Here is a 143,257-nt window from a genome sequence, read left to right on the forward strand (position 1 = left end):
GAACCTGCTCTCACCCTGCCACGCTTAGTACCTAGAAGCCCCTTGTCATTTCGTAACCCAACGGACTGTATTGGCTCTTTGGGATGCAGACATTATGCAATGCCATGAAGGACATGGATGCGAAGAGGCTCCCACCTGTTAAAGCCACCTGCCTGCACTCACAGAAGTCAATCTGAGTGTTTCACATATAAAAGTTAGCCCAGACTTCCTGGGTCCCGTGCTCCAGCACACCTCCCTGCTACCTCCTGCCGATTACCATGCAATTACCGTTATGGTTCTCTGCTACAGGGTTTGATTGCAGAGGTCAGTGAAAGGGAGAACTGCAACAACTGAGTGTCAATGTTGAGATCAGGGCATGGCTGCGATCAGGGCATGGCTGCGATCAGGGCGGAGCAGCACAGCTCGCAGCCCAAGTCACAGACGGTCAAATTACAAGCAGCAAAGGGCAGCCTGGGCAGGCCCATGTTAGGACCTCTTAACACCCGCTCTCAAGGACTTGGAACTGAACCGCCGTGACAAGAGCTAATTGCCAGAGGGATACAGTCACGACCAATTACAAGTGTTAACTGCCAATTAAAATGACAGGGCCAATATCAGGGCCGCTGCAGAGATCAATTATGGGATTGCTGCAAAGGCCCGCACATAGATGAGAACAAAGCCCACCCGCAGCCACACGAAGAAACCCAGGTAAGGAGCTTCCAGAAGTGGAAGATGACTTTTTCCCTTGAGGCAGCTGTTAGAGGCACAGTGTCCTTCCACCAGCACGAATGAGGTTCAGTGAATCTCAGGAAACAAGGCTGATTTACTCCAGCTGGAGTTTCAGCCTGGAGGCCTTCGGTGTTGGTAGGAATGGTGTAAGGAGACTTTCCTTCTCCCCAGTGTTAACAGTTTCGTGGTCATAATGAGCTACCAAGCTGCGTTTACAGAGGGCTCACTGGAGAGGAGCAGAGAACACAGCTCCATCAGCTCTGAGGAACCAGCCAGGTGTGAGATGCAGTCCTCCACCACCACTTTGCTAGTGTTAACACCAGTGAAACCAGGATCACAGGTTTCAAGCTCAGCCTTGCTCTCTCCACGCTTAATTACCTTCCCATCCATTACACAGGGCATGAAAGGGCTTCTCAGACCTCTGCTAAGGCCTCCAGATGTTTCAGTGAAATATAGCTTTATGAATAACCCTTGGGTTTTGCCTCCATTTGCAGAGCCCACACATTGCTCTTAGGGCCTGGGCCACCTGGTCAGCTCATACAGAGCACCCTCCATCCACTTTGAAGGCACCTAGTCCCAGCTGTAGCACAGCTGGGGCAGTGGTACACAAATACCATCCCTCCTGTGCCCTCTAAGACCAGGTGAGGAGGGAGGGCAGAACATGAGGCAGTCAGGCAGAGAAACCATTCTGGGCTGCCTGCACACACAGAAATTTCCCCAGAGCCTGAAGTTGATTTGTTAGAAGGAAAATGCCCGGGATCCTATCTACTTAAATACAAAGCCCTGTTCCAGGTATAATCTCCCCTACTACTGGCTTAGAACAGAATTGCTATATGCCCATGCAGACTGACCACATCCACCTTTGGGGCAGGACGCATTGCACTCCAGACTTCCACACATGGAGGAGACCGTGATTCCCTACACACTGGCCCTAGAAAGGCCATATTTTGTAGCACTGAATACCACAGAGGCTGCTCAGGTCTCTTTGGAGCTGCAGGACCCACAGCAACAGTGAAATTGGCTGCAGCCTCCCAGCACACCTGCGCTTACAGCACGAACAAGAGGACACCAAGACCCCATCCCACAAGGCCTGGCTCCCTATCCAAGCACCCACCATCACACAGATCAGCATCCAAGCTATGCCCAGGCGCTATGCCCCGGGCTGGGGAATGAAGCCTCCTCCACCAGCTGGACAAGATTCCCTGCATGCTGTGCCATGCCAAGGCAGCCAGTCAGCGCTGCGCTACCTTCCCAACTCACCTCCGAGAGGTTGCTGCAAACCCAAAGAGACATTATCTTACCTGCCACAGTGTTACCTCCTTGACTGCCAGCAACGGCAAAGGGACTGGTGAAAAATGCTGTAAATTAATTAACATCAGACCTCTTGTAGCTGTTTGTTACTGTAAACAAACATTTTAATATGCAGTAATTAATTAAATCTGCCATGCTGTCCCCCTCCTCCCATTGATCTTTCTTCAGCTTTTCTTCTGCTCTGCCTCATCTTTTTCGCTTGGTGAAACAGATCACTTGCAAACAGAAACACTGCTTTCCCAGTGGTCCAACAGCAGCGACCCAATTCAAAGAGATCACTTTCCTCTTCTTAATCAAATGCCATTTCCTTTTTTTTTTTGCCCATGCATACTGGTTTCTTCTCCACCTGTGCATATTCATTTCTCTCTCTGACAATTTCCTTCCCATTTATCAAACCCAAATATGAAGCTAAATATAAGACTAACTTTTTGGTAAAGATTTAAACAATGCCCCAGCACTTCCCAAGTTGTCACCCATACAAAAGACTTTTATTAGATATACCTTGGCCCAGTCTACTTTCCTTTGGCAGAACCTTTCCAATCCCATCCCACCACATCTCTGAACTGTTTTATTCTCTCATCTCTAAGCTGAGCCCAAAGCAGAACCCCGAGTTTCCTCTGAAGCCATAGGCAAGCTGCAGACGCTGCTCAGCCAAAATATATTTCCCAGCTAAGTTTCCTTGGTAGCTCCAGCTTATATTTGGTGACGCATTTAGAGCCCCACAGTAATACTGCTCTGTATTTTACCTTTGTCCCATCCCTACAGGCTAACAGAAACCAATTGTAACCCTACAATTTCTGTAAAGCTGCAGAGAGAGCCCCGTAACCCATGCCCAGACAGAAAGCTTACCAACAGACCCAGTCGCTTTGAACCTGAAAGGCTAGTGTTGAGCTCTGGGTCCAAACTAGGGGTAAGAGAAAGAAAAAGAACAGCGTACCAGTTGGTGTGGAGCTGAAAATGGATAACAAAAGGAAAGCAGTTACTGTTAGGAGACCTGGGATAGGAGAAATGTTCCTGCTGACAAGGGGACAGCTCTGACTAACCAGGAAAAGGACAATTTAAGTAAAAGAACTGTAGCTACAACTGAATAAAAGAGCAGCCCAGTGCTCCAGTTACAGTGGGCTGAAAAACATCAACGAGCAGGAAAAGCAGGGCTGCTCCACAGCAGCAGTGAGCCAGGAAGCAAAGCCAGCTACAGCACAGGCAACGCTCACCAACTAGAGCAGTCTCCCAACATCCAAACAGTGTTACCAGAGCAGGGTCCATCAGTGTTCCTGGACAAGACAGGGCGTTGGATTAGGTTCAGGGTCCTTCCGGGGAGCCCAGCCAGGAGCAGCACGAGATGGTGCTACCAAAAGCACTCAAAACCAAGCTACACCTCAGTCCAAGATCCTTCCACAGGACAGGGCTGAAGAGAAGTGACCCTAACACACAGAGCGAAGGGCCAGGTGTGGGATGTGATGAAAACTCCCAGGCCAATGGGCAGAGGGTATGTGGATGGGAGGCCCAGGTGAGGCCCATCAGGCCGCTCAGGTGCACGGGCATGCCACAGGGCCCTGCCTGCAGCGTCCCCTCCTGTCACGGTGTGGCTTCACCCCTTACAGCCAGCTGCCTCCCGTGGCTCCACACGGGGCTGCTCAGGGGCAGGAATACAGCACTTGGGGGGACTTGGACCTAGGGTGCAATCAAGGCATGGACATGGAAGACGGACGTGATGTGGGGGACCCCAAGGATGTTTAGGCCATTTCCCTTTCCCGGTTTCACTGCAAATACCCATTCCAACTGGGCCTGGCCCAGTCCTGGTTGTGCACTTGTGTACTAAATGCTATGGCAACGCGTGCTGTTTGTAGGATGACTGTTCTCATCCAGAGGTTGTACCATCCTCACCTTTGTGCAACATCTCCAAAGACGTTTTGTAAACATTCAATGGCAGCTTACTGCCCCAGAAAAAACTGCTAGTTTGGGTGGAGCTGAGCCAGCCCTGCGTGAAGCGGGAGGCAGCTGGGGCAGAACTGAGTTACGGTTCCCCGTTTGTGCTGGGTTATACTGAAGCACGGAGAAGTTGCCTTTCCAGGCAACCAAAACCATCACCCAAAGAACTGGACCAAGGCCAGGAGCTCTGAGTCCCTTTCCGCTGTCTGAATCACTTGATGTGACCCTTGTTCCCTCCAGAGACCAGGATTTCCACAGCCCAAACACTTCGCAGGCAGGAGACCGCTGGCTCCAGTCCTCAGCTGGGGAGCGCTCCCCAACCTCCACAAGGCTGCCGGTTTGTGCACCTCCTAGGGTTGCCCGGTACCTTTCAGATCGTGGGTTTCAGCACAAAAGCTGGCTTCAGTGAAGCCAACCAGAGCTGTGAGTACCCGGCACCTCTCAGGAGCAAGCCCCGCATTTGCAGTTTTATTATACATTTTTCTTTTAATGTCCTGCACACTTGAGAAACCCTGTGTGAGAGTCAGAATGAGAGAGAGGGAGAAAGAGAGAGCGAGGGAGAAAGAGAGCTCATCATGCCCATAAAAGGGACAGATTCTGATTAGCTGAAGTTATAAAAATGATTTATACTTGCAAACATTATTTCTACTTGTATTGTTTGCCTGCGAGCGTTAACATCACGTCATGGACACTGTAGCCAGACTCAGTCATCCCTTGAGACGGGACAGATGGCTAACGTCCCCTTCCCATCAAAGAAACCCCCCAGTGTAGAATTGGGGTGACCAGAAGAAAGACTTTGCTCTGGCTCTTGGCACTTCCAAGCCTCGCGGGAACATTCATCCTAGTGCAGCCAAACCAGCGTCCCAGGCACCGAGAAGAGCACTCCTGATGTCAGCTCCTTCCCCTCTCTGCTTGGCATTTCCCGATCAGGAGAAGCACGCTGAGTCCTGCCTATATTGTGTGCTTTCCCCGCCTCCTGCCAGCCCAGATCTGGGTTTATTTCCTCATCCGTGATTATTGTAAAGAGGAGCAGAATGAAATGCAGATGCAAAACATGCTCGTAAGAATTTCCTCTCTCTCTCTCCCCCATCTGCCAGAGAATAGATTTTAATCTTTAATCCATGAGCAATCAGCGAACACTAGCGAATTGCAAATTACAGATGTTTTACTGTCTTTGGCATTTTTAGCTTCCTCGCTTCCCCACTGCCACTCAGTGTCTTTCTCACATCCTCCCCTTTTCTGCATTCATCGAATGCCACGCGCCATCACCAAAACCATATGACACTGTCATCATTTGGTAATTAAACCTTTACTCACTTTAAATACGCAAAGCTGGCTGGGGTAAGCAGCACTTAACCCTTTCCTGACAGGCTCTGTGCATATCTGGAATGAAGGGAAGGGGGATGGTGGACAGAACGGGAGGTGAGGAGAAGCCCAAAGTTTGACGCCGCGTCCAAGTGCTGAGGGCTCTCTTTCAAAGCACCCCTGCTCTCGGAGAGGCCAAAAGAGATGGCAAAGGCCTGCTTGTTTCCATTCACCTTGTTGTCTGGGTGTACAGCACCGCTGGAGGAGAAGAAGCCAGGCCCTGCTGCAGGACGCCCCAGGGGCTGCTGGAAGACACCAGGCCCCTGACGAAAACACCCTCCAGGAAGGCATCCTGCAACTCTAACCCTGCACCCCACTTTGTACCAAGCAGCTACGGACTGAGCCCTGGCTGTGTCAGGTTGCTTACTGGCACAAGCTGTCCCACTCTGAGGTCCCCAGTTTGACTCTTTGCTGCTCGGAAGGAGGCCTCCCAGGTGAATCGAGTGCAGGTGTAATGTGTGAGACGGGGCAGCATGGGCAGCCCCCCAGGAGGGGTGGCAAGGAGGCTTGTAACCTCCCGTCCTTTCTGCTTAACCCCCGAGGGAGGTCAGTACCGCTGGGCCCTAGTGTGTACGTCATCTTACTTAGTTCCTTGGAGTATATTTCAGCTGCAAAGGACAGGGAAAAACTTCTATACTGCCTCAATTACAAGCTTGCAGAGCAGACAAAGCACAGCACAACGTGACCCCAGCAAGAGCTGCTGTGGTGGCACAGCTCTTGTCCTAGGGTTGCTCCCAGCAGGGTGACAGCAAGGCCTGGAGCACAAGGGAGTGCTCATTGCCACCGCCTGTGAGCGAGCCCAACTCCCCGTTCACTGCAACCCTTCATCTAAGGAATCCCAGACAAATCTGACATGGAGAGAGTGAGATGTGGCAAGGAGGAGGGAGATGGAGAGGGAGGGAGAGAGAAAGAGGGGGAGAGAGGAAGGTGACTGCAATTATTTTGCTGTAGATTGGCGGGGCCTGCTTTCCCTGTAAGAAGAATGCAACATTTGGGGAAACATAAATAACAGTTGACAAGAGACGGCACCGCAGAGACAGGCAGTAATTGTTTCACCTCCCTCTGTGCCCTGTCCACTGCAGGCTCCCAAGGAACTACCTTTGTATCTTAGCTCGAGGCAGCAGCTCAGGGCCCCTCTGGACCAGGAACAGCAAGAGCCTTAATCATTTTCTACAAGTTTGTCAATTTAACAAGTGTTTGCCCAAGGGGCACCTGTCTTCCTGCCTGCCTTTATTCCTCTCTCTGCTTGTTTGGTTGTGAGCTGGGGCATTCTGGCTGCTATCACCAGCACACCAGCTTCACACAGCCTGGCTCTAAGCAGGATGTGGCCAATACTGGAAGCAGCACGGTTAACCCCACTTCCAAAGGTTACTCACTGCTATCGTCTCCACTTTCTGCTTTCATCTCTTCTTTCCTCCACCTCTCCCCGACACGTACATGGGCTCCTGCAGACACAGAAGTGCTGCTCCTTCCCTCCTTCCCTGGCTGACTCCCTGCACTGCAGGCTGAGCTTACCCCACAGCAGCTGGAGTTGAGTCCAGCAGAGGGCTGAGCACTGAAAACGCTGCCTTTCAGCCAAGTCCCTGCAGGACCTGGGGCAACACCAGGGAGCTCCGCTTCATTCCATCCTTTTGGAGCAGCACCCTTATAATGAACAGCTCATCCTCACAGCAGAGAGAAACTTAAGACTCACAGCAACCGCAGCTGTGAGAGCATCATAGTGTCCAACTAAACTTGGTTGTAGTCATCTGGATACCTAACCCATCTATACCCAACCTTTCCAGCACTCTAGCTTCAGCTATGGCTGATAAAGTCACTCCACTAATAAAGGAAGATTGACTGCAAAACAATCTGTGTTCCTGACGTTGCTTTACCTGTGGAGCTGGGTGGAAAGAGCTCAGGCAACAGGACATTAGCCCAGGCAGGCAGCAGCAAGAATCCAAGAAACTTCCCTGCCCCTATCAGTGACTTTTACACTGAGGCTGGCCTTGAGCTGTGCACTCAGGTCAGACTGTCACTGGTTACAAGAGGAGACTTGCCTGGACCGTGATCCATTTGAGAAAGGAAAGCAAAGGAACTTGGCAACTTGGGTTGACAGCAGGCAGGTTACATCTCACAGAAACCATAAGAAAGTCTCAAGTCGGATGGAAAATCTTCCAGGATGCCCACTTGTTGTCTTTTCTTGATCTTTGAGACAGTGAAACAATGATGCTTTGCAAAAGCCAGAAGCACTACAACAGCTACTGTTGGGATTGTTACCTCTGAGAAGGTATCAGTGTGAATAACAATGAACCACAGATCCCAATGTTTCACTTCAGCTGCGGGAAGCCTACAGCTGACAGCAGAATTTGTCTCTGTAAGCAGCCCTGTGCTCTCTCCATGCCTGGAACTGCATCACAGCCTCTCCAAGACTCGCTGCCCCTGGGCCCTTCGCATGCCAGCAGTGGTTTATAATCTCAGCCTCCTCTCCACTGGCAGGCAGGACTTTAAGAAAAATGGGTGCAAAGCCCAGGAAATGTGCGTCCTTATTAATCACTGTTAGGGCTGACAGGGGGGAGCTGAGTCTTGGAGCATATCCAGGTGCAGCAAGGAGGGAGTGAGAACTGGAAAGGCCACTTCCCAAACAGCAAACAAGGCCCCAGAGCAGAGCCCAGGGTGACTCAGATGCAATCAGAGAAGCTGAAGTATGTTCACGGGTTCCTTTCAATCCGACATGAAGATGGACAGGACCAAAGGAGATATCCTGGGGCATTTTCCACCTGCTGCGTGCCGAAGTTGGAGCACATTTTCCTCTGCAGTGCTCCTCTCTGCGTGTCACTGCTAGGAGAGACCTGGGCAGGACGGAACAGGGATGGGATATGCACTTGTTCAGCAGTGACCATAAAGAATCCACCAGTGTGGAAATAATGGGGAGATCTGAGGAGTTTTTAGGAGATGGATCTGATTACCCCTGCTCAGTACTTCCTGAGAATAGGAACCCATCTCCAGGCTGCTTCTTCCCTTCCTCCTGGCAGCCTCAGCTGTCCCCCTCTAGTCAGGCTCTGACCAGGTACATCCCATCAAAAGTATTCTCAGGATCTGCTTTCCATTTTTCCCAGGCCAAAGTAGCTGGGGTTACATGGGAAGACCCCAGAGAGAGCAACAGGTTGGTTAAGAGCTTCAGGGAGCAACGAGACTTTGCTCCTGGAGCTCTTTGTTGAAAAGAGCAGGATAGGAAAATGGTTGGAAGTATTTAACGTGGCACATGAGATGAGAAACTCCTAATCAGAGCATGCTGGGGAAGCAATACAAGCCACTTCCCTTCTCAGCCTTTTTTCCTCCTCTCAGCCTTTCCCCCCGTTGCCTTCAGGCTGCACGTGCTGTGTGCATTTGTGCAGCACCTTGCACACAGTTGTGCTGGCCTCTGCTGGGCTGCCGGGGCTCACAGCAATCCCGATGATAAACTCCCTTGGCAGAAAGCGCACAGGGGAGATGGTGAAAAGTCTAGAACACAAAATAACTTGTATCAGTACTGAGGGGAAGGAAAATAAACGTCCAGCAGTACTGTAGTAGCCTTGAGAAAGGGCCTGGCAAACTCCTCGTAGGAAAGCAACACCAGATGGGCTTGCACAGAGCACCGTCACGTGGACTGAAACCTGGCCGATGGCCCGTAAAACAAAGGTAAGGTAACACGATAATGATCAGCACAGGGGAGGGAATAGCTGAATTTGGTGTCAGGCCAATTCACAGGTTTATTAATGATATGGAGCAACACATATCGAGCACAATAGTGGATGACACCAAATCCTCTCATCTGTTAGCTCAGCAGCAGTGACAGGGCCAAGCTAAACTCTCCACTCATTTTTTGCCTATGGTCTAATACACAAGGTCTTCAACCACAGCTATGACCATGGCACCCATGATTCGTTGATCACTTCCCTTTCAAGTACAAAATAAACTTCTGCCTGCTCAGCATCCAAGAGGGCAAGGCATCAATCCATCCAGCAAAGCTGAAGGCAAGCTCATGTGCCAGGAGTTACACGAGTGGTTGATGGTTAAATCACACTACACTTAATCATGATAAAATCCCAATGTGAAAGCAGATGGGGCATGAACACCAGCTATACCATAACAACTGCCCACAGGTGCTTTCTAATACCTAGGAAATTCATGCTAGCTTAGTCCTAATCTTTTTTTTTTTTTTTTCTTTTTGGGCAGGGTGGGGGCAGAGTTTGCCCTTGATGACTTTGCCCTTGGTGTAGAGTGCTGCAGGACAAGGCATCCACAGAAATTGCCTGAAATGGCCAATATTCAAGGCGTTCCCAAACCCAGTTCACTCTGTGGTAACCCATTTGGTTGAACCCTGAGCAGCCACTGATGAGAATTTGCCACTTCCTGTTACTCACGCCGGACATTTGTACGAACAGGACCAGGCGCTCCCAGAAAGTGACTCAGGCTGCTTACCAGGATCTGTGCAATCAGCACTTTAATTAGCTTGGCTGTAGGTCTGCGGTAAACACATGCCAGACACGGAGCAGACAGGTACCCCCCGCACCACTCTGGTGTCATCAGAGAAGCCAGCCAGAAGAACAAGAAGAAGGTGGCTTTTCAGCAAGCAGATGGGAAAGTTGGGTTAGAAAAGGCAGAGAGCTAGCCCTCAGGTGCAATATACAAGTCCCACGAGCAAAGAGGGGTTCAGTTCATGAACAGGGGAAAGAAAAAAAGGCACTGAAAACAGAAGAAGGTCTCACTAGATGTACTGGGAGTGAAGCAAGCAAGAGTCAATTTGCAGGTCATGTGGAGTTGCCCCAAGAGAGGGGACGGAAGCCTTGGAATTATTTATGTCGCTTCAAATTGCCTGGATAAGGCATCTGATTACACATGGTCAAGAATAAGCCACTGGCGACTGTCTGGGGGACTGCCAAAGGACCAACCCGCATTCCCCATACAGGAGTGGTTCCTACCAGGACACAGCTGATGACATGCCCGGCTCTCCCAGGGCTCTGCACAGCAGGCAGCAATGCGGCCAAGCACAGGCAGAGCAATACTTAGGGCTCCTTGCAGGCTCCCGAATCAGTATTGGGAAGTTTGGCTCATCATCAGCCCCTGATGTGAGTTCCTTCCTTTGCCCAAGCAGACTGCTGATTAACTAGGAATTAAGCTGGCATGAGACAAGAGCTTGTTGATGTCTCTATAACGCTTCAGCTGATAGACAAAAATAACTTTCATGTTGTCTATTCTGCTTCATCTTCTGCAAGCATGTCTCATACCGCCAGACTGCCAGCCAAGGTCCTGCCGGTCCTGCCGCCCTACGCTAGCTCTCAGCAGGAGGAGAAGCACAGCTCACCCACGCAGACACGGCCAGCCACTTGCAGACATACGAATTCACGCGTCCCCACGCATTCACACTCACAGCTGACACCACGTAGGTGCTCACACGCACGAGTGCCCAGCCTGCCTGCATGCTGACATCCACCAACGGCTGGGGGATACCCAGGTGGGTCCATATTGTGGCACACAGAAACACAGTCTCACCTCCCTCTCAGGCACAAGCACGTCAGTGAAAAGGTGTGCACACATTTGGAGATGCTCCCACTTAAAGGGATACATTCCTTATAGATGCTCACTGCCCAGCCATTCACACACATCTCAGCACAGACACCATTAGCAAATCCCATACCCTCTAGGCAAATATTTGCTTATTCACATATAAGATGTGCATACAACATGCTTACTTTGACTTGCCTGCAAAAGACTATTTTTCTGCAAGGCTACAGGAAAGGACTTTTTAGTCACATTCATGTATGTGTGCGAAGCAACCTCGCTGAGAAATGAGCTACTGACAACTTTGTGAGAAAGGGAAGAATTGTTCTTTATTTAAGAACAAATCCTTGTCTTTTCACAGTTCATTATTGTGGCAGCAACATGGAGTGGTTTTACACTGCAGATCTTTGCTGCCGTGCTCAACGTTAAGAGGATTCCTCACAAACCAGTTTTAGAGAGCAAAGCACTCTGCCCTAACCTGCATTGCCACCGCTGCTGCTTGTGCTGCAGCAGCACCAGGTGCCAGGCGATGGAGCAGGAGCTGTGCAGGGTGATCCTGACTCTAAAGAGTTTACAGCCAGCATCCAAATTGCTCAGATCCCCGTGCCGCATGCATGTTGCAGGGGTAGGGTCTGTTTTGCCTGGATGAGCAGTGTCTGTTTGTGAACTGCACACACGTGTGACGCTGGTTCCCTGCTGACTGGGGGCTAAGAGGGGTGCCCAAAGTAGTTCACAGGCAGCCCAGGTGGGTCCACATGGCACTGTGTCTCCCATACATTTACTCCACCAATACAACCACTGACATGAATTTGAATTTCACCTACTCAGAAGAACATTTTCTCTCCTCAAGGCCGCTAGTTAACGGGCACCGATCTTTCCGCCAGGCATGTCTCAGACTCTTTCTGACAGGAGTTTTCCTCAGCAGAGGGCCGTGTGGTGCCCGAGCTCCACAGGCAGGCCACGGGCTGACAGACTTCGTCTTAATCCCCGGCCCTGGGCCCAGCCAAGGAGTCTGGTCAGGAGCCAGGCAGAGTGTAGAGGGGGGCAAAATGTGGCTAAAAGACCTGACTGGAGGCTAACTGCAACGTATGGCTAATGTAGGGCATTCATCAGCCACCAGAACCGCCCAAGGAAGCCAGGCCCCAGGGGAACACCCACCCACCCAGAGACAAAGCGGGGCCCGGGCCTGGGCTGAAGCAGAGCGCCTGAGCGTGGCTCGGGGCTGCAGGGCTGGAGGGCTCCAGGCAAGGCTGGTGGGGCCATGGACACCCACTCCCTCAGGGGAAAGCAGGTTTGTCCAAAAAGGATGTGACCAGCAAAAGGTCCAAGTCCTGTTCAGAGTACAGCTGAGCCATTTTGTTAAAAAGTCCCTCAGTAAATTAGCAATAAGGTGTTTCCCAGCTCCATCACTGCCTTCCTTTGTGTCTTTGCAGCCACTTCTGCCTTTGCTCCTCACCAGCAGCATGGAAATACCATTATCCCCCCTGCCTGCTGATCTGCTCTGTACTAGTGCTGAAAGGCATTTTCTGAAAAGCATCCCACGAGGTTCTCAGATAGGTGCTTTGAAGAAGAATAATTCTTTCCTAAGCTAAGATTTTACAGCAAAGACTATCTTGTGTTACGTCTTCACCTTACAGGGTGACACCAGAGTATTAACTAATTAAATAATAACATTTCTGTTAAAATAATCTGTCCCCCCCGCACAGTTTCACTCTTTTTTTTTTTTTTTTTAGGTAAACTTGCACCTGCTGGACTGTTCACTTTCAAAAAAAAAAAATAACACTAACAAAGTTATAATTCTTGTTCTAAATAGTATAGCTGAAAAATAAGAAAATCAGTTGCTTTGTGCCTTTTGGTTCCAGATTATGATTTAACCCTGAAGCATACGAATTAATGTGATTGCCCAGTTGTAGAAATCTAAAAGAAAAACAATCTTTATACTGTGAGATGACCAGAAAGCTTGTTTTGTGTTTTCAAAGAAGCAAGCTGTTTCATTTAATAAAATACACAGGAGTACCATTGTAGCCCCCACACGTTGTAATAATCACGAACCAGTTACAGCTCGAGATACTAGCAGACAGACAGTGAACTTTGCATCCCTTCTGCTGAGGTGTGAGCAAAGAAGAATCCTTGCGATTCTATTAGGCCAAAAATACACTTCTACAAACACGTGAAAGCTGGGAGCTGCGAGCCATCACTCAGCCCCAGGAGCCGGGCCTGAGAGACACCGTCAAGATGAGAGCGGGGACAAAAGTGCCTGCGGTAGGCACTAGGCCAGGCTACGAGGCAGCCCCGGCCGAGCCCTGCGACGACCGCACAACCCCTCCGATGCTTCACTCACACAAGACCCAGGCTGAGCCTGGGAACAAAGTTCTTAAATGCTAACAACGACCGAGGGAAATAACAACATCCAATCCATGTTCAAAACGCACTCCCTGGGCTAAAGGGCACTCAGTTCATTACTGCGGCGTGATTCTTTTTTGCTGCTGGGTGTTGATCATTTGTGCTTGCAAGTCTAATTCATTTGTAAGGGCATCCAGAGGTTGGGGGGGTTTTGGGGGGTGATTTCCAGTCATATTTCCATCTGAAGGTGCCCACAGCCAGGGGCTCAGGCACCTCCAGCCAGGCCAAGGGCAACAGAAAGCAGGGAGCACGTGCCGAGCGAGGCCGAGCGAGGCACCAGGGCTTGCTCTGAGGCTGCTGCCCTGCGGGGCGGCTCAGTCAGCCCACGGGGAGAGTGGGTGCCCGGCTTTCCCTCCCGGTGGGCAGCTCTGAGAAGGCCGCCAGCTCACGCCTGCAGCCCAGCCCATTTCAGCGCGAGCGGCAGCAAGGGCTGGGGGGGCACAGGGCCCGCGGCCTCCCCCCGTCCATCCAACGCAGCTGGGCAAGCACCAGCCCCGGCCCAGGCTGCATGGCCCAGGGCAAAGGGCTGGGGACTCCCCCTCCCCGAAAAGGAAAGCCGAAATAAAAGGCAGAGGGAGCCTTGTGTGTGTTTTTATTATTATTATTTCTGATTAAAGAGGAATTCATTTCATCTTTGCCTCCTGCCAGGGGCTGAGGTGCCGCCATTGAGGTTAACGGTGCGGAAGAATACAAAAAAATTTCATTGAGGAGGATTATAAAAGTTACTAGCTGGAACATTAACAGAAGAGTAACTTGTAAAAAATGCAATATTACAATATTCACAAGGACGGTAGAGCGTGGTAAAGCTATAAAATTCAACATTAAAATCTTCTACAGCCTAGATAACCTAGTTAACAAACATTGTATTGGAACTACTTTTTTTTTCCTTTTTTTTTTTTTCCACGGGGCCGGGGGTGGCGGGGCCAGGCAGGGGGCGACGGGGCCCGGTCCCCCCCCAGCCATGCGTGGAGCTGCGTGGCCACCCCCACGGGAAGCCGCTGAGGCCCCCGCTTCAGCGCTGATGAACTTTTTGTCATTAGCAAAGCGCGGGAAGCGATTTGTCTGAGCCAAACCCACAACCAGGAAGCGTCGATTCGTTTCATTTGTCACTAGCTCCAAGTGCCCACATAAATAACAGCCAATATATTTCGACGCTCCGATTGAATTCTGCAAGGCAAAACACTGGGAGCGTTTGCAAAAGGAATACAGAGGGGAATCAGATATTACTATTCTTATTCTTCTTATTCTTCGTCTTCTTATTCTTATTCTGTTCTTATTCTTTTCTTATTCTTATTATTCTTCTTTTATTCTTTTTATTATTCTTTTTATTCTTATTATCATCACCACTGCTAAAAGCAATACTCTCGTGCAAAGACATCAGCTCAGAGGGAAATCGATGCCATTCCTCCGAAATCGGCTCCGAGAGCTGGCCGGCTCCGAGTCTTGCTGGAGCAGGCAAAACTTGGCCCTGCTGCAGTAGGTGGGGATGTCACCCCGCTTTGCCGGCTGCCGTCCTGGCGCCGCTCCGGGCTCGCCCCGCACCGCAGGGTGCGGGAGGGCCGGGTGCGGGGGGAGCCGCGGCTGCGGAGCGGGACGCAGCTCCCCGGGGAGAAGGCAGGCAGTTTGCGGAGATGTTACTCCGGAGTTTCAGACTATGATAAATATGATAATTTGTATAAAATTTGAATGGGTTCTTGTTTTCAGGGAGAATGCCTCCGATGATGAATGTTCATGATTTTCAGATAGATGGCTGATAAAAAGTGTATTGAATTGTTGAAAGCGATTTTAATTTTAATTCTCTACCTGCAGATGTCTGATAATAATAATGTCTCCTAATAAAATAGGAAGGTGTCAGTTTAAGCAGCAGTATTTCGCTTCACTTCATCCTTCCCATCCCCAGACTGTGGCAACATTAACCTCTTCTTATAAAAAGGCACATAAAATTATTATAATTACAGAGTTATTAATTTTAAAAAGAGGGTTAGCAGGATTTTTTATTATTATTAATAGAGCTCGCACAGTACCCCTGCAAGTAAATCCCCGTGTGAAATGATGGATCCGATTGCTAATTCTATTATTAGATATTGCCTAGGAATTGCCTTTCGGGTTTTTAATTAGAGTAATTGAAACTAGAAGAGGCGGGGCTAATTATTTTTATTTTCCCCCTTTGTTATTATTTAAAAGTCATTGATAATGCTCCCTGCATTCAGATCTCGGCTTCAGAAGGAGACTTACAACAAAGCAACAAAGGGAAAACAGGCAGATCCCCGGGTCCGCAGGTTGGAACTCCCAAGCCAGCAGCGTGCGCCTGTTAGGTTAATTGGGTTCTGTGGGTTTGGAGGCTCTCACAGGAGACCGTCCTCTACCCGGCTCCGAGTGCCTCCGATCCGGGCTGATATTTCATGTCGGGGAAAAAAAAAAAAAAAAAAAAAACAGGAAAAGGAAAAAAAAAAAAAAAAGAAACAACAACAACTCTGGTAACATGAAATCAATGACCTGGCAGTTACACTCTAATTAGCGCCTCCCGCGAAGCAGCCCGAAGCCAGCCCAGCACAACCAAGCACACGCACACGCGGGGCACCGGGCACGGGCACCCCTGGGAGCCGGGGCGCAGCCAGCGACGGGAGCCACGCGTGGAGGCGGCCACGCGTGGGGCGGCTCAGCGGCCACCGGCCCCCCGGGGCAGCCCCCGGCGAGCCCCCGCCTTGGCTCTCGTTTGCCCCGGCTGCCTTTCTGTGGCCCCGCGAGGAGCAGGCGGCACGGTGCAGCCGTGAGGAAGGCAGGAGTGCGGTGCTGCGGGCTGGAAAACCGCCCCGATGGGGAGTTAGCGCGGAGGGGCGAGCTGCCTGCCGCACGAGCGCGGGGCTCTGAACAGCAGCAGCAGCTGGCAAAGGGGTGATGGAAGGGCTGTGCGGGGCTCCCGGCTTTCCTGAAGCGGCACGTTAAGGCTTTGCGCCTGCAGAAGAGGGGCACACGACCTCCGCCGTGTGCCATCCTCGCGCAGGTGCGGCTCCCCACGCACCACACGTGCCCGGCCGCCTCGGGAAGGCACGGCAATGGGCGGCGACACGCGCATAAATCGGAGCCTCGTCCTCCCCGTACAGGGGTCCGGGTGTGGATCACACGCCCCGTGCACGCTGCCCCCAAATCCTCGCCGCTGCCGAACGCGTTCCAGCCGCGGGTGCAGCACCTGGAGCCGCAGCTGCGCGGGGAAGCCGACCCGTGCCGTGCCGTGCCGTGCCGTGCCGTGCCGTGCCGTGCCGTCCTGCCCCGGGAGGGTCAGCCCTGCGGGGCCGCGGAGAGCCGTGGAAAATCCCTGCAGGGTCGCAGAAATCCCTGCGGGGCCGCGGGGAGCCGCGCTCCGGGCTCCTGCGGCGGGCAGCGGGGGCCTCCTGCTCCCCGGCGGTCGGGGGGGGCGAGGATGGGCAAAAGGAGTTTATTGGGAGCAATTAGAGAGCGGGTACCGCTGCGAAAAATAAATAAATAAGAGCGGAGTTATTAAGGGGGGAAGGAGTTGGAATCGTTGTTAAAAAAATTGCGCATAAACGAGTCTAACAAAGTAGGGAAGCAGAGGCAGCTTGGCGTGTAAGGTATCATACTGGAACTGCTTCTGCTTTAGACCTCGGGATTAATCAAAGAAATCGGTGCGGCTGATGAGGAGTTATTCAGCAGCTGAGCTCTGGAAAACTGCATCCCTGCTTTCTTTATACATTTTGTTATTTTCAATTGGGTTGAAAAATTAGGAGTGTTTAGAGAAAAGAAATACACATTTCTTCTTCCAGCGGGCTGGAAAGCTTTGATTTTATTTTCCCCCTCTCTTCTTATCTTTCCTTCCCTTTCTATTTTTCCTTCTTCCGAAGTTTGTGGTGGGGGCCGAAGGGAAGGATGCGTTTGGGAAAGCCAGAGATGCACCCGCTGGGGCGGAGGTGCCCGCTTTTCCTCGCCCCTCCTCGCCATTCCCGGCTGCGGGGTTCACTGACAGCCGAGGATGCCAGGGAGGGACAAGCCACAGGCTTGGGCTCTTCACGTCGGTTTTCTGTCACCGTGCCTCTAAACTTCTCCCTGGCAGGGCTCGGCGAGGGCTTCTTTGTCCCCTTAGCGCGGTGGCGGCGGGGCGGGGGTGTCCCCTCTCCGAGATCCACCCGCCCACGGCCAAACTTTATCGAGGAACCTGCCCAGAGGCACAGCTCCTGGCATGCGGGGACGGATCGCGGCTGCCAGAGATGCCCGTGGCTATCAGCCCTCCGCAACTTGCTGCACTCCCAACCTGAAAACGACCGAGCCCGTTTCCAGGCTGGGATCCCCTCCCCGAAGGGTTTTTAAGGCCGGTTTTGAATTCTGCCCAAGCGGGATCTCCCTCCCCTGCCTGGCCCGGCGGAAAGGTGACAAGCAGAAGTGACTGCGGACCCCAGGGGGCTGCAGCTCCTGGCGGGTGGCTGCCGGCCGTGCCCAGGCACACGGGGACAGCTCGGGACCCCCCCATGTCCCCCTACACCCCCGATCGTTCCCTACCCATCGCCAGCTGAAGGCAGCGGTGGTGGGGAGGGGCGGGGGGTGCAGGTCTCGGGCCAATTTATCAGTTACCGAAGGGCCCTTCCTGGGCCTGCAGAGCTCAGGGGCATTTCTCATCTCAACTCCAAATAGGAAAAAAAAAATGTAGTCAGCTATCTTTAATCATTGACTCGAGGGCACATTTCACATCATCTCTCAAATCTGCATTTTTTATGAAGTGGCCAAAACGTGTGCTGTGTGCCTAATTTTCTCTCCCTTATAGGCGTTAAGAAGAGTAATGAGGAATCGGCTGGAAATTAACTTGCTCCGGCCCCCGCAGCCTCACCCCCCCACAGCACCCCTCACTTCTGTGCGCCGGGGCTGGCGGGGGGGGGCTGGCGAGGGGACTGCGGGCGCTGGCTGCAGCGGAGTTGGAGACGGCCCCGCAAAGTTTCCTTTTCTCCGCAGCCCCCAGACCATGGCAGAGACTCTTGTCACAAGGACAATGGCTGTGCTCCCGGGACGAGGCGGAAGGCACACGAGTTACATCTCCCCGGCTTTTACTCTCCCCCCCCAGAGCCCCCTCCCGAAGCCGGCCCGGCCCCAACCAGCAGCCCCGGGGCTGGAGGGTCGCGGGAGGGGGGGGGGGGGGGCCGGCGGGGGCGGGCGGACATTTATTTGCGAGCCTTTAATATACGGAAACGCCTCGTCATTGTCGTCGCTGCTCTTCCCCTTGGCGTTATCACCGCCCGGGGTACCGGAGTTTTCCGCCGAGGTTTGGACTTTCCCGGCGGCGCGGAGGCAGCAGAGCCCCCGGCGCCTTTATTTCGCGGCCGTGCCCCCCACCCCCCACCCCCGAGCCGGGCAGAGCTCCGGGGCCGGGCTGGACGTGCCCCCTTCCCACCCCAAAAAAACAACCCGGCGTGCCGGGAACTGTTCCTTGTGCCCGGCGGCCCGGGGGGGGAGGCCGGGAGTCGGCGGCGGGACCCCCTCGGTGCTGCCCGCGGGAGGCCCTCGGGGGAGACCCTGCTACCAGCACCCAAAGGCACCTGGAGGGGGAAGAGCGGGGCAAGGCTGCTCGCCTCTCACCATCTGGGACGGGGGGGCGCCTCAAAATGCCGGTGGGGAGACCCCACCGCCTGGGTGCGGGCTGCCATAAACGTGTCTGCTTTTCCCTTCTAATTCTGGTGCCCACCAACTGCTTGGCGGCTCTTAAAAACCTTCTCTTCTCTTCTCTTCTCTTCTCTTCTCTTCTCTTCTCTTCTCTTCTCTTCTCTTCTCTTCTCTTCTCTTCTCTTCTCTTCTCTTCTCTTCTCTTCTCTTCTCTTCTCTTCTCTTCTCTTCTCTCTTCTCTTCTCTTCTCTTCTCTTCTCTTCTCTTCTCTTCTCTTCTCTTCTCTCTCTTCTCTTCTCTCTTCTCTTCTCTTCTTCTTCTCTCTTCTCCTCTCCTCTCTTCTTTATTCTTTCTTTTCTTTTCTTTTCTTTTCTTTTCTTTTCTTTTCTTTTCTTTTCTTTTCTTTTTTTCCTTTCCTTTCCTTTCCTTTCCTTTCCTTTCCTTTCCTTTCCTTTCCTTTCCTTTCCTTTCCTTTCCTTTCCTTTCCTTTCCTTTCCTTTCCTTTCCTTTCCTTTCCTTTCCTTTCCTTTCCTTTCATTTTCCTTTCATTTTCCTTCTTTTCTTTTCCTTTTTTCTTTTCCTCTCTTTTCCTGTTGCCTTACTCCCTTCTTTCTGTCTACAAACGCTAGTTTATTTTCATTTTCTATTTCCCTCTCTTCATATTTTCCATTTTTCCCATTAAAATTACATCGCTGTTCTGTTTATCCATCCATCCTCCTTTCATCTTCAAATCAAACGTCCCCTTCTTTTATTGACTCCTTTTTTCTCTAATACAAGTAAAAATCAATGTCTGTCTCTCTGTCTATCCATCCATCCTGATTTCCATCCCCTCACTTAGTTCCATCCTTCTTTTATTCTCCCTTCCTTCACCCGTGAAGCGCTATCTGTGCCTTCAGCCTCCCGGGTTTTTCATGTGATCTGCCAGTTTTCCCTTCCTTTTCTTCGCCTCTGCCGAAGGCTCCCGGGTGTCCCCAGCCCGGGTGTCCTCCCCTACCCCGCACAGCCACTGCCCAGGCCCCGGGGGCAGCTCGCCAGCCCCGCCAGCCCGGGCTGTCCCCAAGCACAGGCTCTCGCGGTCCCCTTCCCTCGAGCTACAAACTTGTCCTGAACTACCTGGAGGGGACGAACCCCCCCCGGCTCTCTCCCAGACTGCCGGCAGAGCGCTCCCCGGCCCCCCGGCGGCGGGCTGCGGCGGCCCGGACCCCCGAGGGACTGCGCCCGGTTTGGGTGGGAGCGGGGACGGGACGGGACGGGCGAACGTTTTGGGAAGCGCTCTTAAACCCGAGCCCCACGGCGGCGGGGCGAGGCTAACCCCCCTTCCCCTGCCTGTGCCGGGGCTGAGGCCCCCTCCGCAGCCCGGGCCGCAGCAGCAGCCCCGCTCCGGGCCCCGGCCGACCTGCACTGCCCCCTCCGGCGGGTCGCGCCCACCCGCGCCCACCCGTGCCCGGGCTCCCCACCGGGAGCCGCTGCCCGGCCCCGCCCGGGTCCGGTCCCCCCTCTGAGCCCCCCCCGGCCCTCTGGGCGCACCCTGCCTCCGAGCCAGGGCGGGGAGACGCCGGACAAAGGCAGCGGCCCCCGTCTCCTCGCGATTCTCCCAAGCCACGCACCCAGGCAGTGCAGTGCGCGCTTCCCTTCGCCACCAGCCCCCCAAACCTGTTGCGGGAACTCTTGTCCCCACCTGCGGGGAAGGAGCCTGCCCCCCTCCTGCCCGCACCCCCCCTCAGCCCCCTTTTTTTGCCTAAAGTGGGGGGGAGCGGGGCTGAGTCAGGATCAGGGATCTAGGGGGTCTCGGGGGTCTCGGGGGGCTTAGGATCTCGGGGTTTTGGGGTCTCGGGGTCCCGCGGCACGGCCGCGGGCGGGGACGCCGGAGCCGAAGCTCGCTGGGAGCCGGGTGAGCCGCTCCCGCTCTGCCTCCGCATTTCCCTGGGAACTTTCTATTCCGGAGTTAACTATTAACTGCAGGAAAGCAGGCAATTTTCTTCGGAATGCGAACTATTTCCTTCGTCCAGCAGATAGATGGGGTGATTGATTAATATGGAAATTGATATTAAAACATGGGTGGCGGACGGGAACACTCCCCGGAGTCACAGCCGCTCGGCGACGGCCGCCCGGAGGAACGGGCGGCCGGGGAAGAAAGGCACGGAGCGGGTACCGAGGGCTTGCCTGGTGCGCCGAGAAATGTTTTAATTGCGAAACCCGCGGGAATCCACCTGCCGCTGTAAGGCGCCGGCTCCACGAGCGCCCGGCCGGCCACACGAGCGCAGGAGGGAGGGCGGCCCGGGACGGTGCCTGCGGTCCCCTCGGGGGCACAGGCAGGGGACGGGCGGCGGGGGGGGGGGGTCCCACGTCCTCGCTGCACCCCCGGAGCCGGTGGGCAAGGCGCGGGGATCCACGCGTGTGGACACAGAGCGGGCGCGGCCACACGGGGCACCCCGAGGGCTGGGGGCTGCGTGCCAGCCCGGCCTTGGGCACACGGCGGCGGGGAGCTGCGAACGGCCCCACGGCCATGAACACCCCCACGGCCGTGAACGACCCCACGGCCGTGAAAGACCCCACGGCCGTGAAAGACCCCACGGCTCTCCCGTCCGTGGTCGCCGGCTCCCTTCACCTGCAGCAGCGCTTTTGCTCTCTGCCCGAGGGTCGCCCCCTGACGCCCCAGGTTGCCCCCCTGGCCCGGGGAGCCGGGAGAAGCCCCAGCCCCCTTTGGCCCGGTCCCACCGCGGGCTGGTGTTGCCCCCCGTCCTAATTAAGCGGCGCGGCTTAGAATTAAGCCGAGGGCTCGCTCGGCTCTGCGCGGCCCCACGCCGCCCCCGGCCGGCCGGGGACCCCCGGGCTGCCCCGACCGCCGGCCCCCCCGCTCAGCCTGCGGCAGGCACTTCGCCGCCCCCCCTTATTTTTTTTTCCTCCCTCTCTTTGCATTTTCACGTCTTTCTCCCCCTCTCCCCATGCCGGGAGGGGCACCTCGCAGCCTCCTGTCCCGCTTTCCTCTCCCTCCCGGGTTCGCCCCTCTCCCCCTCGCCCCCCCTCGCCCCCCCTGCCCCCGGCCGCCCCCCCGCCGGCTGTTTGTCCCGGTGCCCGGACAATCATCGCCGTGTATGAAGTTCTAACTGGTTTGTGTCAGGCAGCTCTCTCTAAGCAGCCTGGCGTGACGGATTAAACATCAACTAGTTAAATAAAAATTAATATCAACTGCCTCCTAACTTCTAATGTCATGTTGTTTATAACTAATGAACTGATTAGGGGATAAACACATCAGGAAGACATTTCTGCTTCCCTGCTCTTTCGAGAGAGAATTTGCAGAATTCAAAGTAAATCTCCCGGAGTCCCTCCTGGGTTTTTCCCACAGCAGTTTGGGGGGGGGGGGGGGGGGATTCCGTGGGGCTCCTTGGGGCCAGGTCGAGCACTCCGCTGTGCGTGGGGGTTAGCCGGACTTATTTAAAGCTCTCCCGGCGGCAGCAGCACGGCTCAGAGCAGCAGCGGCAGCGGGGCGAGGATGCGCTCAGGGCAGCCCCGGCGCCTGCTGCCCAGCCGGGCTGGGGACGGCGTGGCAGAAAAACACCCGCTGCCGCCGTTGTCGGCTTTCGGCGCCCCGTTTTAATATTGAAAATGGAACTTTTTTTTTCTTTGCTCGAAGCGACAATCGATGGGGTTTAAGTGTTATGAAGGAAAGCGCTCCCCGCACCTTCTTTATTTTAACACTGATCCACTTGGCTGTGGCGTGCTCCTCGCCAGCCCGCGTTGTACACATTTTCCTAAGCACTTTAGAAAAAGAAACACACGCGCACACACACAAACCCCCCAGCAGCCTCATCTTGGAGAGGTCCCAAGCTTTTAAATACTGTTTGCCCAGCACCGCCGGCTCTGACAAGACAATAATAACAGGGGAAGCTTTTTAAAACCAATTTAGCAAATGCAGAAATGTAATTTTAATGAAGAATCGATAGCAGAATGGTTCATTTTTCCTGGGACTCCTTGTTGGAGCTGAGCGAGACTTTCAATCAATGGGGAGATGGAAGAGGGGGGGAGAAAAAGAGAAAGAAAAATATCCGCTCGGTGATGTCTTTAGCACGGGGAATTTTTCTTATTTTCTCTGCCGTGTGCGCTTTCCTTTATTCTCTCTTCCCAACCGAGAAGCCTGCACCGAAACGCGGCGGCGGAGCGCGGGGCGGCCGAGCGGACGGACGGACGGACGGACGGACAGACGGCGGCCGCTCTCCCGGAGCCCAGCGCCGGGCGCTCGCCGGGGCAGCCCCCGAGTGCCGCCCGCCGCAGCACCAGCGAGCGGAGGGGCCCCGGCCCCGGCCCCCCTGGGGAGCTGCCCGGGACCCCCCGGAGCCGCCCGACCCCCCCGGAGCCTCCCGGCCCCCCCGGAGCCGCCCGGCCCCCGCGGCGAGCCCGCCGCCTCCTGCCCAAGTCCCAGGAAGTTCCTCCCCTGTCCTGCCTCGTCTCCTGTCCCCTGTCCCCGCCAGCCCCTCTCCGAGCACATTTTCATGGTAATAAGACAACAAATTAACGTGCTGCCGCAACAAGGCTCCCCCACAGGTAGCCGCTTTGTGGGAGGGGGGCACGGGGGATCGGAACCAGGGGCCGGGCGCTGCCCCCCCGCGCGGACCCCCCCGGTCCCCGTTCCTCCCCGGCTGCACAGCCCTGCCGCACTGGAGCAGGTGAGTCCCCCGCCACTTTTATAAGCAGCAGCGCTGCGTTTGCTTTGATTGTTATTTATTTTCCCCTCCTTTTAGCCTGTCCCGGCTCAGTAGAGCGGCGGGTCTTTCCCTGTGGCTGGCTATTTTTTTATTTTATTTTTTTTTTTTGGTGGTGGTGGTGGCGGTGCTCTGGTGTGCGTGTGTGTGTGTGTGTTGTTATCTAAACCGTTTAGTTTTGGGTGGTTGCGCCTAGATCTCGAAAGTCAGCGGGGGAAAGCAAGACACCCAAGCGGGGAGGAGAGAAGCGAAGAAAAGGCCGCGGCGGATCTCCTGGCTTGCAGCGTCCCGGGGAGACGGGCCATTAGGCAGGGGAGCCATGGCTCAGAGCTCAGGGAGAGCAGGTAAGGGGCGGGGGGGGCGCTGAATATTCAGCAGGGAGGGATGAGACCGTCACCCCCAACTCCCTCCTTTGGCAGGAGGCAGCCTCTGCTCCCGTGCTCCCTGCCCATCCAGGTTCCCCTACGCTTGCCGTCTCACTTCGTAGTGCCCCCTTCCCCGCGGGGTCCCCCCGTCAGGGGGCTGCTGCTTTTCCACCTTCTTTACTGGGGGGGGGGGGGGGGGGAAGCTGCCCCCCCGCACCGGGCCAGCCCCCACACGGCGCTCCCGGCCCCGCACTTTTCTCCCGACTGCAAAAAGTCGAGGCCATCGCTTTAACTGTCCCCCCCGCCCTTCCCCATGTCCCCCCCCCCCTCTTTCCGTGCAACTTTGGTCGGCGGGGTCCCGAAGCTGCTCCGCCGGTCCCTGCGGGGCCGGGGTCGGGGCAGCATCGCCCCCAGGCGGGGCGGGGGTCCTGGCGCCCCCCAAACCGACAGACGGGTCCCCGGCCCCCCGCCCGTCTTGGATTTTATGATTTGCAAACAAAGCTGCAAACAAGCCCCGCCGGGGGGGGGGGGGGGGGGGGGGAAGGCTGCCTGTCCCCTGCGCTCCCGGCGCGCTAAAAGCACAACCAGGCGGTCTGGCTCTCTGGAACGGCGCACGGAAACGGAGCTTCTGATTTAGGGATTCTTGGCGGGGGGGGGGGGGTGAGGACGGAAAGGCAAATGGAGGCTGGAAATGCAAGCGTCGCCGACTGTCAGCACAGAGCCCGTGCCGCTCCCTGCCTGCGAACCGTTCGCTTGGAGGGGAGGCTCGGGAAGAAAGGCTCCGGCGTACGTCTGGAGCCGGGGCCCGCGGCTCCTCCGCCTTTTGTCATCGCGGGGCGAGACAGTCCCCGAGCAGGGAGTGCTGCGGGTGCACGAACGGACAGACGCGGGCAGGAGGCGAATAAAAGCAGCCGCCCGTCAGGAAACCAAACCTCTCCCCGATCGGTAGAATCCCCCCAGACAAATGTCTGCGCGGCACCTCGGTAAATGTTCACAGCCAACGCAGCGTGTGCGCGTGTGTGGCCCTACACACACACACACACACACACACGTGCGAGCGTGTATTTTCATAATCGAACCAATTAAATATATTGCATTTGTTAGGTATCTCAGAGAAATATCACAGTTTTACCAAAACGTGCAGGAAAAATATAAAGGCAACGAAAAAAGGCCTCGTAGGAGAAAAGGCCACAGCGGCTTTTTTTCGCTGTTCCGCACCGAAAATCTTCTGAGCCGAAACTGAAAAAAAAAAACAAACCTTCAGAAAGTTTGCAGCCCCCTCTGCTCCTTTTCCCTTCTGTGTTTTTAAAGGATCTGCCGAAGTCCCTTTGCATCTGAGGTTTAAATAGGGAGATCAATAGAAAACAGTTGTAATGATCTAATTAATTATGGCAAAATTAAAAGCGAGTAGAAAATCAATCTCTGATGGTGTTGAAGATGGAATTAAATTGATAGTCCATCTGTTCACCTCCTAGACCGTATAAATATGCAACCCAAGGACGGAGCTAATGGGATCAAGCTGCCTGGGAGACTCTCCCTTCCATCTCCCTCTCTCCTTTCCGCTTCTTCCCCTCCCGAAGCTGAGCCCCTGCGGGCAGAGCCGTGCGCCGGGGCCGGCCGGAGGGGCCGGCGGGCAGGCAGCCTCCGGTGACAGGCGCCTTCTCCGCCGTGCTGTTTTTAAATCAAACGGGCAGGCTTTATTACGGTGATGATGGCCACGGAGCAGCGTGCGGCTGCTCGCTCCCCTCTTTTTTTTTTTATTTATTTTTTTTTATTTGACACCGGCCGGGATGGCAGGAAAGGCAGCCCAGCCGCTGGCTCCGCGCAGCGCCGTGCGGGGGCTGCAGGGGGAGGCGAGCCCCCAGCCCCGGCTTTCCCTACGGGCTTCTCCCCCTCCCCGAGGGAAGGGCCCGGCGGCAGGAGCGGCCCCCCCCGGAGAGGAGAGGCCGCCGAGAGCGGGGGGCCGGGCGCGGGGTCCCCGCCTTTGCCCCCCGAGGGGTCCCGGCGCCCCCTGTGCGCCCCTGTGCGCCCCTGGCCCGCTGAGCCGCGGCGGGGAGCGGCCGAGCTGTCGGGCCGGGGGGGCTCCTCACCGTCCCGGCCCCTCTTTTAACCGGGAAAAAACGCCGTTCCGTTTGGGGCTAAGCGAACGAGCCGCCGCCGTTTATCGCCCGGGGTGGGACGGTGTGGGGGTGTGGAAAGGGGGGGTCCCTTCCCTACGTGACGCCTAACCACGAAGCGGCGATCGCGGGGGTCCGGGCCCAGCTCGGTGCGCACCCCCTGCGCCGGGGGGCACCGGGCCGGGGGCGGGGGGCTCGCCGAGAGCCCGCGGCCGGCGCCCCCCGGCTCCGCTGCCCGGCCGGGGCCGCGGGAGGGGGCCGGGCCGAGCCGGGCCGGGCCGGAGTTCGCCCTCCTTCCCCTCGCGCTGCCCCATCCAGCCGGAAAGAGTGCCCTGGGGGGGCAGCCCGCGGCCCCACTCGGGTTTATTAATTGATGTATTGAAAAGCAGGCTTGATTGACGGCTGCTAATGGAAATCACAGCCCCGCTTTCCTGCTGAACGCTGCCCTCCCGGCCGGCCCTTCATAAAGAAACCCTTGAGGCGAAAGGTAGATTTTCATTTAAAGTGCCCCCGTCCTCGCTTGCACAGATTAGGTACATTTTAAACACAGACACACATATTGCAAATTAGAAGCTAATTTAATTATAAATCAAAACTGGGCATAAATCTGCACTCACCACAAAGGATCCATTTAGCGGAATGCAACCACCTCCCCTAACCCTGGAAAACTGCCTTGCCGAAATAACCCTGGATATACACTGCCAAAGTTATGGGTTGTGCACAGTGCAAGGAGATCCACGGGAGATACTTTTCCCCACGCCGGGGGAGGGGAAAAGCCCCGCGTGTCAGAAATTAGCTGGTCACATGGCGACAATTTCTCTTTCTCCTAGAGAAAGGGATTCTCCGCTAAACAAAAGTTTGCATAGATGTAGAAGGTTGTAATTCTGAACTTACAGGCTGGGAGGGAGTCGGAGGCGGCAGATTTTTGAAGTCCGGCAGGTCGGGATCAACAAACGCGCTCACGCACACGCACACACTCACGCACACGCACACGCACCCCAGAGCCGGGGTCGGATTGATTGGTGCCGTTGGGTGTGCAAACGTCGGGGGGAGAGGAAGGAGGGAAGGGAGAGGGAGAGAGGGAGAGAGGGAGAGAGGGAGAGAGGGAGAGAGGGAGAGAGGGAGAGAGGGAGAGAGGGAGAGAGGGAGAGGAGAGGAGAGGAGAGGAGAGGAGAGGAGAGGAGAGGAGAGGAGAGGAGAGGAGAGGAGAGGAGAGGAGAGGAGAGGAGAGGAGAGGAGAGGAGAGGAGAGGAGAGGAGAGGAGAGGAGAGGAGAGGAGAGGAGAGAGGACGAGGCAGGAGCGCGGCACGGCTCGGCACAGCCCCCCGCACCCCGGTAGCCCCTCGCCCCTTCTCGCTCCGCTCCGCTCCGCTCCCCGCGCCCCCGCTCCCGGCCCGGCCCTGCCGCAGCCCGCCCGGTGCCGGGGGAGCCGGGGGCCGGGGGCTACCCGCGGCTCGCTCCCTCCCCGCCCCCTCCACCCTCCAGCTCCCCTCGCTAAGTTCAGACCCCCCCGTCCTTCTCTCAATCTCCCCTTCTCTTCCTCGGCGCGTTCCAGCCCCCGGTCCCCGCAGCCCGGTCCCCGCAGCCCGGTCCCCGCCATCCCGCCGGACTCGGCGGCCGCCAGCGGCCGGTGCAGCGGCGCAGCGCCCCTCCTGCCCCTCCTGTCGTTAGGCGCCGAACTTGGGCTTCCGCGGCTCCCGGTGACGGGAAGGGAAGGAGCGGAGACGGGCGGGGAGAGGTCCCAGATCCCGGCTGCCGCCTGCCCCGCTGCCGTTCCCGGGGAGCGAGGGGGGAGGCTCCCCACCGGCTGGCTCCCGCAGCCCCGCGCCCACCCGGCAGCCGAAGCCCCCCGGCCCCCGGCCCTCACCTGCGGCTCCCGCACCGCGGCGGGGGAGGGGGCCGCCCGAGCCCTTTGTTGGTGCGTTTCCAGCCTTTGTTTGGTGCTGACAACGAGCCTGCCGTCCCCAAACCGGCTCCCGGCGCAGCCCCGGGCAGGGGGAGCCCCCGGCGCGCAGGGAAGCGGGGGGCAGAGGCAGGAGCCGGCCGGGGCTGGGGGAGCGCAGCGGCAACGCGAGCGGGGCAACTCGGTGCGGGGTGTGCGGGCACTGCTCGGCTCTGCCGGGAGGGAACGGGAAGGGAAGGGAGAGGGAAAGGGAGAGGGAAAGGGAGAGGGAAAGGGAGAGGGAAAGGGAGAGGGAAAGGGAGATGGAGGGAAGGGAGAGGGGAAGGGGAGGGAAGGGAGAGGGGAAGGGAAGGGAAGGGAAGGGAAGGGAAGGGAAGGGAAGGGAAGGGAAGGGAAGGGAAGGGAAGGGAAGGGAAGGGAAGGGAAGGGAAGGGAAGGGAAGGGAAGGGAAGGGAAGGGAAGGGAAGGGAAGGGAAGGGAAGGGAAGGGAAGGGAAGGGAAGGGAAGGGAAGGGAAGGGAAGGGAAGGGGAAAAGGGAAGGAAGGAAGGAAGGAAGGAAGGAAGGAAGGAAGGAAGGAAGGAAGGAAGGAAGGAAGGAAGGAAAAGAGAAAGAAAGTGAAAGAGAGATAGAAAGTGAGAGAGAAAGACAGAGACAGAAAGACAGAAAGACAGAAAGAAAGAAAGAAAGAAAGAAAGAAAGAAAGAAGGAAGGAAAAACTCTGGCGGAGTATCTGTCACTGTAACGCATGTGCGAGAAGTCTGCTCCCAACTTCCCCCGGCGGCCCCGCGGAGCCCCGCAGCGGCCGCCCCGCTGCCGGCAGGTCTCTTTGTGCGGTCGGTTTTGGAAAGGCGGCTCCCAGGCAGTCATTACCACTCTTCGGCCCCTCTGACTGCTGGAATTACCCTTTCCGGGGACTTTAATGGGCAAGCCATAGGGTTTTTCGCTGATCCGCAGCAGTTTTCGCTCCCTCCCCGTTTTTATGGGTGTATTATAGTTAGGGGTTATATAAATGTTTTTGCGTGTGATAACTGTAAATCCTAACATTTGCAAATGGCCCGGAGGCAAACTAACCTTGGACGGGCAGACAGAGGGAGGGAGGGAGGGTCTCCCATTACTGCTGATTAAAAGGAGACTTTAATAAGCGTCTAATTCACTCATCGGGAGTTTTATGGAGAAATTAGAGGAGGACAAAAACCCGACGTCTGTGGCGTGGGGGAGGCGGCGGCGGAGGAGGGGGGTGCTCCGCGCCTCCCGCCCAGCGGCAGCCCAGGGCAAAGGGAAGAGGCAGCTGGGCCTCGCCGAGGCCGCCGCCGCCGCCGCGCTCCCGGGCCCGGCTCCTCCGCGGGGTCCCGGTACCGGGACGTACCGGGATGTACCGGGCGGCGGACGAAAGGAGAGTGGCGAGACCGGGCCTGGGGGCGACGCCGGTTCCGCCGAGGCCGCCTCCCCGCCGCCAGCCCGGGGCAGGACCGGAGCGGGGCCGGGGAGCGGGGCCCGGTCCCGGGGTCCCGCTGCCCGCCACCTGCCCGCGGGGGACGGGAAGGAGCCCGGCCCGGCCCGGCCCCATATGGCCGCGGCCCGGGAGGCTCGGAGACTCGCCCCGGCTCCGGCCGGCCCGGTGCGCTAAGAGGCGGCTTTGTTGCAGAAGTGTCTCTTCACATTGTCGGCCTTTATTTTTTTCCCCTCTTTCTTTCCTTTTTTTTTTCCCTTTTTTTTTTTCCTTTTTTTTTTTTTTTCCCCTCAATGAGGCTGTAAAAGGTCTCCGGCTTGTCTCGTTTTTGTGGCAAACGCTCTCTTGTAAAGAGGAGAGGTTAAAGTGTCGGTGACTGAATAAAGAGCAGCACACGTGGGCTATTACCATTCAGGGCAAACAAATGCAGAGAAGGGAAAAGCCAGCAGCAGGCTCGGCGCGGGGGGAGCGCGGCCCCCCCGGCGCACACACGCACCCACCCCGCTGGCCGCGGCCACTCGGCTGGCCTCCCCTCGGCCCCGGCGTCCCCAGACACGCAACCCACCCATGGCTCACAAAAGAGCGAGAGAAAGAGAGAGGGGGAGACATGAGGGGGTCTTAGATGGGAAAAAAAAAAGAAAGTAGCTTTAGGGGGAATGTGCTGTGGAGTGTGAAATTGCAGCCCGTGGTGCTCCATATTGTACCAGAAGCTCTCCAAAAACTCATCCTCCAACGTGACCAGAGGTGCTTAGAGGGAGAGAGAGGGAGAGGGGCTCACAGGCACGGGGGGAGGGGAAGCGAGGGGGGCCTTTATTCTTTTCGCGCTCTCTTTCTTATTAATTGTTCATTTAAAACCCAACTTGGCGTTGATTTGTTAACCTGGGCCACCGCGGGCAGCCTCGGGGCTCCTGCAGAGCGTGGCCGGGGGGGGGAGCGGCAGGACCCTGCCCGGCCCCCCCTTTTTCTCCCATCCCCTCCCGGCTCCCCCAGCGATGTGCTCGCAGGCACCGAGCCCCGCAGCCCGCGGCCCCGGGAGGTGGCCCCGGGGCTCAGCCGGGAAGGGTGCAGCAAAGCGCCCTCCTCGCAGCCCCCTGGCCTTAAAAAACTCACGTCCCTGTTTGTTTTGTTTCGTTTTGATCTTTCACAGCCAGGGATTTAGCCTCTGATTTTCCCACGCGAGGCTAAATTAGTTGTCACGGGTCAGAACCACATCTACGGATGCTGAGCGCAGATTTATCTTCTAAACTCGCCTATATATAGTGCCGGGGAGCACCACGGCGGAGCTAAACCGCCTCCAAGTAGCAGTGTTTAGGCTGAAATCGCTCGCATAGTTGGCGGGGGGGGGGAAGAAAGGCGAATTGTTGAGCCGCGGAGTGAGTTAGCAGCACCTCGGGGTTTTACAGCCGCAGGAACCGGGGAGCTGCCGGCCCTGCTCGCCGCCACACGCCGGGCCGGTGGCATGGGGCCGCGGGTGCCCAGCGCCCGGTGCAGCCCCAGCAGTTTCTCAGCGGGCCCGAATTTCGCCCCTAAATTCCTCGCCCCGTCTTGTGATGCCGGGCTCCCTTCCCCGGGTGGAGGCCGAGCAGGGAAGGAGGATTAAAAACGCTTCGGAGGGCTGGAGGCCTTGGGTGATGCGAGCTGGAGGCCGGGCTGGGGGAGAGAAGGCACGGGGAAGATTTGGGCTTCGTCAGCGGGAGCGAGCCGGCTAACGAAGCAGACCGAAAGATAGCTATCGCCGAGACTCCCCCCAAAAGTTTATTTTTCTTGAAATTTCCGCAGAGAGGCGGGCGCCTCTTTTGAAGTGTAAATGTTTGTAGCTTGGGGGGGCTGGGTTAGCGAAGGGGGAGAGCCTCAGATCCTCTTTGAGAAAGAGGAAAAGAGAGAGAAGCAAAGAAAAGGAAAAGAGAAAATAAAAAAGGAGAAGAGAAAAGAAGAAAAAAGAAGAGAAGAGTAAAAGAAAAGAAGAAAGAGAAAAGAAAAGAGAAGAGAAGAGAAGAGAAGAGAAGAGAAGAGAAGAGAAGAGAAGAGAAGAGAAGAGAAGAGAAGAGAAGAGAAGAGAAGAGAAGAGAAGAGAAGAGAAGAAAAAGAAAAAAAGCAGAGGCAGAAAGGCTCCCTGAAAGTGGGGCGGGAGGGAAGCAGGCAGTGCTGCTGAAAGGGACCGGCTCCAGGAGCTGCCCTGGGCCGAGGCGCGGGCCTGGGCCTGGCGGCGGGGCCGGGGCGGGCAGGGGCTGCCCGGTGGGGTCGGGTGGTGACAGAGCGGTGCTGCCGGCTGGGAAGGGGCACCGGGTGGTCCTGTGGTGGGGGAAGAGGGCAGCAAGCGGGGGGATTTTCCCTTATATTTCCTTTTCTTCTCTTTTCTTTTCTTCTCTTTTCTTTTCTTCTCTTTTCTTTTCTTTTTTCTTTTCTTTTCTTTTCTTTTCTTTTCTTTTCTTTTCTTTTCTTTTCTTTTCTTTTCTTTTCTTTTCCTTCTCTCTTCTCTTCTCTTCTCTTCTCTTCTCTTCTCTCTTCTCCTCTCCTCTCCTCTCCTCTTCTCTCTTCTCTTCTCTTCTCTTCTCTTCTCTTCTCTTCTCTTCTCTTCTCTTCTCTTCTCTTCTCTTCTCTTCTCTTCTCTTCTCTTCTCTTCTCTTCTCTTCTCCTTGTCTCTTCTTCCTCCCCTCCACGAGAAACGCTCCCCACTTGCCCAGCTCGCGGCCGGCCCCGCGTACCCCGGCTCTCTCCGCACCGTGGCACCCCAGCCGCGCTCGGCCCCGCGCTCCCGTTGTGCGTTTCTCCTCGAGTCTCTCACTCCCGCTTTCACCCTCACCGAGACGGCGATAGGGAGCGATAAGGCGGCGGCAAAAAAAACGTCCTCGGGAAGAAGTTCCCGAGCCGCCGGCCTGCCCCCCCGTCCCATCACAGGGCCGTTCCCCCCGGGAAAGGCGGGGAGGCCCCGGGAGGCCGGGGCCAGCTCCCGAGGGTGGCGGTGACCGCCCGGGGAGCACCGGGAAGTCCCCCGGGGGGCAGCCGGCGGCCGGGGAGAAGCGACCCGGTGCGGGCGGAGGAGGAGGGAAGGGGCACCCCGCCGGGGAGCCGGGCAGCCCCTCCGTGCCCGCGGCCGGCCGGCAGGTGCGGGCTCGGGGCCGGCCCCGCGCCGCCGCCGCCGAAGTTTCCGCGGGGCCGCCAAGCGACCGGCGGGCGCCATCTGCAGGCGGCGGCGCCGAGCGGCTCTGCCCCGCACCTGCGCCCGGCCCGGCCCGGCCCTGCCCTCCGCCACCGGGGCCGGGGGGGCGGCAGGGGAGGGGAAGGGACGGGACGGGAAGGGAAGGGGGGGGGAGGGCCCGGGCCGGCGGCGGGGAAAGGCGGCGGGCAGGGCCGGGCCTGGCCGGGCCGGGCGGGCAGCGGCACCCCCGGGCCGTGCGGGGCTCCCGGCGGCCGCTCCCCGAGCCGGTGCCCGGCACCTCACCGCCGCTGCGCCGCCCTCGGGTCGGCGGCCCCGTTCCCGTTCCCGTACCCGTGCCGGTGCCGGTGTCCGTCCCCGGGGGGCTCTCCCGGCCCCGACCGGCTCGGTCCCGCTCCCGGTCCCGCGCCTGGGTCCGTGCGGCCCCGCCGCGTACCCCCGCAGCGCAGCGCGGGGCAGGGAGGAGACCGCTGCCTCCCGCACGGGTAACCGCAGCCACTGTCAAACATTTATTTTATTTTTTTTTCCCAAAAATCAGCTTTTTTTTTTTTTTTTTTTTTTTTCACGCGAGGGAAAGAGAGACGGGAGTGGGGGGAGAGAGAAAGATAAAACATCAGCTGAAGTGCCAAAATGATTTATGAGACAGTGGAAAATATTTCATAAAGATCTCTCGGAGATTCCTTACTTAAACCGTTTAGAAAACAAAGGGACTGTTTCGTGGCAGATGAGCGGAGGGATGGGGAAGGAGGAAGGAGGAAAAGAGAAGAAGAAAGTGTGTTTCGGGTGATGATAAAGTCGCAGCCTGAAAAACAGAATTCAGCCCACAGCAATTGCTACCTTCCCTTTTCAACTCTGGTTATCAGCCTAAGAAGGCGTTTCCTCCTTGCTCTCTGTTGCTTGCTGGGTCAAAGGCACGTCTTTTTTCGCTGTAGACCGGCTAGTGAAATAATTCTTAGATTCTCTACCATAAAAAAAAAAAAAGGAAAGAAAAGAAAAAAAAATCAGACGTGGAGGCTGGGAGGTTGTATTTGCTTTTATTTTCCCAAACGCACACGAGGAAACTTTGCAACAACTGAAATGGGCCCAATCTATTGGTTCAAATATATGCAAGAAGGTCTTTCCTTCTTTTCTCTTTCCTTGTTTCCTTCTTTTTCCTTGTTTACTTCTTTTCTTTCTTTCTTTCTTTCTTTCTTTCTTTCTTTCTTTCTTTCTTTCTCTTTCTTTCTTTTTCTTCCTTCCTTCCTTCCTTCCTTCCTTCCTTCCTTCCTTCCTTTTCTTTCCTTTCCTTTCTTCCTTTCTCTATTTGTCTTTTTCGTTTTTTTTCTCTCTTTCCGTTCTCTTTCTTTCTCTTTCTTTCCTTCTTTCTTCTGTCCTTCTTCTTTCCTTGTCTTTCTTCCTTCCTTTTCTTTGTCTTTCTTTCTGTCTTTCCCTTTCCCTCCTTTCTTTCTTCCTTTCTCTCCTTCTCCCCTTCCTTCTCTCTTCCTCCTCTTCTCCTCTCCCTCCGTTCCTTCCCTCTCCCCTTCTCCCTTCCCTCCCCTCTTTCCCCACCGCCCAAGCCTCTCCCCAGGGCAGCCCCGATGCGCACCCGCTCCCCCCGCTCCGCCTCAGCCCGAGCCAAGTCCCCGGCGGAGCGGAGCGGGCAGCCGGCAGCTCCGAGCGGCGGGAGGCGCCGGGACCCTCCCCGGCCGGGCCGGGAGCATCCCGCTGCCTGCTGCCGGCCGTGCCCCGCCGCCCGCTCCGCGTCCTCCCGGGCCCTCCGGCGCCGGCCGGGCCGCCCCCGCCGCCCTCGTCCCGGAGGCGGCGGCGGCCCCCCCCGCGCCGGAGCGGCGGCCCGGCCCTCCTCGCCGCGCTCGGCTCGGCGCGCTGGCGAATCAGAGAGTGTCGGAATCTATTGCCTTTGTCTGACAAGTCATCCATCTCCGGGGAGGCGGGCGGGGGGCTGAGGGCGCTGCGGCTTTTAGAGAGACACACACCGGGAGAGGAGGCTCCAGTCTCCGGCCCCGGCTCCTCGCAAGCACTTCCCACCTCGGGCGAAAAGTCCGCCGGGCGCCCCGGATCCTCCGCCCGGCCGAGACGAGGGGGCGCGCCGGCCGCCGCCGCTCGCGGCTTTCCCGGGGATTGCTACTCCGCTTTGAACTTCCATCGGCTAGCCCCGGACCCGAGGAGGAAGAGGAGGAGGAGGAAGAGGAGGAGGAGGAGGAGGAGGGAGAGCCGCGTCCTCCCGCGCCTTCGGCCGCCTCGCCCCGGCACCCCTCCCCGCCGCCGGGGATGCTCCGGCCCCCCCAGCCATGACAGCCGCCTGCCCCCCGGCGCCGCCAGCCCCCCGCTCCCTCGGACTCTGCTGACTCGGCCGCCCCGGCCCCCGGCGCAGCCCTCCCGGCCCGGAAAGTTCTTCGCTCCCCGCTCCCCGGGCAGGGGGGCAGCGCGCCCCGCCGCTCCCTCTCTCCTCTCCCTCAGTGTCCTTTTTGGTTTGCTTCCTTTTTTTTTTTAATTTGTTTTGGTTTGTTTCTTTTTTTTTTTTTTTCTTCCCCTCTTATTTTTTTTCTCCCCTAAGTCTTGAAGTTGAGTTTTAGAGGCGACACGGCGGCTTCAGCCGATTTCTTCCCCTTCCTTTGCCTCCCCATGGATATGCACTGCAAGGCAGACCCCTTCTCAGCAATGCACCGTGAGTACTGGAGCCCGGCTCCTTCCGCCGCTCTGCCCTCCTCATCCCTCCATCCCTCCTTCCCCGGCCGTTCCTCTCCCCCCGCCCCGCTCCTCCTGCGGCTCCATCCCCGCACCGCCAGCCTCCGTTCCGCACCGCCCGGGGGGCGACACCGGGCAGCGGCACCCCTGCGGAAGGCGCGGGGCCGGGGCCGGGCCCGGGCCCGGGCTGCGAGCGAGCCCCGAGCAGAGCCCGCAGGGGCACTGCCCGAGCCGCCCCTCGGAGGACGAGACTTTGCCCCGGCTCCTGCCAGCTCCCGGCTCCGACCCTTTCGATTTCCGCGGCCCCGCGGGGCGAGGGCTTCCCGCAACCGTCCGTGTGTGCGAGCTGACGATTTGCCCCGCCGCTGGCCGGGATTTGCTCTCGTTGCGGGTTTCGGCGGCGGAGAGGGGGGCCGGCACTTTCGGATGAACGGCGGGGTCGGTCCGGGCTGCTCCGGGCTCCGCTCCGGCCGGGCTCGCTTCAAGGCTGGACTGCGGGAAAAATAGGGCGGCGGCGGGGCCGGGGAATCGGGCGTTTTCCGAGCTCCCCGAGAAGTCACGGTCCCTCCCGGGTTACTTAGCAGCTCCTCGGCGTGCGTTTAAAATGCATTCCTGGCGCCCAGGGAAGTGGATTCGTGATGTATTTTCACTTTAGAGAACCTTTCTTCCCAAAAAGGGGGACGAAGGAAGGCTCCTTCGCCAGGCAGAGTAGCGAGGAATTTTCAGGGATTTTAATTTCACCGCACGGAGGGAAAATAATTCCGAGCTTTAAATTAAAGAGCAAATAGGAATATAGAGCCGAGCTTGGGACCATCTCGAGTCAGGAAATGAATAATTAAGAGCAATTTGTAACTTCTGACACCGAAACTTTTGAGGACACGCCCTGCCCGCTGCATAAAAACAAACCGAAAAGGTCTAAAATCGAAATGCTTGCGGCTTAAAAAATGACGATTTTGCCAGGAGAAGGAAGGCGCAGAGATAGAAAGCCACCATCAGATCCCCAAACGTGGATGTAGGTAACTGCCTTCCTGCTCGGAAATTAATGCTTTCCAGCACACACCGCTTAAAATTTAGGATTTAATTTTCGAGGACCTCTAACAGAAAACGGCCCCCGCGTTAGGCATTATTTTTAGTTCTCTCGGGCGCGACCTTCCCTCGGAAGTGATGGCAGTAATCCTGCCTTCGGTACGCGCTGGAATATGCAGGCAGCCGAGAGAGGCATCTCAGCACCGAGACGCCCATTTCTGCAAACTCCGCTGAGATTCGGGAACAATTTCGGCTTCCGAATAATCCTACTAATACCAATCAGTGTTTGGTTTGTTCCCGAAAATGCATTTCTAGCTGGGCAGACCTAGATATTGGCAAGCAATTAAAATACGCTCGGGCGCGGGCTCCTGGTGCAGGCGCGCACAGGCAGCAAACGCGATCGGCACGAAAGCAGCTCGGCTGCTCGGGCAGATGCACACACACAGCCCGGCACTGCCACGCGGATAAATGCCCCCAAATATCCCCCTGCTCGTACGGAAATAACCTTAGGAAAGCACGGTGCGGAGCAAGCCCAAGTCTCGTGAAAAAAAAAAAATAGCCGGGGTGCGATAATTTGAATTATTAATTTTTAATCTTTTTTTGCATCTGTTGCCTTTTAATACTTTGTAATGTGAGTTATAAAAGGTGCTCTGAATTATTTATCGCGGAGTTGCCGAAGAAATTGCTGTCTTGTAACTTTAGAGGCAACATGTGCAGAGGAGGCTCTGCACAAACGAAGAAAACACAGAGCAACACGCACCCGCAGGTTTTGGTGGAGGAAGACAAGCGTGCCCCCTCCCCTCCGAAGCCCTAAATATCTTTTACGAAAGAGCAACAAAAGAGAGCAGCGACACCTCAGCTCCTCGGGCAAAGGGAAGGGACGGGAGCCCCCGGCTCGCTGGCAGGGAGGTGGGGGTGATCCTGACCGGGGGGGGAGATGGAAAAAACTCTATTTGTGCGAAAGGACTTGGATCGATCGCAGGGCAATGAGAGTTTCCACTAAGTTCAGAGCCAATAAGTCAGTGTCAAAAGCAGGGGAGGAAAAAAAAAAAAGAGAGAAAAAGAAAAAAAACCCTCAGCGAAAATACAAACAGATCATTTTTCAGCAAACCGCGCGACGAACTAAGATCTCTCCGCGGGGAAGGAGGCTGGGGCTGTGCGAGAGGCCGGCTCGAAGGCGGCGTGCTCTGCACAGCTCCATCTCCGTCTGCCAGCCGCCGGGGAGCGGGCACCGAGCGAGCGGGGCCGCACCCGCAGCGGTTCCCGCACCGGCAGCGGGCGGCGGCTCCGATGCGCGGCGCCCAGCTCCGCCGGGCAGCGCTGAGCTTTCCCCCTGCCCGCACCCCGCAGGTGCGCGCTCGGTTCCTCCTCCTCCCCGCCAAGTTGTTTCTCGAAAGGGAGAAAGGCGAATCGGAAGAAAAGCGCCCAAGCAGTCCCGGGTGGGATAGAGCGGGGCTTTTGCCTGGGAAGGGCGAAATAGGAGAAAGCGGAGCAATTTAAATTCGCCCTGATTTAGATTTGCGCGGGGAAAAAAGAAAGAAAGAATGAAAAAAATAGAAAAACAAACAAACAAACAAACAAGGAGCCGCGAGAGCCTGTTAAGATTTTTTTTTTCCTTTTTTTTTTTTTTTTTTTCCTACTGGCGGATTTTTCTTTTAAATATCGAAAGCTGACAGAGAGAGGGTCTGTCTGTAAACGAAGCCCGAGCACGGGACACACGATATTTTCCTCCTCTCCCCTTCCATTTCTTCCTCCCTCTCCTTTTCCGTCCGAATCCTCCCAACTCCCATCCCAAAATAACCGGAGACAAGGCGCTGTGGAGGGGACTTGCTGCGGGATGAGGGAGGGCGGGGTCGCGAGTAGCTGGAATTGACAATGTGCGAGAAAATCGCGGAAAGCGAATTCAAAGAGAGAGGAAAAGCGCAAGGGTAGAAAGCAGGGGGCTGCAGCGGGGGCTGCCCGGGGCCGCCGAGCAGCTGGGCTCCGGACCTGGGGAGCGTTTCGCTTCCCAACCCCGAGAGGAGCCGCAGCCGGCACCGGCTCCGTCCTCGCCCCGCGACAATGGCCTCGGGCAGCCGCCGCTGCGGGCAGAGGTGCGGGCGGCCGGGGGCAGGCGGGGCGCGGGGGGTCCCCAGCTGGCTCGGGGAAATTCACGCTTCTTCCCCCTCTGTGCCATCTCCACCGTCCTTGGTCCTTTCTAATTCTTTCTTTCTTCATCTTATTCTCACCCCGTTTATCTTTTTCTTTTCTTTCTTTTCTTTTCTTTCTTTCTTTCTTTCTTTCTTTCTTTCTTTCTTTCTTTCTTTCTTTCTTTCTCTTTCCTTCCTTCCTTCCTTCCTTCCTTCCTTCCTTCCTTCCTTCCTTCCTTCTTTTTCTTTCTTTCTTTCTCTTTCTTCTTTCCCTCCTTCCTTCCTTCTTTTCTTTCATTTCTTTTTTTCTTTTTCTTTCTTCCCCTTCTCTCTTTTCTCTCTCTCTTTCTCTCGTTCTCTTTCTCTCTCTTGTTCTCTCTTTCCCTCCCCGTCTCCTTCCCTTTTTGTCTGTCCCCCACGTCTCGCCCCCCCAGCCCCTCACCCGTCACCCCCATCCATCCGTAGTGACGAGAGATTTTGCAGTCCGAGTGGCAAAGAACCCACGACTAACGGTGTGTTTCTGGTGTGCGTGGGTTGTTGTGTTTTTTTTCTTTCTCTTTCCCCAGCAGGGCACGGGGGTGTGAACCAGCTCGGGGGGGTGTTTGTGAACGGCAGGCCCCTACCTGACGTGGTGAGACAAAGGATAGTGGAGCTGGCTCACCAGGGGGTGCGACCCTGTGACATTTCCAGGCAGCTGCGGGTCAGCCACGGTTGTGTCAGCAAGATCCTGGGCAGGTAAGGAACGGACCGCGGCCGCTCCTTCTCCTCCCCTGGGCGGCAGCGTGCCTCCGGGCGCCGCGCTGCGCCGCTCTGTGCCCCCCCGGCCCTTACCGCGGCGATGCCCGCTCCCTGCTGCCCACCGCCCCCTGCTCACCGCCCCCTGCCCATCGCCCATCGCCCTCTGCCCACCCCCGCCGCGCTCGCTGCAGCGGCAGGACGCGCTGCCCCGCCGGCCGGTGCGGGAAGGGAGGGAGCGATTAGCGAGAGAAGGGCCGGGGAGGGGGAGAAAAGAGAAGAAAAGCACGAAAGGAGAACAACCTCCCCCCCCTCCAAAAAAAAAAAAAAAAACAAAAAACCAGCAACAACAACAAAAAGCCCATCTCACAACAATCCGTAGGCGGCCCTAGCAAATGCACGGTAAATAAACAAGCAGCGGGGCAAACAGATAAATCTCCATAAACAAAGATGCGGTGCGAAGCATCCCCGGCGGCCGTGCCGGCGGTGCCGGTGGGCGGGCTGCCCGCCGCCGCCGTGCCCTTCGCGAAGGACGTGCCAGGGCCGCCGGGGGGCCGGGAGCCCGCTGGGGAACCGGGGGCACGGCTCTGCCCGGCTCTGCCCGCGCCCCCCGGCCCCTCCGAGGCCGCCCGACCCGGCCCCGGGGTCGGTGGGCTTCGTCCCGGCGGGCCGCAGCGCGGCGAGGCTTGCCGCTGCCCGGGCCCGAACGGAGCGCCCGCGGGGAAGGCAGCAAGAGCGCAGCGCTCCCCCAGACACCGGCACACACGCACCCAAAGGGAAAGGAAAAAACTGGGGGGGTGAGCCCTGCGAGGGAGCGGCAGCTCCCGCAGCCCGGTGCAGCCCGGTATAGTCCGGTATAGCCCAGTACAGACTGGTGCAGCCCCTTGGTGCCCCCACCGCCGCGCTCCGGCGGCCCAAAGGCGGGGGGCGGTTGCCGGGGGGGGGCCGCGGGGCCGCGGTCGCGCCGGGGCAGGGGGCTCTGGGGGCGGCGGGGGCGCCCGGCCGGGCACTGACCGACCGTCGTGCTCTGGCGCGGCAGGTATTACGAGACGGGGAGCATCAAGCCCGGAGTGATCGGCGGCTCCAAACCCAAAGTAGCGACCCCCAAAGTAGTGGATAAAATCGCCGAGTACAAGAGACAGAACCCGACCATGTTCGCCTGGGAGATCCGGGACAGGCTACTGGCCGAGGGCATCTGCGACAACGACACGGTCCCCAGCGTCTCCTCCATAAACAGGTAAGGGCGAGCCTGCAGGCACCGGGACCGGGACCGGGCGCCGGCCGGGGCGCGGGGCTCGGCCTGTGTGCGAGCCCCGGGGGACGGTTTCACCTCCGTGCCCCCGGGGGAGCCGCCGCCAGCCCCGCCAGGCGCCGAGGCTCCGAGCAGAAGCCGGCCCCTGCCCGCAGCCTCGGCCGCCGGAGGCTCCCCCCGGGCCGGGCTCCCCGCTCCGCGGCCGGGCGCTGGCGGGGTCTTTCTTCCCTCCTCCTCCTGCCGCTGGGGAACGGCTTCTGTCCGTGGAGGGCCTCGGGGTGTGGGAAGGAACCGCACGACGGGCAAACAGTGGCAGATCGGGGGGGAAAGGCCGGCGGTGCGTGTAGGGGAGCGTTAGCCCAGCGCGCATCCCGGGGCTGTACAAGCCCCGCACAGCCATCCATCCACCCCAGGCTGCAGGTCCTCACACCCTGGTGACACGCAGGACACTGCCCCGCACACCGAGTCACCGCGCTGCCGCCGTGCGACGCGGCTGCACGCACCTCGCCTGCGCCCGCAGTCCCTAGGAACACAGCAATATTTGCCAAGGGTGCGTACAAAAGTACCGCACCGACAGAGTAAGAGTAAGAATCCATGAAATTCTGCATGCAATCCCAAATATACAGAGCTCCCCGTCCAAATAAATGTACACAGGGTGTGCGTAAATATGCACGCAGACTTCTGTAGTGCCGGCATAGACAAAAACGCCCAAGTCAGTATATCGGTCCTCTTGATATACAGCAAGTTTAGCCAGATTTTTTTAAACCTGGTGTATTTATAGCAAGGGAAGCAGAAAAAATAAACAGCATGGAAAACACAGTGGTATTTTTTGTCTCGCGCTTTACATGGCAGATTTATCAAAATATGTCTAATAACTCAGGCTGCGTATTTCTAAATCTGGCATCCTATATAAATGGGTTTTAATATTTTGCAAATGATATGGAATTATCCCAAATCATCTTGAAAACAGCAGGTAGAATTAGCTGGTGGAATGTACCTTGGCTAAGGAAGATTCCCTCAGACACACTGTCTCTGTAATATACTGCTAGGCTACCCTAGGAAATTATCCCTGTGTGTGCCATCTGTATTAAAATGGTTATTAAGTTATGAACAGGGTAACATAATACTGATCGGCTAATTATACACCCTCCTAAAAAACCTCCAGGTCTCTGTTACTCTCGCAGTCAGGTATTGAAATAATAACAGTTTGACATTCAGACACCTTACAAAGGCAGCTGCAGAAGGACAGCCAGCTCTCCCTGGGAGGAATTAAGCTAGTGGTACACAAGTCCAGAGGAAGGGCTCCAGGGTCTTTGGAGGCACGGCAGACGCGGACCAGAGGCGCACGGTGGCTGCTGCTGGTGCAGGGGATGTCAGCATCCCCATCTTGCCAAAGCCACGGCCCCGTGCCTGCCGGCGCCTCATGGTGCCTCGCAGTGTCCCAGGGAGAAGGCCGGGACCAGATTTTGCTCCTGGCTTTGCTACTAGTTTGCATCGGGGCTTTGTGGGGTTTGCACCTCAGTTTCCCCTGCCTGAGAATGAAGATTGAACCATCTCAGGAGGTGGGAACAGATGTCAGCTGGATTGCGTTTATAAAATGCTTTGAGAAGGACAAGGGCTTTGTAACTGCTAAGTGTTATTGTATTAGAGAGGCTCAGCTGTGACCCACCATATTTGATTCATACTGTGATGGCATTTGAGTGTGTAGGCACCAAGGCGCAAGAACATTTTGACTTCGTGCGATCAAAGCTTCCCCCGTTCATTTAAAAAATTCGGACCCAACTTCACACCGTTCACCTTTGTATGGGGCTCCCTGAGGCCCTCAGCTGTGAGAAGTGAGCCCATAACAAGACAGGTCGCACAACTTGCAGGTCTGTGCTAGGCAAGAGCAGGTCAGAGAACTGGGAAAAAATTGCAGCAGAATAGGAAACAGCGAGCGTCTGAGGGCCCGATCCTGCTGCCGCAGAGGGTAGCGCGAGCTTTGTCACTCCAGTGGCTTTGTGACTCCAGCTCACAAAACACGAGGAGAGGGCTAAGCTCAGAATTCAAATACACATTTTTTTACTCTTCCATTGTCAAAGTAAGCAGAGAAATGGGTAAATGCTTTGTAACAGCACGTTCCTTTGCGTCCCCCTTACCTGCTGTACGATTACAACCCGGAGTTCGTCCAACACTCCGACTCTCTGAGCCGCTTCGGACAGATGACAATTTTTAAAACCAACCCGTTTGAAATACATGTCTTTGTTTTTTCTCAAAATGTGGGGTTTCCAAAGCAAAAATGTCAGTGGCCCAGTGTCCAGAACTGTTAGAGCTATATCCATGAGCCATTTAATATCTTGAGACTACAAAGGGGGTCTTTACAGAAAAAGGCGGTTATCTAGGTCCCTAGATAGACTGTGAATACTGCACTCCAGAATGGAGATCTCTTTGTATACAGAAAACAAGTACTTCGGGTTATTACAAGATTTTCTGAAAATACATTAATTACATTTTACCTTCTTTCTTTCTGGGTACTAGTCTGGCATTAACAGCCTTTCAGATGAAAGACTACAAAACAGTGCTATTTCAATTCCACTTTTACAGTCTCCCTAAATCATTTTAAGAAAATTATTTTCCATTAATTGTTTTTTGGTGATAGATGAATGATATGTGCCTACATTGCACTGATCTGTCAGTGTTGCACTACCGATATCAGGATACATTTGGGACGACATGTAACTCAGTATTGAGACGTATCAGAAAGTTGTTCATACCAAACTCATGCAGAAAAAGGCCAGATACGAACTATAGCTAAAAACATGTCTTTACGACCCCCTCAAGATTCAGAAAAAAAATATTCCTCTGCTGTGTGGTAGTTTTGCTTTAATTATGGCAAAAAATCTAGACAGTAAGCTAGTTAATAAGCAAACCACACCAGAACTGACAGGATCAAGACAGAGCAGTCATCTCTACACCGGGAGCGTTCCTGTTCCCTTTTCACACATTAGCTCCTCTACACGATGAACCTATTGTGTATACATGCTCACGTATATATATACATGTATCTGTGTAAACATGCACATACAAACGGTGCATGTAATTAAGAAGCTGGCAAGTGACAGAAGCTCGTAATTCTTTGGTAAGCAATTAATGCTTACATCAAATCACTCAAGTACCTTACTTCCTACAAGAACTTTTCCATCTATCATATAACTACAAACAAGTTATCTTCGGTCACTCCGGTTAGAGTATTTCAGCTGGATTTATATACGCCCCGCTGTAAACCTTGCGGGGGCCTCCTAACTACAAACTTGGCTGCAGACATTAATGAGAATTTTTGCTTTGTTTTGCAGCACGTACAGTTAGCGTAAGAACACAGGTTTCATGGGATAATAATCATCCCGGAAAAGTCTTTTAAATTAGACAATGTACCTTAGCAGGAACAGGACTGGCACATCACAGGCATACATTCAGGGTTGTGCAGCAAGCAATGCAACAGACATTGTAGTTTAAGCATTATTTTCTGCCTCTCTTAAAGACATGAATCCCTGACACCTACCCGCAATTTGTCCCTCTATTTCTCCTCTCCTGAGGCTGGGTTCAGGGCTAGGGACTCTCTGTTAGTCTTTATTCAAGGAATACAAAAGCCAAACAATTATGAAGTTCAGTCAGCCTTCTGGATATGCTTTGGACCCTAGGTTCCTAGGTCCATCTGCATCTAGCTACTAAGTCATGGCAGAGAATAGAGTTTAGTGGATACGCTATCTTGGTCAAGCTGTTAGATATTTTGTCAGTTTTCTCTTATGCACTGAGTAAACGTTACTTTTTAGTGTTATGTGATTGGTTTGGGGAGATATTTTCTGTTACATTATCTGACAGTCGGCTAGTGATTCCCAGTTAAAGCCTCCAATAATGATTGCTTTTTTAAAACACATGTGGAAAGATACACACATTGATCCAGGTTACAATAACAAGTGAAATACACTTGTGCAATGAAATACTGAGCGTGTGGCCAATGTCAGTGGCCGTGGGCAGGCCCATAGCTCGGAGCACAGCGCAGCATATTAGGAGATGAGCTTTCTCTTACCAGTTCTGCTGTCAACTTTCCGGCGGATCTCGGTCGGGTCACACGGACTCCTTATGAGGCTGCTTTACCACCTGTAAAATGAAAATAACAGTATTTAGCTACCTTTGCAAAACACAGTGCGATCTTACATTAAAAAATCCCATGCAGTTCAACACATTAAGAAGGAAAGGTTCAAAACTGGAGCTGGGTTGTCTTACATCAGCCGAGGCTTTTGCCCACGCAAGGGAGTGAGAATTGAACAGAATCTCGGTTGAGGTAAATGTAACGTCTCGAGACAAACAATTGAGTCTGGAACAAGGCAGGCATATTAGGGCATGGTCTGTGTCATATGCGGAAGAAATCAATGTTATGCAAACAGAGCTTTCTGAGTCACCCTTGCTAGCCTAGCTTGAGAATTTCCCCAAAGGACACCACAGTCAAAGTCACCGGGAATCTCTCCCCGTCCTTCCCACCAAACTAGTGTGGCGCTCTTGGAGGACAGCATCTCTAATGGCAGCTTGTTCATACTGATCAAAACCAGTGACAGCTGCATGGTCTGCAGTGAAAACCGGGAAAATTGCATAGTGTATGAGCAGCAAGTGCATGTGTCACACAAACCTATCGCCACCATCAGTATTTAGTAGCCGCATGTCCATTTACCCGAGAGAGGCCAAGGATTAGACTGGCCCTGTAAACTGGCTTAGCCTCCGACTGGCAACAGGCTGGGGCAAAGCAAGGGTGAAGAAGCGTTGTCCGACAGCACCCAGCATAATTTACCAGCTCTCATAACCTGGCACTCCTTAGTACATGCAGAAGAAACTTGGGATCCTAGCAGGGATCCTCTCGTTTTGCTGACGCTGAGTCTAAGGTCCCCATTCAATTTCCTGCACCAGGGCATGCTCTTAAGGTAGAAGGCTGCTACTGGTACTTGCTTTTGGCTGAGCAATGAACGCAATTGGGTCGCACAGGGCTTCATTACAAGGAATATACTCCTTTAAATTCAGATTCTTTTCCATCAGACACAAACCTGGTATTATCTTCTTTTCATCATTGCAAATAAAGGACAGGCTCATAAAGCAGAGGTTACAGACAATGTTACTGCAGCTGAAAGAGTAAATGAATGCTCGCAGCATTTCTCTTTGTCTTATTCCTCATATCTGGCCACTGGAAGGTTGTATGGTGGTAACTACAATAAGCTAGCCGCATTTTTTCTGGTTTTCATATTACACAGATATTAGCTCAACAGAGGCAGTTTGTGAGTAGAAGTGGCCGTGACTGGGAAGTTTTGAGCTCCCTGTTCTGTGAACCTCGGAGTGCAGAACCCCAACAGTCTCTTTATCATCTAAAGTTTCCAACTCTTTCTTTTTGTATACATGTACGGAAAGGTTGATTTTTGTTGGAAGTTGAACATTTTCAAGCTTATGCATCTAGTGAATGATTGCTGCATTCTGTCATAGAGGTAGCTGCATTTCAGTGCTGGGTGAATGAGCCTTATGGAGCTAAACCTCATTTACCAGAATCACTATTATGTGAAAAAACTCATTTGACTTTGGGAGAAAAGAGGAGAAAATATAAGTGGCTTGGCCAAGCAACGACGAGTTGGTGAGAACAATACAGTCATCTGAAGGGCACAGTCCATCCAACAGGAAAAGAATTATTCACGTTTAAACAAAGCAGTGTAGCCAGGAATGAAGGGAGGGAAATAAGAAAGGGAACATTTAAATGGTAGCAGAAGGCACCTCCTGATATGGAGGTCCATTAAGTTGTGGAATTGCATCCCATAGGAATTCCTAATTTCTTGGAATATATATAACTAGATGGCATTAATAACACAAGCAAACATACAATAAGAAATAATCTTGCGTTGGCTAAAGAGATAGATAATGCTCTAGCAGGCCAGCTGGACCCTTTATGATATGATGACATGATGCATACAAAACAAAGTCGTGTTTTCAGCCATATATCAAGTAACTCAGAAAAACTGTCTCTGATCCTGAAGCCTATTCAAAGAAAAGATTTCCATATTACTTGAATGAAAAGATAAGACTTCAAAACAGTTGAATAAGGCTGAGTTTTACTTTGATTAACTTGCCATGGTCTTTAATTAAGGCATGCTGAAATTCAAATGGAGTTTAGGCTTGCTTCTTGCAATCAGCAAAATATTTAGGGATCCCAGTTTGTCACAGGTCTCTATAAATGGACAGACAGGGACTTTCAAAAGCATTTGCCACTGGCCTGACAACAGTGCAGCTAACTAGGACTTGAGGAAATCCCGTCCGTGTGTAGGTGGCTCTGATAATGATTACTACTCCTGAAAGTGTCAGAAAGGTTTGAGTTTTGCTCCCAAACAACTGTTCTATAAACTGAGAGCTAATGGGAATGAGGATTTTTGCACTGTAATAGCAATTAATCTAGTGCAGCGTATACATGCATGGACATATTTACCAGTCCCAGCTGATTAAAAATGCTAAGGCAGAGCCCTAAACTGTGCAATTGGCATACAAATCATGAGTGCCTGTAATACAATGTGGGTTTGCTTTTACTCGTTTTCTCTTTTTTACTTCAAAATTTTAGAGGGATTTGGATAGGTGACTCCCATTAAACAACTTTAAAAACACCTCAACAATGCAGTCCTTTGAGTCTTCAGGGAGCCGACAGGACCCTTTTCAAGCCCCCAAAAGCCCTGGAAACATCCCTTATTAAATGAGAACTGAAATTCTCATGCTATCGCTTGACTAGAGGAGCTGGAAAACCAACAACAAACACCGTTAGGCTTGTGATGAAATACTAGACAGTATGATATTCAGCATTAGCCTCCAATTTTCTCTAGTGCCAGTAACTGAGAGCTGATTTTGTAGCACTTATATGGCTATCTACCCAGCTGAAAATCACAAATCTAATCACTTGGTTTCCAAACTCCTCAGAGTGCACTTACAAATATTCATTTCCAATCAATTTGCACCTGCTAATATTTCTGAATTCTCACATGTGATGACAGAGTCAGAAGCAATGCTGGTGCTTCCTATTTCTATTGCGATAGCATAAAGAGGCTCTGTGCATAGATCACAGCCCATTGTTCAAAATAGGCACAGCGTAAATAGGAATTTCTTTTGAGAGATTCTTTTAGAAAATCACCATATATGTGTGTCTTTCTTTACACCATCCCCTTAACATCTACGAGGCTCATCATTCAGACAGTCCTCGAGGTTTCAGGGATTAAACAAACATCTTTGTCTGCTAAAAGGAATGAGCTAAACGGTCAGGGCTCACTCACCAAAGCCAAGTCTAGGTAAAAGGCAGAGCAAAACTGGAGAGCCCTCTTCTTTGGGCTCTTATCTGACAAGACTGAGGGTGAACGCTGGCTAGACTGCAACAGCCTCCCCCCTCTTCCCCGATAAGTAGGCATATAAATAAATAAATAAACGGCATCCTAACTGCACTGAGAACTCAATAAAACAATCACATCAAATATGAGGAGGTATAAATCTCGCGTCTGCACAGGTAACCCACTCAATTGCTTTTATTATGGCTCAGCCTGACTCCATTTATTACCATCCGTGGCCTGGGTGAAGGATGTTTGCATGGAGGGTGGTCTCCTGGTGAAATCTTATCCCCAGAGCAGTGACAATCAGCCCATACAGAGGTGGATTTTGGTGGGGAGACCAAAGGCAGATCCATCTGTCTGCATGAAAACCAATCAATAACCCTGTAACTAGACCTCTTGTCGCTGGGAAATGGACAACACAATAGTTCAATCCTGGAGCCATAGGAGAGAAATAGCTGTAGTTGGGGTGTGAAGAATGACGGGATGTATGCATGATGCGTTTGAGACATACGGACAGAGCATGTCTGTCCATCTAGATACTGAGGAGTGACAGGATAGGGATAAGGCAGAGGGTACATTTATATATATCGTAGGCAAATCTGAAAGGTTGATGCGTTCAGGGGTGGGTATGGGGAAGAAAAAAGGACAGAGTTATATTGCATTTTTTATAGGACATTTATATGGGGACTGTGAGTGCAATGCAGATCTGTACCTTCAGGGAAATATGCCTGCTGGCTGGATATTACATATGAGTATTTTGGTATATGGCAGGGAATGTGTGTCTCTTGGCAGGCACGTAGATGGTGACACAAAGCACCGGTAGGCTAAAGGAAACATAGGCAGGAGTTTGATGTGGTCAGGGAAGGATATTCCTTTGTCCTCTGTCTGGCTTGGGATTTATGTGTGTACTAGTTTTGACAGAGAGGAGAAAGAGTGATGTGCCAAAAGCCTCAGCTAACGGCCTGTGAGTTCACAGATACGCTTCCCAGAAAATGCTATGTATGAAACATTTACCCAAACCTCACTGTTAAATCAGGAGAGGAGATTCTGGTGGCTTGTCTCTGCCTGTACGAAAAACAGAAATAGGACATTCCTTGCTGCTGCCATACTCTAGCTCTGCAATTCCAGCAGCGTTTCTAAAACTTGCACAGCATACCGTCCCCCAGACTTTTAGCAACTCCCCCATCACACACACACGCATGCTTACGGAGAGATGGTGGAGTTTGCCTCTGCTAAATGTTTTCTCCTGGGGGCCAGTTTAGTTTTCCTTCCTCTGGTTCCCTTTTGAACGGTTCCTCTCCTCCCAAGGTAAGCGCCCTTCCCTCTCCGCAGGGCGCCAGGCACGGGGCTGACCTCCCGTCCCTGGCTGGGAGGTAAATGGCATCAAGGCCAGCTATCAGCTCTGGCCAAACTGCCCATCACTGTATTGCGCTGGAGAGGGCTGGTAGCCAGATTTTGCAAGGCAGATTGATGTCTGTTCATCATTTACACAAGGAAAAGCACAGACTGCAACAAGACGACAAAGTCACAAATGAATACCTGCCAGACAGGACGCTCTGCACCACCTCTCGTCGCAGGGCAGTTTAAATGATTCTGGCAGCAATGATATCCCAGCCCTTCGACTCCCAGAACCAGCCCCCATTTTCCTTAATAGGGCTTCTTTTTCTTCAAGCTGTCGGAAACGTGAGGGCAACCTCGCTACCCAATGCCCACGGTCGGGTACTCACTTTAAAATTGTGAGAGAGTCTTTGGACACTGACATTGGGGCCCTACTTAAAGGGACTACTGCCTTTCAACATGCTCATGCTTCTCTAGAATGTCTTTTAAAAACAGGTTTTGGTCACCTGCCTTTAAAAAGAAAGACTGCTGACAACATAGCTATGTAACAGTGCCTGCTGTTAATATTTGCCTAGATTCAGGCCCAGAAAATCTTTCTTTGTTGATTAAATTAAGGCTTTTGAACTTGAAAAAATATTCATTTATACAGAAATTATCCATACAAAAAAATATTTATAAAATGAACAGGAAAGAGAGGATATCTAGAAGAGCAGAGGAGAGGAAGGAATAATATTTTTGAGGAAAAGGAACCCACACTTGCATGCTGTGAAGGCATAGGGAAGCGTATGGCTGGGACGCGCTGCAGACAAATGGACCAGGGCTGAGCAAGCAGGGGCAAAGTGGAAAATGAATAACGCCGCAAATTCCCTCTCCCTAGCGAACAAACAGCAAATTTAGGATTTTATAGAGATGATGTTTGTGGTGCTGCCTCTGACAGAGACAGACAGCTACACCATGAGGCTTGCAGAGCGCGGGGAGAGCACAGCTGGGTGGGGCTGGTGGGAGGAAAGGGCACGAGATAATGATGGAGCGAAAGGCCACAGTGGACTTGACTTGGGTGTTGTCAAAAGCAGACCTGCCGTGGTTTTACATAAGGCAGTCTTGGCCGCTGTGCCAAACAAGATGCGGAGGCTCATCCAGTACTGATACCCAACTCCCATACGTGGCTCTCACGATTCCACCCCCCTTTTGTGGATTACATGGATTTTTGTGACCTGAGGGGACGTTTGAAGAAAAATACATGACTAAGAGTGACTGCTTCTCCGAGACAGACGGGCTCCTGGTGCCCAGCAGGCAGAACTGGCAGGGCTGGTAGCACAGGGAGACGTGGAGCAGAAGGGAGCGTGGCCCATCGCAGGTGGACACGTAGGCAGGGAAATGCCCCAGCACAGTGAAAGGCAGGGGATAAAGCTACCTTGGGGAATACAGTCTTTGGAAGAGTGCAAGAGGAGGGTGCTGGCCATGTAAACGAAGCCTTTGTACTGCCCAGAGCACCACCTTTCCCAGCTGAAAGCACCTTCTGCAGTATTTGAATGTGCTACTGGATCATTCTCTGCTCATTGAAGTAATTTGAGCATGGAAACCTGCATGCATTTGTGTAGATAGACTGCTGGGTCTCTATTGTTCCTCCAGACAATCTTCTCTGTAATGGATATTTGGGTTGGACATGCCCTATACCCCATGACATGTGTACGAGGAGGAGCGTGGGTGTATCGCTAGGGCAACATGTCCAGCTGGGAGCATAGGCTGATAGCAAGTGCGTGTTGCTGCTCTGGGGAAGAGCTAAGAACGGTCTTATCCACGGAAACAATGCTGTAACCCCGCAGTTACATGCTAGGGGGTACAGGAGAGAGCAGAGCATGGCACTGCACATCTCTGCAAGCCTGCGCAGTTCTGTGGGGCTCTGCAGAGGTTTCTGCGTGCCTGCGGTGCAGCGGGTTGGCTGTTGGCAAGGCGTGGGTGTGCTGATGAACCGTGCCTGTGAATGGATGCAGGGGGCCAGCCATGCGCTGTGCATTTTTTGGTAGTTCTTTTGGGCAGAGCTGGGGGTAAGGTGGTAACGTTAGCCACACCGTGGCTGTGCTGAGGATGAAGCATCCATGAGGCAGGCAGTGCCCGCACTGCAGACACAGGCAGTGCTAGCACAGGGTGCGTGCGGCACTGCGTGCGAGTGCAGGGACCTGCACCTCTTTGGGGCCCTAGCGCATTCGAGGGAATATGGGTGCCCATGGCAGGATGTGTCTGGAAGGCTGTGGATGTGTGCTAGCTCATCTGAGGCACAACCCAGCACTGCAGTAAGCGGTACCCGCGGAGACTGGGGCAGGGGGTGCACTGAAAGCAGTATTTCTAACGAGAGCCATAGTTTAATGCGTTGGACTCTGCCCTCCTCTCCCCTCCCCTCCCACTCTTCTCCTTATTACCCAGGTTATCTTGTTTGGGTTAAGAGGCCAATTTCAACAGACTATAATTGAAGAGTGAAGAGAATCTGATAAGATAAGGAAGGGACATCATTCCTCAAGGGATCAATAGAGGTTTCATGTTCCTCCTTCCCCTGCTGTGTCCCTAACATGCTAACGCTGTGCGTCCGTGGGCCTGGTTTATTTGCTCTGCTTGTCTGCAAGCCAGAAAAGGAAGTGGGGGAGCAGGGGGTGGCTGCCGGCCCCATCTGTCACACGGCAGAGCAGGGCAGGGGGCATAATGAAGGGACAACAGGGATGGCGGGGCTGCGTGGGAAGAAAAGGACAGGGCGATAGGGGACCCGCCAAGAGCCAGGAGCTGCTGGTGGCAGTGCAGGCACAGCACAAAGCAGCCCCTCCAGGAGCCCCCACCTCACACAACCACAGCGGAGCCCACGTAGAGGAGCTCAGGAGCTGGGGGACAAGCCGAGAGGTCGGCACAGCGCAGGATGCGATCCGCATCCCATGCAAGAAGGCTGGGCCAGCTTCTGGAGAGATTGCGAGTCAGAGGGGTCTGCGGCTAAGATATCTTCTTCCAGCTGATTTCTTTTTTATTTTTAACACCCAGAGAAACAGATGCTGAGAGCCAGTCAGTCATGCAGTGAGCATGTGGCAGAGTTGGGAATACAACCCAGATCCCCTGACTCCCAACCTCAGGCTTTAACCAGCAGACCATGCTTCCCTCTAAGCCACCTTGAACTTTCCTCAGTGAGGATGGGGGCTACTAAGCCTCTGCGGGCTGCAGTTTACCAAGCTGTCAGGAGTGTGCTCACTGGACCGCCTCACCAGAGACAGCCTTCCTCACGCACGCTAAAAAAGTTGAAAAGAAATTCATTTCATGGCCGGTGGTTGCTTAAAAAAGGCGATTCCAGCATATGTATGTGATAAATGTTAACTGTGCATTAATCGCATTAAAGAGGACCCTATAAACTTTTCATTTCTAATTAAATTCTGGCCGGTGATTCTGGCGAAGCCAGCACACTCCGGGCCTTTGTTTATGTGGAAAATTAAAATGCAAATACAATGGAATTTATTTCCATTACTAGAGTGATATGCTGGGCTCCTCTGTTTAACAGCCTCCAATTATTTTCAAGCAGGTCTCTCTCCCTCGCTCCCTCCCTCTCTCCCCCTCCCCGCTCCCCTGAGATGCTGCGACCCCTGTGTGCGGGGCAGGAGCTGGTAAAGCACCAGGAGGGCTATGGATGGGGTCGTCTGTTCTAGGCCGAGGGCAGGCAGGAAAATGGAGGAGGAAGGGGGGAAAAAAAAAAGAGTGGGAGAGCACAAACAAGGAGGCAGGGGAAGCAGCAAGGCTCAAGTTAGTGCAAGGGGCAGAAGGGAGTTACCTGTTAGCAACCTCACTGAAAAATATAAGCTAAACTCCTTGGCTCACCGAATCCTGGCTGTATAGGTGGTATTTTGATGATAGGATAGAGTCGAGAGCTTTCCCTGGAAGTTTCCTGGATCTTTCAGTCCTTCCCATATACTTTGTCTGGATGTGACTGCTGCTGAGCGAAATCCTGGTGGCTGAGGAAGCACAGAGCAGACCCAGCGCCAGACACATTGCCTGCACAGAGCAAATAAATCCAGGCAGCAGTGACACACAATCATTGGCAGAGAAATAACTGAGCTCCCCTGCCCATTTCTAAGGGACCAAGTGTGGCTCTGCTTAGGGCAGCAGTATACAGCAGACACACGCCAGCAGCCATTGCACAAACACAGATACTCACTGCAGCCTAAGATACTTGCACATATGTATGGTTAAATGCAGCTGACACGTCCTACTGACTGTGATTCCCCATGTGAGAGACCCGGCCGAGTCAGACGTGAGCATCTCGGGCAGCCGCACCCAGCGTAGGCACTCGTAGAGGTGCCCTTCTCTGTGTTAATAGCCAGAAACTTAGGGCACGGACACTCACCCAAACCCATAACTGACAAGTCCTAGCTAAACTCCTGAGTGTGTCAGCCGGTGCACCCGCATCTGACCGCTCGCATAGCCCTAGAAATCCAGTGGTGCGCACAGGCACTCCCTGCTGCTCCTGGAGGCAGGCAGCCGCATGGCCCTGGAAGGGAGAGCTGGGGATGTTCTCTGCTTGCATGTGAGCATCTTAAGGAATCACCTAGTGTAAGTGATCCTGCCCCGGCCGAGACAGGGAAACAGGAGAAGGACACATTCACTTACGACGGTGAAAAGAGGCCATTACCCAGTCAAACAACCCAATCCCTGACATCATTATTCAATACACAGGAGCCCTGAAATGCACACTAACTCAATCACAGAGACACACGATTACAAAATAATACTGATGGAATCAATGAAACAGACATGCAGTCATACAAAGCACACACACCCCGGTGTTAATACACAATAATAGCCACCCAACAAGTGAATACAAAACAGCCATTCAAAAACACAATGGCAAAACATGTGGCCTGCGCTCCAAGGGGACTTGGAAACTCTGGCAACGAACCCCACCATTGGTGAAGGGTGCTTGCAGCAAAACTTGGGGTGCTCCCCAAACCTGTCTCTTGTCAGGCTAATGAGCACCAGACAGTAAGAGCCCAAAGGACGTGCGCACTGCGTGTGCATGTACTGGGAGGCTGGTGGGCGGCTGCCCAGTGCCGTACTGCACAACGTGGCCACTCTTACCGCTGGCATGGGTGCACTGTGTTCAGGACTCACCATAATACAAAGTGAGGGAACCAAGGAGAACCTACTGCATGGCCCTAATGCAATGCAGCCACGCTGTGAGAACACGCAAACACCCCTCACACCCAGAGCAGTAGGAGCATCCCACACAGGTGCCTCAGCAGACAGCCAAATCCTCTCCCCAAGCCATGGTAGTGAACCCAGATTTGCACACAGAACGCTTCCAGGGCCCCAAATAACAAAGACCTGCAGACCACCAGGGCGTGCTAAGCTGAGCGCTTCGCATGAGACCCAAACAGCCACTCCTGCAAACCCTACAGGGTCTTACAGTGAGGGAGACAGGGCACCCTTCTTTGGTGTCTCCTCCCTGGCACGGCAGGCATCGGCTATCAGCAGGCTGTGTGTGTAACAAGGGGCTGCTATTGGAAGTGACAGCAGGGACGGGGGAAGACTGCTGGCAGTCGCGTGCGTGGTGTGTGCACAGGAATTCCCCTTCCTCTACCAAGTGCGGCTGTTTGTAGCCATTAAAAAGCCCAGGTCCTCATGCTGGGTGTTCAGTGAGTATTGATTCAGTCTGCAAGCAATTTTAATATTTCTTCAGGGACTTTCCAGCAACAGCACAAGTCATTAATTCACCCTCCCAAATTGCTTATTCAATAGCAGGAACATGGCTCCTGAATAAAGTCCCAGAATTTATGTGACTCGCATGAGTCAGGAGGTCAAACAACTGTTATGGAGCGAAGTTAAAAATCCAAATAAAATATTGACACTTTTTTGGGGAGTGGGAGGAGGGGAAGTGGGGGAAGGGGAAGAAAAGGTATTTAAAATAGGGTTTTGTTGCAATGCCCCCAGGATAAGGAATGGAAAGAGATTGAAGACAAGTTGGAGTTCGTAAAATCAATGGGATTTATTGCATATCCGCTTGGCATTTAATAACTCCTTCCTTTCCACCTCCCCCTGCTCTGTACATGCATGGGGGAGAAACTCTCACAAAGCCACCAGGAGCCAGCCTGCCAGCGCACAGCAGTGCTGCAGTACCCAACAGCCCCCCAGGGCCAGGGCCCCATCCCAAATGGGCTGCATTTCCCCCACAGTAGGCGGCAGTCCATGCCCGCGGTCTTTGTCGGTGGAGAAAAAAAAAAGAGGGGAGAGGAAACTGAGGCACGGAGCAAATTAAGAGCCTGCTCAGTCACAGAGCCCACTGACCGCAGGCTGGGCTATGACCCAGGTCTCCCAACGCCCAGGCAGCCGTTTTGCTGCCAAAGGACGCTATCTTGTAAGGGAACGAGAGCACACAGTCACAGGCACCAAACGCAAGGCGGCATCCATCTGACCAGAGGGACTCCCATAGCGCCTCGGTACAGCCCCACAAAATAGACATGCCCGCAGACACCACACAAGCACATCCACATGCAGATAGATGCACAGCCAGACACAAATGTATACGTGCTTTTACTGAGCTCATTGCTATTCAGAGCACTGCAGCCAGATTACACAGAAGTAGAAACATACCTGCAGACTGACACACATGCAAATGAACGTGCGGACAGGCACACAGGCACACATGCTCATGCTCTGGTACAGCAAGGTAGCCTTGTGCATCCTCTGTGCATATATATTTATATATACACACACAAAGTGGACGTCCACACCAAAAAAGTCATGCAAACTGATGTCTGCTACAAATCTAGCTTTTACTTACAGTGGCCTCTTTCTAGCTAGTTGCACCAAAATGGATGCCCAGATGCACTCAGGTACATTCTGCACAGGTATATTAATTAATATATGGGACTGTCTCGTTATATCAGACTGGTAAGTGTTTCAATCAAACTGTGCTGATTTTATACCAAATCTCTGAGCCTCTAGTATCCACAAACCAACATCTATTCATTAGCACTAGCTCCATAACGAAACAAGCAGACAAAAACCTAGCATAACCACATAATCAAAAAGTACTTGATGGCTTGGGTATTTAGGTGGGCTTCTTTGGTTCTGGTGCTTTTTTGTTTGTTGTTGCTTGCTTTGTTTGTTTGTTTTTCTGGTTGGCTTCTTAGCAAAGATTTAGGTCAGGTCCTTTATGTGAGTTGAGATTTTATCAAAATGCAGTTTTTCAAGTGCTTTTTTGCATTGTGACAAAAATAACATTTGACTATGTTTTCCTCCTAAGCTGTGTTTTAACCAAATATATAGTGTGGCTGAAATTTAGGCGAGGTAATGGGAAGTTTGAAATCTCCATAATTATGCTTTCAAATATTAAGATTTTTGTACAGAAGATGCTTCTGTGTTAATTCTCAGATTGCTTTGTTCACAGTTGGTTTTGCAACTGCTCTTTACAAAAAAGGCCAGGATAAGATCTTTGGACTACCATATGCTACCTCTGGTCTTCTTTGACCACAAAATATTCAAGAAAAAATGTAAAAGTAGTATAGTTTTGTAAATGCTATTGCCTGTGCTCCTCTGTATGCCTCTATCTGTAAGTCCTGATTGTATCCAATCTCGTTCCTATGCAAATCTGGATGAAACCATGAAATAAATTCTAGATGAACAGATAGTTAGTTCAGCTTAAGAGGATCATGCTTGAAAATAATGTAACTGGATTAAAATCACTAGAAGCTCTCTAGAATATCATGACTTCCCAAAAGAATATCTTGCAATTCGCCTGAGCTAGAAACTATACAAAACTCCATTGCAAAAACTTGTAAAATTTGAATAATTAAATATTTACAAATCACATCTTCAGACAGGGCTGAACAATTGGTGAACCTCTTCTAAGCTTACACCAGCTAGCACTTGGTTCGCTGCACCAAGCTCCAGGCAAGTCAGTTGTAGAGTCCAGAGATCAGCCCACCGGAGCTCAGACATGGGGAGAAAAGCTGCCAGCACAAGGTGGTGGGGATGAGGAAGCACTTGCATGTGTGGGAGGATCACTTAAACAGCGTGGCTCTTGGGAGGCTGTTTGTCAATTTGGAATTGCTGAAGGCGTCGCAGCTGAGATGGTTTCATTGACAGGGAATAGGCAACAGGCTTGCTTACACATGGACAAACAACAAAATGAATCTGAATTAACTTAGAAAGTGCATTGGTTAAAACCATTAAGACATTGTTTGGATGCTCATTCAAAATCTGAGTGTCCCAAAGTGAATTTAGTTTACTTTATTTCCAAAGTGAATTAAGCTAAACTAAATTAAAGCTGCCTTAATTCTAAACAAGGGAGTCAGAGGTGTAATGCAGTTTAACTAGACCATTTTAATTTCGCACTTTCAGTTAATTCAAATTAGTTATTTTGCACAGCCATTTGTAGGTAAACCCTTAGACTGCTACCTCCTATGGACAGAGACTGTATTTATACCAGGGGTAGGGACATGGGACCCAGGAGTGCAGTGAATTCTCTGCCAGCCATCGCGATCGTTTTGGAATGGGATCTGAGTAACAGCTTGCTCAGGGCCCACCAAAATCCATAGCTCTGCACTTGGTCAGACGGATGCCAGGTATGCAATTAGGAGTAAAACAGATCTGTACTCCCAAACTTAGACAGATAGGCAAATGTAGACATAGGTATGGGCCTCATAACGTAGCAAGGTACAACATAAATTATATATCTGTGTTGATACATATGAGATATTACGTAATGGGTATTATAGCCTTGTTACAGATGAATTTAGATGGTTATGACTTACTGTTTGCAATAACTGTACTTGGTGCTGTACAACAAGATCAATATAGCTAGCTAGTGATGGCTACATCCACAGATCTGAGCAGCCTATCTGCCCATTAAGCTCTGTTAAAAACTGTAATGGTTGAATAAATGTTTATTAATTCTTCATGGGGTCTGACTACAATATGTGACCCAAATGTTTAACTATGTATAGCCACGGTTATAAATACAGACCTGTAGGCAAAGATAAACAAGTACGCACACCACTGTATGATAAATTACAACAAACTAAGAGACAAATGCCAGTGCTCTCAGGCCACAAACAACACAGATACAGAAACAAACACAGAGCTCATGTTGTCTGAAGTTCAGACTTCTTAGTGACTTACATGAGCCAAGCAGACTGGCTACAGATCTGTCCTTTCGTTACAGAAAGCTAGGAAAAGCAGCCTGCCATCTCTGGAGGTGGGTCCCAGCTTTATGTTGGGGGTCTGTGCCACTCCCTGGAGTGCTTGCCTGGGGCTGGCTGCTTTGGGAAACTTGAGAAAGAGAGGTGTAAAGAATAAGGAGAGCAGTAAGGGCTAGGACAGGAAGGAAGATTCAGGAGCTCTGTGGAAATTTCCAAATTTTCAACCTGGTTTTCATTTTGAATCAGGGCTTTAATAAAATCCTACACCTACATGCAGTGTAGCTGGAACCTGCTGTTCCAATTAAAATCTAAATATATTATTCTACTTCTTATTTTTTAGCATAGCTTCTCGTTCACCTTTAAAAAATCATTTTAAAGGAAAAAAACAATTTCTCCATTCTGAAAGGCTGAAGTTCTCACTATTTTTTTTTAAATTTATTTAAAACCTGATGTAGAAATTGCCTTAGATCTAAACCGACACGTTTCCAGCACAGTTTTGGTTTTAATTTTGGTCAAAAACCACCTTTTACTGGTAAGGGTTCCACTGTGAGACTTTTGCCAGTTCTGATAAGCATAAGGAAGGCCCACACCATGTCACCCACACACTCAGGACCACTTTCTTGTCCAACACTCAAGCGAACCGCAGGGGAGCATTCTGCAGGATGCAGAGATAACACACTGCTAATACAGAGATAAAACACTGCCGAGCCCCGGAGTTAAAAAGTCCTGAGTGAACAGCCTCAAAAACTGAGAGATTGCCATAACATTCGCAAGACTGTAAATAAGAATGCATTTGTTTTTTTTCTTTGCCTCTGGTTCTGGTCCTTTGGGAGACAGCCAGGTCCCAATTCCACCTGTTCTCTGCAGTCGTGAAAGCCAGAAATACCTTGGTTTTAAATGAAGGCTGAAATTTGCACGTAATTGCTTACCTTCAAGATCTGACATTTTATATAAAATACTACGTATGGCATAACTTGCAAGAGAGTTGAGAATGTTATCTACAGCTATCTGCTGCCTCCCAGTCCAAGCCTCTTTTCTAGTACACACGTCTTCTGTTAATCAAAATGAACGTCCACAAGGAATTCGGCACAGACTCCTGAATTTTAATAACTGGAAATGGGCTCAAAGCAAAGCTTTCAATTAAAACTTCCCATGCTCCAGATTAAGATATTTAACCTTGGCAAGCCCATGTGTTTCTGTAGGTCTCCTTAACTCACCTGCTGGCACAGCCGCTGTTGCGACAGCTCCGGCGCGTGCTGCGCGGCAGTCACCAGCGTGCTGGCAGCTCGCGGGGCTGTCCCCTTCGCCAGGGCCGTGCTGGTGTGGCCACGCTGCTAGCAGGACCCGAGCTGGCTGGTCCGTAGGTGACAGGAGACCTGCAGTCACTGCAGTGTAGTGCACTGATGCACTCACTTAGAAAAGGATCAGTTACGAAGAGCTGAAAGATTTTTGCATCTTTTCACTGAACAGATCTCCTGCTAGTGAAGGGGACGTGGCCACTGGCAATGCTTTTCTCCCACTCCCTTCCTGTGGCTTCTTGTATTTTTTGAAGCTTTTGGTCATTTGTTGCAGAGGCTGTGAGTTTGTTGTGGGGGACTGATAGCTCTGTAGCTGCTGGGATGGATACTCTTGTGCATGCTCTGAGTTGAACATCTGCTCCATGGTTGCCTGTGGCACCAGAATTTGGACTTGATGAGCCTGGTGGTTCCTCCCAGCCCTGTGTTTCTGCAGACAAAACCAGCAGAACCCTGTTTGTCCTTTAAGATTTCCTTAATTCGCCTTACATCTGGGATGTCAAACATCTACACCCAATTTGTTTCCAATATTTTGTAAAGTGAATGACATCTTCTAGATGTTTGGATTGTAACGCATTTCTGGGTTTCCTGACTGCAAAGAAAGCCTTCCAAACGTGAACTGAGTGTAATAAAAGTAGAAACACCTGCCCGAGGACATTTCGGTGCTGCAGTCACCGCCTGACTGCAGCTCATGCAGATAGACTTTAGCCAGCAGTAAGCCAGCCAGCCTGGGTCCCGACGGCCGTGCAGCCACAGCTCTGCACACAGCAGCTCCCGAGCGCACCGTCAGCCTCCCGGCTGGGCTCTGCACCCCCGTGCGAAGGGCTAACACAAAGCCTCTTGGGTGACTGGGAAAATGTTTCTCAAAGCCTAAAGCAGCAATTTATTCTGGGAGCTCGGGGTAGGCAGCCTACAGACGTGGGGCTGTCAAACCCATCCGTACCAGTGGCACGAAGCTGGGTGGCACTGCTCACAGGCAGGCCAGTGCCCTGCCTGGTAGGTCTCCCTCACCCCAGGAGGCATCTTTGGCCTCACCTTTCTTCCCTTCCACCCCTCTTCCTTACATCTTGACTTGTACAGTGCAGCGCAGCAGTACTGGAATGGGCAGAGATCTGCTAGAAGCTGAACGTTAATGCTCTGCTCAAATTAAATGAAATAAAACCGTATGGTGTCATCATGGGTCACTGATTTAAAACAACAAAAAAATCCTAGCTCCTCTCTAAGCCCTTCAGATAGTAAAACTGCTGCTGTGAATTCTGTCTCTCCTCAGAGTGCAGCCAAGAAATGGTCTTTGCAGTGTGAGAAAAGGGCAGGATTGGGTTTTCTCCTGTGCTTTGGTGTGAGCAGGCTCACCTGGAACAAAGTGGCACTTATGTCCCCTCCTCTTCAGGCATGATGCCAGGGTAGCTCCAGTGAAGATGATGGAGCTACACAGATTAACAGCAGATAAGGAGCCAAATCTTCTCAAGGAAGGCAGGGATTGTGTTTCAAGAGACGCGAGGCATCTCCATTTCTCCCTTCCGTCTATCTGGAAGCTTCAGGAAAATGGATTATCCCTATTCAGCCATCTCTTAGGACTATCCGTGTAATCAATCTAATTGATCTATCATACCTGTGCTTATATCCCAATATAGTACATGATCACCACTCTTCTCTCTTCCCTTCCAAAAGGTAGAGAGAAGGAATTGCAATTTTCATGACAGAAGAGAGTTTAAATGTGTGAATATTGCTCGTGGCCCCTGAATATGGCAAGGTTTGAAGGCATTCTGCTCTCTTGGCAGAGAGTGCCAGAGCCTCAGGCCAGCTAGCAAGGAAGCCGAGTCTGCTGCTCCTGCCAATGTCAGCTGTCGTTCTGAGGGCTGCAAGTGGTGCAGTAGATTTTGAGAGCAGTAGGAGAAGCTACCATCCCCCCCAGCCCTAATGGAAATTACGCTACAGCTTTTGGGGGGTGACTGCAGCTCTCATCTTCCCAACTACAGCTGCTGCTGCAAATTCAAACGCGAGCACTGAAGTCAGCGTAGCTGAAATACAGCTCCTGTTGCCTTTGCCTACCTCCCTTCCCTTCACATGCAGCCACTGTCAGCAGGGTACATGTCACTTCTGCTTCAAGCAGGGGAATGAAGCCAACGCCGTGCTACAGCTCGCTGAAGCACTTACTTGGCCTCTGTTATTACTGAGTCTGAGCCCTTCACTCCTCCTTCCAGCTGTCCTCACCGTGCCCCAGGTGGCAAGGCAGCGCTCCTATCTTCACACTTCAGGCAGGAAACAGAGCACAGAGAGAAATACCATTTGTCCAAAGTCCTGATGAGAGGTCCATGACAATGCAAGGAACCAAAGCCCTTCCCTTAAGTCAGATTAGGCCGCTACTGTCAGACTTTATTTCCCTTCCTTCACCCCCCCAAATCCCTTGGTTGCTTTTCCTCACCATACTATGAAGCCTGAACTTTGTCTACGCAAGCAGGACTTTCCTTCCTCATTTTTTTTTTATCTCAGCTGTGAATTCAGCCCCACCTAGACCCACGCACAGAAACATTACAACCATCTCCCGTTTGAACCAAAGCCATGCCCAGGGCTCTTTATGCCTGCACAGCACCCACCCGCAGGCGGGATACTGTCACTGAGGAACCCAGTGCTGCCTCTTCCCATCTTTTCCCCAGGCACACTTTGATGCCAGCATCGCTGGGGTGCTCCCTAGCCCTTTGTTGGAAGGGCTGTGAGGCAGAGGAGGCCCGGCTGTGCCACCAGCCCTGCACCAAGGCCCCGCAGGCCGCAGGGGCTCTGCGCCGCAGGCCTGGCCATGATAATGAAGCAGTGAGGCACTGCGGGGCGCCTGCTCCTTGGCCATCGCAGCCGCCCTTGGACACACTGCAGAGAGCAAGGCTGAAGCTTAGCAGCGTTAGCCTTCCAAGAGCTGCTTTAATTGCCCAGTAATGCACACCCTGGGGTCTTGTAATGTGCTTCTAATATGGAGCATTTAAAGTATGGATACTCCAGAACAATTACGAGGAGTTCGGTGCTCCACAGAGTGTGCCCTTCCACTCTGAGAAATAATCCACGACAGAGGAATGTCATCAAAGAGAGGACACCAGGACACGCAGCAGGACAAAGCGCTCTTCCTTAGTGCACTTCATTTGGTCCTTCCAGGATTAAAAGAACTGGTAGATCGGGACCTCCAGATGGCTCAGACCTATCTCAACTCCCTCTGATCTGCCCTAGTTTGAGTTTTGCCTTTGCAATGCTGTCTAAAGACTCTTCCAGTAAGAGCAGAGTAACCACAGAGTATGTCAGTCTACAAGACAGCCTGGATAGAAATGTCAGAGAAGCGAGGGATGTTTCTTATGATCTGTCATTCTTTTAGCAAATAATTCCTGGACAGATTTAGGAGAGATTTTTTCTCTTGCTTGTTTACAAGGAGAGAAAGTTGGGCTTCTCAGAAAGGATTATATCTCAGCTAATTTTATCTTTTAATATTTTTTTCTACATCCTTGACCAAATTTGATTCGAGCTTGTTACAGTTGTCATATTACAGGAGTTGACTTTTGTCTGTCCATCTGCATTCAGAATCAGCAAAAGGAATTGCATTAAAACTGCCCCAAATAAGAAAACAGAAATCAAACACTGGAGATTCCCAATCTAATACAGAACGTTTAAGGAAGTCAGCTCGTTTGGAAACAGGCAGTTGGTTTCAGATGGAGCTGTCTGAAGTATTAACTCTAGAAAGAGTTACTACCAGCCAACCATAGTAACTCATGAAATCCAGGAATGGATTTATAATTCACGGTATGATACTATGTACTGTAATGACATTACATGCCATTACTTAAGATAATATCACGTATTAAATTCAGATTGTGAAATGAAGTTCGGTTGCTTTACTGCCATCAAAGATCTATAAATGTCCTGTTGCTGAAACTTCAGAAGGTTCTGCATTAAAGCTGTGTGTATTCTCCGAAACTCAAAATAGACAACTTGTGCAAAAATCTCCCACTGGAAAATGAAAAATGGGAATCTACAATAAGTACCAGTTTATGCCCCTAATTAAACACAAATGCTGTTATTGGAGTCACTGACTGTGATGGAATTAGAGCAGGGATGAAATTAGTCCAAAGTGACAATTTCTTTTGGAGAAAAGAAATACCTTCGAAAACATTGGCATTTACTTCAAGAAATCAGCACTGCTGGCTGGTATGCCAAGATTTGAGCTGAGGAAGTGTTCTGAAAAATAAATAAATAAGTAAAAAAGGCATGTCTTTCTCCAGTGTCTAGAGGCAAGAATGAGGCATTAAAAGCAGCAAGAGGCGATGAAGCTTTTGCTCCCTCTTACAGAGCAGTAATGCAGTATTCCTAGGTTTGGGGCAGCAGTGCTGGCTTAGTGCATGTTTCAGCCTTCAGTAAGGGTGAGCTTTCAGCCATCCGGAAGTTTAAAGACCGCATTATTATGCTGCATCTGTTGCTACAGGATCAGGTCAGCTTTGTTCATCTTTCATCTGCTGCTTCATTAGGTGGTCTCACATACAAGACCCACTCGAAGCCTGTCAAAGTGACAGCAGCAGTTCCTGGGGACGCTGCTGTCTATCACTGTCCCTAAATGAAGTGACCCAGGGTGATGCACTGCCGTATCCTGTACTTCAAGTTAGGGTCTGAAAATTCTCTTCTTTCCTTACAATACCAGAGTTAGGTCATGACTGCGTGGCAAAGGAGCGCTGCTGTGGAAAGCCTCTTCATGACCTGCCTCTTCTTTTAGCCATAGGAAATATCTTCTACCCCAGACTTCGTTAGGTTCAGCCATTCAGTGCCTGGGTTGAACCAAGCCATTGGAGGCTGCAAAACCAGGAACACTCCCCCTTTGCTCACTGCTCCCAGACACTTTCTCTTGACACAAAACCAGTTTTATTCTTAAGAGGGGAATGTTTCCAGCAGAGCCTTTCACCTCGGGTGACTTGCTGCAGCTGGCCCTGGTTGGTAGTGACCGAAAATCATTACCAGCTGTCGGCTACTTGGTGAAACGAGCTGGTGAGTCTCACTTCAGCTCCTATTGGACACATCTCAGTACACATAGCCTCAATGGGCACTAACTGGCATTCTCAGCTGAGAGCCCAAGAACTGAATGGGGAAGGAAACTGAAGCTTCCTCTTCATCCCTGCCTGGGTTTTCGAAGCATTATGGACAGGAATTTTATACCACCATGGTTTCCCAGGCTGTTTTTACTCTAAATGTCTTTTGGAAACTTTGTAGTTCCCATGTGGCATGATTCAGCACAGCCTCACTGCCCGTCTCAATGAGGCTCACCCTATGGATCCCTCCATAGAAGCTGAACTGCCTGATGCTACCTCCCGTTATGAATGGCAAATCTGATGTCATATCTCAGTATGAATGGGCCTGTCTGATGTCATCGCAGTGCTAATAGGACATTTTATAATATGTCAGCTGAGGCTGCAGGGGAAATCTTCTAATCCATTCACTATGCTGCACTACAATAGAACATCACATAGTATGATGTGTACGTTAACTTAGACACCCTCAGGCAGATTTGGGAGAGATGGATGGATGGATGGATGGATAGATACATTTATACAAAGTATACATACATTATATCACTCTATTGATTTTTAAAAAGTTCCAGGTCTGCCTGGCTATAATGAGATTTTTGAACTTTGTGTTGCGATCAATGAGGGGAATATTATTGGCCTGGAGAATTGATATACCCGCTCTCTGTGGCTTGTTCTGCTCCTGGACTGCCCCTGCCCCCAAGGTGTACGATTCCATCAGACACTTAACCTCTTTTACAGTGTCATCAGGCTAAAAGGAATCTAATAGTGACACGGGACTTGTGCTCAGCACTCTGGCACTATTGCTTTCCTGTCACAAATAATTTATAGCTTTCTATTTCCATCCCTTTGCCTGCACCCCATCCCCTCTTTCTGTTTCTCTGGGCTGGGGGAAATCAATAAACTCACACAACCAGAGTGGCACTTCAGGGGGCTTTAGGAGGAATGTGAGAGGAAAGAAAAGAAAAAAGAAAAAGTAGAAAAGAAGAAAAAAGTTGTGTTATTTGCCCTAGCACAGACTTCTCAGATCAGCTCCTCAGCTAGTGCAAACCAGCATGGTGTCAGAATCTGGCCCCTTGGCCCAGAGGCCCTCAGACCCCTTCTGTCCGGGTCCTCAGCAGCTATGGGCTAGGCACCACTGAGCTATATGGGGTGAGGATCTGGATGGATCTCCATCCCCAGCCAGAACCTCGACACTACCTGTCTCAGCTAAGTCCCAGGCATCCTCTGCCACTCCAGTAACTGCCCAGGTTTCACCATCTATCTGAGCTTCCTAACAAGCTGAGATGTTATGCTCTGAAATACCTTTCTTCTCCTACAAAGGCTTCACTCTGTGGAGCTTTTTCAAAAATATCCTCTCAAAGTCTCTGCCTACCTTTCTCCATGCCATACTGCCCACCAGCTGTACATTTGCTCTTTGAAGTGTTGCCAACTCTTTCTTTAGAATGAATTTTTAAAAGAAGTGCTTGAGTGAGCAGGGAGAATACATTATTTGCTTACACTTTTTGGAGAGATTTTTGGGGAGAGGTTAAAGCTAACACAATGCAGGGCTGACAGTTCCAGAAACTAAGCCTAAAGAGCATCCGCAGCCTTCATCCTAATTGGAGAGGCTCATTTTAAGCTGGGAAAGGAATTTGGTCTCCAAAGCCTTCACAGGTCATGGCTTATTTGCTGAGTACCTTGGTGAGACAGTTGTTCTTGAGTCACAGTCACCCAGCATCTGCCAGCAGGCAGGGCCCCCTCAGCCAAGTATTAGGTGCTAGTGATTTTCTTTCACCATGGACCTCAGCTGGATTTAAACCGGTGACCTAAAGGTGAAAGATTTCATGTAACACGAAATGGAGCACCAACAACTGCAGTTCAGTTTGTGTTCATTCTGAGCTGCATTATGAGCTCTGTGGCATTCACCAAGAGATCTTTTTGGGTTCCCAAGCTGTGTTCATGCACTACCTGATAAACATCCGTGCTGTCTGGAGCTTCTTTTTCCTCGTGACCTATATCCCATCACCACTCCCCACAGATGCCTTCTGCTCTCCTTTATAAAGGGCAAGGGCTTTGGGAAAGCTTTCCATCAGTTCAAATCCCTCAGTTCTATGCCAGAAAGGTATTTTTGAAGTACACAACAAAATGAAATCTACACGGTTTGTTAATTCAGCAGTGGCTCTACTAACTGCAAAGGCTGCCTTATGACCACGCTGGCAGATCAGATCATAAATGATAATGCAATTGCTAACTCATAGGAGAGGCTGGATCCCAGCTTGCTCACTGAGCACCATGGCTATGCAGGTTTGGGAAGAAGATTGCAGAGTACGGAAAGGACAATTCTCTGGGAATGAGACTGTTAAAGCAGTAGAGTCACAACCATAAAAAGAGATAAGAGGCCATTCTGCTGCACCCGGTTGTCAGGTGGGATCTTCAGGTCCTGACAGCTGGGATCTCAGGCACTGAGAAGTTGCATGAAGAGTTGAGTTCTGAACATGTTTTGCTCTTTTTCCAGGATTATCAGAACCAAAGTTCAGCAACCTTTTCACCCAACACCAGATGGGAGCGGGACAGGTGTGACTGCACCAGGACATACTATCGGTAAGGAGACTGGCACGAGGCGAGGGGTGGTGGCAGGACAAGTGGAGATGAGAATATGCTCAGCTGAGGGAACAAAGGCTGACGAGCAGATGCTAGGGAGAAGGGAGGTGGAGTGAAAGAAACATCAACAGAAATCAGAGGTTCCTGTTCTCTGCTGCCCTAGCTGCATTGCAGAGAGTTTGCCCAAAGGAATTTGCCCAAAGCGATCCTGCCTCTACATCCATTTCACTTTCACGCTCTCTCCTTCGCCTCCCTAGAGAGAAGTATTTACTGCTACCCTACCTAAGCTACGGCCTTCACTTTTTGTCTCTTTCTTTCTCTGACTTGCTTTTCTCCCCTCTCCCTGTTTCTCTGCTCTCCCTTTGCTGGAACCGGTCCATTTCTTAGATAGCACTACATAGACCAGGGTACGATATTCCCGACACCTCACAACTGAGCCCTTCATTGTTCTAGCTCTGCAGTCAGGTATCCCATGGGTGTATTTCACTGAGAAAATGCATTTTCTGCTAGAGGAAATGGGTTTATCGAGGTGAGCAGAAGATGGAGGCTGTAATAAAGCTACCAAATGCCTACTAGTCTGTTGTGTTTAAAGGTCCTGTGCTAGGTGTGTGATGAGCTGTTTTTCACCGATGTCTCTGTGGGCTGCATGGTGCATATGTCTGCTGTTGCTAGCATCGCGTTACCCAGTAACAATTCAGAGCAGGAGAAAATATGCAGTATTCTGGGATATTATGGCTTGTCTAGGGCCTAAGGAACTGCCTGAGATACTGTCGGTTACTGAGAATCAGCTGCTAAACAAGGATTTACTGGAAAGTGCTGGCCTATACGGGACAGAGCTGGCAGATACACTCCTGTACATGAACTGTGTTCAGGAACACAACGGAATTAATGGCCCAGGATGGAAGAGCATTTCTGGATGCCCTTTTAATCTGGACTTGCTCACTGGCCCGGGAAGCAGTGACCACACCAGATGGAGTTGGCAGATATTCTTCCTTCTTGGAGAAGTAGCGCAATGTCTAGGGAATGCACTGGCTGAGCCGGGTTAGGGACTGCGAGTGCTGCTGCTGGAGTCTCTCATTGCTCTGGGGTATACTGGGAAGTGTGGGTCTACATTGAATAGCGTTGGCAGGTTCTTTCCATCCTGGAAAGCTTCTGTTGGATGTGCTGACTGCTTCAGATCAGTGCTTTATGAGCTGAATGATGAGTAGTGGCCTATAAGGGAACTGGGGTATTCTCCTAATTACTGGGGTATGTTGGGACATAACGGACTTGCTTATTCGATGCATGACTCTATTTGGTTTATACTCTAAAGCCCTAATTATCAGGAAGTGATCATTTCCAATCTGGGTGACTTGTCATTTCTGATACACTGAAAGTCAAGAGCAGTCCTGGGCAGCCCTGAGTGGCAGGAGAAGTCTGCCAGTTTACATTGGTCGGTGCAAAAGAAAGACACAAGGCTTTTATTAATCTGGATTGGAGTACGTATCACCAACTCATGGCTTCGTCTAGTAGGGAACTGGATTTATTGGCCCAACGCTGACAAGCTTCTAACCTATACTAAGAGAAGTTGATTTTTCATTGAGTGTTTTGTGTGGACACCTAAGAGGCTGGTCTGGCTAAGACAGAGTACGTGCACGCAGGGTGGAGAAATGCTGGGAGGAAACCATCTGGCAGAACATGGGTAGCCTGGGACGTCACCAGGGGATGTGGCCTGTGCAGCACTGCGGGCAGTTACATGGCAGGCACTGCAAAGCCTGCTCTGAAGGTGGATGTAACAACGAGGCTTAACTTCTTGCTGGAGTGCGCTTGCTTGTTATTACGGGCCCTGTACTGGAAGGCTGTGGAGCTATGGTACAGGCTGGAAAAGCTGGGATGCAGCAACGTTGGCAGGGCAGTATTAGTGCGAGTCCTGCAGTGTGAGGGACTGGGAGTCGGCTTAGCGCCCAGGCGTTCCTGTGAGACTGGTGGCATGTGTAGCTTTCAGCTGGGGGATCCCTGAGTGCTGGCTGCTCTCCTCATGGCCCTTTTTCCCTTTTCCTTTTGTCCAGTGCCCAGCACAGCATCCCCTCCCGTCTCCAGTGCCTCCAATGATCCAGTGGGCTCTTACTCCATTAACGGGATCCTGGGGATTCCTCGGTCGAATGGCGAGAAGAGGAAACGTGATGAAGGTAGGGGGAGGGCAGAAGCTCACCCTCCCTTTTATGTTCTTTGTCCCCATGTACAGGCTCCAATTTCAGGCCAAGGTTTGCAGCTGCTCCAGGGGCTAGATCAGTTTTAGCAACAGAGACCAGTTCCCCGCCACTGCCCTGCTGGCTTGGACTGCTCTTCTTCCGAGGCCTTTTCATGACAGGCCATGTCTCCGGACATCTGCTCGGCAGGCAGAGAGCCGTCTCCATTGCTGGAGCTGATCCCAAGTTCATTCACTGCTGGAAACGGCTGGAACTGAGCTCCCCTGGTGCCAGCAGGTGCCCAGACTTTGAACTGTGGGTAAACAAGGTTTCCCCGACTCCCTCATTTTCAAACAAAATGCCATCTCGGAGAAGCACCAGCAATTTGGGAGCATTTCTCATTCCTCTTGCAAACAAGCTCCTGTCCTGGTGGTGAGCCATGAGCTACACCAGTTGTGGTGATCATAAGGGCCCAGTTTCCAATGGGTAGCATCCACCACAGCAAAACTGCCATGCTCACAACCATCGGAGAGCAGAGCAGGAGCTTTTCTGAGTGCTGTGGCCCTAAGGCTGTTATCCAAGCCTTTCAGTAGGGCTCTAAGTGACTAGGATTAAGCTGTCTCCTTCTTTTTCCTACCTGCTGGGAAGGACTCAGGGCAAAGTGAATCCCAAAATGAGCCAAAAGCTGGAGCCTCGGGTCCAAATAGACAGAGTCAGGATGGGTGGGTGAGGTCTTGGTGCATTGATGGTGGCTTTGTAAAATTTTGTCTTGCTCTTTTAATTTGATGCATTCAAAAACTGAGAACCGGGAGGTGAACTTTCTAAGAGTAGTGCCTGAGCAGTTTGTTCGGTTCAGCCCTGCCTTCAGGATATTGTTTTCCACTGCTGCCTGTTGCATGGGGGACCTCTTAGCAGTAATGGTGGCTTGCTGTGCTGCACATGCTGTAGCCCCCAGGCTGTGTGGGGTGATATAATACCAGGGGTCTCTGTGATGCATGGTAAGAGGAGAGAGTTCTCCTGAGAGAGATGCTGCACTTTGGGGTTATGCCAATCATTTTCTCAGCGCTGGTGCTGGTGAGGTTCACGTTTCTAATTTCTGGATCCAAATAAACAATAGTCCCAAGAAAAAGGCAGACATTGTGACCCCTTTGTCCCTCGTACAAAGTAAAACCAGAGGCTGGAAGCAAAGACCCAGTTCAGTTCCTATCAAAGCAAATGGGAATATTTTTGCTGATGCCATTGGAAATTGGATCAGGCCCCAGAGGAAGATCCATTTCCCAGCTAGATGGCAGTAGGGCCCAGCTAAGAGAAAAGTGTAGCAATGGAAGGGCTGAGTCAATGCCTCAAAGTCAAAAAATGTCAGAAGTAAGAGACTGCAAACATTGCAAGCCTCTCCAGCATTTCTCTTCATTACATACAGAGGAAACGGTGACATTTCAATCGAGTGACAAGTTTCTCTAATGGTTGTGCAAATCTCTTGGCAGTATTTGGGGTTTCTGTGAACCCCTGTCCTCATGCATTCCAGCTTGGTGATCACAAGCTCTCACCATGATGCGTCCGTATTTCATTCTGAAATGAAGCAGTTCAATCTAGCTTTAGCAGTTATTCTTTCCAAAGACCTGGAACAATCATCCCACTTAGATGCAGCCACGCAATCATTGCCAGCCCCAGAACCTGAGCTTTTTGGAGCAGTATGGTTAAACACAGAAACAATCAAACAGACATCTAAGCCTGTGACACTTCACAATGATATATTGACAGTAAGAACAACTCTCTGTCTCTGTCCTTAATTCATCCTGGACTTGATTTATGAAGGGCAAGAAACACTGCAACTCCCTGCTGTTGGCCAGGAGCCCGCATAACCTACTAGAAAAATCAAAAAGGTATCAGACAGTCATGGGGGTGTTGGATCTCAGAGTTTTAGGTGCCAGTTACATGACACAGCTACAAATGCCTTGCAGAAGAGCCTTCATTCTGCCATCCCAGGTATCTGCCTCAGGGAGATGTCACACTCCTGCCCCAGAGAAACCTCAGCCAGCTGCTAAACACCGCAGCCCAAGAGCTGATAACCTGTGCTCACACTGGCTTTAAGAAACATTGAAAGACATCAACCACTTTGCAGGGCTGGACCCTAATGCCAGAAGGTCCAAGGGGAGGTTTTGCACAGCCAGTGACCTGCACTCCTTCCTGGGCATCCTCCCCTGTAGCTCTGAGGGCTGCAAGTGCTCCTAGCTGAGAAAGGAGTTAAGAAAGCAAGTCCAGAAGCCAGTGCAGGTATTTCCTTCATGGTCGTGCTGGATATATATACCGTCTCGGTATTTCCCAGAGCTTCTAAGCTCTGTCTTGTTGCAGTTTCTTAACTGTAGGATTCATTCTCGCGTTGAAAAGCTCTTCCTTACGGGCTCTCAATGCACATTTACTTTCCCAGCCTTTTGGAGGTGGCCCTTCCCTGAAGAAGGCAGAAGCAGCAGCACTGCGCTCTCTTTCTTTCTGCTCCATTGGGCCAGCTCTTCTGCAAGGATGACGTTTTGTGAGGAATGCAGTTCAGCAGAAACAGGGGAAGTACCAAGGTGCTCCTGAATCCCCAGCTCTGAACACCTTGTTAGCAACCTCTGCGATGGCTGGGGGAACAGGGTGGGAGAAAGACAGAGGAGCTTCAATCTGAGCACGCCCCCTCCCCCAGGTCCTCCTTGCTGCAGCTGGTGCCTACATTAGACAGTAGCGCAGATGATTAAGAAGAGGAGAGATAATTATGTGTCAAGATGATGTAGCAGAACTCCCGAGTTGGACAGAAGGAACCAGACGGATGCATGAGGTGGGCTCAGCGATGGACGCTGACAGCCAGGTGTGTCCCTCACAGGGAGTTAGAGGGAAGAGGGGAAGTCCCGGTGTACCAAATGTGCTGGCTGCTACCGAACGAGTGGCCTGGGAAGACAATGGCATTGAGAGCGAGCTAGCGGGGATGTAGATCTGAGTGTGTCCTGGTCCAAACAAAGAACTGCCAGGTCATGTCTTTCCCCAAAACTCATTTGTCTTCCTCAGATGAGTGCCTAGGAAGCATGGTCAGGACTTGCCCTGTTAAGAACCCGTATTTCTTTTGTTTCCTGACCTCAGTGCCAGATTAGACAAAGCAGAGAACTGGCCTCCTCTGATTTTTCAAATGATTTGGCTAAACAAGTTAACCACCGCTTGTCTAGCTGTGTGCCATTCCTTGCAGGCTGCAGGCCCAGCCAGCATTTCTGTAATTCCCCTCTGACCTTCCCCACCAATTCCATCCACCATCTTGCAGAGGCAGAAGTGGCCTGGCAGCATGTTATGCCTTTCCCAAGACCACTGAGAGCTTTAGCACCAAGCTGTGGCTGGAAACTGGAACCCCTGGCTCCTCACGACCCTAATATTGCACTACGTGGTGTGGGCAGGACAAGCCGAGCAGGGTCATTGTCAGACTCGGGAGCAGCAATGAGAAGTCCAGGAGGATAAAGGGGGAAAATAATATGCAAATATTTCTGTTGTTCCATAACTCCCTGATTGATAGCTAAAAGGATGAGAATTGGGGTGGCAGTGGCACTAACAAAAAATCAGTAGCAGTCCAATACTGTAATCTTGAGCACTATATAGAGAGAAAAAGGGAGAGGACAGATACATGGATAGATAGATAGCCAGTTAGATAATATGAGAACAATGTTTCCAACTGTCCCCTGCATACTGTAGCATCTCCAGCTGGATCAAACTTTAGGGATCTTTACAAAACCACTATGATTGAAGATAGCTCTTCCTCTTCAATATAAGGCCACAAACATACTTCCTCCATAGACCCAAATTCTCATTTGGGATTCGTGTTCCAGTGAGACTAGTGCTGTAACAATCTCAGCATTATTAATCTTGGTCCCTGACAATATCTGTAGTATTTGACAGCATTACTGGCAATAATATCTGCAGTGCTGACAATGGCAGAGATAATATCCCCCAGTATTATCGGCATTAGCAGGGATCATATCTGCAGCCTGTTATTGGTGGGAGCAGACGTAATGTGTCCAGTATTATTAGTATCAGCAGTAATAAAACCCACAGGCTTGTTAGTATGATCAGTGCTAATATCGACAGTAGGTTTGTGGGAGAGGAGGGGATGGAGTGATTGCTACTGTAAATGGCAATAATACTCAGGCTGTTTGCAGTAAAGGAATCCCCAGCGGAGATGGGGGAGCGAACCTTGGAAGGCAGAAGTTCCTCCTTTCCTCTCTTCACCTGTCACTTTGATGATCAGAGTGATTTATGCTGAAGTAAGTGAGGCAGGGCTGCGTCAGTGCAGGGGACAGTGGAGGGTCACCACCATTTCAGCAGGTCGTGTGGTGTTTTCCAAAGAGTTCAGGTGTATCGATGCAGGCGATTCACCTGCTCCTCAGAATAGGGCTGCAGGCCACGGCACTGAGCTGTTCAGAGCAAGGTACTGCATCCAGCATGAGGAGCACTTGCACTGTAGGTCCTGTAGCTGCAGAACAGGCAGCGTCACTGCGGTGCTATGCTTCACCTTGGTGCTGCACACATCATTTCCTGACTCTTATTATCACGGCATCCTCTGCTGAGGAGCATTACTTTTGTTACAGGTGGCCTTCTCTTCTCTCAGTCCAAATGATAGGGCTCTGACTGCAGGGCAGGGTTTTGACAGCAATCAGCGTGGGGATTTTCCTACCTGGCCATGATGTCTATGTTCCTACTGGGAAGGCAGAAACGCCTCCTTCGGGTGGAGGGTGAGGCAGGGAGAGCCGCAGCAGTCCCGGTCCAGAAAGGTGGGGTTTAGATATTGCCCCAGGACACAATGTCTTAAAGAAAATTTTGAACTTAATTGTTCCAATGAAAAGTAGTGCAGAGAGGAGAGGTTTATAATGTGTTCACAGCAGTCTCAGTTTTTAAGCAGATATACAGCAGCTGAGTGTGTCAGTGCAAGTATTATCCCATTTGTGTTGTTCAGAGCAGCAATGATTATATCATTTAGGAGCGGTGGTTGTGACATTTCAGGTGCCTCCATGTCATTGTCAGTGCCATTGGTGTGTCTTTGCAGACGGTGTGACTGTGGTTATCGTGTTGTGGGTTTGTGACACTAATGATGAGATTAGGTGTATCGCTGCTTGCTACGCTGCCCCACTACACTCGAGGCCATTAGGCTCTTCAAAGAGGTGGCTGGGAAGGCAGTATGTCTGTGTCACCGCACGCAGCAATGTTGTTTCAGCGAGGTAACTGCTGGTTGCTGCATTGTACTGTCATTGCAATTCATGCAGTTGTTCCTGCAGCTGATGTAATTTGCTGACTGACAACAGACTGTCATCTAGTCATGACAGTGAAGTCAATAGGGCTATGTCACTGCAGTGCTGAGCTGAGCATCATGTGTTCTCATGAAGTACGATCCTGTTGTTCCACAACACACCGGGGTTGTGTCAGGACATACAGCATGCTTACGTTGTCCTCTGCAATATGATTATGCGTTACTTGTGGTGTAGTTGTACTAGTGCAGAGAGGTCTAGCTCTTAACTAGCCTGTATGGAAAGGCATTTGCTTTCGTAAGCTACTTGTACATGTTTACAAGCCACTCCACCTGACTGTATCGTGACATCTGGTGTACGTTCATCTCAGGGCGCAATAGGTGTACTTCTGCTCTGCCAATACTGCTGCTGAAGACAACAGAGTGTGTTTGGACCCCTGCAGGTGACACAACAGCATTACTGTGGTGCAGCTACATTGTTTCAAGCTGTGATTTCCTGCCACCACAGCCGATGTGTTTGCATTATTCTATATGATTGCTTTATTGCAGGTCAGCAATAGTCTTAATGACACCGCAGACACATGCAGTTACATTGCCTCAGGTGCCAGCCCCATGTTCCAACCACCAAACACAGCTGCGGGGTGTGCACCCTGCAGCTTATGGCTGTGCACATGGGCTGAGAGCAGTTTCTGGAGTGTTTCTCACTCTGATACATCTCCCTCCTACCGTCCCTGGGACTGCGCTGCTTCACGCAGCGCAGCTGAGTTCCCAGTGGCCACCAGCTTGTGGTGACTGCACCACTACAAACAGCAGTGGTCACGGGGAGCTTCCAGGTTCACTGCGCCTACACACACAGGAGTAGGTAACACTCCCCTCCTTCCTAGATGAAGATGTAAATCGAAGAGGCAGTTTATTCTCAGCAGCCACCCACCTGAGGGTCTTTTGCTGGCGAGACCCCCAGGGGGACGTGAGGCACAGGCACCTGCCACTCGCCCTGCGCCTTGCTAAACTGCGGGAGGACGGTCAGCAAAGGGAGAGGATGGGTGGAAAGGGAGAGCTGGGGGAGACTGGATTAAAGAGCTGACAATGCATAAGCAGCACAGCACTGCCAGAAATACAGGCTGCTGCACCACGGATCTGGAGGTCTGTCCATAACAGAGAGGGACAGCAGTCTGTCTGTCTGTCTGTGTGCACAGGCACCCTGGGAGCTCGGGGAGCGCGTGGCTCAGGGGGGCTGCAGGTAAGGCAGAGTTAACAGCTTACATCACAGGCAGCAGTTTGGACAGATTGCTGCTTCTAAAGCTTACACTGCTGCTCAGTTTGGCATGGTTTGGTACTACCTGAGGACTAGCTGGTCTGGCTTCAGCTGTATCTGCGTGCGTCTGCCCGTGTATTTCTGTATCTAGGAATGCACGCCGACTTGGTTTTGTGTTCCTGTGGTAGGATTACTGGGTTAGGATCTCCTCTTATCTATGTCTATGTGCTGGGGTGAGTGGCAGGTTGGACCCGTATTTTTGTGCATGCCCACAGAGACCTGGAAAATGTGTACGTTAAGCTGTGTACAATACTGCCTCGTAGGAGGATGCATACGGATGTCTGGGCACGTATGGCTCAGAATCAGTGCTACGTATTTCTATGAACGCCAGGTACTTATATTCACATTTTAAGATACATGTGAGTGCTGTATATTTGTATGTACATTCTGTGTGTATGTGTTGTTACATACTTGGGGTGTCACTGTATCTCTGTGGTTGCTAGATATCCATACGTATCCTGTTAGTGCTGTGCACCTCTGTATATAGTTCATACAGATGGGCATTTGTGTTGGGGTTATATATTTGTGTGTATGTTCTATATACATATATCGGTTGTCCTTGCCTGTGTGAAGGTTGTTCATTTATGTAAATAGTTTGTATTTGTTTACATGATATAAGTTTGTATATGTGAATTTAAGGAAATTCCACTGAGTTCCAGGTTTTCACTTAGGTAGCATATGTACATTTTTGTAAGTTATTTGTTTATTCAGAAATTACACCTAATTGACATGCACCTGCATTAGTATTGCCTTGTGTCCCAGATTGCATTCTTGTGTTTTTAAATGTTATTGGCTACATTTTATGAGTCTTTACTTATGCACAGAGCTTCTCTTTAAGTTTATTTGTGTGACTGCCATGGATGCGTGCTTGTCTGACTGCTTATTTATAGGTACTTAGTTTGTGGTTGGATCTTCTCCTTCTGTTTCTTTGACTCATTCTGGGAGAGGTTGTTGCAGCCAATGTGTCAGCAGGAGTCAGGCAGCAACAACTGCTCCCAGCGTTTCTGCCTGCTCCTGTGCCCACCTGCACAGAGGCTGCTCCCTAGCTGTGCTGGTCCTGTCTCTCCTGGAATCTTGTTTGCTCTAGAGGAGCTGTACCCTGCGTCTGCCTGCATTCAGGGGGGTGACTGTCACATCTTCTCATGGACATAAGGACTGCGGGAGTCAGAGGGAGCACGGTGCCTGGATCCACGAGGATCACAGGTTAAGGCATGGTGGATGACAAAATAAAACGCAAAAGGGATAGGAATAGCTGGCAATGTGCAGGCAAGTGGGTTTTAGAGGACTTTTGGCGACATGGCTATGGGACACAGAACAGGTATAACAGTGCATCAGGGTGCCATGGCAGTGGGAGATAGTGATGACACTGTTACGGGGGTCAAGCAACATGGCAATGAGACATTAGGGCAATACTGCTACGGAATCAAGGTGACATGGCACTGAGGCACAGCAGGGATCAAGGTGACACTCCAGTGACACAAGCTGATCTATCAGAACGGTGAGGGCTGCAAAACCTCCACCAAGAATCGGTGTAATGAGGCAAAGGAGAACAGGAGGAGCAGAGTGGAGAAGACCTGAGGAAACTCAATGGACATGTAGGGTGGCTGCAGAAGCCAGGTAGCCAGCGGTGCGGGACATGCTCTATCTGCACAGGATCAGTTGCATCCTGGTACCAAGGGCTGGGGCAGTCTGTTCACAGTGGCTGTTGCATCGTAGTGATGGAGAGCAGGGATAACGCAGTGATGACATCAGGTGATGGACGTCACCCCATGATGGCAGCCATGGACCACAGGGAGTGTGTGGGCAGGGGCACTATTCCCAGCTGCTGGAAAAACAAAGAACCTAACGGGCAGTAAAACAAAAACAAAGGAGACTTGGAAGCACCTGACAGCCCTAATTCATCACAGCCCAAGATTTTTTTTTCCCCCTCATGTTCCCATTATATTTGTTTGTAAAAGTGGAAATCAATTTTGAAGGTAATTTTCTGGAAAGAATGGAAGGGAGGTGGGAGGGCCGGATAAGGCAGAGATGGCAAGAGGAAAAAAAAATTTAGGCCAGGCACAGCCCAGGGGCAGCTCTTGGCAAGGTGAAAGAAAATTGCATATTCAATCTCCATCCATGAATCTCCCTTGCTGCTGCCCGCCTCCTGCTCGAAAACAATGAAGGCTTTCTCCCCTACGCTGCACAACGCCTGAGTATCAGCGCTCACTTTAACTTCAGGGTCATTAATTCACCTGATTATTGCAGGAGAGGAGAGGGTTGCAGAGGCATCCGTTCTAAAGAGCCCTCCCTTAGCTCATCCTTTGATTAGTTTGGGGTGGGGGGAGTTGAGATAATGTGTTGTCTTGGACTCCGTTTAAAACGGGAGGGATTGAAGAGGGGGTGGAAGAAGGTAGCGGTAGAACGGGAAAGATGTGGCCCGGGTTGTTGTGGAAGGGAGGGTCGGAAAGCGCTCCCCCTCGCATCCCTCTGCCATGGTGTTATTGCAAATTAAAAGTAGCATGTTCCACTCCGCAGCTATCTCTCGGGGAGGGGAGGGGAGGGGCATGGGTATATGTCGGCATGGGGATGGGGGGGATCTTATCATTGCTTCTTCAGCAGCCCAGTGTAGTGTCACCCTGTGAGGTGACATTTGAATTTACAATTCCGCTGAGAAAAGCCATTAATTCACAAATTAACATTTCTCCCTCTCTCTCTCTAGCTCTCTCTTTCTCTCTCTCTCTCTCTCTCTATCTCACATGGATGTGCAAGCAATTGAAAAGACAAAGGAAATAGCCTTAAGGAAGAGACTTTACTGCTACTCTGTCTGTGCAGAGATTGCTACTACTGCTTCTAGATAGATAAACCAATTACCTGAGCTGCTCTGTTCATGGCAGCCTGCTATTACCTCCTTTTGTAGAGCTGACTCCATTGGCGGATTACACTGTGTGTGTCTCATTAATGTAAACCAGCACGATACTGGGCACTGTCCCTGACCCTTCTTGCCAGAGCCCATTGCTCTGCCCTGGAAGAGGGAGCTGGGAGAGGAGTTGAGAGCAGAGGCGAAGGCAGGCGCGATGTACTTCCTAACGCACAGGGATCGGGCCGCACAGAGAGACCCCTGGAACAGCTGAACCTGGAGGAGATGGGGGCTTCCCTTCTGCAGAGGAGTGTATATGGAGTCAACCATGACCTCTTCTGGGTCTTGAGGAGCACTGGGCTGCCACACAAGAGGCTGTTGGATTGGCACCAGGTGTGGGCAGCCCCGTGCAGCTCTGTTCTCAGGACTGTCCTGCCTTTCCTCCAGGTGTACCCGTGCAGAAATGTGCATGGTAGACAGTTGTGGAGGTGTGACCAAGAAAGCTACAGGTACATAGGTGCAAATGTAGCCGACTGCACCCAGGAGCTAAGTGACTCACAGAGGCACACAGCAGACCTCAGAATAAGAAGGCAAAGTGAACACTGCGGTGAGAGGGCAGATTTCTCTGTAGCGCAACCCCATTGAAATCTACTCTGTGATGCCTGGGGAGACAGTCTTGGCAGAGACAACCACTGGGGACTACTCCCCCACAATCTGGTCCTTCTCTGACTTCATCCTGTACTCTTTCTCACATGCTTACTTCTGCTGTGCACACTTCAGCAGCACACATGCGCAGCGCAGGCATGGCCACACGCAGGCACTCGGCCGCACGCTGACGCCCCCCCAGCACGTGTGCACGATGCCAGCAGCCTCCGGGGCAGACTCAAACCCGATTTCTCCCCTCCTGCTCTGGTGAGGTTCCTCCCAGCGGCCCCAGGCATGCCAACAGGGTGTGCGCAGGCTGTCAGCTCCCCAGGCACCTGCAGGTGCTCCCTGCTGGCAGCCGCCCCTGCCCTTTGTCCACCCGCTCACACAACGGGATGCGTCCTAGCAGCATGGTTTGCATAAAGGCTTGCTGGTCAGTCTTTGCTCTGAAGCATTCCACCTATATAAAACTGGACAGAAATCTTCACAACAGGTTTTTCACCCCATAAGGGTTTGATAGGCCCTGTTCACACCACTCTGCTAACTTCTGTGAAAGGCAGAAAGTGGCAGGGGGGCAGTTCTCCGGGTGAAAGGTAAATGGACCAGAACTGCTCTTTGGGGAGCCTGGTACCCCTGCGCTCAGTACACAGAGCATGTGCCTTTCCTTGGCATTGCGGTGGCTCCTTAAATCTTCCTAAAAACTCAGCCTCTTAACGAGAGCATCTGCCTCTCCGACACTCCCCGCGCCCCTCACGGCGCACAGCACATGGCTGGGGAGCAGCATCCCGCGGCGGGCGCTGGAAGACGGATCGCAATCAGCGGAGGCATCGGCAGGCAGTGCCAGTAATTCAAACCATCCTGACCGTTCAGTGAACCCGAACCTGCTGACCTTGACAGCACGAGACAGCAGCGGCCTCAGGAATCCCAACCTTTGCAGAGGCATCGGCAGAGGACAGCTCGTGCTCCCTCCCGGTCTCTCTCTCTCTTTCTCTCCCCGATCTTATCCCAGCAGCCAAGGGGGCCCAACAGGCAATCCCCAGTGCACCAATTAGCTCCTAATTTGGCTATCTCTGCGCTCCCAAGTCTACATCAATGTAGTATTAAGCATCACTTGTCGTTCATAGGCAGAAGTCATTCCTAGAGAGGGGTGTCTTCTTGTGCTAAAGGAAACACTAAGCACCTTGTTCTCGGTCAGGGCCAGAGAGAAACCCCTCCTCCTCCTCCTCCCCAAGCAGGGACTGCTGCTGTTTGAAAGGAAAGCTGGAGCTCTTTGCTTCCCTAAGTGATAGCATCAGATCCTCCAACCTTGTTTCACTGGATCCCAGGGGGAAGCAACAAGATCTCACTGAGTGATTAGCCCGTGAGAATCCTGGCTGGACAGAGGAGGGCAAGGACGTGACAAGTGCAGGGGAGAGAGGTAGAAAAAAGTGTGATTGATTTTGCCACAAAAACTTGAATTAAAGAAAAATTCAGTTTGTGAACATGTTAGGAACCTTTCAGAGAACACTGGATGAGGAAATCCAGATACCTCTGTGGCTGCCAAGCTAGGCCTGACACACACAGCGTTTTGTGTTGGGTAAGCCTGGAGACCTTGCACATGGAGGCCAGCCCTGACAGCAGTAGATGGCCTGGCAGAAGCAGCTCTACATACCTCTCTCTCCAGACATGGGAGACGCTCTTCTGTCTCCACCCGCAGTTCTTGAAGGTGATCTTCCCACGCATCAATAGGTTCTAAATGCATTTCATGCCTATTTAAGGCCCTTTAAAATGTCTGAGTTTTGTCAATTTGCCTAAAAATAATGCCTATTTCTAGGTGCCTATTTCTCCTTTGTTTTTTCTTCATCCATCCAGTCACCCTAACAGTTACATCCCACCAGGCTCAGGGTACAAAGTCCTCTTCCCACACAAGGCAACAACCACAGGGAAGTGCACAGGAGCACAGTGCCTGACCAGAAGCCTGGTCATAGATAACACAGTTTCCATTTGGATGTAAGATGGGATTTCTTTCTCCCACTGGTTCTGCCTCTGCTGAGAGCTCAGAGGTGTTATCCTGCTTTTAAGCTAGGGGCCTGCACTGGGACAGGCTTAGAAGGCATCTGTTTAAACCTTATTGAGCTGGTTATTGCGTATGAAACATCCATGAATTCTTGAGGGCCTTCAAGCCCTCTCCTACATGTGTTAGAAAAGGCTGTTATAAAGGACAGGCACATTTCCACAACTGGTTTCCCAAAGGAGCTGCTGTTTTTCACTTTGGCTTTTGGTATCTGGTGCCTGATGAGGTAGGCCTTGAACACAAGAGTCGACCTTGCAAGCAGATCAGATATATCCTAGATTTTGGGAGAACTTCACTAAACCCCAGTGAACTAAATATCAAATATACCGCTGGCTAAGCCTCGAAGATACTTATGGCTCTTCTCTGCACTGCCTCTGTTGTTTGTGAAACTGATTGACTGGGTGCTGCTGATGACTGGGTCCCCTCTTATTTGCAGACCACTTCTTCCAGTTTGGAACATATCTAACATACTTCTTTTATAGGGTCATATCAATATAGGATCTTTCATACGACATATGACTAAGGGACTTTATATGAGTTCATGCAAAGAGATTCCAAATTACTAAGGATTTACAGTTATTACAGGAATGAGCATTCAGAAAAAGAGTTTGCATGGTGCCAGTCCAAGCTGACTGCAGCATATTGCAGGCCTGTAGCTCTTTCATTGCACGGCATTTTACAATTACCCATCCTATGTAATACATTGTTTGTTAACCTGCTCATTCCGCGTATCTCATTTGCTGCTGAAATGTGGCTGATTCTGGGGTGGACCATGGCAGATGTTGAACAATACAGAGCATCAACATTGAAATTTTGCTGTGCCATGTCCAAATGAAACCACAGGAGAATTAAGATATGCTGTGGGTAATCACTCAGGCTGGATTTTGTTCAGGACAGCCAGGTTAATGTCTGCACTCTTGCAAAAAATGCCATGGGAATTTTAATGACTCTGAGTGATTGGAGCCTTTGTTTTATGGCACGTCAAAAATGGCAGCTCTAAAAACACTCTGCTTGAGCACTGGTTTAGTGCTGACTCAGAAGAGCTTCCAATAACATGATTCACTAGCATCTGGCTCAGGGGCAGGCACAGCCTTCTCTGACTTGTGAGATTAAGGTAAAAGTGTGTGTGAGGGGAAAATAAGGTGGAGGGAAAGGAAGGGAGAGTCTAGAACATGGGAAACAGAAGGAGATGAGGGATTCGGAGGCGTATTGGTGGGGGACCAAGCCAACAGAACCAAGCAGGCTGAAGAGGAATTTGGGTTTTCTAGACTGTGCCTTAGAGGCATCCATGGCCTGATCCAGATCTGCTGAGCCCTAGTGCTGGTGGCCTCTCAGGTGCCAGTGTGCTCTGCTGGATTCTCAGGGATTTCCAAGAAACTGGGCGATGGGGCTGGCTGGGAACAGCCCAGCCCTGTGCTCCCTCCCTTGTCTCTAGCGGTTCTGATAGCAGTGTTGATTTGCATGTCAGGCAAAGCACTGCTTGGGAAAAAAAACCTCTGAGTGTGGCAGTGTCAGCGCTCGCTGTTGTTCGACAGTGTAAAATTAAATTAATAAAGCCCCCAACACAGGAAAACATAACAGGAAATTAATGGCCTTTACTGTCGCTCTGATGCAGTCATTTGCAACCCTGCTTTCCGCACCAAAGACTTCATAAATGCAAGCAGTTTCTCTAAACAAGCATAGTTAGGGCTGCATGCGATGTAATTTTTTTGCATTGCTTCTGTCCTTTGGAGCTAACAAAAGGCACCCGTTTTTATGTGCTCACCAAGGGGGATCCTGCGAAGAAGCAGCTCCCCAACAAATGGGCTTAGGAAGGTGAGAGGAGGGAGCTAAGGCAGTCGGCGCATGCCAGCGATGCTACAAACCTCTCAGCCCTGGCAGAGGGAAGAGCAGAGCTCCCAGCGCCCTGCTTCCCTGCTGCAGCAGCTCTCCCTGAGCCTCTGCCCTACAGGCGATGTGGTGGACACCACAGCTTCATAAGTCAGGATAACCCTTCTGATAACTTTCAGGATGTGTAAATCAGTATAACCACCGAGTGCAAGAGACTCAAAGATTTACACTAACTTGGGGATCCGGCCCGCTGTGTGATAGTGTTGCTTGCTACTCCGCCAACATAAACAAAGCAGATGTAGTGGCTCCTGGAGGCAGCTGCATTTCTATCTGGCTACCAGTCAAGCCTAGCAGTGCTAGTGAGAGATAGTGGTCCCACACTCTGCCCTTCATTACAATGGTATAAATCCCCAGTGACTCCTCTGAGGTGAGGGAATCATTGCAGATTTACAACAGCCTGAGAGCACAATACGTCCCCTCACCTCCAGCATACCCAAAGGTCACAAAGCTGTAGCAATGGCTTGCACAGAAACCACCAGCTTTGACTACCTGGGCTAACACGCTTCATCTGCACACCCACACACACTGTCGTGCGTGTCATACACATGTCTGAGGTGGCCATTTGCTTAACTAACACCTGGAAAAGCCTTTACTGAAGTTCTTAGTGCAGCTGGACAGGCTGACTGTACTAGGTCTGCAGAGACCTGGTTTCCCAGGGCCAAATTTGCAATCATACACTTAGATGCTGTAGTAAATCCATACGATTTTCATACGCATACACACACTCACTTCCTTAAATGCACATTTGCATGCTCCCGTGATAATCCAAGACAGATCTGAGTACACACTTCATTACACATTTGCACACACAATTCATTTCATTTACGTTCTCATTGAGCATTGCCATTTTGTTCATGTAGGCCCTGCCTTAACGCCGCACTGCCCAGCTCTGCTCCTGATGCACCCCATCACGCACAGCCCCCGTGCTAGAAGCGCCCAGCTGGCAGGCCCTGGCACACACCTCGCTCCTCCCTCGCTAGGCACGCTCACTTCCGTGCACGAGCAGCCTTCCTTGCTCACCTGAGTTACACCCTCATTTCAAAACATAAAAACCCTTTGTTTCTGAGCCTTTCTTCTCTGAGCCTGAGCATGCAAGTAACAAATGTGCACAGCTTATGTGTGGCTAACACCTAAATTACACAGAGATGCATGGACCAGCACAGTATCATCAATTTGCATACTCGGATTCAGGCTTGTGGATTCCTTTGAGGTAAATGGACACAGGAATCTAAACACATGCAGAGCTGATCCACTGCCCTGAGGTGACAGTCCTCCAGCACGCCTCCCACCATCCCTGTTTCTGCAGGATACTGGCCATAATCTGAACTCTTATCTTCTTTCACTGTCACAGCATAGATCTCCAACAATATTCTTTTTCCGTACATTGCTGGATCTTGCCAGCCCCTTCCATGCCCTGTTGTCTCTGTCCAGCACTCACTTGGGATCTTTTCCACCTGAATTTGAGGTTCACCTTTCTCCCCACCAGTTCAACTATGGCAACTGAAGCTGTAAGTGACAACTCTTGCAGCACTACAAAGTGCTGAGACACCAAACTGACCTGTCTCGAGAAGGTGCCTTCTTTCATCCTGCCCAAAAGACTGCAGAAATTCTTCTGGAAGGAAATGTGGAATGAATTTTAGAGCTTTCCTTTTCCAAACCTTACTGAGCAGGGCATGAAATTTACCCAGGTGAAACAATGAGCAGAGTGGGGCGGCCACTCCCTTGTCTCTACTGTGGGGAGCAGAGTACTGGTTTAATAGTCACTGAGGATGAAAACGGAGCGTCTAGGTACTTCTCAGTAGCCAGACTCGACCGCTTTGCATAGCCCAGTCACCAGGCCCAGACACTGACCATGTGGAAATGTGTGACCTGCTCCCCCAGACCAGGTCTTTGTCCCTGATCTCCCCTGGGGCCCAGCTCAGCCAGGGGTGCCGCAGGCCAGGGGCTCCCAGCAGGAGCCCGACACCAGGTTTGAAGCCCAGGCGCAATGTGGTGGGGCTCCTGCCGGCCCCGCGCAGCACGCGGCGTGAGGGGCTGCGCGGGGCTGGCTGCCATGAATGACAAGCGCTGGCTATTGATCGCGTTCTGAACTCGGCCCAGCCGATAGAAGGTAATTAATGACTCCATTTGCCTCAGTACCGAGGAGAACAATTGAGTTTGAAACTGCAACAACTGGCAGTGCTGTGAAGGGCCCCCGGGGGATGGCAGGAAAGATGCCTGACAGGCCCAGGCTGTGCTGGGACACAAGCACATCAGAGGGGAAAAAAGAGAAGGGAAACAGGATAAAGGGACAGAGCAGTCTTAACACAAAGGACAGCTTGGGAAGGGGCAGTGCTGGTAGCGATGCAGTGTCTACCAGAGGGTTGCTCCATGCTAAGCGCCGCAGAGGGGACAGTGACAAAGCCAGCCTGCAGGAGATGACAGGGTCACCTCGCTGGAGCGGAGGGATGGCGTTTCGGCAGCCGACTCAGCACTGCCGCGTTAGACAGATGCATTTCCCTTGGAGGCATGGGCAATCAGATGGGTTCTGCTGCGTCACCTGGCTGGCAGCTCTCATGCCAGTCACATCGCTTCTGCTATGGCTGCTATTTACCCCAGCTGAGTCTGGGGCTGCACAGGGCACCAGGTGGACATGTCTCTAGGGCAGTAATAGCCCCTGCCCCCAAAAGAGGATGGTATCAACCTGCTCAAGGGCCGGCTGTACAGGTTGTCATGACCTTCTGCAGCATTTCTGTGCCTCAGAGGTGTTCCTGTGCCAGCAATACTAAGAGCACTTCTAAATCACTTGTGGGGGTGGCCCTGACCCACCCAGAGCAAGGCTGCTCTCTGCGTCACCCAGAGCTAGGGTGTACCCGTACTGCACTGCTTTGTGCTACTTGTCCATGATGGTGGCTTTGTGGCTTCCGGGCCTGGGAACGTCTCTTTGTTTGGGAGCTACTTAATGGGCATAGTCCTCGTGTCAGATGTAGTTAAGGTTGTTCCTGTGTCCTCTGGCAGAGTGTTTCCTTGTTATCTGTCAGGACACTTCTGTGACACCTGTGGAGCATGTCTGTGTCTTGTGCCGAAGGTTTATGCTGAGTGTTGGCTCTGTACCTTCCCTCGGCAGCCCCTCGGGAGGAGAGATGTTTCCTGTCACACGTGCAAGGCCAGCGCTGATCACGCTGACAGCAACTGTGTGCTCTTGTGAGGAACACAGTGACCGAGGCCATGGTTCACCTCTCAAGCTGTTTGTTCGGATCCTCCTGATTTAACAGAGAGGTGCCCCGTGTCACACTACCGCTGAGGTTCCCGGGCCAGTAGGAAGGGAACTGGGAAAAGTGATGCCACTTCCCAGTGGCAAAGCCAGTGCGGTTACCTGTCCCCAGGCTCATCCTGCAGCTTCACCACAACACTCCTCCTGAGAGCTTTCTTCTTTGCTAATCCTCATCCCTTAAGCTTTTACCCCTAACAGTGTTCATCAGCTGAAGCTGCTGCTGATCACCACAGTGCCATTGCTCATGGCATTTACTAGTCTTTTCCCACACATTTCCCCCATGAGCCTTCCCCCCACTTGCACCCACCAGCCTTTGACAGAGCCCATCTCTTCCCCCAAGTCCTCTCTGTCCCATATTGCCACCTTTGCTCACACCCTCACAACCATCAGCTCCCATAGGTTGGGTATTACGATATCTGAGGCTTCTTCTCTGAAGCTCCAGCTCACAGGGTCATGTGCTTAGACGGGAATAGCAGCTTTGATCTAAAAACAGAGATAAGTTTCTGCCCTGGCAGCTTCAGGTGAAAAATGAAAACACAACCTCTATAGGTTTTGACACTGGAAAACAAATACAGGGGATTTACAATCCTTTGGTTTTGAAGAAAATATAATGATCCGTGACTGTGAAAGTCTCAGTGTTAGCAACACAAGACCCATAAATCTGCCTTGCAGGATTATCTTTGTGAAACTTTCTCTGCTTCCTAACTAGAATCCTATATGCACAGCTGATATTATGGCTCTGCGATGTTTGGGATTTGTGTGCCATACCACTATTAAGACCAACAATTCTGCAAGCTGCTTAGAAAAGGTCCTCCTCTAGGTAGCCTACAGTCCTCTGTTAAAAGTTTCTTCCCCTTTGTAGATTTTAAAGCTGGAGGGCACAGCTGGTCTGCCTGGGCCACAACAGAGTGCCCCCCCCCATCTCCAAAGCTCCTCTCAAAACTAAAGCATTGCCTTTCTCCTTACAACTTTTTCACTCTCCTTATCTACTCTCTTGCTTTGATCATTCTGCTTCCTTATCTAACCCCATGCCTTCCCTTTCTCCTCCCTTCATCCTTTTCCTTCATTTCCCACTGACTACACAGGCGCTTTCTTATCAGCTGGTCCTTGGTGTGCCAAATGCACATACGTGCACGCACACACACACACACACGCTGACACAAATAAATAAATAAATAAAAAGGTCAGTGAGCAGAGCAGCAATAACCCCTAAAACAGTACTATCAGAGGGACATGATTGATCAATTGAATTCCATAGCGGCTGAAAAATGTGGGATTAAGTAGTGTATTATACGCACAATGAGTTGAGGCATGATGTTCATTTCAAGTTCATTTCGCCAGCCCTCTGCCACCAGATCAGGCAATCAATAGGGGCAGCAGATATCATATATCACCTCTCTCCGTGCTAGGGAGAGAGCACCATAATCTCTCGCAAATTTAGAGTGACAGATTTGTCAAGATCTGAAGGGCCCCTGAATAAATGAAGGAAAAGAGACTCCTGCAGCGACTTGGGGAAGCTGTGGTTTCAGCTTCTTCACACAAAGGCATGGCCCATGCACACATGGGGACACGTGTGCACAGGGTTCAGCTGCCAGACAGGGACTGCAAATACAAGCGCATGTGTACGCGAAGCCAGGCAAACACAGGGCAACCCACTCGGGGTAAAACCTGGTTTAGTGACAATCAGTGTGACTTTTACTGCTTCTGTGAACACCCGTCTGCTCACACCAAACCCCATGCATGTTGTAGGGCTGCCATCCTGGAAAACCAAATGAACCTAAAACAACCTCCACAGACAAATGGTTGCTCAGGCATGTACAGCGATGCAGAATCTCAAGCGTACCAGAATCATGATCTACTGCAAAAATACCCATGTGTATTAACATAATGGTGTGCACAGCCATGCACACTGACACGTGGAAAAATCCTCAAAGGCAAACAGCTTCACAAGCTGCAGAGAGGTTGAGACAAGCGTTGATACAGAAACACCCATTTTTTTCTGACCCTGGACCCAGGAGTTCTGTGCCAGCCTTCTGCAGAGAGGAGTGCCCATCAGAGTCAGGAGCCCGAGCCTGTAGATACCTTGTCCTGCCGACAGCTGCCCCTGCAGTGACAGCCCGGGCTGAGTAACGGCCCGCTAGCACTGCACTAACAGTGTGCAACCCAGAAAGCCAAGTCCTTGCTTTGTTTTCTCCTAGTCAACTATGTCATGAACTCCAGCTTTCGGGAAGTTAAGAATTTTCCCTTGTGCAAATAAGCCTGAAGAGAGAAGAAAATGCCAGGGAGCAGAGCCAGTAAACAGCTCTGCTCTGCCTATGGGTGGAAAAGAAAGAGAAAGAGAGAAGGGGCTGCTCGAGGGAAGGCTGCTGGCTGGGACAAATCAATATGTAATATTTTCTATGGTCTTGTGAGTGGTACTGTACTACGTTACTGTATATAATGTACTATTGATTATATCATATCGTATAATCACCTATAAACGGATATATCTCATAGCCAGAAGGCAGCAGGCTCAGTTATTACTCAGGGCCACCAGTTGGGCATTAACTGTGCCAGGACAATACCCATCTTGGCACAGTCCGTCAGCTAAAAGATGAAGCAGCAGAGTGGCATGGCTCTGGGCATTGCACAGAGAATGCCACTCCAGGCTCGCGGGAGCATCGCCTGGCCATGAGCACACCCCCAGTCACACGGAGGAGGGAAACGGTCTATACAGATCCCTCAACCACTTCCTTGTCAGACAGCGGGTTTCGGATATTCATTAACTGGAAGCCACTGAGAGAGGCTGACGCATGCGGAACAATAGTGAAAACGCAGGAAGGTAATTGTAGTGTAAGAGGGAGAACCTGATCTTAGGTCAGAGATGGTTATCAGGCAGTCAGGCTTGTGTCTGATGAAACGGTAGGCAGAGATTCAGCATGGAGGGTATGGAGATATATCAGCATGGATGAGACAGAGGATTATAACCAGTCTCACCAAAGTTAGACCAAGGCGTGACAGCAGAAAGATACTCAGCACAGTTGGAGAAGATTATAATGAGCAGACTTGCCTCAGATGAGATGAGGGATTATGACAAAGGAAGATTCACTTCAGCTGGGACAGGAGATTCTAACAGACAGACTCACCTTGGATGTGACAGATGCTAATAGCAGGAGACTCTCTCACTTCAGATAAAAAGGGGTTATAACAGAGATAAATGCACCTCATTTGAGTTGGGGGATAAGAGGGAAAAAAAACAGATGGGTGATAAGATGGTTTATCACAGGGAAAGATTCTCTTTGGATGGGGCAGGACATTTATAATGGATTCACCTCAGAGGGGATGAGTGGGCTCTAAGAGACACGGGATGGCACAGCAGAGACCAAGATACCTGCAACGTGACAGGACACACTGCAGTGAGATTGGATTGTTTCAGAGGGCTGTTGCAGGGACTGAGATGCACTTCTGATGATGCCTCTACCAGAAAAAGGCTTTTTTCCTGATAAGAACAAAGGATTACAAGGAACACTGATTCTCACAGAGCAGGCCTACGTTTGCAATACAATAATTTATTTTGGGTAGGAAGGGGGGCAGTCACAGACAAAGATTCACCTCTTTTAGGAGGGAATTTTATAACACAGATATGGGCTGTGTTAAATTATGAGCTAATATGTAGCAGAGTGGGACAGAGGTCATAACAGAAACCAACGTATGTTGGATGGGCAGAGCTCCGAGAAAGAGGCTTGTCTCTGGTGAAACATGGAGTCAGAAGCAGGATCATTCACGTTATCCAAGGGATGAAAGACTCATCTGGGGTATGAGAGGACATGATCAGATGAGAAGGAAATTACAGTGGAGACATAACTTCTGTTGGGACTGGTGGCTACAACAGACTGACTCCCTTCCATGCTGTAAGAGGACTTCCTCCATTTCAGGCTTCCCCAGCCCCGTGCAGTGCAAGCCCACCCTCAGCACCCCAGTTTTCCTGTGAGCTGCCTCCCTAGTAGCCTCCGAGCGATGCTAATCACTGCGCTTTGCTCCCATTTTCTGCTCAGCGATGGAGATTTGGTGATTTTTAACACTGAAAATCAGTGGAACTGCCGCTCATCTCTGAGCTGTGCGCCATTCTCCACAGCCTGGCTCGCAGCGGGAGCCCCCCCAGCAGGCCAGCGCGGAGGGAATGGGCCTCCCCATGCCCCCCGGCTGCCCCCCCCGGGAGCAGAGGACCCCTCTCCCTGTGCTCTGCTCTCGCCTGCAGCCACTGCCGCCCCGAGGCAGGGTGGTGCTAACTCCCTATTTTCTCTGTGTGTGCCCTGCAGATGTGTCCGAGGGCTCAGTTCCCAACGGAGACTCCCAGAGCAGCGTGGACAGTTTGCGGAAGCACCTTCGTGGCGACACTTTCACCCAGCAGCAGCTGGAAGCTTTAGATCGAGTTTTTGAGCGTCCTTCTTACCCTGACGTCTTTCAAACATCAGAGCACATCAAATCTGAGCAGGTGAGGGCCCGGCCTGGCAATGCAGACCCGCAGGCGCCCGTAGGATGATGGCAGGGAGATTCCCTCACCGAAGCCACTCTCCCTCTCCTCACCCCTCGTTCTCTTGCTGACCCATCGCTGCACGTACATCACGTTCACGTTTTACAGCACTTTCTAGTTGTACATGTATCGCTGCACCGATGTATGCCTGTACACAAGCTGTCTCTCCTCATGAGCGTGCCATGCACACCACGCTATCCCTGCGACCCCACAGCTACTTCCCCCTGCAGAGGTGCCCGCAGCACACGTGTGTGCTCTCCCTTTGAACGTGCACCCACGAACACCATCACATCGCAGCACTCTCAGGTCACACCGGCGAGTCACAGGGTTTCACGGGCCCGGAGCATTTTCCCTCACGGCCCAAAGCTGAGACTTGACTCCTGTCTCCTACCCAGTTTTCTGCACTTCTGCCGCGCTGCCCCCCTCTCCCTTACTCCCCCGCTCCCCCGGCCTTTTATCCCAAAAGCTGTTTGTCTTAATAAAATGAAAATCAAAAGTCTTTTTAAACCGCCCCAAGCCATAAACCAACAAAGGAAGAGAAGGAGAGGCTGGCTGTGGACTCCCTTCATCCCAGAGTCCCTGGGTTTATTACAATGAATAACCTTTATTTACTTTCATTAGACTATTAAGCACCAGCACAGTCATTTTTCCCCCTGAAACTCTGAGCAGGGCCCATAAAGCAAATCCGAAGCCTAATTGAGTTCATTTTAATTTCTCTCCGATCACAGCGAATTACTCTGGTGATAAATCAGGGGGCAGGCTCACCCCCAGTAGAAGGCCTAATTTGCAGCTAATTACAAAACTGATTTCTACAGGAAGATCAATACGAGAAGGAATTGGAAATGACGAGGCAGTCCTAGGCAGGCAGGGACGGGGCGGGGAGGGGGCAGCGTGTGGGGAGCCCGCTGCAGGAGGGGGAGATGTGGGGAGGGGGCTGGGGAAGCGCATGGAAAAAAACGCCGCAGAAAGAGCAGAAAATCAGTTTTAATTTAACCTAATATTAATCAGAGCAACTTTTCCTGCTGTTCTGTAGCCTTCCCGGTCTCTCCAGCTCCCGTGTCTGGTCCGGAGGCTGCCACAATAAAAAGGCAATTACCAGAGCCTTTCGGACAGGACACCCTTTCAGATTCAATGGCTCTCCCCCTCCCACCCTTCTGTTAGCCATGTGGCTCCCCCCTCCCCAATTTCATACCCCAGTGCACAGAGTGACAGAGGCAGGGGATGAGGCTTCTTTGTTTGTTTTTAAAGAGCTAGGACAGGGGTAGTGGCGGAGGGGAGGGAGACAACCCAGCACAGAGCCGGGTTGCAAGGGGCCGACACTGGCTGCTTCCCGCAGCCCAGGCACCCCAGTCGCTGCCGTGCTCTGCCCCAAGTGTCCCTGCCACCAGGGCAAACACCCCCCGCCTCCGCTCAGCCGAGAGCAGGGGACATGGATTTCCCCTTTCTCCCCGCCTGAGCTTGGACAGGCAGACAGCCCCTCTCCTCACAGCACCAAATGGAGGCTCGGCCACACCATGGGTACAGGGCCAGATCCCGTGCTTGGCCCGACCCCTCTTCCCCTTCCCAGCAAGGCGCAGGAGGGTGGAATAGCTCATCCCAGGTCCCCCCCGCAGCCCTCTTGTCACTTCATCTTCTCCATTTCCTCCTCCTCCTCCTCTTCCATCTGTGCAGGGGTTTGCCTCTCTCCTCTTCCTCCCCCCCATCTGTACACTGTTCCCTTTCTCTCAGCGCATCAATAGCAAGCTGTCTTTCTCCTCTCTTCCCCAGGGTAATGAGTACTCCCTCCCAGCTCTGACCCCTGGTCTCGATGAAGTCAAATCAAGTCTATCCACCTCTGCTAACCCAGACCTGGGGACAAATGTGTCAGGACCCCAGACGTACCCTGTGGTGACCGGTAAGCTGCCTGACCGAACAGCAGAACCAAGCTTTTTATTTATTTCCCTCATCACCATTAGCTTCTGCTTTTTCTGCTAACGCAAGGTACCCCTCTGTGGCGAGCATGGAAAGAGACAGAAAGGCTGGGGAGGAAGTAAGGGGCCAGGAGAGGCTGGCAGGTCAGCATGGTGGCAGTTTCAGGTGCACCTAGAGGTGCCCAGGTGTGACTCGAGGACAGGTAACCCCGGGTGTGGCTGAGGAGCTCGTGTGCCCCTGGTCTTAGGGACGGGTGCTGGGAGGCCAGGTGTGTCCAGACGTGCATGGTGGTTTCTTCCTCTGTGTCTGAGAACGAGAGGTTCGTGGCTCTTCCATGATCTGTGCTTGGTTTTCTTGGGGAAATACTGATTTAAGTTTTACTCAGCCCTGGCACTGGGAAGGGGCATTTGCAAGCTAAGCACAGGGCTGCTGGACTGACTGCTAAGCTCCCTCTTCCGCAAGCCCAGGAGTCGCCATCAGCAGCTGGCAAATGAAGTTTGTTCACAGCCTTCCTCCCTCCCTTACCTGTGGGCACATTACACTGGGGTGTGACTGGGAAGCTGGAGGAGGAAATAAATGAGAGCAAGTGCAGTACAGCGGAGGAACTGGGATGCACAGCAGCAGGAGGCAGTTTCGGCAGCCACTGCTCCACAGAAGCTTCCTCTTTGCTGGTTGTACTGACAGGCCTGGGTGGCGCAGGCTGTCCCTGGGGCCGCAGGGCACGCCAGCCTGCTGCTGGTGGTAGGTGGCCTGTCCTGGCCCCACCGGAGCAATAAGGAGATAGATATTCTGCTGTCACAGCCCCTTCTTGCAGAGCGTCAGCCACTGCAGCTTCCTCTCATACACCTACCTACCTCCTGCTAGGTCACTAAAGCAGGGGCGAGGCCCAAGAGATTCGCCCCTCTTTGGTACTTTCCCCTTGCAATACAATGGCTGTGACCCCTTCAGAAATCCCACAGCAGAGCTGAGAAGTAAGTCGTGGCAGAGGTACGATGCTGTTAGCAAGAGAAGGCGCTGTAGCCTCTTGGCCAAAAAGCAGGCTTCTGGTGGCACAGAATCAAGAGCAGCAGAGTTTGTGGCTTAATTCTGTCTTGTAGAAGCCATGGGTACAGCCCCTGAGGCCACAGCCGCTGGTTGCTGAGGCAGGCGGCTGTTGGCTGCTCGGCAAACACCGAGCAAAGGGATATTGCTGCATGCACCATCCAGCGGCCAGGAAGTTTGAGACCAGGGGGATTAGTAGCTGTTACCCTAAATACAAAGGGAATCCAGTGTGAAGTCTGTGAAATGGAGCACCATGGGGAGGTGAACTGTATATTTAGGGAGTGCCTAGGAAGTGTGATGCCCCCAGACTTTTCAGGGCTTTTACTGCTACCAGGCTTGACCCAGGATCCTTGCAGCCATACCGTTTTTTAGCCAACCAGAAAAATGGCTCAGCTGTGGCAAAACTGTTCCATCTCTCTTTGTATTCGTATGTGCAAGACAAAACTCAGCTGACAGTCATCCATCTATCATTTAGCAGATCTACAGCTCTTACAGGAAATACTTCCCTCCCCAAGGAGGGGCAAAGCCAGCAGGAGAGCAGTACTGTCCTCCCTTTGTGGAAGGCAGACCCCAAAGCGTGATCTAAAGGTGAGGCGCCTAAAATCACAGAGTTTAATATTCAAAGGGGCCATTAAAATAATTCTTTTCAGTCCTTCTGCCTAAGGGAAACTGGTGCATTCCAGCCTAGTAACATGACGGCTGAATTCCTGAATGCTGAGGACACTGCATGAGCTTTGAGCTTTGTACATGGCTCTCACAAGGGGACAGGAGGAGATAGGTTTGGCCTTACAGAAGAGGCTGTGGGCTGAAGCAGAAAATCTTCTCTTTGTCCCCCCACCCCACGCCATCCTCACCCTGCTCCCTGCAACACTCCCAGCTCAGCTTGAGAACATCCCCATCTGATCCATCTGGATCCAAGAGTGAGAAAAGTTCATTTCAGACCCAGCTTGACATTCCCAGGTGGCAACTTAGCACTAACATCTCAATCTGTATGCAACATTTCAATCAGCGCACAGTAACAAAAGCAGAACTATTAGCGCTGGGAGATGTTCAATGGTGGTAATGATGGGGAAACTCAGAAACTGGAAATGAGAAGGAAAAAAAAAACCCTTAACACCCTGAAAGGCAGTGGGGAAAGAAGGGCAGAGAATTTTTCCTCTACACTTAGGCCAGGATCCAATGTTTGGATTAATGGTGCCATTACCCAAGAAAGGACTTCAGATAATGCTCATTCTTAAAATGTTTTTGTTGGCAATTAAATGGTTGCAGTTATTGATCTTCATTGATCTGATGTTCCTGATTTGCATAATCTATTAAAGATGAATGATTCGTGATATGTTTGCTGTGGGGCTGGGCAGTGCTCTCAGGAAGGAGAGAAAGGTGAGGAACTCAAGGCTGCCTCCTGATCTACCCCTGGCTAGGAGTTAAGAAAGAGGCTGGGATCTCAGCTCCCTCTCCCAGAAAGGGATATTGGAGTAATAGTGAGTATGGAATTGCTGGCTACCTGTTCTGCTGCTATAGTGTCACTTCTGAAACGCCTCTTTCCTCTTGTCCCAGGGCAGTCTGTGAAGCCCATTGACATCTGAAACAAGTCTACCCATGGAGGGTACGAGTTCTGTGTGCAGTTATTTCAGGATGTAAGATTTAGCTTCAGTCTACAAGAATGTTTCCCCAGCTCAGTCTTCCCAGGCAGGAAAGGTATCAATAGTCCTTTCCAAACCAGAGCTGTCTGACACCGTATTTTTGCCCTTTCAGAAGACCTTAGAGAAAGTCCTCCTTTCTCTGGCTCGTGACTAGCTTGCCTCAGCAAGCTCTCTCAGCTCACACAGGTCTGAGAATACACCCCTCCAAAAACCATCAAAACCTCAACAGAAAGTAACAAACTGAAATATTAAGTACAGATGATGCTAAAATCCCCTTACCTGTCTGTGAGCTTCATAAAATTGAAGAGCTAGAAATGCTGCAAAACAGGCAGCCACCTCCCCAACATGCAAGAAAGCCTTCCCCAAAGTCCTAGCCATCAAGTTCTGGCCATCTATTCAAAGACACTAGGCTGGGAAACATGCTCCCACTGTCCTTTGTATAGAAGAGTCAATGCATATATACACAGCTTTCTTGTGAAGTACCAGAGAGAAAGCTCTTAAAAGCTGCCTGAGAACACTGCCTCATCTCTTCCTCCACACACAGGTCAATGGGCCAGCTCCATCTTGCCTTAATGTTGTATATCTGAGGGACTGGCATAGATCCCTGACAGTGTCTTGGGCAGTATCTGTGGGTACCAATCAGGACTCCTAGAAGCAAAGACCCAGACTTCAACATACCAAGATAAGACAAGTACATGCAGTTGAACACCAAGACAAGACGTCTGTTGATAAGAGACGTTCTACTTCAATTGGATCTACTGAAGGCAAACAGATCAGGCAGATTAGTATAAATTTGTACGGGGCTAGGCAAACACAGAAAACCTCAATAGTTTTCTTTTTTTTTTCAGTAGTTTCCACAGGTCTTTGATTTTTGGAAAGTACTCAGCAGCTAACACAACAGGGGTGAGCAGAGGAGAATCTCACATTTTTGGCAGCAGTGACAGGAGTACTTTAAATCACAAGATGTTTACTGAGGCCTCGAATCCTTTGAGAATAAAAGGTTAAGATCCCTCTTTAAACACCATCGGAAGTCACATCTTTTGGAATACACATGCCTGAAGGGAGGTGTCTTCAAACCAGATTGTGAGTGCAGGGGACTTAGATTAATAGTTTGGGAATGGAGTCCTTTCCAACTCAGTCAGCTAGCCCAGAGGCTATCCAAAAGAAAGGCAGCACTATGGGAAATCAAACACAATGGACTTCTGATGGATGGCTTGCAAACTTGCATATTAACATACCACTAAAGGGGAGGATTTACCTACTAGATAGATTGTAAGATTACAGGAAAGGTAAAGAACAACTTCCCTTAATTGAATCCTGTCAGTTTTAACTAAATAGACTTCACTTACCAGTCTACTACAACCAGTGAGATCCACAAACAGAAGGCAAAAGAGAAGCCAAAGAAAAAAAGCCAAAAAAAAAAGCCATCACCCACCAAGCAAGCTACCAGGTTCTGTACAGAAAATGGTTCCTTCTCTTTGGGAAATAATTTTTTCCCGAAAGGAACAAGTATCATCCAAGGTGAAAAATTCTGATGACATCCACTCATGATGTGTCAAACAGAGGCACCAAAAAAGCACAGATCCCATAGATCTCGCTTTCCTCCAGCCCTTCACCTCTGGCATGGGGTCAGATTTTTTTCCACTTTAAGTCAATTTTTACAATTCAGTTAATATTTTCAACATAAATGTACACAAAAATAATTACTGAAACTAAGCATATTTGATATGTCTGAAAGTCATGCACAAATAGTAGTTAAACAGAATCTGATTTCTATGAAAGTTTTCTAGAAAGTTGTGATGCTAAGCACAGAGAAATCACTGGCTAGACACCTGGATCCAAAGTTTTTTGAAATGATCAACAATCTTTTGAGAACTTTAGCCTCCTGCAAGGTGAAAAGATAATATTTCCTTTGTTTCAGCTTAGTGAGTGAACTGAAGAGAATTTTGTTCAGTTCAATAACCAGGTCACTCAAAACTAAGAAACAAACTAGGATTTGAAAAAGCAGGAACATTTGTTTTCCTCTGTCAGTGAGTGAATTATGCTTGCTGTGAAAGGATGAGATCTATTAGTTCTAAAATCGGGTTCTAAAATCAGTTCAATTTCCTCCTTATATATATATATCTTTTCCTTCACTTAATAAGACATTTTTAATGCAAAACCTGCTTAGAAAAGCCTGTCTTTTTTGTTCCAATATATTTAGGAAGTCAGGGAACTTGTGGTCATTTTATATAATTAGCATGAATAAATTACAAATACTGTTTTTAATTGAATTCTAATTCCACCTAAATATAACTTGACACAAATCACAAGTAAAAAGTTAATAATCTAATAAAATAATAATACGGACTCATTCATTATTTTCCCATACAATGATATGTAAAGACAAATTATGTTAAACAACATAATTGCTTAAATAAATGTGCCCAGATGCAGTTCATCTATTTAGCAAAAATTGAATAACCGTGCTTAGTGTAAATTTTGTATTTGTTAAAATATTTGTTACCATCCTAGAATTCAACCTTTTAGGAAACAGCCACATGGTGCAAATGTAAAACTAGTTGATCCATCTTGCTATTTTACATAATGATTAAAACCGACCATTAAATTTGCTTGCACTTATATTGTTACACTGAGAGGGGGAGCGTTTCCTTCTGCCTTTCCTTGTTCATAGCGGTGAAAATCCCCCTCTTGTTCCAATCTACATTAGCCTCTGACACCAGTAAACAGCCCTGGTCAAGGCTTGACTGAGTTGACTCAAGAATACCTCTCTCACAATCTGCTAGGGGCCACAGATTGGCTTTGGTGATGGCAAATCCTCAAGATGCAGACCAGCAGTCTGCTGCACAGCATCACAGCTGTCAGCAGCCAAGGAGCCTGTTGGGCACATCTCTGGATGCCCCAATGCCCTGAAAATGGACTATGATAATCACTCACGTGGCTGCTACATGATTGTTATGATCCCGCCTCATCAAAACGAAGGAGATATTTTCTGTGAGGGCAGTCTGCAGTATGGAAGTATGCCAAATTGAGCACATGGAGCTGCTGCAGATGAGGGACAGGGAGGATGAGGAACGGCACTGAGTTCCATATTCTGCACTTCTGAAATAAGGGCTCATTTCTGCAGAGAGGCTGCAAGCCTCTTCTCTATTTAAGATGAGGAATCAACAAAAGTAGATGTCCACAGGGCCTCCAAATCTCATCAACTGTTTCCCATACCTAAGAAGAGATAGTATCTCCTTATCTTGCCAAGGAATTTGGAAAGGCAAAAGGCGTTACTACTCTTCCCTGAGACCAAATGGCTGAGGGTGATGGATGGTCAGATGAATGATCCCTGGAACAGACAGAAATGGCGGGGGAAAAAATAAACTATTTCTGCACTTCCAATGGAAGTTTCACTGACAATAACTTTATGATGCTGAAGAAGACAGCTCATGGACTTAAAAGCATATTGAAGCGAGGAACCCAGAAATGGGTGGGCCTGAAAGAAACCATGCCTTCCTTAAATTAGCATTTAAGTGTAATGGCAAGAGCAGTGAATTTGCATTCCCAATCCATTTTCTTTAGCAAGGACTGGCATTACAGGCTGGACTAAAAGGGGCTTTTTTTTTTTTAGAGAAGAGAGTTATATAGTCTCAGGTTTTGGCTTTTCTTTTGAGGCTGAATGAAGGAGCCAATAAGTATAGCTATCATGAAAATTTTCATGATGTAGATATTTGCCCACTGACAGCAAAGACTGTGCTTTGTATCTGAGTTAAGCAACAGCTGTCAGCAGATGTTAATAACTTTTGATCTCCAACAACTCTATTGGATTTAACCAGGCCAGCTGCTCACACAATTGAAATTGCCCACTGCAGTCTTTCAGAGAAATGGAGAGCTTAGGGCGATCTTTGGCCCTCCTCAGTAGGTGCAGGACTGCTGTGGACTACCCAGGAAGATCTGTCCTGTCTCATGATCATTTTCCATCATGTGATGAAAGCCTTGGAGACACCTATTGTGTAGACTGTGTGCAAAAATAACATGCTCTGTTCTAATTACATTTCCCAGCACATATTTCAAAAGCATTTTGTTTAACACATGACATTCAAGTCCCAGCCCACCAAGGAATATACGAGTGTGCTTGACTTTAAGGCAGGGAGCAATCTGTAACTGCAATACCCTGATGGGCTGGGATACAAGAAAGGGGACACAGCATAAATCCGCTGAGCCTACCTGTTTACCAAATGTACAGGCACAACTTTATTTCCCACAGACTTTGAAGCCTATTTTCCTCACCTCCACCTGCAAACAAATCTACTTAGAGCCAAATGCAGTTGACCCTAGTGGAGTTCCCAAGTGACTAACAGTATGCAGCTAGCTTCAAAGATCCAGATCACAGATCTGCTGGATGATCCATGTTTAACTGGGTATGAGGACTATGAAACCTCAGTTTCCCAAGTAAAATACAGAGTGAGTAGCTCAGATTACTTGGAAAGCAGCAATTAATTAGAACAGATATAAAATCTAGGTTTGTAAAAGTGAGTTTCATAAAAAATGGGGCAAATGGATTAAAAAACTTGACATCAATGATGTCAACAGTTTTGACTCTCTTGGAGAGCAAGTTGTTTTTTTTTTTTTTTTCTCTTTCAACGTGTATTTCAATAACACACAAGTTAAGTGTTGGGCTAGAAACACAGATGGATCTGTGCAGAAACAGAAAATAAACCTGAACATGCAAGGCTTATTCCCCCGTCAGCGGGAATACAAAGAGAATGCAAGAAAGGTACAATGAGAAGTAAATTAGGTTTTACACACTTTTCTGTTGTCCTAGCAAAGGTCTGTTACTAACACAGAGAAGGAAAAAAAAATAGGATGATTTTTATCTTCAGTGCCACTTGCGTAATGCTCTTGCAAAAGAAGAGCTAGGAAGCTAAGAAAAGACAAAGAAAAAGTGGTTCTGACATGGCAGAAGGCAAAAGTCAAAGATAGGCTGTGTCAGTCCAGTTTGGTCTTCTGCATGACTTTGAGAAGTTCTAAGGCGAGATTCTCACATGGGATGAAGTGATGGGAGTCCACAGGCTGTGGCGTAAATTCACCAGCTTATGAATGCTGAGGACCCCATCCCATTCTGCTTGCCACAATGAAACCTTTGTAAGGAATGATGTTATTAGTACAGGAGGAATGTAAATGTGGAAAAGATGTTTCAACAGTGGGTACAAGCATAGGATGCAAAAACACCTGAGATAAGATTCAGCTTTGACACAGGCTTCCTGCATGAGCCTGGGTACATTTTCTCTGTGCTCAGCTCCTCACAGGTAGAACAGTGATCCCTAGGGGATGCTGTGAGGATATGTGCTCTAAGGAGTCTGAGGCTTTGGGATCATATAAATATTTTATAGAGACACCAGGAAAAGGTGAAGGATACTAAACACTGTCAAGACTGTGAGCGGTGTTGTCAAGTGGGTGTGCACAAGCCATCCCTTATGCAGGGATGTGCCATCTTGATATTCTTCCCTTACTGAAAAGAAAAGGAGCACTGGAGGCAGCTAGCTTATCCTCCAGGAAACCGGTGATGAACAACAAGCCGCTTATCTAGTCCTGCGAACCCCCCTGCTTCTTTCCCTTCAGCAGCAGAGAGCACGATAAAAGCTGAGATGAGTCTCTGTAGGAACCCAAAGCTGTGAATCTTCCTCTCACCCTGTCTGGCCAAAATCCCTTCATTCGCAGGGGGAATTTAGGCCAGAGATCACCAGTTCTAGCTCGCCGCCAGAATAACAGAGGAGAGGGTTAGAAAGGAAGAAAAACAGCCATAACTCAGCACGTACACTCAGAAAGAAAGGAGCTGGAGATGCAGAAAATACGTAGTCCTCTGCTACGTTCCCAGTTATATCCCCACCCTGCTCACCCTTTCAGATTTCCCCCACCGTGACATCAGCTGGTATTTTTTTGTTGCTCATAAACAAGGATAGTGCATGCCATTTAGCAGAAAGGAGCCTGGGAGAGGAACAGCTTTCTGCTTCTTTGGAGAGGGGCTGCAAACTCATTCCACCCCCCACTCAATTACGGGTCGATTTCCATACCAGTAAGACATTGACAGATACCTGGTGCCACCTCACCGAGGAACCCCCATGAGACTCAGAGAAGCCTGCAGAGCATGGCTCGCTGGCACTGGCAGGACTTGGGGCAAGAAGGGCTGAGCATGGCACTCCTTTTCCTGTTCTCCATCCCAAATACAAAAGAATCAGAGACTGGAGGAAATCAGAAGTGAAAACAAAGGAGGTGCAGCTGAAGTTTGAGGTGGTTAAAATGAAAAATGGGACTGTGCCACTCACAGGTGGATAGATAGATCAGTCAATTGATCTCGTCTATACTGACACACTTCAGAGCTATAATTCACTGCTGGGGCAATTACTCCAGCATGGCTGTGGCGGGAGTTATACCGGAGACAGAATTCAGGTGCTTTCAGTCAGTGGAGAGCTGGACAAGAAGAGGGTAAAAATTTGTAACTGCCACCCGCCAGTAAGGACGCATGGGATACCAGCTATGGCTGTGCAGCTGCTGAGCGGAGACTGAAGGACAGGTAAATAGACACGTTGAGGTCTGAGTTTTGTTTGAGCTATCATTTGGTGTCTGACCTTATCCTCTCCTCTCCTCCGCTGTTCTTAGGGAGAGGCGTGCTTAGTGGCATTGTGTCCCAGTCTCTTTGCCATCTTACTCCTGACTTCTTTATCCCCCTGCGCTGAGTAAGTGGTGCTGCCTCTGCAAGGTGTGAGGAATTTTTCTTCATAAGCTTTGATGTGTTCAAGAGAGGGCTGGGCTCATCTCTGCTGTGAGTCTGACAGGGGCTTTAACAGCCTCAGAACACCGGGACAAATAGCTTCTGGTCCCTTAACCCTGTGCAGCTTTGCAAGGCAAGGCCTGGCACTGTTGTTCCCACTGCGAGGGCTTTAGGCAGTCTTTCAGGCTGAAATCCTCTCTGTGGTGGCTGGGCAGAGCGGAAATCCAGGGGCTGGATCAGATTGGCCTAATGCTACAGCAGCTTAAGCGGCCTGTTTTACCAGAGATTATGGTTTCACTTACACAGAGCGCCTGAAAAATGCTGTGGTTTAGGAAGGATTATAGCTGAAAATTCCATGCTTTAAGAGAGAAATAAAGCAGGGGAGGGACTAGGAAACCCATCGTGCCCGGGGGCTGTGCAAACAGGATTAACCTCTGCCCACAGCACCTCTGGCTTCTGCCCACCCACATCTCCGTGTCCATCTTCTCCTCAGCCCCTCCTGCCCCAGCGGCTCCCCACACCTGCCCTCTCCTGCACAGTTCAGAGGTGCTGTTTACTCCAGTGACTCTGATTAGCTGCACAACAATCACCACACACTCCAGATCCTATTTACCACACCCCCAGAAAAGTTCTTGCCCAGCAGAGCTTCCTATAGCAAAAAGGGCGAAGAAATGCCAATCGTCACTGAGCATACCAGAGGCTTCCCATACACAACCTGAATGAAGAGGAACCGCCCACCTTTTGGCCAGAAGGGATCTTTCCCGATCAGCTGGCCCACGAACGTATGTCTTTGCTGCAAAGGAGTCTCGGTGCTCAGAGACCTTTGCTGGCCATCCGGGTTAGAGGTACTTGGAGGAGAACACAGATGGCGAACTATCATTTTTGCCAGGTAACAAACCTTTAGGAAACAAATGCCTCAGGATAAACAGCATTCACAGACAGAAACTGCCCAGCCCTTTATAGTCTAGGTGAGCACTGCAGCCTCACAATAAGGTGCCTAGAGTTAATTAAAGCCAGTTCTACATTAATGAAGCCAGATTTATGACCCAATTATACGTCACATTTATATATCTCTGTATAAATCAAACCCACCACAACTAACTTATCTCATATGACATTGGCGACACTTGCCATTGCGGCAGAGAGATGGCTTTCATTTGTTGGCTCTAATTTGTTTACCTGAGGGTGGTTGGTTTGCGAGATGATTTGGATAGGATCTGATCACATCATCCATACTTCTCTTTCAGGTGTTCAAATACAGGACCCTATTACTGCTAACCCACCAAGTCTGGGTGTACTGGAGCACCCATGCTTTAGGTCACAGAGTTCTACTGTTCCCAGAACTCCTACCTGGGAGCCCAGTTAGGAGCAGCTTCAAAGCTGTATTTCTTGTGCCTGTGCAAATCTGCACTTCAGAAACAGTGGTCCAATGCAAATAGCAGTGCAAATGAAATCTGTTATAAGTCTCCAACATTTTCTCTCTTCCATTGTATCTCTCTGTCAAGGTATCTGTCTGGCACCGCTGTACTTTGGGAACAACCGGAGTCAGTACTCAGTGCTTTTACGGTCAAAGCCACAAAGTATGCCACTATAAAAAAGATCAACTGATTGATCTATCTATTCACCTATTAATGGCACAGTCCCATTTTTCATTTTAGCCACCTCAAAGTTCAGCTGCATCTTTTTAGTCAAAGCTTCTACAGAGCTTGGTTTGACAACCTTTGGCCTTTACACTGAGGAACCCATTTAACAGATGCTCATAACCATGCTGCTCTCCTGGGGAAGTTACCTTGGGTCTGAGAGACGAAGGGGTGTAATTCCCTGGGCCAAAATGCGTGAGTGTAGCATCTTTGTACGCCCTCAGACAGCAAGAGAACGCAGTAGGAAAGGGAGCACCGAAGCTTCAGAGCATTCTTCTCCTTCCCAACCCTATGCTTCTTCCTGTCCTCCCCCTCCTGCATGTCCCCTCCCACACTTCTCCTTGTCCCGCATCCCATCCCTCCCATCCGCCACCGCACTCCATTTTCTTGTATCCTGCTGCCCTGCAGAGGCATCACTGCAGTCAGAGCCTAGCCCCCGGGTGCATTTACTGCTGCTGTATCAGCACTGGCTCCTCTGATCTACTCCTAACCTTTTTATTTTTATTTTTGTTTTTAAATTAATTTCCCTGTAGATTTTAACCACTCCATTTTCATTTACCCATTTTGTTCTTCCTCTCCTCCCTTCCCCACCCTCCTCTTCCTCCCCCTGTTCCCTTTGTCTGTCTGTGTCCATCCCTTACCCTACCACAGAAAACCTCTCCTCTCCCCTCAGTATAAAGCAAGAGCCTCATGGAGCCTCTCTCACCCCTTTCACCCCCACCACGCCGGTCGGCTCTGGGCAGGCTGATCTTCAGCCCTTCCACATGACCCTTTCAGACGATGCGTCCACGCCTTGCTACAGTGCCTTCCTTCATCATGGTGCCCACTTTGGGCAGTCCAGCAGCCAGCCTCTGATAGCAGGTAACCGGCCTTGGCCACAAACTCAGCGGGGATGCTGCAGGCAAGGGGTTCAGTTTCGTCTGACGGGGAGACCAGTAAATGCTGCAAGCTCTTTGAGTGCAAGCGGGAACCAGAGCAACGATGTTCCAGTTCTGTGTATGCAGCATGTGTTCGCAGCTCCACGGAGAGTCACTTAAAGATTTCATGCCTGTCCTTCATTTTTGCAGAATAAAATGGGAAAAGAAGCTGTAACTACACAGAAGTGACTGGTGTCCCAGCTGGACGGGTTTGGGGCTTGGTAGGGAAACACTTGTACAGCAAAATCCTGTGTTGCCTCACTAACCACGAGGCCCCTGTGCACGGGGGGCCCAGCGAGGGTACTGCGTGCTAGCCTAGGTTGATGACTGCAGCTTGAATGTGTCTGCCAGCTCGAGGACTGTCAGCAGAGTTGTCAGCATGGGTTGCAAAAACTACCGAGTCAGACCTGTACACAGTCAGCGGGTGAGCAGTGCCACAGCCACACAGCAAGCAGGACTCGAGTCAGCTCGCTGGGAAGTGTCAGCGTGAGCTGGCACCTTCACGTGGCAGGCCAGGTAGTCAGGAAACAGGGTCAGAGGCTATGAAGCCTTATAGCCACGTGAAATCAGATCTTCAAGGGAAGGACAGAAGCAGGCCACAGAAGATGGCAGCACTTAGGAGCAGCAGGCTGGGGGGCGGGGGGGGAGGGAAGTGGAGTTTAAGGTAGGTATGAGGTGAAACCCCCATGCAAGAGGACTGAGGCATCGCTGCTGCAGAAGCTCAGGGATGGCTTGGGTGAATAGTGTCAATCTTTTTAGGTGTCACTCCACTGCCAAAGAATGCAGGTTGGGCTTTTTCAATAGGCAAGTTCTGCAGAGTGCAGTTCCTAATGCTCAAGAAACATATCTTCTGCCTCCTTCATATTCCTATATTATTTTTCTCTTTTGACCTAACGTCCTCCCTTTGTCTTGGTGACATTTGCATTTCTAAACCTCCCTGTAGGAAAGCAGCAAGCAACTGCAGAGAAGACTTTTGTGTTCATAACACTGTCCAAGTCTTACTGCAGCCAGTAGGAGCTCTGGGCATTTCCTAAGCCAAGGCTTATCCTGACAGACTCTCTCCAACAATATACTTCAGTGGCGATGCAGACTTACATGGCCACCCCCTAAGCTAGAAGGCACTGTTTCAGGAGATGCACTTGCTTTAGGACATTTATGGAAAAGTAGACTTGGGAGAAAGTGTTCAAAAGCTCAAAGAAAGTCGCAGTGATGAAGGTGTGGTTCTCACTCAGAAGGCTTTGGGAGAAAGGAGGATAGCTGGTACTGGAAGCATGTTATAAGCAGGTCAGACACTAGCTTTGACATAGCCCTGGAGTACAAGAATTTAATAACCCTGTTCACCTGGTGGTAATGAGAGGAGGTAATGGAAGGGGGCTGCTTCTACATAGCAGCATTTTAAGAGTCTCTCTACAGGACTCTTATTCATGTTAGTGATACTATATTTGTTATCTTCTTTTTCAAGACTGGGATTTTGACAGATGATCACTTCCCAACACACTTTCCACACTGAGTTTTGAGTATCAGCCTCTGCGTGCTCACATCTGAATAAAAACACAGGGGTATATGTGCATAGATCAGGTAGCAGAGTGAGTGTGTATGTGTTCCCACTTGAATGGAAGTGTCAAAATGAATTAATTTTGCCTGCTACTACATAATGTTCTCTCTAACTTTTCAGTGACACTGTTTTCTCATTCATCACCTGCTGTTACATCTCAGACTAGTCAATACAGGAAACCAAAAATACATGAATTTGAAGCACAAAACTTTTTTCCCTTAAAAGAATGTGAGAAAAAAACAAAACAAAACAAAAAAAACCACACTACATTTAGTAGGTGTTAGTCAAACTGCTTAATGTGCAACTACAAATCACTAAAGCAATGGTGGTGATAAAAGAGTAGAAGAGTATAGAACATAAATCCCTGAGGCATTATATATTTATTTTTATCAATACTGGGGAGTGGCTGGAAAACGGCTTGGTCGCTGTAGTTCCGTGCCTGTTATCTAAGACAAGGTGAGCTAGGAATGTCAGCCATGGCTCAGGAACCTCTTCAGGGAGAGGGAAAGAACTTACATTTCTTTTTTCTTGAGCAAACCACCTCAGTAATCTTTAGTCAAGATCTACAAAAGCAACAACCTTGGTTTAGCCCACCTCATTCTGGAGAAACTTCCTCCCCTAGGGGTAATTCTCCATGTTGATTTAGTTTTTACTCTGCTGTTCAATTGTTATTTATTTCTGACTCCCCTGCCAAGGTCCATGCTTGTTTCAGGGCCTGCTTTATCAGTTACTGTTCTGCCACGAGTAGAGCTAAGGCAGTTCTTGTTCTTTCATTCTCATATCCCAGCCCAGTTCCAGTGGCGTCAATGGGCCATCCATAAACTGTCACTTCTAAAGGTGAATCAGACTGCAGTCCTCCCAGAACAGACATGTCAGGCAAAATTTAAGAAAGGAGCGACAACAGCACAAACTTCTTGGTGAGCTACACCTCACCTAGGGAATGTGAAAGGCTTGAAAGAGCAGAGATCTCAGTAGGCAACGTTGGAGGTTGAGCTGTAAATCTCCCAGCAGCTGTGGGGGAAAGATTATCTTAATTTATTTAGCCTTTTTTTTTTTTTTTTTGGTTTTGGCTTGAAACTCCCAGCAGCTTCTGAGATGATTTCAGTTCATTTAAATGCAATAAGCACTAACAGCAAAATGCCCTTCTGGCTGGCCCATTTTCAGGCTAACCAGTCCAAATGAGGAAATGCCTCTGGCACCAACAAAGAAGCCTCCAGCTGCACTTCCTAAGAGATGAAAAATCAACTACAATCATCCACCCAATCTACACCCCTCTCTACTTCTTTGGTGGATAAAAAATACCAAGAGTTGGAGTATTACTAACAAAAACTTGTATCTGTGATAAAAATGAAGTGGGACTCAAATTAATTCACATGATCCAATTATTATATATTACACCATCACCTGGAAGGAGCCCAGCAAGTATTGATCTAATGCTAAGCACTGTGAAAATGTACTGGGAGCGTGCCCTTGCACCAAAGAGTTTGCAGCATAAGAAGAAGCACAGAGAGGCAAAGTGACTTGCTGATGGTTTTAGCATCAGCAGGTAAACAGCAGAGGTGGGACCAGAGACAGGCAGAGAAAACTCCTGGATCACTTTCCAGTGCCTTACCCATTGGTCATGCCCTAAAGCAACATCACCACAGTTTTGGAACTGTATCGACTGCTTATAGAAAGGACCTCAGCTATTCTGGCAATGAATGTGCTGCCATTCTCTGTGCAGCTTAGGGCGATTTTTATTTAGTGAAAATAGATCCAAAATTTCTAACAGGCTCAAAAATCTACAGTGAAAGCAAATTCTTTTCAGCCTCACAGCACTAAGTTTTAAGATCAATCCCTATAGCCCGAGATCAGAAGTGCCACAATCTTCCCCCAAAATGTGCAGTAGAAGGTCAGCACACATGTAAGGGCAGGACGCACAGCATTTGCCCATCAAGCTGCTAGTGACATGATGGTGGGACAAAAGGTGATATCGAATCAGTACTGAAGGACCTTATCCCTACTGATGCCCTGTCCTGATTCTTTCCCTTTCCAGGTCGTGATATGGCAAGCACTACCTTGCCTGGCTACCCACCCCATGTTCCCCCAACTGGACAAGGCAGCTACCCAACCTCAACTCTGGCAGGAATGGTTCCTGGTAAGTCCAGAATTCAATAACGGTGCCCACGTGTTTGAACAGTATACTTGCAGTGGGAGAGCTTTCACAGTTGGCTTTGCTATTGCTTTGCTGCCATCGAGGTTTTTTTTCATATAAAAAACATCAGGTGCCTATAACCAAAGTAGCTCACAACCCACTCTGTAATGTATCTCCCTCCCCCTGGTAACTGATTCACTGCTGCTATGGGCAACTAGCTATCCATAACCTGTGGCAATTAATTGGTAATTAATTAACCTTAGTATTCATTAACAGATGTAATTATTTTCCAATGACCCGTGCAGATTATTATGTACTGCTCGTGGCTCAGGATATTCAACTATCCACTAACTTAGGGTAACAACTTACGTCTGTCTAAAGGCAGGGCATCAAACTGCAAATCATCGATGGTAATTTAATACCTGCAGCTCTTGGAGACCTGCTGTCCACAGCCTGAACTGGCCAAGAACTCGGCAATGATTAACAGCATTTCAGGAGAAACTAACCATTCACTTTCAACAACCAACTACTTACCCACCTCCTGTTTGTAAGATAGTGCCCCAGTCCAAGAAGGGACAAATCCTACATTCAAAGGCAAACTGTTCCTTTGCCACCCAATGCCTTTGGAGAAATACGTTCTCTTGGCAAACAGCTTGGGTAATACTGCCCAGGGTGTAGGGAGCACAGAGGACCATTTACCTGGGGGCAACAGAAGAGGTTATTTCCACAGGCTCTGCTCCCCACTTCTCAGATGACAGCTAGTCCCACTAGATAAATGAAGAGGCAGGATTTTCATTTCTCATCCCCAGTAGCTCAGGACTCGAGACTTCATCTGCCACTGATTTCTGCTTATGTTAACGCCCTGGGCTGGGAGCTGTGATGGCTAACGAGCAGGTACAGGCTGTTCTGCAACCTCTGCTGCTGGAAGAATGACTCAGACAGCAATTGTGAAGTGAAGCAGTAGAAAGCTGAGGACAGAAATCTTGTAAATTACTGCAATACAATTTCCCAGGGTTTGTGAGTGAAAAGCCTAACTTAGCCCTCATCCAAATCTTGGAACAGCTGGCTAAACAAGCACACGCTGCAGAGGACAGTTAATCAGTGAAAATATCACTGACAGCGAATGTTTGTAGGTCCGAGTCTTAACACCTTTAAATGACGAATCACTGCCTATATACCACCAATACTGGCTAATGCCTGTGGGCACATTCTAGAGCTAACAGACTGCCTGCTTATCATCCTAAGACACACAAAAATTCCTGGGCTATGTTGTGAAGATGATGTGATTGACCTCCAGATCAGGAAAAGACAGTGGATCGGTACCCTACCCAAGCGCCGCTTCAGTCCCTTGCTACAGCCAGCCTGCTGAACTCCTGGGGTGCTGCAGGCTTGGCAAAACTTCAGGTGTCGCCTTTTACACTACATTTTTCAAGGGGATGGTTTAAACTCCACTTGGCTCCAGAATCAGAGGAGCACTAAGACAATATAAATCAATTAAAAAAACATAAGTCATTAACAGTAGGCAGATTCAGTTGTCAACGTATATGTCAGTTATAGTTCAAAACTTACAGAGGGTCATGGCATACAGAAACTACTGATAGCACTAAAATAGCTGGCTTGTTGAATGCATACTACTAAACCACAGGCTCTTCCCAACTTCTGCCACACAGGATCTGGTCTAAGAAGTGTTCAGTAGCTGCTGTGTAAGTTTAACATCCTCATTGCAAGGATGACACTGACACTTAAACTGAGACAAAGATTTTAAGACCATTAATCACAGGGATCATTTATCCAAGAATAGGAGATTTGATGCAGAGGCTACTTTTCCATAACACAGCAGTGTCCCCCAAAACACACAGATACTGAAACAAAAAAGGGGGAAGGATACAGGATGATGAAGAATAAAGTTGAGTTGTACTCCAAAGAGATTATTCAAGTCAAAGAGACATCTTTACATTAGATCTGATGTCAACATTCAGTTACAGAAAGCTTTTCCTGTGGGCTACTCGGGCACCCTGCAGTAGTTATTGCATCTTTCTACATCTCATTGAGTACTGGCTGTGTCAGTCAGACCCCACTGGTCAGACCCAGCCTGGCAGCCCTTCTGTTCTTATGTGACCGATGCCAACAAGCTGGAGATAAAGAGGCTTCCTGGGAAGGAACATACGACTGGCTTTAATGGGTCACACTGCAAGTCTCTCCGGCCACTGCTCTCTGTCAGGGGCCAAAAGAGATTGCCTGGGAAAGGTGTAAGAGTAAAGCAGGTATCAGCACTTCCTTAAAAGATCTCCATGCCTCCAACAAGTTGCAGCTCAGAGACTTTTTAAGGCAGAGATAGTATCTTTCTGTTTAATATTAAGCACCCACAATAGAATTCCCCTCCACACACTTAAGCAGTGTCTCTTGAACCCATACAAGTCTTTAATGTCTTCAGCAACCTATGGCAAGAAGGTACCTTAACTACATATTGCATGAAAACAACCTCCCTTACTGGCCCTGGACCTGCCACCTGCTAGGCTCACTTCATGCCTCACAGTTTCTGTATTAGAAGACTAAACATGCCAAGACTTAAATACAGATACCAAGAAATACTGTTAGTAAAGGTTCCCAGAGCACAGATTGCACAGAATATAGGCCTCATGAGATTGATCCTCTGTGCTGGCAACCTCTGCTAAGAGTCCAGGTTGAAAAGGAAAAACAAAGCAGCACGTCACCAGTGGTTTGTCACTGCCCCTGGGCCAAAAAGACCAGGAGCCAGTGCTTTAGGTGTATTAGAAACACGAAGCGAGCAAGGTGTCCACTCAGGGAGCATCTGTAAGAAACATATTGACAGGGAAACAAACAGCGCCGTCCAGATGTGAGAGAATATGAGAGAGAGGCTCTATCCTCCCTAAATAAAGATTCAGAGATAAAAACAGAGCTGGTTGGAAAGCAGAATTTCCAACCCATGCAAAATTCTGGCTTTCTGACATTTGTTTTTATCTTTCATTGGGATGAGGAGTCAGAATCTTGAAACTGTTCAATTTGCAAACATCAGGATGAAACATTTCAATAATGTCAACATGTTCTAGATGTCAAGACATATTAAAATAATAAAAGAGTTGAAAGGAAATTAAATGAGATGAGAAAGGCAAAATGAAACAAAACAAGAAAGTTGAAACATAATACTTTGTTTCAATTTGCAATCATTTTGGAACTTTTCCTTCCAAAACTCCACTGAGGCTGACAAGCTAATGCAAAACATTTCCATTTTGATGAGACAGCGTTTCCCAGCAGAAAGCTGTTTCTGAGAAGAACATTTGACCAGCGCTAACCAAAGTTTCTCTGTTCTGTCCGTGACAACCTTTCACTGGACTTCTCATTGCATAGCCTAGAGAAGAGCTTGTCTCCAGTAGCAGTACATCCATGCAACATGCTCAGTCATGCATGCAAATATCTCTGAGGTTTATGTGGATGATGTGCTAAGATACACGTCCTGCATTCGCATTGCCCGTAACTCCAGATCACCGGCTGTGGACATGGATGAAAGCCAGCAGTCCCTGCATGCACACCTAAAAAAGCAGGGGTTAGTCAAGGATGAGTCAGGAATTGCGCTATGCTTAATCTGTGCATTTGTGAAATGCTTCCTGCGAAGGTAACAGAGCACCTTTGATCCCTGGCTCGCTTCTTCCACATTCCCAGAAAGGCCATCAAGTTTCTGCAAACTGTTTTGGTGAAGTGAGCATCCTCTGAAAGGAACTGCAGTTTACACAGAGCAGCGTAGAGCCTGCAGAGGGCTGGTGATGGCAACGGCAGGGAGTCGTTAAACAGAATCCAATGTTGATGAGGAAATTACACTTGTTTCATTAGTGATCGGGGAAGGCGATAGCTCAGTTCCTCTTGGTCACAGTTGAGCTCAAAAGCTCATTATCCTGCTGCATGCATGCTTTCACTCCTCGTCAATAAACACTGTTTCCAGTGGCTGCCCTCCCTCCTCCCCAGCTCTCCATAGCTGGGGCTCTTTCTCCTCTACTTAACCCGTGCTTTAGGAACGCTATAAACAGTTTAGGGTGACAAACTCAGAGGAGGGTGAGAGAGAAGCCTTGAAACATCAGAACTTCTTCTCTCGATGCAGAAAAGTGATCTCCATATGAGGCGTTTAAGAGCAGTAATTCTCATCTGTGTTGTCTTTTCCTTCTTCAGGGGCCAAATTCATCCCAGTATACCCCACAGATAAGTAGCTTCAATAGACATAAACCTGGACTGTGCACCACTTTCTGCCTTTCTACCCTAATCCCACAGATCTTGGTCACCTTAGTAGGCCTCACCTATTCCTTCCCCGCTAGTTGTTGGGATTTTCAGTACAGGATGTTTCTAGGTATGGAAACATGCTGAGTTATTATCATTAAATCAGCGTTGAGCAAGGTCCATCGCACAGTAAGAGTTTTTATGCTGAAACTAAAAACTACTGTGACTAAAAGAGCTTTGGATGGTAATTGTTTTGATATGTACACATTTCCATACTGACTACTTTGGTTATTATTCTGAATGTCTTTAAAGGACCCAGCTGGACAGATCCTCCTGAGCTTAAATCAGTGCAAATCCACTGACTTTAACAGACTTCACTTCCACCATCTGAGAACCTATTTTGGGTTTTAACTCTCCTGTGAGGGAAGATTTGCAGAGATTACAGTATAATTAATTGACATTTCTTCGGTAACTGTATCACAGGCATCCAGCGCATCTTGCACTGCCTTCTTTTCCTGTTTCACAGCATCTAGTAGGAACCCCACGTGCACTTCTGTGCTCTCCAACCCCTCCTCAGAGCAGACCAGAAGCTAAGTCACGCTGTTCACTCACCACCTTTTGAGTGCATAACGCCTTTCAGATGGGACCCAATGCCCCCAGCCTGTTAGTACTGGATTACACCAAGGTTATGATCAGATAATGGCATGTTTTCAGTTAACAAAACCATGTTTGTTTGTTTGTTTGTTTGAGTTTGGGGAGATTTATTTATTTTGAATGCAACAGCATACCTCCTCAGTTCCTGAATGTAATTCCCTTAGGCCTTCACAGACATCTATAAAACAAGACCCAGCTCCTTCTGCATAATAAAACTGAATATTTAAGAAGACTCTACCACATTCAAATTTTGGTTCAGAGTCTTACTAGATTACAAAGTTCCCAAGTACTTTGGTTTGGGCTAATATTGCCAAATGTCGAGAATGGATCCATAGCCCAGCTTGTCTTCTAGATTCAAGATAGCACCTGAAGTGTTGGCCATCAGAAAATACTCTTCTGGAACTGGAATACAGCAAGTTTTCTCTGTAACTCACTGACTGATCATAAATGTGGTCTCATAAATGAGCAGGCCAATCTCATAATTGTTGATTGTATGGATAAGCACATTGCACATTCGGTGCACAAACACTACAGCGTCCTGAAGGGCACAGTACCAGGTGGGCAAGGGAGCTACATACCCTAGTTTTGCTGATGGCATATGGACTCAACACAAACACACACTTGATGGAACAGCAGGCATAAATCTTCATCGTTAACTGCATTTCATGACTTCTTTGATTTCTTTCAGGGAGCGAGTTCTCAGGGAACCCCTACAGTCACCCTCAGTACACAACCTACAACGAGGCCTGGCGATTCAGCAACCCTGCATTACTAAGTGAGTACCTCTTTCCCACCACACACCCCCAGCTTCGCGCTCCTTCTGTTTGTCTCTTTGTTTTCTTTTCTTTGTTTGTTTGTTTCTGAAGAGGGCTTTCAAGTATCTGGCCAGATGAAGGGCCGTCTTCCTCACTCTCCAGTCCAGTATCTAGATGGGTATATATAGCTCTCATGTATTATGTGACTGTCCTGAAGCCAATTCCACTTTCAAGAGATGGTTCAGAATTCCAGCTTGCTTCTGTCTTCTCCATGGGCTGCATCCACAGTTTATTCCAAATCAAACCAGAAGCTAGCTTCAAGTTCTGCTACTCTCACCGTCTGCAATCAGCATCCATTCAAGATCTGTTCAAAAACCCACATGAGGTTTTACTCCTCTCCCAAGCTAACCCCAGAGTCAATTCCTGGGGACCTGGAAATCCAATGGAAGTTCTTCTTATAGGACCAGTTGGAGCAATGTCGGGAATGGGAGACAGCCTGCAGCACTATGTTTGCAATTGCCAGTAGAGTTTCCTTGTAGGAATATATCCATCTCCAGTGACTCTAATACGCCCAGAAAAAGTGAGGGTTTTTTTCTGAGGGGAAAAAACTTCCCATAAGACTCTATCTTCTAACACAACACCTCTTTGCAAGAGAACAGGAAGACATTTATTATAAGTAAAATAAATCAGCTGTGATTATTAACTACGTATTTACTGAAGTTTAACAACTAGGTAATAGATGCACATTTTATTCCAGTGTTGTTAAACCTCAGTAAATGTGATCTTAATAATCAATCACTATTTAACACACATTCAATAACCATCTAGAGAGCTTTCATTCCAAATGTGACCAAAATCCCAAGCAATAAACAATGTAATTCTGTTTCCTTCTTCCCCTCCTGTTTTAAGAGCAACCCACTGTACTTTATCAGATATGCTCAGAACATGCAGCCCTGGCAACTCCCTGGTGGCCTCGATCGGGTGTGGGATATTTCCGTGATCAGGTGTGCGATATTTCCGCTCAGTGCTCACGTGCTTCCCTCTCAGCTCCTCACTGGTGGTCTGAAGGAGCAAGAGGACCTCCCCACAGAGGGGCTTCAGACCCAGAGGCCACGGTAATCTCTCTTCTCCGAGACGTGGCCCTTGGCTGGCCTGCACCAACCGCCTCCCACTAACCCCAGCAACAGCTGAGTCCCCAGGTTCCTTCTTTTGCTTCCCCTCCTTTTCTTCGTTTCCTTTTCTTTTTCCTTTCTTCTTTTTTTAGTTCTCGTTTCTTTTTCTTCGTTTGATTGTTTTGCTTTTTATTTTTATTTTATTTTTTTTTCACTGTTTGTCCTTTCAACCAGTCCATTCTTCTCCTGTGTTAACTTTCAGGTTCCCCTTATTATTATAGTGCCACATCCCGGGGCTCCGCACCTCCCACTGCTGCCGCTGCCTATGACCGCCACTAGTTACCATGGAAACCACATGAAACTGCAGGGCGACAGCTTAGGCCTCCATATTGTACCTGTCTGACCCACCCCTCCGCCCCTGGGAAGGCGAAGAGGAACTCTCCGTGCCTCCCGCAGCCCACGCCCCCCCTCTCCGCCGCCGCGCCGAGCGCCCCGACACCTGACTGAGAACCCTGTCCTCCCCTGCGTCCCCCTGTGCCCCGCCATGCCGGCTGGAGCCACAGGCCCCGCCGCCTCCTGCAGGAGCCCCCGGCGAGGCCGGGCCACGCGCGGTCTTCTCCAGAGCTCCCAAGACTCGAGGGGAACTGGGCAGTGATGCAGCTGGCAGCCATCGCCTCACGGGACCCCCACCTCCTGGGAGCGGTAAGGGCAGGGGGAAGCAGGGGACACAGCCGCTGACGAAACACTGTTCCCCAAAGATACGCTCTTCTGTGGTGGACTCTTCGAAACGCATAACCTGTGACGACCGCCCCGCTTCCCAGGACGGAGGGAACGGCCTGGCTAGAGCAGAGATGGCAGTGCAGAGACCTGGCCCATCTGGCAACCGAGGAAAGGACCAAGTAACTATCTGCCCCTCGCGAGGGGTTCTCTGTGCACTTCATCCCCACTCTTCAGCACAGCTTCGCCGCCGCCGGCCACAGCCCACGCGGTGACTTTGCAGGCCAGGCCGGGGGCGAGCCTCCCACATACGCCCACAATTTCTGTGACACACAATCAGCTCAGACAGGAGGATGGAGCAACATTTACAAACCAACCGACGAAATGAAGAAATATATAAATAGATATATAAATATAACTGTGTTTTTATGCTTTGTCATGAAGGTCTGTAAAAAGGAAAAAAAAAAAGAACAAATCCCCAATTTTCTAAAAAACCCAAGCAAACAAAACCAAGAAAAAAAACACAAAATAATAATTAAAAAACCCTACAAAAATAAAACTCCAAGTCCCATCCCTCCCCACCACCTGAATGGCAGACCAGTTCCTCTGACGCTTGACGCTCCTCTTTCACTCTCGGGTTTTGTTTCCTTTCTGTTTTGCACTACAATGGGATGGTGGTATTGGAGAGGATTGGATGCCAGCTCCACCCCTGTCGCCTCCTCCTCCTCCCCCTTCCCCAAATCCTGTCTCTGGGGAGCAGTGTGGACAAGTCACATCTGACAAAGTTACCAAACACATCAGTCGACAAAAAAGCACTCTGAGTCAACAAACGTTTTCCATGTCACTGGTTGGCAAACAAAGAAAACAAGCCCAGCTGCGCTCTAACTGCGCTTTGTGGTGGAAAGGAAAGTGTGGGGCTTCACGTGGGCCCATCTGATTGCCCTCTGGACAGCTGAGACTGAGATGGACAAATTCAGGATTGGCTGGGATTATTGCTTGGTTCCCTAGCCCTTAGGCTCCTCTCCTTTTACCTTAATCCCTGTACCCATGACTACTTCAGCTCACCCACATCCCGACTTTCGCAGTTCTACACATGCCCAACACCCATTCTCCAGATCCCTATAGCCTGGTGACAACTGCCTCATTATCTGTGCCCAACACCTAATTTCCTAACTGCCTTGCTATATGGGCCCTTGTCAATTTCCAGTCCATATGCTCATACACTTGATAATTTATAGGCCTACATCCAAGTCCATATGCCCACACCCTTCCAGCCAGTCCCAACATGCAGCCTCATCTTTTCATATTCAGCCCTATATTGTGCACCCTAATATTTACCCCTTATCCCAAATGCTCACCTGATGATTCTCTAGGGATTCTCTGCTCGTTATGGTTCCCAAGTGACTGGCAAACACTGTTCTGCAAAAGGCTAACTGTCAATAGAAATGCTTATTACTCCTGTATTGTCAGCAAACTCATAAACTGTACCTTGCACTGACACTTCCTAAAAAATACTCAAAGAAAACATGAAGGCAGCTATAGCCTGTCCCCAGGGCATCAAGTCTGCCAAAGCAGATCCTTGTTGTTTTAGAGAGGTTTCAGATAAAACTAGTGGGCTACTGTCCATGGACAAAGACAGGATTGAGAATCAAACCCCCGAAGGGCATAAAAGTGAACAGTCTGTACAGCCAACATTATGTATAAAATCCATAAAATCCATAAAATCCCAGCCGCTGAGGAGATGTGGTTGTGGACTCAGTATTCTGTCTCCAAGTTTAACTTGTATGTATGAAATCCATCATCAGTAAACAGCTGTGTTGATCCCAAAGGCCCCTTTCACCTAACACTTTTAGCCCTTGCATGGCTCTAGCTGATTATAGGTCTGTGTCTTCTTTAACGGGATGCCCAAATGAAAAGGGTATTGGGGGTGGGGGGATGTTTACATAGAAGATATAGAGCTAAAATCTGTTCCTGTATGGAATAAAGTCAAAGAGGTTACTCCTGGTCTATTTAAAGTGTTACTTTGCACGTCTTACCTCTGAGTAACCTGCTACAAATAGCAGAGTTGTTTCACTGTCACTGAGACCAGAATTTGGCCCATTATCTCATTTTATTCTACATGAGAAGCAAATTCTGAATAATGTCTAACAATTTACCTTTACCACTCCTGTTTTCCTCCATAGACACCAGACAGATGCTGGACCCTGTTAGCAAAGTCTCCCCTTTAGTCTCTCAGTACAGCCTTTGCTTCACTTGTGCACCACCCAGTCTCACTCAGGGCCAGAGGCAGTAAATCCTAGTACTGGCAACTAGAACCTTCTGAAGAGGCTCGAGAAAAGGAGATTGTGACACGTCACGCTTGGCAACCTGCAGTCCAGGGGCCACCTTGAGAGAAGCTAGCAGCTCAGAAACGCTCATTTTCATAAAGTTTCGCTAAACTTGAGACACGAGATAGGATACAAAAGCTGGATTTGGTTGGCTCACTCATGGCTGGCTTGATTTGACCCTCGGAGAGACAAATCCATTGTTGGTGTAACTCCACTGATAAAAGGGGACTTCCACCAGGCATTGGGTTGGTCTGGAAAGACCATAAGTACAACAAGTAGTTTGATCAGGAAAATTAAAAGGAAAGCAGAATTATGCAAAGGACTGGGCAGTCTAATCCTCTTCCACCACCATCTGTAGACCCCCATGCGAATGTACTGAATTACATTTGCCAAAGAGTTTCTTGTGTTGGTTGTTTTGATTTACAGTCGGTGGATGCATTGTAAAGCAGTATTATAGCTAAAGTCTAGTAGCTGACACAGGGATTTATGTGGTGATATTATGCAGAAGAAAACCATCAATATTCATATAGATTCCATTAGACTGGACTATGCAGGAAACGCAAAAATTCTACCAATTATTTAATATTATGTTATTTGCAAAAACAATTGCTGCTTTGTAGGAAGATAATGTGTGTAATGTGAAGGCAATTCCTCTTGTATATAAGTTCATCTCCATCTTCATCATGGTAGTTATTAAAACAGCCTCGTCTCATCCTGTAGATAAGGAACACGCTGTCTGTACTGTGCAAGTCTCGTTGTGCTCACTGAAAACAAAACAATGTGTTCAATAAAGCACAGCACAAATCCAGAACCTGAGGGAACAGCCAAACCTTGGAAGGACCCCTTCCCCAACCGGCCAACAGTTGCTTCATTATAAATGGATTTTTTTCATTGTTCTTTAAAAAGTTTTACAGGAAAAAAAATGAGAAGAAAAAGAATTGGAGGGAAAAAATTGCTATGCAAAATCCAGTGAAGTCTATGACTCACATCTCTCTCCCCCATTCTGCTGTCTCTTCCCTTTCTTCCATCTCTTTCTCATACCTTCTTTCCAATCCACTTCTATCCTTCTCTTTTATTCTTCTTAATTCCCAGTGCACTTTTCTATCCAGAGAGGGAGCAGTATTACCGGTATGAGAGCAGGTATCTGCGAGCTCAAACTCCCCAATTCTCCACCTGACTCTAGAGAACCTTTGTCAAGTCCAATTTCTCCCCTATGCCTCGATTCCAATCTTCTGTAAAATGGGGATAACAATAGTTCCTAGTCCACAGGGGTATTGTGCAGTTGAATTAATTAGCACCGGCTCAGTGCTTTGAGATCCTGGAAAGAAAATTCTATCAAAGTGTTAAGTATTATTCTGAATAATAATGAACATTTCTATTACATTTCTCTCTTTTCCTTTTTCTCACAAATAATTCTTCATTTCTTTATTCTTCTTCCTTAGCTCTCCTTTCACTTCTTTCTTTTCTTCCCATTCTTGGCTCTTCTGCTATGTTTGCTTTATCTAATGGACCAACCAGAAATGTTGTGTGACTGCATCTTCTCCTGTCACAGTTTTTTTTGAAGGGGAGGAATCTTGTGAGTTCTCAAATGCCATGCTTTGCTGAGAGAAACAGGGACCACAGTATTTAAAACTGGGCAGCACTTCTGAGTCCCGTTCCCTGAGGCTCCCATGTCCTTTGGGCCCAACGGGATTTGGGACAAGAAGCAGGGAGGGCTGTGCAGGGCAGATCCATTAAAGCAGACACTTTTTTGAGGCCTGGGGGCAGGGGGTAAGTGGCAACCAGCCCTGCCGCATGGGAACAGGGCCCCGTCTGCATGCTTTCTGACCCGTCCATAGTGACAAGTCACATTCAGAACAACACTTCAGAAGTAATCACAATGTGAATGTGAGGAGGTCAAACAACAAAAGGAAAACAAAAAACCCTGCGCCTATTTCTCCTCTTGAGTATAGTATTATATATGCACAAAAACATTTTCCTAAAGGAAATTTTGGTTTGCGGAACTGTTGGAAAAAATAACCCTTTCTTCCTAAAGAAAAGCAGTCTTCTGGGAAAAGAAGTGAGAATGATAGCTGCCCCGTGGGGTTTGAGCACAAGGGCTTCTAGGGGACCCCGCAAATACCACAGTGTGCTCCTTGGCTGGGTCCAAAATGGTGGCAAACTTGCAAAGCAGGAAGGAGGGACCAAACAACACCAATTACTGAACTGAAAGCAAATCCAACCGTAAGCAGCTCTGTTGATGCTCTCTAGGTTGAGCTAGATGCAAGCCTGTGGAGGGGAGGGGGCCATTGCCAGGTGCAGGGTCATTTCCATTCTAGGCTGCTGCCACCACTCTTGGCTTTTCCTCATCGCTTCAGTTCTGTTTGACTCTTTTCTTTTCTCTTTTTGTGCACATGAGAAATAAAACCAATTTTTTTTCATATGTCATTTTTGTGGCTTCTGGCTTGTTTCTCTTTCCCTCTCTCCCTCCCTCAGCACTTCTCTGTCACCAGCAGATTCCCCTTGAGGTCTCCAGGACATTACACTTGTTGTACCTAGCACCCTTCGGGCACCATGCAAACAACACTACGATTGCTAACAACCACCACACCATGAGATGGAAACCACTGCACATGCTTGCAACCCCTTACAGCACAATCCAGCCTCTGAGCCCCCCACCCAGCACTCCGTTGGCTGCCAGCAGGACTTCCTCTCCTATTGATCTCACTCAGCTGACTCCCAATGACCCATAACACAGCTGCTGTCCCCAGGTAGCTCAGAAAATCAGAGTGCTACTGGCTAGCCACCGCATTAGGACATGGGGCAACCCAGAGGCCTCTTCCACTCTGCACCTCTTTCCTCATAACCCACCCGGGGATGAGCAACGCCTGCTCCGCGTGCCTCTGAGAGGGCTTCCATCCTCCAGGATCAGCCCTGGTTCTCCATCAGAGCATCAGACCCTTCAGGTCTTACCCCCACCCCTCTGCTGCCGCACTTGTAGCTTCATTAGTGGAATCCTGCCAGCCTGATGTTTTGTTATAGCCTGCTTTTGCTGAATCTCTGTCTTGGTCAACAGCAGGGCAAAGCCAAATGCAGAGTTATTAATAACCTGTTCTCCAAACAATTCATCGTTCGCCTAACAAAGAGCTAGACATTATATTAAGGTATGCTGTAAACACACCAAGTACTGAGGTATTCACTCAATTTTTCCTCAGTCAAGCATTAATTCTCCAGGAAGTCGAACACAGTTTAAGGTCACAGAGGCGGAGTAAAAATGTAGCAAGGAGTCAGGCTAGGCTAAATCAGTTTTGCTTCTCCAATTTTGAGTCATTTAATATTATTTTCACAACAGCCCATGAAAGTCAGTTGGCCAGATTTTCTGCTCGTGTGTGTGTATTTCAAGGAAAGTCTGTGCAGAAATGCTGTCAGGAAATCAAATGCTCTCATGAAGCTTTCTCTCAGAAAGTCAGACAGTTAAAATGTTTCCTTTTGTTTCAGTTTATATTTTCCCTTGCAATATTAATAGAATAGGCTGAAAATCCTCCAACATGGCATTTTCCATAAGTGAAAGTCAATTTGTTGAAGTCCATACAGTCCATGAAAGCAATTCAATTTCCACAACACTGCAGTAAAGCTGCCTGGCGGCTCTCGAGAAGCCAGGGAGCCTGCCTTGCAGTGCTCACCACTGGGCAGACAGGCCCGGAGCGTGCTCCAAATCAGAACAAAACCAGATTTCCAAATTCTGAAATCTTCCACGTGCCAGAATTACCCTTCTCTATTGAAGTTTAGGTGAGAACAGTCAAACAGTGGTCTGCCATGAGATCTGGATGTTAAACTGGCTGGAGTCAAAGGAAATCACTATGCTCACTGGTGAAGGTGAAAGGCAAAGACCCAACACACGGACACCCCAGAAGAAAGCAAAAAGGCTTTTCAAAATTCATCCTGGTAAAATAATACTAGGAGAAAGATTGAGAAGTCAGCATGATCATCTCATTTGAAATCCCTGTTAATACAACCCAGAAAACTGCACCTTGAGGTTCCTGTACAGGGCTCCTTAACTGAGAGTTGAACTGTAGCAAAACTTTTGTAACTTCCACGAATTTATGGATCTTGCAAAAAGAAACAATTGCATGAAAGAGCAATTTCTACCGTTAAACTAATATTATGTACTTTTAATAATCTCTCATAAGCAATGGGTGATCTTAGTGTGAAAATGTTGTATGATAAAACCAAAAAGAACACCACAGTCTGTCTGCAAATGAGGAAAATGATACTGTAAGAAATCACACAACTCTATGAAAAGAAATCCTATTCATAAATAACTCTGACAGGAAAAATAAAGAAAAGTTTGAACATTCTGAGATGATGACAACCCTGTTTAAAAATAAATGAATTCTTTAATAAGGTGTAGGCAAGGCAACGGTTGGAACAGCTGAGCAGTCACAGTGCCAGACAACCTATCTAGATAACGCGCATCCGAAGGCGTTAAGTGAGCTAGCGGATGGATTTATTGGACCACACACAATCAGTCCTGAAACACTGTAAGGACCTGGGGATATGGTAAAGGAAAGAATAGCAAACACGGCACCAATGTTTTAAGGGAAAAAAATGATCCTGAAAATTGCCATCTAGCAAATCTACACACTGATACTTGTATCCAAAGTAAAATACTTTAAAATATTAAGGGAAGATCAGGTCACTGAACAAGTACCCATTAGCGAAGATATGCACAGTAACAGCCTGTTACGTCTTATCTGTTTTAGAAAAAATAAAGATGGTAACATTCTCAGGACAGTTAACTTAGGAGATTCAGGAGCTGTCTGCAAAGGAAGTTTGTTAGAGCACATACTGCAAGCCCCTAGTACTTGGAAATCATGAACCGAGTACACACAAAATCACAAGAATGACTGGAAATCGTGTGATTTGCACAGCACACCAGATATTATTTTGTATATATGTATGTGCATGTATATAATATTAAAAAAAAAAAACACTTTTGACTTCTGATTTTACCACACTCAAGACCTTACAGTTACATCACTAATTGTACCTCTTCCACTGCAAGAGCCAGAAATTTCCTTATTTTAGTAAGAAGTGAGCATCTCACCTCATCACAAGGGCCCTACGGTTTAGTGCTTTAGGAAGCAGCTCAAATGTCACAAGAGCTGGTGATGGCCCTGCAGCTCCCGACAAGGCTGACAGGAGCTGGTTTGATACTGGAGCTTCCCAGCAAAGACTTTTTTCTTTTTTCCTGCCTTCTGCTGTGTACTGTTTTGATGGAAGCTGCCCATCCAAAGCAAGTTTGATCATTGTGGGTTCAATAGTCTCCCTACAAGGTGCAAATTCATGCCACACCAGCTGCTCGGGGAGGACCTTTTGCCACTGTTCCTTAGCAGGAGAAAACCCATTGCCAGACCTGGCCACGTCCTGCAGCTCCTGCCTCCCTGACACCTTTTCCATCCCTCCCTTCAAACACTGCCTTGCCCGGTCTCCTGCCACAGGCACACTCCCTCTCCGCATCACAACTCCCATGGAAAACCTGGATTCTCTATAATCCCCTTCCCCTTCTCTGCCTCCAACCCCTTCAGGAAGGAGCCCTCCCAGTCTCCTTGGCATACCCACCGCTCAGGCACCACCAGCTACTCCACGCACACCTCTCCTGCACACATTCATGGGACCTTCTCAATCCTTCTGGTCTTAGCCATATTATTTTCTGTTGCTCTCTGTAGTCCCCCTTACTGCTCTGACAGCAGTCAGGTTTCGGTGCAGAGCCAACATCCCTCTTCACCACAGGCAGCCTAATTTTCCATTCCTGCAGCTTATAAGCAAACGCTGAGCAACTTACACTGAAACCACCCATGACTTCAGTCCTGGTGAGAAAACCCTTAATGGGTTGTCTTAACCCAGGGCAAGACACGGTCGTGGTTTCGCCGAGAGCCATACACCAGACTTTGCTGAAGGATAAGCCCTCAGTCAAGAGAAATATATCAAAAATGGTTTCACTTCTAAATTGTCTTTTTCCAAAACATATTCTTTACATCAGAACCGCTCTGGTTTTACCTTTCTGCCCATTCAGAAGGAAATGAATCATTCTGTTTTAAAGAGACACGCTGACGACGAAATATTACAAACATAATGACTTTCAGCCTGAGACCAATTTCAAACACACCCTGTTGAACACTTACGAAAGGAAGACAAACAAAACCTGCACAGAAAACCCAAAGGGTATAAGGCTGAGCGGTGTGAAATTTCACACAGATCTAGCACTGCTGTGTACAGAAGAAGGACGCATTTTTCCTCCACAGAAGGCTCCACCAGAAGGCAGCTTTACCTGCAGCCCTGCACAGGCACCTCCTCGCCCCGCCAGCAGCACGCAGTGACAGCGCCTGGCTCATACGGCGGCTTCCATGTAGGCACTTTGCAGTCTCATATATGAAAGTCAAATCATCATTAACAAGCAAATCAACCCAAAGCTCCTTCTTTTCAAGCCCCTTTCTCTAACATCAAGACCAGTACTTTTAGAATTGCTTTAAAAATCTCTATTTTATTTTTGAGGAAACTGCTTGTAATGTAGCTGAGAAAAGTGAGCTTATGGACCGAGATTCCCCATCCTGGCAGCTATTCTTCTACTGATTGGTTTTTGTTCTTACTGTTTGCTAATTGAAGAAGACCGAAAATCACTTCTCCAGATACGCTTCAAATCTCAGAGCATGACATAAAATCCAGGAATCTGAATTTCTACCAAGCAATGCCTAGCTAACAGTTAGCTGTCTAACCCATCGGGAAAGTTTATATATCCCATCCCCCTGCTAAAGCTGAGTAGAAATAGGATAATAGCTTGCCAGTGCTATCAGCTGAGACAACCTTTTATCTCAAGCAGAAACGGTCCACACACAGAAGTCCCAGACTGTGTACAGAATTATCATTCTTAAATGTCAGGGATTGCCTGTTTTAAATTAAAAAGTCCTACAGAAAAAAAAATAGTAGTAAAAGAATTCAGCTGAGGTTGCAAAGCTGGATATCTAAAAGTTCAGAAGTGTCAGAACACGGGAAGACCAGACACAATTCTGCAGGCAATGGGCCAGGGCGAACAGGAGAGAAATTAAAATGAACTTGTCATACTTCTTGCTCTGTAACTCTGAAGAGTCTATAAGTAACACAGGATAAGATTAGCACCAGAAGTTTGCGATACCACAAACAGAACCCCCTCATACACTCCTACCCTCTCTGTACTGCTCTCCCCTACCACCCACCTTTGTCCAGTGATTCATTTACATCACGTAAGTGTAACACACTAGTAGGTTAAATCTGCTAATAAACCAGGATGTGAGCGTGTTATACCTACTTAGTATTCAGTTTGCTCTTTTATAAATGATCTGGTAGAGAATCAGGCCCTCCTCTCCCTCTCTAGCTGACTCTCATCTGATTCTAATTCAATTTCTCTGCCTATTGTTTATTTCACCGCTCCCCTGTGAAGTGTCAAATGCTGATGTTCCGTCAGCCTAGAACTGTCGTTTATATTTGTCATTCAGTCCTTGTTAAAAAATAAAACAGGACTGCGCCTGCCTTGGCGCGCTCTGCCTGGGAATTCCCTGTGGTAAAATTAGTCCATTTAGATGGAAAGTTTTGTGTCACTCCCCTGTCTAAATTGGCAGATCTGGCTCTTTTGCAAAAACCAATAAACTGTGAACCTTGATGCATCTGTCAGTCAAACTCATCTTTCGCGAGCAAAGCCAGATGACAACAAAAGCCAGGCAGGCTCCTCCGATTGGCTCTTCTCATTTAGGCATATCAGGAGGCACCTGTCACTCCTCCGGCTCCGCACCGCACTCAGAGGGACTCCATTCATGGAGCACTGAGTCCTTCCTGGGGGCTGGGTTGGGGCTGGGATGGGGAAAGGAGGAAGGGGGAGCTCATCCTCTTTGGTTGCAATAAATCTGCAGCTTGGCTCTTTCCTCGTGGCTCTGGTGAGAGGCGAGGAACTGGCATCACCTTTTGTTCTGGCCTTTTTTTTTCCACACATATTAAATGAAAGCTTTGTATTCTTCAACTCTGCAGGTTTTCTAGTGGTTAAAAGGATAAAGGAGGAGTGTTAAATGTGGCATTCTACCTCTCTGGGGCTCTGGGGACTGAGCCACAACACCGCAGAGGAGGAGGGACATATTCCAACCCCATTTCCAAAGCTGCTGTGCACACCCTGCCCATCTAGCCACGCACTGCTGAGGAGCCGCAGAGAGGGCATCTGTACCGCTCTGCTGGGTGAGGAGGGGATCACAGACTGGGCAGATGGACAGAACGAGGCCTTGCATGTCAAGGGAAGCATGTTTGTAAAGGCATGAGAGAGGAAGAAAAATGGCAGCAATTACCAATAGCTCACACCAAAGCCTTCAGAAGAGCAGATCTCAGGAGCTGCTGATACCTGTGGGAATGATCCCCAGAAAGGTCAGACTTCAGGGGACATCTCTACTTGCCCACTTTTCACTGGGAAATTCTGTCTGCATCAAAGAAGGATGCCAAAATTTTACTTATTATTTCTTTTGAATTCAAAATGAGAATTTAACCTAATTTTTTGAAGTGCAATCATTTGCATATTGGCATCAGGTTGCCCCTGAACCATTCAATAAACCTGTTCTTCCCCAGAGCTGCTGTTTGGTGACGGATTTATGGTGTCTCTTAAGCCCCACCACAAATCTCATCACAAGCCTCATCTCATGCACCTATATTTTCTCATCGTGCTTTGTTTTGCTCAGAACAGCCCTGCCATCACATGTCACTTAGATTGCTTGAAGCTATCGGTGTAATTGTCTTGGCAGTGCAGTAGCCAGCCGATTCCCTTAAAAACAGATTCTGGTACATTACTAAGTCTTACAGTTGCCCAAGTCTCATTCAGGAAAGTTTTGTGCTCCAATGACAGCATATATGATAAGATGAAAATCCCAGCCCCCCTAAAACAGTTTTGAGTCCATGTGGTTCCACGAACCAGTTTCAATTACAGGCTGAAAATATGAGACAAAGAGCTAAAAAAACAATCAGCCAAAAAGCTCCTAATGACATTTAAGCTCGTTGCATTATTCTTGCAGGTGGACGAAAGCAATTCTTGCTTACTGAGTGTTTGAGACTTGCCAAACTGGGCATATGAAGTACTGATTTTCATGCGAGAGATGAATCTGGTAAAACATTGACCAGATTATGCTAGTTAGCATTCACATCCACGTTTGCTGGGCTAAGCGTGTAAGGTCAGAATACAACCTGTGCATCATTGGTTAGGATCTTGAAAAGACTGCTGCAATACTGCTGATAACCCACACCTTCAGGGGTACTGAATGAGCACACAAAGTGGCACAGCCACAGGCTGCAGTCATGGGAAGAAACATCACAGGCCTTACGCATCGTGATTATGAACCATATTACACAATCACCTAGACATACCAAGAAGAGCCTGTGTGTTGTGCATTGTATAAACTAAGACATCATTCCCGTCCTGACCAACCTACTTATAATTAGACAAAATAGCGAGGGGAAGCGACTCATTCAATGCTGCTCATCTGATCATTGACAGAAAGGGAACAACACATAAATCTCGCCAGCCATCCCAGCACTCTGGATCCTCCTCTATGCAGACATGCAGAAAAGCAAAGGGGGCCACGTGCAACTAGCCCTAGCAGAAGGGTGCTGGGAAGCAATCATGTTCTTGGAAGTGCCCAGAGGTGGCTGCCCATACCCACCTCACTGATATGCTTTGAAAGGTCTGCCAGATTCTTGAGAAAGTAAATGAAAGAAAAGATAATGATTATTCCAAACAGGTTTTCTACTTGCTGCATCCTTTTCTGTCAGGAGAATACATACACGAAATGTAGAGAAAATCTAAGCAAATCCCTTTGAAACGCTGTGACAAAATATACGAGAAACTATAGGCTGTTACATAGTGGAAAGAAAGTGCTGACAGACAGCTCACAGAAGCACGCTGATAGCCCAAAGAAAGGTCATAAAGCTATTAATACAGGGAGAGGCTTGGCCAAGATTCCCAGAAGCAGCTCTATAAAATGTAATCTGTATTCAGCGATCTAAACAAATACCACAACTTTCCAAAATCACTGACAGCCTAGTACTTTCCCAGTTCATGAGCTATTTGTTCTTGTTGCAGATGCACTCAGGAGTGGAGTGAGATTTCCTTCCATGATTTATTCCCAGTTCAGCATTCTACTTGGAGGATTCATTGGCCAGTAACCATTAAGAAACCGGCCAGTGTTCCGAACGGTGTAATATTTTGTTATTCAGTTTCACCTTTGTCAGAATATTTCGAAGGCTCCATTTCTACATTTGTGACCAAGGGGTCCAAATACAAGCTAGACACGTAAATATATACAGCTCAGTATTTTTACTAAAATATTTTAAGGAGTATTTGAGATTCTCAGCTACATATTAAACAGTGAAATTTTTAGATTTTTTTTTTTTAACAAAAGTGGTACGGATCCCTGAATATCTGCATATCATCTTTGTCTGTCTAATCAGAACCAAGCTTTAATTAACTTATTTTTAACTTACCGTTCTTTGAAAATTCTTTTCTCTAAGTTAATTTGGAAAATCTTTCCGTTCTTCTACCGGTTAGGATACACATTCACCATCCAACATCTTTTTAATGTTTTACTATAAATCAGAAAGGGATTTCAATTATACCCTCTACTCCAACTATTTCATTGTGCTCCCCCTTCTGTCTATATCGGGTGATCACTTTTATTACATTAAGGTTATTACAGCCTGTAGCAGCAATTCTCTTACTGTTTTGTGTTTGTAGAGTAGGGAACACAGTGGACTCCTGGCCCGCAACCACAGGTCCCCAGGAGCTACCACAAAATAAACTGCAAACAGCAAAATCTTTCCTTGGGAAAGGCCCCAAAGTACCATTCCTGGGGAACAACCTGGAGATGTCAAACATTTATTTTCCTTGAAGGCAACTCCTCTGCTATTACTAACTTCCAAGAAAATCCTGCTCTGGGTCAAGATTCCACACAGTAAATTACCACCAAAAGGAGGGAAGACAGGGTGGAAACAAAACTAAAGGAAACTGGGAACAGCCTTTGATTATGGAAACCCGGCACAGTCTTTATCAATACCTCCAATATTACCCTGTATGTCTTTCTATTTTTATCTTTGAGTATGGATTGCCTGTTTTGACCTATTATTGTTTGTTTATTAATGGATTTTACCTCTTCACGTGTATTTTGCTTGGCTGATACAGTGAAAGCAAAAAATCAATAATATTTTTATTTTCTCTGAGATCTGTTTGCCTTCATAAAGTCAGACTGGGAACAGATATCAACTGTTTCCTCAGAAGAGACAGAGACGCCAGAGCATTTGGGGATCATGGTGAACAAGTCACCTAAAATACAGCCCAGACTGAAGAGGTCAAAGAGAGAATAACACAGTCATTAGAAGGAGGGATGGAAACAGTCTGAAAACAAAAGCATTACTCATCACTGTTTTGTCAGCATGATCCATACCTCCACCATGGATAATTTTATGTTCCTGGAATAAAGATGGGGAGAAACAGCCCCTTCATGCTGCTCTCTGAGCTCCCAGAGTAGTAGCCTACTACTCACAGTGGTCTCTGCTGTGAATTCCAGTGCACCCCCAGTATTTGATAATGCACAATACTGATACCTACCAACTTGTTTACGTAAGCATCCATGGCTCTCAGCTCTAGCAAGTACATTTTACCTTTCTGTCCAAGGTCACCATCTTTTCTCAACTGTACAGCCAGATAGATAGTTCTTTACATTGAGGTTAAGTCCCTCAGACTCACCGGAGAGCTCCAGTTTAGCTCAGTTAATGCTACAGTACTGGTATGACAACTTACTTGTGCCCTGCTAAACAGAGAGACCGACTCCGCACACCTTACATTCCAGATTAATCACTATGTAATAATGCAAAGCATTATTGTCATTCCATTATTTCCTCCATGATGATACAAGAATCAAGTTCTTTGGGGTTTTAGGCAGAAATCTTAGCTGAACAATTCACTTGAAGATTCTTCCACATTCAAAGCCCTTTCATATCTTCAGGAATTTTCTGTTCTGTTTTACCGTTATGCCACTTTCTTACCTTGAGCTGTGCGCCCTGTGGTCTGTTGCTGTGCTGCACAGGGCATTCTTTGACCTCTGTGTCCCCGGGTGTCAGGAAGACTCTTAATTGGAATTCATCAAAATGGTTCCTGAACATTCCCCTGAAGCCATGCCAGAGGCTTCCTTAGCAGAACCAGACCCTGCAGGTCACAAGAACACAAGAAAAAGAAGACACTTGATTAGATTACAAAGCAGCAAATTCAAAGCCGATTAAAATTTTTCCCCAACAGCTTTTATTTTGACCAACTGAATTTGTAACCACAGGAAGTCACCATGACTCCAGAAAAGACTGGACGGTCTTACAGATAGGAAAAATATCCAGAGTAATTAGCATTCAACAAGCACTCTGGACAGGTATTAACATTTCTGGTATTAAGCCAACTGTAGGCTGCTTGGGCTCCCAATAAACTGCAGATTCTTCCAACATCTTCCTATTGCACAGTTCCTCTGCCTTCCTCTTAAGAATCTGTTGAGACTACTACTAGGGATTGTAGACCAGAGAAACCATAAGCCTGCCCACTCTTAGAAGCCCAATGTTCCTAACTCCATGGACTTAGCATTAAAAGTGAGAAAACAGCCTGTATCTGTGGCCTATAATTCTAATCATAGCCATTGCTACCAGAGATCATATAGTGAATAATTTGTATGTTGTCTCTCTTGCCATGTCTAACTACCTGTTGTGTACTTAGTTCTACATGCACTCAGTTAGTTTGATATGCAACTTTCCTGTAGCTAACTTTGGTCCATTTTGTCTCCCTTATTTTATGCAGACTTCATTTTTAAACCATTACCTTTCAACCACAAGAGTTTTTTATCTCCATTTCACTGTACAAAAGGATTTGTGTTGTTTCAGGTTCTGCTTTCCCTTTTCAATATTTAAGGACAGTTTTTCCTGTAAAAATGTGTGTGTTTACGTCCCAGAGGTTCAGTGGTGTAAGTGAAATATGCCCATTTACTCCATTAATGTGCCCTGTGTCATGTTCACCTGACTGGCTCAGGACAGCCTGGTCATAATCATTTTTCTCAGAGCTTGATTTGCCTTCTGCATCCAACACTGTCAATCCGAAATTTGAAGTCAAAAGAGTTACACTCGTGTAAACAGTGTGTAAGTGAAACTGGAATCACGCACTGACTTTTAAGATAGCTGTTTTCAAGTCCATTGCAGCAGCTACCCCAGAGGAAACTCCCAGAACACTGTGATCATCTTGTCTGGCCTCTGATATGGGATACCCATAGGGCTGCTCTGAATTAATTCCTGCTGCAGGTCTGGAGCTGGGGCTGAGCTAGGAGAATCTGTTGCAGAGAAACACTCGCTACCAAGTATAAAGGCTCTAGTGCTGGAAAATACACTGGACCCTAGCTAAAATATTTTGACAGGTGATCACCTGCACTGTTGAAAACATGCACATTATTTCTGGTTGAATATACCTACTATCAACTTAGAGCTGCTGGAGCTTCAGATCTGTGTACACTGGGCTGCCAAGCCTTCACTATCAAACCTTACATTCTTCATCTTGGCATTTATAAACTGTAATACTGCTCATTTTCTTTCTATTGAGAAAAAACACTCTTTACAAAAAATGTGTATTTAGACTTCATATCTCAGGGTGGGCCTCTTTATAAAAAGGCACTCAACTCTTACACAAGCACCTTCTCATCGGCAACCAGGAATACTTCTGTTCTTCGGGATTTTAACCAACCTCACAGGTTTTCTTGATTAAGTTTTGTCTGCTTGCCTGACTTCTAGGCAGAAAAATTTCTGCTCGGGTATTATTGCTACCATTGCCAGTTTGTATGTGTCAGTTCCTGTATACGTTTTTGTTTGCTGTCTTATCAAGCTACAACAAAAGGCTGGTCCTCACCCCAAATAATTTATGCTTTAGAATCCTACATCAAATATAGCTACATTCATGCATTTCCTCCTTAAACCAGCTATCTCAAGTCACGACTGTCATTCTGGATCCTCTCAACTCCAACAGGTGTATTTCTGGATTTGATCCCTTGCACCACAGATTACTCTCAGCTTTATTTACCTGAGTAACTGCAATGGAAACGTATTGTAAAAACCTTCAGAAAGAGCTGCCTGCACCATTTCCATGGAATGATCACATCAAGAGAAGGAAAATTGAAGTGTTTGAAAATAAGCCTTCCCTTTACCCACGATGTGTTTGCATGGCTCTTTTCCTCTATATTTGCTCTTAGTACAGTAACTTTAACAGGCTTTCTAAATTGCAGGAAACTCAGGGGCCCTACAAAAAGTCCTTTTCTTAAACCCTCTGCAGTTTGCCTGTGCCACCTTCCTACTTCCTAAAACTTTCTCTGCCTGTTCCAGCTCCACACTAGAGCTAGTTAGCACCTAGATCGTGCTGGCTAGAAACCGAATACATAAGCCAGAGTCACGGCATTTTAATGACAATGTAATTACAATACAATTTTAATGATACCAGTAAGTCCTTCATTGTCCCTGTCTTTGAAGACATGAGACTGTCAAAGCCACACGTGGGATGGGGCACCCCTCTCTGAGCCACGCTGACCCAAACCACTGGTGCTGCTTTGTAAGACGTGACTCCTCCTTGGGCGGCCCTGACTAGCAGCCACCGACACCTTGTGAGATGCTGGACACCACACAGCACCTGGTGCATCTGTCAGCATTTGGAGTGTTAACAGGATTTTCCCTAGCTTCCCACCCACTCAGTTGTGAGAGAGAAGTAGGGCAATACATAGGGAGGCTCGTGGCTGAGCCCGAGATACCACACAACTACTTGCTTTTGCTGTTGTTTTTTCCCAAGCCATGGTGCAAACTGCGGAAAAGCAGCATCCTGACTCCTGTCACAAGAGAAGGAGCATTCCCTGCCTCCCCCCTTCTTCTCCCCATCCCTCTTGTGCATTACCAATGCACTGAGCTGGACTGGAGGGAGCCAAGGAGGAACGGGATTTAACCTCTCTCTCTCTTGTTTTATTTTTTAAACAACCTCCTCCTCCACCTCCTCTTTCTTCTACTCTTCCTCTTCTTCATCCTCCCACCCACCCCCACCCTGTCCATCTCCCCTCATCCCACTCACACACCACTCCCCCCCTTTAACGGTATCCAACACTGTCAACCCAAACACATGATAAATTGCCCTGTCAACAGAATTCATTCAGGGACCAATTAATTCCACAGAAATGAACCAGGAGCCATCAGTTGCTGAAAAACTCCAAGTGCAGGGAGCGAGGAAGCTAGCTTTGTGAGTGAGAGAGAGAGAGAGAGAGAGGCTTGGGAAGTTAGTCTGACAGAAATTGGTCATTTAATGCTTAAGTGCACCGTAGACAGCCCTGTCATAGCAGCCGGCATGGCAAAAACTCCCCCAGTGCTTTATTTATTAATTATGTGGAGCAGCACGGGGGTCACTTCACTGTCTCGATACAGACTCATCAACTTTACTTCTTGTCACTGGCAGAGATCCCACAGCATGTGGGCCGGAGGGCCGGGCCGCATCCCGGTCCTGTGTCCTGCCCCCCACCACCAGCCAGGCCAGAAGCAAGTTTTCAGGAGCGACACCCACGCCCTCGGGGAGAGCGGGCCGGGGCAGGCGGCGAAACGAGAGCAGGCAGAAGGGGAGGCAAACCGTCATCCTGCCACCGCCCAGCTCCGGAGCAGGGGTGGTGGGAGCCTGGAGATTTCATTTGCAAAGCTTCCTCATTATCCTCCTTCAAATTCTCCTTAGCCATGATGCCTGCAAAGATCTGACAGCAGTTAGGCTGCTGATGTATTATGAGCACTGCCCATCCTGCTGATCAATAGCAGCTCATGGCTCCACACCGTATTCCCTCAGCTGTCCATACCATCCGTTGTTTCTCGACTCGCAGTTGCAAGCTCTCTGAGGGCAGGACATCTTTCTGCTCCTTGATAGTAAAGCACCAGGCAACGCCCGGTCCTGAGCTCTCAGAAGCATTCCTTGAAGTACTCTGTAGTAACAGAAATACTAATTCTATCCCTTTGCAGAATCACAGATAATAAGGCTGGAATGGACCACAGGAGATCCTCAAGACCATGCCCCTGCAAGCCACAGGGCTTCAACCACAGTTAAACCATTTCTAAACCTTTTTGTCTGGCCTGTTTTTAAAAACAATACTGAAGGTTACACAACCTCCCTAAGCACCCCAGTATTCCTCTGCTCTTCCCCATGCCCCTCTCCACCCTGCTGTGGCTTTAAGACTTGAAAACATTCACTTCCCCCAGAGAAAAAAAAAATGAAGCCAGGCCCTGAGATATATCTCCACCTTTGAGCAAGAGACAGAAGTATGTCCCTACCATATGGCAGAGATGTACAGATGATGCATGTGCTGCTTTTCACATTCTCTTGCTGGTTAGAAAACAGTCAGATGCCTTCTGGTCTAATTCAACGTAATGTGTATTTTCCCGTTGGGTCAGTAGAACCCAAACTTATTCCTCTATATAAAAGCTCAAGAATGCAAAGATATCCTGAGTGTGGTTATACTGCACTGTGCTGCCGATACAAGCGGCCTAGAGAGGAAGAAACTCTCTTTCTCCACACGTGATTACCAGTGCCCAGTGAAGAGCTGCAGTGGCTGAACACTTCCAGTCCACGCATTATCTACTCCAGCATGAGTAGATAACATAGGTGCATGTGACACGGAGCTGTATGTCACAGTTTTGGATTCCTGGACTGGATTTTCCCAGCCTTTGTGAGTGTTCAAACACAGAGCATTAGCACGTTTCTTTTGCAGATGTCTCTCTGTAAGCACGTCTGTCCCTCCACTCAAACACTGCAGTGATTCTAAAAGTAATAACCATAATAACATGTAAACACCTTAAACTATTCCTACTTGAGGCCAGAAATAATCTAGACCTTCACAGAGAAGACACAGAGAAATCAGATATGAAACAGTTTTGATATGGAAAACCTAAGACCAACGAGGTCAGAAAATTTACTTTGTCTTGGGATAGACGGCTACTTCTCTCTCTAAGCTAGAACACCACAAATCAACAGTTCCCAGTTCTCAGTGTGAAACTATCAAACCACTTCAGTGTCTATCAGGGAGTTATTTTGCAGCTGATAATGATTCACAGGGGAGGGATCTGTGGGGGTTCAGTGGGCACAGACCACCATCATCCACAGCTGCACATCACGGATGCAGGCCTTGCAATATAAGTACTTCTGACAAGCAGGAAAAAAATGTAATGTGATTCTAGCAGACCTGTGTGGACTAGCAAAAGTACTACTATTGGTGGTACCTTTTTGTACAAGAACTGCCTGATTCTGTAAATCTGTGGGCAGGTTACTTGATCAACAGCAGAGGCTGAAATGTGGAATTTGGCTGATGAACTTTCTAGTAATGGGCTAGCTGCAAGTGCTCAGCAACTCAGGAGACAGCCTTAAAATCTAAGAAGCAAAAAAATGTTAGGGCACGCTTGAAGATTTCCTTCTCCTCTTCAATCCTGTCCCCTTTTCAGACACGTGGCTAGAAAATGGCCTTTCAAAAAAATAGAAGTTACACTTGAATGCAATCATTTGTCTCCTGGTACTGACATTAAAAAAACAAAACCACCATGCAACCAAAACAATACCAGGACATCACAGTTGATAACACTGGACTGAATAATTGCAGCTTTGGACGTGCAGAGGGCTCAACATGCAGAAAGTGGCATGAAGACCATGCATAGTCTCTCCTTGTAAGAGGGCTGCATCTGCCCACGCAGACAGCATAGGACCTCATATAAATCCCGGTACCACAGGACCTCAAAGGACAGCAGAGAGATCTGACCATGCCTTGCTTACCCTTCACAGACCTTTTTTCTCTTTTTAGCTGCTGTGTGGCACTGCGTGCTATGCATGGCTGCTCCCACAGCATAGGGGTCACTGCTGGGGCCACATCACTCCAACAGAGAGGTTGCAGCATCACGGCACAAAAGAGCACACAATTCCCTTATCCTCCTGGAAATCTCAAGTTTAGTCCTAAAGAATCAAATAAGATAGCATGAACCGAATGTTCTTCCCATCAACATAGCTGGAACCACTCAGCACTGTCAAGAGGAGTTTGCCAGTTGATGTTTTTCGGGGCACCTGTTTCCACACGCCCAGAACACTTGGGAATGCAGTATGATGGCACTGGTCTGCAAGGATGGGCCCAACGAGTAAGTACCTCCTGAAGCCTGTAAGGATTGAAGGCCCATACAGCCTAGGCCTGTATGTGAGAACCTGACGTAACAGAAAGAGAGAACCCCTACCACAAAGGTGGCAGGAGGTGCTGCCATTGTGTGCAGCAGAAAACCTTAGTTTGGCCCTGGAGCTTATAATGAGTGCCTGTTTTCCAGCAGGTAAAGCCAAGCTGCCTTCACTTTCTGCATGTTGAGAGCTTTCAAAGAGCACCTGAATAATTCAGGGAGGCTTTGATCTGAGTGCAGATGGACACAGGCACAAACTGTTTCCAGAGCCAGCTGGGAAGCAGTGTGCTGGCACTTCTCACCTCCTGCCACTTCTCCTCAACACCTGATCCCAGGCCAGCAGCAGGCCCAGCCCTCATTGTATGGGCAGCTCAGTGACGTGTTTGGTGCTAGCGGAGACCCCACAGCCTCTCCCAGCCTGTGTAACTCATTTATCTCCTGAGAAGCATGGTGGGGCACAACAGCATATGCTGCTCCACAGCCCTCCCGTCATGGCTGGAAGCGTGCACGCTCTGGGGAGAAAAGCTCTGTACGTCCACATCACAGCTTGGCTGATCTCCTCTGCAAACCAGAGGCAAAGGTCTCTGCAAGGAATGCCTGGGGCCTCCTCCTACTGTTCTGAGGACAGAGCCAAAGCTGGGGGCGGCCTTCTGTACGCAGCCATGAAAGAAGATGACAATGACCTTTCACTAGGCCTCTGTGGTCCCCCTGTTGCTCCCGTCCTTTTTCACGTAATTCTACGTCTTGAATCAGGTTTTGTTCAGCCTGTCAAGCTCTATCCTGACCTGAAGGGGATTATCTATGATTTACACCAGCACAACCAGGAGCAGAATCTGGCCCTTTAAAGCTACAAGGCATGTACCTTTCATAAAGCATTTACAGCTTGGGGCATAACAGCGACTTGACACTACACACGTGCCTCGATTCTGCCTGAGTATGCAGAGAACACGTCAGAAATTCATTTATTCATGTTGAGTTTAACAGAATACTTCTTGATTTACCTCATCACAAGCAGGGAGTCCCAGTGAGTGTGAGCACATGCACTCAGTGAAACACCTATTTTGTAAACTTTCCTATTACCACTCTGTAAGGCGTACTTTTCTCTCTCTCTGACTAACCAATAAAATACAATATGAGCCATGAAAGTTTTTCAGATGTCAATATATCTCCCTAAATTGATTTGTAAGCCCAGACCATTACTTGCTAAGGAGCCAGTCTGCAGCTCTACCTTCCACGGGCCTGCGTGCACTTTCTCACTCACAGGGATGGCGATGAGCAGAACGATGCCAAAGTGAACGTAACCAAAGGGTCCCCACGCAGCTCTGACGCCACGTAAAAAATGGCTCTGTGTCTTACAACCAAGACACAGCCTAAGTCCTCCCACTCGCAGTAACTACATCTGTGGCAGCTTTCTAAGGACATGTTCGGATGGGCCTCAGCAGCAGTTCCCAGGCTGTGCGCAGGCACTGCTCCGTTTGGCCTCTGAGTAACGCCGGACTGGAGAGGGACGCAGAGCCATGCCCATTTTACAGCTGGGGAGCTGAGGCATAGGAATTAATTACTGCGTGCACCATCACACAGCAACTCATAGCTCAGCAGAGAATCGAAATAATGTCACTTGGATGCCACTTAATGTCACTTAGTATTTGATCCGCTAGGCTGTTCTTCCCACAGCTGATCACCCTTTTGTATGTAAATCAGCCCCTACAGCTGGAGGAAAGGCACTGTAAACTCAGATATTGAGGGAGGGAAAGAAACTGCTGAAAACAGTCTAACAAGAGAGCAACATCGCTGGCACGGCTTGCGCAGGGAAAAATACGTTGTGATTAGCAGCTGAATAGGCAGAGGTATGGAAACTTCCCTTTGTCACCCTCAAAGCTTGGCTCCCCGAACCTCTGTCATCGGTCAGCCAAGCAGTGACACGTGTCTGAGTGCAGAGTGGGGCTGGACTGAACGTCCTTCAGGACCTGGGCTGTATTTCTGACGCATTGTGCACTGCTTGTGCAGCAGGGCCCTGGTCCCTGCTTTTTCAGGAATACCAGAAGTGATAACGGAGTGGGAGCAGACAGGTTGGGTACCTCCAGTCAGGCAATGCCCAAGCCTTTTTTCTGCTCAAGTTACCTACCAGAGAACGACACGTTTCATAGCATGAGTAGGAGGATTAGACTGTGCTCCAATAGGAGAAAGAAAAGGTTTTAAGTAGGAGTTAAGGGACAGAATTATAGAAGAGGAACCCAGTCCTGGAGTGCAGAGATGCAGGCAAACAATGTGATTTGAATGCGCTGTCCCAATCAAGCCTGTAAGTCTATCTAGAGGAGAATCATCCCACACATAATGTTCGCAAACTCAGGCCATGATTAAACAGCAATCTGTGTAGATTTCCTAAGAAGAAAAGCAGTGGGTACTAAAATGTTAGCTGTTTTTCTTTTGAGAAATCAAGTGTGCTTCAAAGATAACAGCCAGGAAGATTAAACTGCAACTGTACCAGCAGAGAAAAGCAGATGGAGGCACCAGTGCTGCCAGACAAATATGCGGAGATGTTCGAAGGCTGGAGGTTTTGTCAGACCCTGCTCGAGGAGGGCTGTAGGTTTCAGCTGTGGAAGGTGAAGAGAGGCAAAGAGGAAAGAAAGGGGAGGAATGTGAAGTAGAAGGATTTCATTAATTAAAAAAGATTAATTAGCACCATAAAAGCAGGCAGCATGGATTACAGCAACTGTCAGCAAAGAGCAGTGACAGCTGCAGCAGAGATGGCCAGCCACCACTGTCCCCAACCACTGGCCAACTCCCCACCTCACGCTGCTCGGGCCAGCTCCAAAATCACTGAGGGCTCCCAAAATGAGGGGCAACTTGGAGGATAGACCTCATCCAGACAGGGGAACGAGCTGGTGCCCATTTTTACACTTTCCATGTCACCTTGAGCAAATCACTGATCTTGCCATGCTTCAGTTCCTGAAACAGGAAGATAATTTTTCTCAACTGCCAATTTAAATTGTAAGACCTTTGGGGCAGAGAGTAGAGAACACTTTCTATTATAAGGGACCAGTAAGCATTAAAGAAGTGCTGCAGTAAAAAGCTGGTCAGCTTGTAACCAAAGTCCAGAGGTGGATGCATACAGCTGAAGTTAGAAAAAAAAAAAGTTCATGCACATTTCCCTCTTCCATAAAAAAAAATAGAAATAAAAACAAACACCTTTGATATCAGTGAAGTATTTCATAATTTCACCATTCAGAGGCATTTTTAGCTGTAAAAAATATGGAAAATATTTTCAATTTTTTCCCTGAAAGATGTCTTTATTTTTACTGAAAACATCACTTCATTTTCTTTTATTTGTAAAAATTTGTAAAAGATCAGGATGCAGAAAGGCTCTCAAATCACACCATCTTGATTTTGCCAATGTGAAATATTTCCATTGCTCTCAAATGGCTTCACTAGTTAAGACAAAACTCAAACTATTCTTGTTCTGGATCACAACACACTTTTTGATGTATTAAAATTCCTAAGAAACCCTATATTTAAGCCATCATTTATAAGCATCTCCAGCACATTCAACTGCGGCACCACCAGCAACATGTATTATTCATGTTTGAAGCAACTTGCTATTTGTTATTCAGCCTTTATTAATCCTGCAAAAACATGTATTTGGGAACCTACGATAATACATGCTATGGGGTGCAGCTATGTATGTGCACAGCACCAAAAAGGCTTGAGAGGGAAGCATAAGGCAACTACAGTAGAGTTGGTACCTCCTGGCACGGAAACAAATGCCATTGCTCTCCAAAAACCTGAATGTCCAAGGCAGCCTTGAGAATCTTCAGAGACAACTAAACCCCAGCAACGAGCTGTTTCTTTTTCCATGCTCTCCCAACTGCCACAGCAAATCCCACAGATCATCTGGACTCCAACACGGAGGGAATGTGAGAACCGCTGTTCTACTGCTGGCCCCACTGCCACCTGGACCGCAACTTGTGAGGGACCCATTCAAGCAGGGTGAAGAAGTAGGAGATGAAGTTGTGATTTACTGTGTGACATGGGGCAAGTCACTTTGCTCCCCCTGTATCTCAGTTTACCCAATGGCCGGGAGGAGACGGAGGGAGGCAAATCCCCTGAGCTGCCTCCTGGGACCATCAGAAGAGACTCCGCTCACCTTCATCCCAAGACACAAAGCATGCCAAAAAGATGCACCAGAGGCGCCTTCTGCTCCAGGCCCCTGAGCCACCCGAGAGGGCTCCCCGCTCCTTTAAGGTGCAGGAGCCAGCAGCCTGAGGGCTCCGTGCCTGCCTGCTGTGCTCACAGCAGCCATCTCAGCAGAGTCAGACCCTGGGCTGCTCCAGTCTATTTTATCACAATTTACTCGGTAACAGGTTACAAATGTGGCATCTGATGAAAATAATGAGCCTTGATGTCACTTAGTGCACGAGGCTCCCTGCGTGTGTGCAGGGAATAGAAAACAAGAGCCAGCCCGGACTCCTCGCAGGTGCCAGTGCAGCCGGTCCCGCGCAGCATCCTCCCGCTGTGCTCTGCCCCTGATGTGCCCACACGCCTGCCACGATCGAGCTCTGCCACCAAGGCCAGCCCCAAGGCAAACCCATGGCAGGGCCATGCTCCTCTGTGCCACCTGTGTTCCGTGAGAACTTGCTCAGCACCCTGCAGGCCAGGGCTCAAGGACTCCAGTTATGCCCCCAGGTGCATCCACCTCCCACCTGCAGGGGCACAAGTTAGCCGAGGGCAGGATGCAGCCCACTGCAAGGAAATGCTCTCTCTCCTCGTCTTAATGTTGTTAGTGTGAGGGAAAACCTTTTCAATTCAAAAAATAAAATTGATAATCAAGAAGGTGGTTACCCAGCTCTTAGGTGCCTAAGTACTCCTGGTCTTCTGAGCTGGTCAAACCTAGCTGTGCCAAAGACTTGCTAGGTGACCCTGACCAGGTTCCTCTGCCCTTCTGAGTCTTGTTTTTTTTGCTGTCGAACAGAATGAAAGCATCCCTGTGCTCCATGGCTATGAGGCTAACTGTGGTAAAGACAGCCTGGGGGCAATGGACAATGACAAAGGACCTAGCAGCTGGCGAGAAGGGTAAGAGCAGGTGTGATACAGAGCAGAGGGAAGGCTCAGAGATGGGATAACCATGGGAAAGAGCATGAAGCAGAGGTTAAAGCAGATATAGGAATGACAACTGAAAACGAAAAGGGAAGGGACATAATGAGGGCACACAGCTCTCCATCCATATTTCAGTTGTTGTTGTTGTTTTGTTTTTTCCAGCTAGGTTTTACCAGAGACTTCAAAGCTTCTGCTTAAAGCTTAAAAAACTCATCCCTTTAGATCTTTAGATCATCCCTTTAGACAGAGAAGTAGAACAAAAAATTCTCTAGGATGTAGTAATTCTGGATGGTCAGCCTAGGCATCTTGACCAAGCATCTGAACAGATAATGTGTCTGGAAAGTGCCAGATTTAAGTGCTTGAAAATTCCTTGGAGGAGTTACCTGCTCAAAGGAGAGGAGTCTTTTAGCCCCTGACATTTACTAATATCACTATTCAGATTTTATTTTAATATATATATGTGCCTCTGCTACATGCAGACTCCTAGTCTCTTGGGAGCGTGATAAAGCATGAAAAAATCACTGTATTTTTCTGCACAACAGCACCAATTTATAGTGTTACGTGGTGTGCAGGAGGCTCCTACAAACCAGTGCTGGACTATGGGGCAAGAGGTGAGGGCTCCAGTCCTCATCCTGCTCCTGTCTGTGGGCTCAACATCCAGATCTTGATTTCCCATGTGTGAGAGGATAGACTTTTTCCAGATCCCACAGCATTTGGATTAAAAATCCTCTGGGATATAATCTGCCTTTTCTTCCCTTTTTTTCTTAAAAAAAAATAATAAAAAAAATCAAAACCTATCATGACAAGGGCTCTGATCTCATGAGAGCTTTTCATTGCTACTGTAATATAAACACTCACCCCACTCCTCTCATTAAAATCTCAGCCTCTTCCCCAGAGCTTCAACACTGCTCATAGTCAGGTCACTGCACAGAGCCCGTGTGTAAAGGGAGATGGCAGCAGGACAAGAGAGGGTGGTTGAGGACATACTGAGTACTTATGTTTGCTGAGCTGGTCACAGTGACACCTAGCTTTTTTCTCTGAGTTGACAGCACAAGGCATACAAGAAATGCAAATCATTGCTTTCAGTGTGCAATATCTTGCACTGAGTTTAACAGAAGTATCTGAACAGGGAGAAAACGTAAGGTAAAAGGGCTTTTCAGTCTAACAGAGAGAGTAGAATAAGACCCAGCGACCAGAAGTGAAAATGCAGACAAATTCAAATGAAAAATACAGCCTACAGTTTTAACTTACAGCGATTAGCTACCGGAACAAAGTGCCAATGGAAATAACAGGCTCTTACTGTCTTAATGTCTTCTGTGACAACACGGGCCTCACTCAGGAGGGCAGAGTAGATGGTTGCAGGATTCTTCCCGTGTGTAAATCTATTCTTTCCGTTACTTAAT

At 49.5% G+C, this 143,257-nt stretch overlaps 1 protein-coding gene across 3 annotated transcripts; it reads left to right on the forward strand.

The window, feature by feature from the left end:
- The first annotated feature begins 35,101 nt into the window (after positions 1-35,101).
- Positions 35,102-115,849, forward strand: PAX2 (paired box 2). Of its 3 annotated transcripts, none has more exons than XM_035538704.1 (10): positions 35,102-35,204; positions 38,946-39,114; positions 40,154-40,351; positions 67,082-67,167; positions 69,216-69,335; positions 90,886-91,061; positions 92,868-92,994; positions 108,600-108,701; positions 114,268-114,354; positions 115,728-115,849. In XM_035538704.1, the coding sequence occupies exons 1-10, from the start codon at positions 35,162-35,164 to the stop codon at positions 115,847-115,849; spliced, it is 1,230 nt and encodes a 409-aa protein (XP_035394597.1). In that variant the 5' UTR covers positions 35,102-35,161. The 3 variants fall into 3 exon arrangements, with proteins under 3 accessions (XP_035394597.1, XP_035394604.1, XP_035394586.1); XM_035538711.1 differs by having other exon boundaries at positions 115,709-115,785; XM_035538693.1 differs by lacking the exon at positions 108,600-108,701 and having other exon boundaries at positions 35,162-35,204; positions 38,949-39,114; positions 67,082-67,140; positions 115,709-115,785.
- Positions 115,850-143,257: the final 27,408 nt, after the last annotated feature.

Source organism: Cygnus atratus, chromosome 7, assembly GCF_013377495.2.
Source record: "Cygnus atratus isolate AKBS03 ecotype Queensland, Australia chromosome 7, CAtr_DNAZoo_HiC_assembly, whole genome shotgun sequence".
Taxonomy (NCBI): Eukaryota; Metazoa; Chordata; class Aves; order Anseriformes; family Anatidae; genus Cygnus; species Cygnus atratus.

What these genes read in the sequence shown, in the direction of transcription:
- PAX2 (XM_035538704.1), top strand. Translation starts at nt 35,162, where the DNA reads ATGGATATGCACTGCAAGGCAGACCCCTTCTCAGCAATGCACC. An exon ending in TCTGGCAGGAATGGTTCCTG is followed by an intron (nt 108,702 to 114,267) that starts GTAAGTCCAGAA and finishes GATTTCTTTCAG; the next exon opens with GGAGCGAGTTCTCAGGGAAC. An exon ending in CAGCAACCCTGCATTACTAA is followed by an intron (nt 114,355 to 115,727) that starts GTGAGTACCTCT and finishes TTATTATTATAG; the next exon opens with TGCCACATCCCGGGGCTCCG.